This window comes from Salmo salar, chromosome ssa19, assembly GCF_905237065.1.
Source record: "Salmo salar chromosome ssa19, Ssal_v3.1, whole genome shotgun sequence".
NCBI classification, from domain to species: domain Eukaryota; kingdom Metazoa; phylum Chordata; class Actinopteri; order Salmoniformes; family Salmonidae; genus Salmo; species Salmo salar.
Window position 1 is genome coordinate 13,345,653 of NC_059460.1, and position 113,455 is coordinate 13,459,107.

At 43.3% G+C, this 113,455-nt stretch overlaps 2 protein-coding genes across 8 annotated transcripts; one reads left to right on the forward strand and one right to left on the reverse strand.

Annotated features, from left to right (window-relative positions):
* Positions 1–9,412: 9,412 nt before the first annotated feature.
* Positions 9,413–10,861, reverse strand: LOC123729047 (extensin-like). The gene has a single exon (XM_045702880.1). It carries the CDS (start codon positions 10,859–10,861, stop codon positions 9,413–9,415), a length of 1,449 nt encoding a protein of 482 aa, XP_045558836.1.
* A 960-nt stretch (positions 10,862–11,821) lies between these two features.
* On the forward strand, positions 11,822–107,326 carry col11a1a (collagen, type XI, alpha 1a). Of its 7 annotated transcripts, XM_014157275.2 has the most exons (65): positions 11,822–12,223; positions 20,173–20,337; positions 21,638–21,851; positions 27,113–27,275; positions 39,864–39,989; positions 42,474–42,584; positions 43,397–43,507; positions 46,359–46,652; positions 48,040–48,093; positions 48,310–48,351; positions 48,663–48,725; positions 51,885–51,959; positions 52,237–52,320; positions 52,972–53,028; positions 54,006–54,059; positions 55,610–55,663; positions 56,045–56,098; positions 56,255–56,308; positions 58,017–58,070; positions 58,171–58,215; positions 58,915–58,968; positions 59,084–59,128; positions 60,092–60,145; positions 68,202–68,246; positions 68,614–68,667; positions 69,862–69,906; positions 70,074–70,127; positions 70,231–70,275; positions 72,012–72,065; positions 72,196–72,303; positions 72,486–72,539; positions 73,976–74,029; positions 74,377–74,421; positions 74,621–74,674; positions 75,221–75,265; positions 75,846–75,899; positions 76,709–76,762; positions 79,924–79,977; positions 80,200–80,307; positions 81,788–81,877; positions 82,965–83,018; positions 85,187–85,402; positions 86,497–86,604; positions 86,842–86,949; positions 89,783–89,836; positions 89,989–90,042; positions 90,190–90,243; positions 90,959–91,012; positions 92,452–92,559; positions 93,024–93,077; positions 93,196–93,249; positions 94,417–94,470; positions 98,099–98,152; positions 99,490–99,597; positions 100,020–100,073; positions 100,442–100,495; positions 101,289–101,396; positions 102,316–102,369; positions 102,494–102,529; positions 102,634–102,687; positions 102,858–103,104; positions 104,279–104,391; positions 104,977–105,045; positions 105,556–105,789; positions 106,007–107,326. In XM_014157275.2, exons 1-65 carry the CDS (start codon positions 12,109–12,111, stop codon positions 106,151–106,153), a joined length of 5,463 nt encoding a protein of 1,820 aa, XP_014012750.1. In that variant the 5' UTR covers positions 11,822–12,108; the 3' UTR covers positions 106,154–107,326. The 7 variants fall into 7 exon arrangements, with proteins under 7 accessions (XP_014012750.1, XP_014012752.1, XP_014012751.1 ...); XM_014157277.2 differs by lacking the exons at positions 43,397–43,507; positions 46,359–46,652 and adding an exon at positions 42,940–43,137 and having other exon boundaries at positions 11,823–12,223; XM_014157276.2 differs by lacking the exon at positions 42,474–42,584 and having other exon boundaries at positions 11,823–12,223.
* Positions 107,327–113,455: the final 6,129 nt, after the last annotated feature.

Here is a 113,455-nt window from a genome sequence, read left to right on the forward strand (position 1 = left end):
AGGGTCGGGGTGGGAGAGGTGTGGGAGAAGAAGAATGATGGGGTGGGAAAGGAAGAACAATGGGGTAGAAGAGGGACAGCCTCCCTGTCCGGTTGAACCTGGAACGCCTGGGATATCTTGGTAAGGACAGGGCCTGAATAAGTGGTCTGCATCCAGTGAGAAATGCCCATCTCATCCCTGGTCACTGTAAAAAATGAAGTGCTTTCAACTTAGTTAAAAAGATTAGTTACCCAGCTAAAATAAGTTTAGTTGTTTGACATGTGTGTTTTCAAGCAAAAGATTACAACTGTTAATCTATGATATCTTCACCATCATTGGTTAGATAATGTCTGGCCCGTCATCCACACAACACTTTAATTAAAACGTGCTGTATGCTTGTGTGAGGTTGAACCATCCAGGACCTTTATATCAGGTGCTGTTAGAGGAAGGCCCGGAAAATTGCCAAAGACTTTAGCATCCCAAGCAGTGGAATGTTCTCTCTGCTGCCGTCCGGCAAGCGGTACCGGAGCATAGGGTCTCGGACCAACAGGCTCCAAGACAGCTTCTATCCCCAACCCATAAGACTGATGAGTAGTTAATCAAATGGCTACCCGGACTATATACACTGACACTTTGCACACTCACAGGACTCTACCCACACACTCACACACACTTACACTGACACACACACACACACACTATATACTCACACACACACACATAATGCACACACACAAACACATGCGTACTGACGTCACACATGTACCCTCACACACACGCACACACGCACACACACACTCTCACACATGTACACATACACTCATCTTATACGCTGCTGCTACTATCTTATTATATCTATCCTGATGTCTAGTCACTCTACTCTAACCCTGCACATTGATATTGTACTGGTACTCCCTATATATTAATTCTTATTTTAACTCTATATTGTTGGGAAAGAGCTTGTAAGTAAGCATTTCACTGTAAGATCTACTGGACCTGTTGTATTCGGAGTATTTGACAAATATTTTATTTGATTTGGTATACTTATTTCCAATACTTCAGAAAGAGTTTATTGAGAGTCTCTACATATATTATGTCTGTCTCTACATATATGATCTAAATTAGAGGTGAGATAGATCTTGTTCTGTTTATTTTTGTGTTTCTTTATGCTACTCGTTAAAGCTGTGTGTTTCTGGTAAGACATATATACAGAAGCACAAGCGTTGTCCAGATGGGAATACAATGGGTGGTCCACGTCTGTTTTCTGAGGAAGTGATTCAAATAAACAGTGAGAGACAAGCAGACTTCAGCAGACTCTCGTCAGCTGGGATGTGTAAAATGGTACATTAAGTTCTTTTTCAAATGGTTTTTTTCACCTCTCCTTTTAAGTGCTTAATGTTTCAACCATTACACATTCATCACAAGACAAGGGGATTCCAAAAAAATAAATAAAGTCAAAATAAACAAAAAAAAGTATGTTTGAATGACACTGAGGGGCAACGCTGTTTACATCCAAACGACCCGCATTCAAACGCACACATGTGCACACACACCGACACACACACACACATACACACACACGTAAATAGTGCCACACATGCACTCAAACATATCTAGTTGGCCTTGCTGTTAAGAGTTTTGTTGTCCTTGATGTCTTTTGTTTTGATTTGTTATTTTCTGTTTTATTTCATTTTTCTCATCAGAGGGTCTCAGATGGTTGAGGGCCAGCTCTCGGGGAACTGTGGGGGGGATCCTGGATGGTTGGTGGCCTGGCGGTTGGGAGCTTGGGCCGGTGGCCGATAGGTCACTGGTTCGGGTCCCCGTTTTCACTTGGTGGGAGATCTGGCGACGGGCGCTTGACCCTGGTTGCTTCTGTGGGTCGCTCTGGATGGGAGTCTGCTAGATGACTGCAGGTAGATTGTATGTTTTAATAATCAATAATAATAAAAAATTAAAGATTTTGTAAAACAATATGAAATAATACCATGTGTGAGTGCCTGCGTGCTTCTATGGTAACTTAGGCTAGCTATAACCTTCCTCAATTAAAAGCTCAATCGCTTGAGTTTTCAATACATAAAAGGGCTGATTCATCAGCAACTGCCCATTGCAGTTCCAATCATTTGTAGATCTGCCCATTGCTGTTCCATTTCCACTGCAGGGTGATGCCAATGGGTCTATTGAAGTAAGACCACACCCATGCTGTGGTTGCTTGGCATACCTTCCAGTGACGGTATTATATATCAACTACTATGGGGTCTTGACAGATGGAGCCTTCACTGCTCTGTCAGCTAGTTTGGGAGTGTATTAGTTCCACCTTCCCCACCCCTCCAATGCTCACCCTCTGGCCAGACCAGACCACCCACCTGCAACTCACAGTGGGTCATCTATCCAGCCGCCCTCCCGGGGTGCTCCCTGCTTACCTCACCGTCAACCCCTGTGGTCAGCAGTAGCCCATCTGGGATCATTTTGCAGTGACCTCTGTAGGCCCAACGACCAACTCACCGCCCCTTTTTTGCTCCCTGGCGGTCTCAAGAGCTCTATGACGACAACTGGGCCAGGTTGGGTTGCAGCAATTATGGCAACCAACCTCAGTCCAGCCACGTACACACACATGCAACTTCTGTGCTGCTGACAACCAACCTTTACCATGGAAACTCAGGGCTGTATGTAGTAATGCAGTATATATGTAGCTGTATGGCTTCCTCATCTGGTTTTAGTAGATAGGGACCAGCCTGCATACCAAATCTCCTGCAAATTCCAGCTTCACTTTTTTTCTTGTGGGTTATTGCAGTTCCGCCCTAACCGGGTGGTGCGACCTGACAGCGCTACCTCAAGCTCCACTTCTATTGGCTGAGGGCTGATGAAACCTTTAGGTTTTAGAGTGTTTTAACTGTTTCATGGAGTGAGGGAAATTGGTGAGGCAGTATGGTTATCACCCACCCTCCACTGTAATAGTTCTGATTGACTGTTTAAACACCCATTGACTCAACATGAACCCTTCTCGTCGTTATCTGACCATATCATTTACTTTGAGAACTGGGATTCCCCCTGCTTGGCCATTTGATGTTTATGAGGACTTGAAATTGGGCACCCCCTCTCTTTACAAGGCAGAGGCCAGCTAAGCCTGGAACCAAAGGGCGTCATCTTAAGACCAAGGTGAAACAGCCAGAGGAATCCCCTTTTTCTCCAAGATGGACTGGCTCATCAAATATGCCTTATAACTGGAAGAAAAAGTAAACTGAATATGAAATTCACCCCAACTTATTGTTACGAAACTGACATTATTTCCTCAGAATGCACATCATATCACCTTTGAATTCAAATATATACATCACTTATATACAGGACTGTCACAGACAGAGACAGTAGTATTTCAGAAGCCAGAATCTCTCATTGTAGATCCTATGAAGCCCAGGATGGTATTTGTGTCTAGTGTGGCCATCCCATCCCATCGCAGTAGATGCCCCCTGGCATTGATGTGCTCAGACAGAATGACATTCCTGTCTCAGGCATTGCGGCATGGGCTGCATGTCTGGCACTAGATGCTCTTCCCAGTTTCAAACATCTGCTCCCCTCCCCTCTCTCCTCACACACAGACCCTGTCTTCATCCCATTTTCCATATTTAGTGCACCAGAGGCTTCTGGTTAACAGTACTGGACTATATAATGAATAGAGTGCGAGTTGGGACACAGTCTCTGGCTTCCATACGAGTCTGCTTCAGATTAGAATGCACATGCCGAACAGCACAGTGGGCGCCCATCTTTGAAGTAGAGAGGTTGACATTGTGCAAGTGCTGTATCTAGCTACAGTACTGTTTTAGTATCAAGATGACTTTGAGGAGAAAGGGAGAGAGCCCACATTGTTATTTAGGCTACCACTGGTACCTAATTCCTAAAATAACAATTAAGGGTGGAGCTCAATCAGTGATGCACTTACATGTTTCGATAAAAGGGAAAGGATTGAAAAGAAAAAGAAGTTTTTAGGAAATATTAACTTTGGTCACCCAAAACCCAAGAGCGGCTTTTTGTTCTTAATGTATGGAATTCAGTCAAGCTGTAAAGAAAAAACCCAATGTGGCTGAAAGGCTATTTACATGACGAACACCAGTTGTATGCATCCATCCCTCTGTTTTCCCAGTTCAAAATATTATACAGACGTGTGTCATAATTGTGTGTATTTACTTATATAAGTTAGCAGCACTCCCTTCTCTGACTCAAATTTTAGACAATTGCATGTTATATGCCTGTATGTGCTGTCTCAAAATTGATATAGGCTTTAAACAAATGCTCAATCTGGTGTTTAGCATGGTAGACCACAATGAAACTACAAGGTAGTCAGTGGCAGAATGAACTCAGTGACATTGATGGAGACATTTCACCTTGTAGAAATCTCCTGAAGAGTTGTAGAACCCTTAAACACTTCTGAAACCTGCCATTGAGAATATTAACACTGCCGTTTTCTTTTTAGTGAAATATAGCTATTAAAACATATGTTTCAGCAGTGAATATGAAGGAAAATACAAGTGACAGACAGACAGTGTAGCTGAAGTTGAACTGAATTCCCCTCCCTGTATTCAGGCCACTGTGTGTCTGTTAGAGAAAGAGCCCTTTATGCTCCTTGGAGCCTCAGCCCAGCCGTGTGTGTTTAAACACTGACGGACAGTGGCGGGTGGCTAGCTTGAGTGTGCCTGTGAAAAGCGCTTCTCTTACGATACCACATCAGGTCAAACATACACACGTTGAATAAAAAGAGCCATTCTCGGCTTAATGAGCTTTTTAACGGATGCTGTGCAACCAACCAATCTAGTCTCCAACTGGCAGAATTCACCATCAAACTATGTACTCCTCAGAAGGCTAGGTAGATACTAGTGTTATGGCCGCCGTTCGCTAATTTGTTGCCTGGAAATGTTTGGAACATGGTGCCACAGTTGAAGTCAATTATATTTCAATTCGGAAAGTAAACTGAAATTCTGATTCCAATTCTAATTTTCCTCACTGCCAATTGGTGCTGTTGTCATTAGTCCTAGTAGGGTCAGTTTTAAGCAGTGACAGTGACTCTGAGTTCAAAGGTGAAAGTGTCAACAGCCCTAAAAGATTGTCAACCTCGTCCTCCCTTTACTATAAGGGGGAATATATTTGAACTCCCTTGTTTGCTCTCCTTGGTGATATTCATATCTAAAGGAGCATTTATTTGAGTAAAAGTTACATTCTATTTAGGTAAATAATTCTAGGGTTTGTATGCTTAGTAGGTGGATTGTAATTCACTTTCAGTGTTGGGTATGTTACTTTCTGAATGTAATCCGCTACAGTTACTAGTTACCTGTCCAAATTTGTAATCAGTAACGTAATTTAAGGATTATACAAACTCAGTAACATAATCTGATTGGTTTCAGTTACTTTTTGAATTATTTCCCTTTAAGAGGCGTTAGAAGAAGACAAAAAGGATCCATCAAACATATTTGGTGTGTCAGCATTGCGGTCTCTGAAGTGTGGTTAGAATGCTCAGGTGGAACACACTGATTACAATATTTTTGCTGGTAACATAACTGATTACTGTTACAGTTTTTTTGTAACCAGATTACATGTAATTTATACAGTCTCTTCAGGTGTAACAGGAAACATAAAGCATGCTCGGATCCAAGATATATTGTTTATAAAGTTCTGCAGTGAATGTCTCTTTATTTAAAGTGTGACCATTATTTTTATTTTTTATATATGTGCAGGAATATGTGTGTATATTAATAATACTTCAGAGTAAGGAGACAAAGTTAAATATTTGCTTAAGGGCGTCGGTATACTCTATTTGTTTAAAGACGGGGATGAAGACCTGAGTAACCATATATCTTCTTGAAAATGTTCCAATGTCTACATTTTGAACATAATTTCGACTGAATCACTTAAAAACATACCAGGTGGATCCTAGAATTATGCTTTTTTCTCTCCTGATTTTCGCAGACAGACAGACAGACAGACAGACAGACAGACAGACAGACAGACAGACAGACAGACAGACAGACAGACAGACAGACAGACAGACAGACAGACAGACAGACAGACAGACAGACAGACAGACAGACAGACAGACAGACAGACAGACAGACAGAGAGAGAGAGAGAGAGAGAGAGAGAGATAGACAGACATAGATAGACTGAGAGAGAGAGAGACAGAGAGACAGATAGACACAGAGAGAGAGAGACAGATAGACAGGCAGACAGACAGTGTTGGCAGGATTCTTCTGTATCGTTTCCATATACTAATTATAGCATAATTATACTGTAGTTGTGTCATAAATTGGCAGGCAGTTTGCATGCTAAATCACATGGCAGACATTATAAACCTGAATTATGTTTTTGTAGTATTGTTTTTATATATAGAGGACACATCTTTTTTTTTTCAAGTAGCGGTGCTTAAGATCTTACTGTGTGCATGTAAATACAACCAACTCAAAATAAGACAGTTTCAAAATACAGCCACCATCAAAACTTCAGATTACAGGGATTACAGGGATCATATAAAATCTATGCAGGGTTGGGGAGTAATTGATTACATGTAATCCGGATTACATGTAATCCGTTACATGTAAGGGAATACAAAAAAACGGTAACTGTAATCCGTTATGTTATATTACAAGCAAAAATATTGTAATCCGATTACAGATACTTTTGAAAAACTAGATGATTACTTCAAGGATTACTTTTAAATTCAGAAAGGATGTTTGCGAAATAAATCTTTGACACTTCTCTGTTTTCTCAATGACATTCAAATCAGCATTGAAAAAAGGCGCAAATTTAAATTTGTTCCACCTGAGCGAGTCTGACCATAAATCAGGGACCACTATGATGACACACCGAATGTGTTTGATGGATCGCGGGAAAAGAGCAGAACTTGGCTTTTTTAGGCTACAGTCCAAGCTATGTATTCCAATGGTGCGACTGCTGTCGGCATCCAAAGATTATTCAATTTGAATAAACGCTTGGAGGTAAGGATGACAGCAGTGGTGTAGTCTTATTATTGATATCTACATAGCGCATTGATGTGAATCACACTGCTGCTCTCTCATTTAGTTATTTGCGCCTTACGGTTTGTGGTTGTTGTGGATGGCTGTTCACAAATCTAAATGTATATTTGAACTCAATAATGGTTGAATTCAAGAAGTTTAAGCTGCCTATCAATCATTGTTTTTGAAACCAGTGGACAGCCTTTGAAAAATATGCTCTTGCATCAGCTGCATATATGCGGATCCCAGACTATGGAATAAAAGTAGGGCTTTTATTACTGAATCTAATTCATGCTAATAAAACAAATACATCCATAGACCTTATGGACACATGCTCAAACTCACACACTTTTGATAGACTTAAAGGGGCAATCTGTAGTTGCTACATTCATTTTTGGAATTATAAATTATATATATTAGTGTAAAAATATAATTTAATCGTATTATTGTAGTAGAAAGTGATTGGTTAGAAGAAGCCTACATAACCAACGAATAAAGTAAAATGGAACATCCATGTATGGCCAGCTATGTAAATATATATATTTTTATCCTGCAATAGATGTTGTTTAATTGGTGACATACATTTTTGTCTTCTTCTAATGCCTCTTAAGGGGAAAGTAATCTAAAAGTAACTAAATGTAATCAGATTACATTACTGAGTTTGGGTAATCGAAAAGTTACGTTACTGATTACAATTTTGGACAGGTAACTAGTAACTGTAACAGATTACATTTAGAAAGTAACCTACCCAACCATGAATCTATGTTTATTTTAATATGAAATACTGTATACTAATATAATAAAAAGCTGTGTGTGCTTCTATAACCTTGTAATAACATCTTGATAGGTACCAACAACCCCACTAAATGATACAATGAAAACCATTACTATACGTACAGGAAATACATACTACCATAGAGAAAATCACAAAGCCATCCCAAACTGTAATAGCCTTTTATTCTATGGTATTTGACCTGGTCTAGAGGTCCATAGGGAGATAGACAGGCCCACTGCCACATGTTTGGTGTGACAGGGGCAGTAGGTCCCATAGTTAAAACACTTGAGTAAAAAAAACAGGGAATCTGTTTAAATCCAAAACTCACATTCTTGTGGAAAAGCTGCTTTGTTTTCTGTGTCATTCATAATATTCAGCCATAAGTAGACAATATGTGACCAACTGGGTCATGAACACCAAGTCAAATGTATTTGCTTTGTTGATAATCTCCAGTCCAACTGGACTTTAAAAAAATGTGTCATTCACATCCAACATGGTGAATACCCAAATCGTAACCCAATTTCACAACCCTTTACCCAATGTATCAGGTTATTTTCCATATTTTTCTTTGTTTTGATAGTCTCAAGCGGAGGGGTTGTAGATGGTTTGTAGATGTTCAATAACTGTCAACAACATTTCAACTAACTATCCACTAACCCTAGACCTAAACTTAACCCTTTCCCTAACCTTTATTCTAAACCTAAACATAACCTTAGCAAGCAGTTGCTTATCAACAGATATTTTGTTGATAGTATGACCATCTGTAGAGCATCTATACGGGATTATCCTGATAAAGTGTGACTCCATTATGTCCCTTGTTCTATCTTTAAGAAGGAAACAATCAACACAGTGCCAGACGTTTCTAATATTGATCTATGGAAGGATTTGGTTATTCTATAAGCCAATGGTAAAATTGTTGATAGCCTTGCATTATTTCAATACACCAAACAATCACGTGCATGAATTCTCCAACTGGAGTTGTGCTACCCAGTTCCATGCTATTTGCTTCATCCGATAATGTCCCCCTATTCCCTACATAGAAGCCCATTGGGCTCTGGGCAAAAGTAGTCCACTAAATAGGGAATAGGGGGCCGTTTGGGATGCATACATTGTCTCAGGCCTGTGGTCTCTGAACCGTGGAGAAGCATGATGTTCTGGGCAGCTCTCCCTGTACTGGCTGGACACCAATCCATCACAAGACCATTACCCAGATCTGTGTCTGTCTGTCTGTGAAGAGGCCTGACAGTCCATCTGATACTACTTGGCTAGGATATTAGCTAGTCTCAGGATCAACCCAAAGACTGTGTGTCTATGTTCTACTGGCACCGTATTCCTTATGGGCCCTGGTAGAAAGTAGTGCACTATACAGGGGATATGGTACCATTTAGGATGCAGCTGTGTATCTCAGGATAGACAACACAAGCATGTTGACAGATGTGATCTGGTCTGGGTCCATGTCTTACTGTTTTGAGGCCAGCCAAGAGACATAGCGTTGTAGTGGGTATACACACACCCTACTTCCGACTGGCCAGACATGTTAATAGGCACCTGTCCATGATAGAGTGTGCCTGGTTGATGGAGCCAATAGCCAATAGAGAACAGACAATATTGACCAGACAAGACCTAAAAAGTAGCATTCTGTCAGAGTACGTTTCCCTTGCTCATCCTGAGACTGTGGCTATGCGTTTGGGAGGAGTGGGGCTGGAGGTAGGAGGTAGGGGCATATGGAATGGGGCTGGAGTGAGGCTGGGGGTATAAGTTGGGCTGGAGTGAGGCCTGGGGTATAAGTTGGGCTGGAGTGAGGCCGGGGGTAGGGGGTATAAGTTGGGCTGGAGTGAGGCTGAGGGTATAAGTTGGGCTGGAGTGAGGCTGGGGGTATAAATTGGGCTGGAGTGAGGCCGGGGGTTGGGGGTATAAGTTGGGCTGGAGTGAGGCTGGGGGTATAAGTTGGGCTGGAGTGAGGCTGGGGGTATAAGTTGGGCTGGAGTGACGTGGGGGTAGGGGGTATAAGTTGGGCTGGAGTGAGGCTGGGGGTATAAGTTGGGCTGGAGTGAGGCTGGGGGTATAAGTTGGGCTGGAGTGAGGCCGGGGGTAGGGGGTATAAGTTGGGCTGGAGTGAGGCTGGGGGTATAAGTTGGGCTGGAGTGAGGCTGGGGGTATAAGTTGGGCTGGAGTGACGTGGGGGTAGGGGGTATAAGTTGGGCTGGAGTGAGGCTGGGGGTATAAGTTGGGCTGGAGTGAGGCTGGGGGTATAAGTTGGGCTGGAGTGAGGCCGGGGGTAGGGGGGTATAAGTTGGGCTGGAGTGAGGCTGGGGGTATAAGTTGGGCTGGAGTGAGGCCGGGTGTAGGGGGTATAAGTTGGGCTGGAGTGAGGCTGGGGTTATAAGTTGGGCTGGAGTGAGGCCGGGGTAGGGGGGTATAAGTTGGGCTGGAGTGAGGCTGGGGGTATAAGTTGGGCTGGAGTGAGGCCGGGTGTGGGGGTATAAGTTGGGCTGGAGTGAGGCTGGGGGTATAAGTTGGGCTGGAGTGAGGCCGGGTGTAGGGGGGTATAAGTTGGGCTGGAGTGAGGCTGGGGGTATAAGTTGGGCTGGAGTGAAGCTGGGGGTATAAGTTGGGCTGGAGTGAGGCTGGGGGTATAAGTTGGGCTGGAGTGAGGCTGGGGGTAGGGGGTATAAGTTGGGCTGGAGTGAGGCTGGGCGTATAAGTTGGGCTGGAGTGAAGCTGGGGGTATAAGTTGGGCTGGAGTGAGGCTGGGGGTATAAGTTGGGCTGGAGTGAGGCCAGGGGTAGGGGGTATAAGTTGGGCTGGAGTGAGTCTGGGGGTATAAGTTGGGCTGGAGTGAAGCTGGGGGTATAAGTTGGGCTGGAGTGAGGCTGGGGGTATAAGTTGGCCTGGAGTGAGGCCGGGGTAGGGGGTATAAGTTGGGCTGGAGTGAGTCTGGGGGTATAAGTTGGGCTGGAGTGAGGCTGGGGGTATAAGTTGGCCTGGAGTGAGGCCGGGGGTAGGGGGGTATAAGTTGGGCTGGAGTGAGGCTGGGGGTATAAGTTGGTCTGGAGTGAGGCTGGGGGTAGGGGGTATGTAACCTGCCTGTGTCCTTCCTGTGAGGTCATGTGAGCAGCCGGCCAACTGGATCAGATGAAAGGTCTCAGTGGGGGGTGTCAGGTGAGAGGCAGCACTATCTGACAGCTCTCTCTCTCTTTCTCCCTCTCTGTCTCTCTCTCTCTTTCTTTCATTCACTCGCTCTCTCTCTTTCTCTCTCTCACTCACTAGCTCTCTCCCCGCTCTCTCTCTCCGTCTCTCTCCCTCTCTCTCCCTTGCTCTCTCGATGTCTCTGTCTCTCTCTTTCTACCTCTCCCTCAGTCAGCTACAGTATAATTGACCAGCCCAGTAGGATTTCTGGAACTCTCCTGAAAAGAGAAAAGTCTGATATTTCTGGAGAATATGATTCGGTCTGTCAGGGTTTTACATGGAGAACAAGAGTGAAAATGAAGCATGCATTGCTCATGCATGATGTGATGCTTATATCTACAGAAAAGATCTAATAATGTAATAAAGTGAGGTGGTAACCGGTGGGTTGCTTGTATCAAATCCTGTGGCAGCCCCCCACACCTCTCCAAAAAAAACGGTATATGTAAGTGTATATACATGTGTCTTTCTGAGGGGTTGGGTTAATAAAGTGATCTCAATCTTAAAATATGACTTTGTTTGCTCTAATAAACTAATATTGTCTCCTATGTGAACACAACCAACACTAACTGCAGCAGGTGACCAGAGCAGAACAATATTCTATGTGGGACAGGGCAGACAGTCCACAAGACAATGTCCAACACTGAGAATTGCTCACATGCCTAATTCTCTCTCACCCCAATGACATTCCGTTAATTCCCGGGACATTTCCAGAAAGTCGAAGCCGTTTTTTTATCTTACTTTTTTTTTCTTTTTTTTTAATATACGTGGACGTGCGCTCAGGGAAGACTTCACATCAGTTTTGCAAAACTGATGGGTGGATCCCAATGAGAATTTCTAGCCCGGTGATTTGCTAATCGGGGGCTTTTCCCCTTGTCATTTCGCTGTAACCGTGGGTTTGGTTTGTGGTGCTTGCCCAGCCCTCCTGTCGGTGTGGCTCCTAGGGTATCGAGTGCTCTCTGGGAGTTTTGATTAAAGCCCAAATACCTTCAGTCAGAAGGCTGGGCACTGGAAAAGAAGTCCGTATAGGGGCCTGGAGTGGCTGAGAGAAGAGGCTAAACACTTACTTATGGCTGCTTAGTGTAATTATCCATCACATTTGGGGTTGTGGAAGGGAAGTAATTTAAAATCAGTTGAAGTCAAGTTTTGTTCACTTTTGTGGGCGCCGACCATGGAGATGCAAAGGTGGTCCACAAGGTGGAAAACGAAAAGGTGGCTTATGGATTCCACTGTAACCGCATTCATCACTTTAACCCTGGTTCTGCAGGCTACACATGTCAGAGCAGGTAAGAATACTTTTTAGGATCCAAAAAAGTGTGTGTAAAAGTACTAGAAAGTAGGGACTGTCATTCAACCGCGGCAGAAAACTTGGGTCTGGTCGGAAAACATGATGGAGAGACCAGGGAAGACAAACGGGTCGGGTTTTACCAACTGTATTTTCAATGAGCAACGCAACTAGATGTGAGAGGAAAGGTAGGAAAGAGATTGACCCTATATGATTCAGTCAAGCGGTCTGTGGATGTATAGCTACCAATTAACTCAAGGCAAGTTACAATTGCACCAAAGTGCCCCTCCTCACAAAGTAAAGCGAATCACATATTTTATTGAACATTTAAGTTCAAAGATATAGACCCAAATATACGTTGCATACTATTTACATTGGTTCCAAATAGATGTAGGTATCACTGTCAAGTGTTTCAAAGGGTTATGACGATTTGTGTTTATTTTACATTTATTGAAATGCATTGTAACTAATATACCCTCTACTTATTTTTCCACCACATTTTTATGCATGATTAAATAGCCTTTTATAACCACCATAAAGTTGAAACAGTTACCTCAATTATGCACAATGTTCATTTGGTGCGCGTGCTTTTCTTTTCTGGTACTTCGCTTAGTTTCGTTGTGAAGGAGCCGTTAAAGAATTTGTCTAGCACCCCATTTAGAGACAGCTTTAGAGATTTATGCTGAAAAAAAACTCGTTAGAATTAGTGGTCCGTTAGGTGTGTGTGGAATTCCGCACGGCTTGAGATTGCAGCCTCACAGTTTGTTAACTAATTATGCAGCCAGAGGAGAGGTGTCTGTCAATTGTATTCATGGCTCCGGGGCACGGGAAATGTCAAGACCTGAGTCCGGAGTAGGCTATCCGAATCTCTCTAAAGGACCCGGTATCATTTAATATAGTCCTTATTAGATATTGTCAGTGGTCACATTGCTGTTTTATAATTCGTTAAAACAGTAATGGTCCATTTAGATCCTTTATACTGCGCACATTATAGCCTAGGTATTGAATTCTATTTCATCTGGGCCCATTTTTTTCAACAATTATCTATGTGGATTTCGCCTATCATATAGGATTAAATGTATAGAAAGAATGAATAGAATGGATGAATCATTGACTTGAATCGGGACCCCCTTTCTATTCATTATATTTCTATGCATTTAATACTACCTGATAGGCGAAATCCAGATTCATAACTTTTGAAAACTGGGCCCTGATTTCCATACATTTTACCAGACACAGGAGCAATTAGGGTTAAGTGCCTTGCTCAAGAGCACATCAACAGATTTGGCTTGGGGATTCAAACCAGCAACCTTTGGTTACTGGCCCAACCTACCTCTCTTGTCCCCCTGTAGCCTAGACAATGCATCTATTTCTGAAAGTGTGGTCATTGCAAGCTGGAATCCATTATTAACAATGAAATGATATTGAATATTGGCATGGATTGATCAGTGACAATGGGGAGTTGTGCAGTGTGGCAGACCCTTCAGACTTATCCACTGGGGAAGGGTGTGTCCAAGCTTCATTTTCATTAGTAATAAGGGGATTGTTCATTATTTAACTAGACTTTATTTATTCGCATTTTTACCTGGCACTGCAAATTTCCTAGCATTATTTCGGGTCATGGTGTATGGCGGCCCAGGAGCGGACTGGCCAACTGGTATTTCAAATACCAGATGGGCTGGTCCATTTTTAGCCTAGTGGGCCGGCCTGTCTAACTTCAGATTTTTGCGCAGAATTATCATTATCTGGCTAATAATGGGAGCCTCGAGGGAAAAAAATGGACTGTTGTATTAGAAATGCCTGAGCCGATTTTTGGTCCCAGTCTACCCCTGTCCTGTCTGTACCCGTGGACTTTCTGATAGATTCTGAGTGGTCAAGCAGCACATCACTGACTTGCCAAAAGGAGCACCCTTTCTCCACACTGCCCTAGTCCGCACTGAAGACCAGCGAGAGACTGGAGGGGCTTGTGCAACTCCGTGCCCAACTTTTCCCCCTGAATTTTGCACTTGCATGTTTGGTTTGGGGAGACAAGGCCATGTTGTCTGAGCTCGGAGTGGTACACACTCCCTCCATGGTGGGAATGTTTCCAGTCTAAGTGCTGTGCAGTTATTTGATGATGGTTCTCGTTGCACTTCCCTATTATTTTAGAGGCTTCAAAGGGCCGGCCAATAGTATATAGGCCAGCAGCATACAGTCCAGTCTTACTCCCATAATGGGAGGTGAGTGAGTCACTGACTCTAGGTCTTCAACATCATAGACCTCTTTCTAATTAAACTACTTCTCTAGCATACATGCATCTTTCTTTTACTTAGGCTACACACTTTATTATAGCGTTATGCTCTTGTAGATATTTCATTAAGAGGGATTCATCAGACCCTATCTAAACCATTGATGACATTGGTCTTTTTCATTCTTATGGCTCTTCTTACTTGCATTCTGATGATTGTACTTGTAGGAACAGTCGATGTATTATATTTGTTCGTGTATATGTGTCGCCCCCCATTCAGTCTTTCAATATTTGCTAATGGTCGTCCAGAGCAGAACAAGGCCTACACAGAACTCGTCATTGTTGAAAAACATATAAGCCGCTGTTTACTATTCACTTCCATCAATTTTTCTGTCCTATAGCCTACTGTATATACAGTATGTGTTTTATGTCTTTGTGAGTTTCTCTGCTGGTGTTTATGGAGCATTAGGCTGTTTCTGAAGGGTGCCTTCTCTGAGCTAGCAGTGTACAGACACGTTTTCACAGCCCCTGGGGCATGGGCTCCTCTCTGGTGCATTCCTGCAGACAAACAGAACCCTCAAAACCCACTCTACTCTACTCTACCCTGATCTCTGCCCTCGGAAACACATCGCTCTCTTTCAATTCAATTCAAAGGGCTTTATTCTCTCTCTCTCTCTCGCTCTCTCTCTCTCTGAAGGGTAAGGAAACATGGACAATCAGGTCTAAAGTGAAGGGGACTTTTGTTCTATTTGTTGTAGGTATTTTCAAGCCCACTGTCTCATCTATGACTAGATTGATTTACATTGTCCTGTGGGGGATATTGATGGGGATTATTTATGTCGGTCATCATGATCACTCCCCCTTTACCTCATGATGGTGATTCTGATTTGACATGATTACATGTTGTTTGGACTGTATAAGCCATGCCTTGTAATTAGGCAATATATTTAGACTTTTTACTTTTTGGGGTATTTTTGAAGTAGAAGTCCGCAAGGTGATATTCAGCTTTGATATTTTATGCAGTGGAATTAAAAGAGTTAAAGAGAGCAGAACAAACACACACTTTGAAACGTGGATCGTTTTCAGTGAATTTTCCTTGGTATGACACACCAGCATAAAGCAGTGTTGTTTGAGCCTGGAGCGTGGAAGTCCAATAGTGGAGAGAGTAGGGGTAGAGTGAGAGAGGGAGGGAGAGCGAGAGAGGAGAGGGAGAGCGAGAGAGTAGGGGTAGAGGGAGAGAGGGAGGGAGAGCGAGAGAGGAGAGGGAGAGCGAGAGAGTAGGGGTAGAGGGAGAGAGGGAGGGAGAGCGAGAGAGGAGAGGGAGAGCGAGAGAGTAGGGGTATAGGGAGAGCGAGAGAGTAGGGGTAGAGTGAGAGGGGTAGAGGGAGAGAGGGAGAGTAGGGGTAGAGGGAGAGGGGTAGGGGTAGAGTGAGAGGGGTAGAGGTAGAGTGAGAGGGGTAGAGGGAGAGCGAGAGAGTAGGGGTAGAGTGAGAGGGGTAGAGGGAGAGGGGTAGAGGTAGAGGGAGAGTGAGAGGGGTAGAGGGAGAGGGGTAGAGGTAGAGGGGTAGAGGTAGAGGGAGAGTGAGAGGGGTAGAGGGAGAGCGAGAGAGTAGGGGTAGAGTGAGAGGGGTAGAGGGAGAGGGGTAGAGGTAGAGGGAGAGTGAGAGGGGTAGAGGGAGAGGGGTAGAGGTAGAGGGGTAGAGGGAGAGGGGTAGAGGTAGAGGGAGAGTGAGAGGGGTAGAGGGAGAGGGGTAGAGGTAGAGGGAGAGGGGTAGAGGGAGAGGGGTAGAGGGAGAGCGAGAGAGTAGGGGTAGAGGGAGAGCAAGAGAGTAGGGGTAGAGGGAGAGGGGTAGAGGGAGAGGGGTAGAGTGAGAGGGGTAGAGGGAGAGCGAGAGAGTAGGGGTAGAGGGAGAGCGAGAGAGTAGGGGTAGAGGGAGAGCGAGAGAGTAGGGGTAGAGGGAGAGGGGTAGAGGGAGAGAATAGGGGTAGAGGGAGAGGGGTAGAGGTAGAGGGAGAGTGAGGGGTAGAGGGAGAGGGGTAGAGGTAGAGGGAGAGTGAGAGGGATAGAGGGAGAGGGGTAGAGGTAGAGGGAGAGTGAGAGGGGTAGAGGGAGAGATATTCTGTCTGAATACATTATTTGAGTCTCAGGGAGCAGCAGGTGAATAGGTATTCTCTTTTTACCAGCCAATTTCACCTCCCAGGGCCAAAACCAACAAAGTTTGGATCATAATATATCCTTCTTACATGCTCCTCATATCTGACTGATGGTCTGGCATGTTTTGTGATGAGAAAAGAGCCGAAGAGCATTTTTTGGCCTCTGTTCCCAGAACTATGTTTTAGTCTTTGTAGAACTGCCAGAAACACGCTGTTTGTCTTGTCTATACATCTGCATGAATATCCATATGTGTTAACTTGACAAGTAAGTGAGGTAACATAAAAACCTGCAACCCATGTATATTTTATGCTAATGTTGCCTAGCTCTTCTTCCCCCCAACCTCATCAATCAGCACACCGTAGACTCACAGGAGGTTAGTGGCACCTTAATTGGGGAGGACGGGTCGTGGTAATGGCTGGAGCGGAATAGGTGCAATAGTATCAAATCCATTCCATTCCATTTGCTCCGTTCCAGGCATTATTATGAGCCGTCCTCTCCTCAGCAGCCTCCACTGGTAGATCTTCTTGAACAGCCAATAACTGAGCAACAGTGGAGGCCCCTGTATGTGGATACTATGAGTTGGCCCTTTTCCCCTTCGGATTATGTAGGGCCCCTTTCCTTCCCGTACCACCTAGGGATTTGGACTGGGAGATATGTGTCCTTATTTGCACAGCGGCCATGAGCAAACTCACACCAGCTCCTCAGATGGGTGGTTTTAGAGACTTCACACACTCATTTGGTGTTTTAATGGATTTGGGTGTATTGACGTTTTTTTGGCACCTGGGTGAGGGGGTCGCCCACTGGCCAAATTACCACCCATCTGGAATATATGAGGCCTTGAGACAGTTAGAGCTGACTGGAGAGAGAGAGAGAGAGAGAGAGAGAGAGAGAGGTGCTCTCTTGTAATAAAACTCACTCACAAAGAGCTCTTCAGTTCAGTTAGAAAAGCCCTGTAGCTGCCTGGGTACCTTTCACAGTATACAAAATAACCAAGTGGTCTTGGAGATGATATCCCTATCACCCTCTCTCTCAGAGTAACGTTATATTCTTCTGAGATTCTTTTCAACTTCGTCTATGGTTTTTTGTTCCATTTTGAGTCCATTTTGAGTAGCTAAGTCTGTCTCTGTCTTTCCCCCTGGGTGAGTGATTCATTCAGTCATATATAGGGGCTATAGCCTTGGTGTGATGGAGGGGGAGTTGGGGTATGGTTGGTTCAATGGGCAGGCAGACTGGTCAACACAAAGAAGGTTTCCTTTGGGACACAGAATAATAGATGTGACAGACCTTTGCTTTTGAGAGATTTAAGGGGGTCATGAGTGTGTTCTCAGCCTGGGGAATGTGCTGCTGGGTGTGTGTGTGTGTGTGTGTGTGTGTGTGTGTGTGTGTGTGTGTGTGTGTGGTACTCTGCCTCTGCAGACTCTCTCAGACATTGTTTATTTTTCTTGTCTTTTTCAACCCAGGCCTCAGAGCATAGATGAAGGAGAGTGGTTGCTGATTCATTTAATGCTAGACTTTTTGGGAGAAGTCGTTGTTTGGTGATGTATGAAAATAGCTTTTTCCTGAGTCTATTCTGAGACATGTTTTAATCACGGTAGCTGTCTGTCCTTTATGAGTCAAGAGACCCAGATATGAACTTCCTGTGGGCGGGTGCACTAATCATTTAGCATGGGAATGGGAAAGATACAGGTATGACCTATGACCTATGGGAGCTTCTCCCTGACACCTGTCAGTCGTTCATTAAGCACCGATAATAAAGGTTAAATATACTTAATACATTGATTTCAGGTCAAGCTTTAAAGCCTGGAGAAAGTTGCATGACGGAAACTTTGCTGAATCATTTTTTGTTGTTGAATACAGTAAATCTCCGGCCTCTCCTTTTCTTTAATCAGTGACACTCACACTTTCCTTTTCTTTAATCAGTGACACTCTCACACCCCGACTAAAAACAAACTGATTAGATTGTCACTAATGGTGATGTTGATGACCCAACGAGATAAAGGCAGAAACAACATCTCATGCTGTGAAATATATAACAGTCATAGTGAATATATTACAGCAGGTCATGCGCTTAGTTTGAGGTGGGAAACCAACTCATTATGGACTTAGTTAGAACAGCTAGTTCTGGCTCAGTACTCATGTATGTACTGTATATGTCATCTAGTTAGTACGGGAACAGGGACAGGATTCTCCACATGCTCCATTGAGCAGCATGAAGCACGTCATTATAGTTTGCTTGTCCCTGGTGGTGCTGGAATGTCTTTCTGAGTGTGTCCCGAGGAAAATATACATTTTTATAAGATCTCCTTGTATAATAAAGTAGCTAAAGAAACGTATGAAAGATCTGATTGGCGCGTGCCAAAGCAAACAGTGGTTTTAGACCAGCCACTTGCTGATGCCTTTAGACAGGGCTGGTTCTGCACCGTGTAAAAACAGATTAAGGTTCAAGCCCCTTAACAATCCAGTAGTGTATTGCCTGTGTAATGTGTATATTATTCTATAGCACAGTCTGAAACAAGTCTCAGTTTCAATTCCTCACTCATGATTTTGAGTCTAGGCAGATTTTTTGTTCTCTCTTAGCAGTCTACTGTTTTCTATGCTATACCAACACTCCATTTTGAACTCTTGGGAACAACGTGCTACCTCCCAGTCTCCCAGCCCTATCATGGAGCTGATGTTAACACTGAGAAGGTGTTTTGATAAACAGTCTGATCACCACCCCAGTTTTCCCATGGGTCTGTCTCACTGGGGTGTCAGATCAAACACAGGTTCCTTTATGTAAAGAGCATCAGATTGGAGGGTATGGGAAACCCAGAGTGCAGGCTCTGACTGTGACCCTTATCAAAGTATACCTACATCCACAACAAAGATTGGCCGGCCGTGGGAGCATTGTTTATTATGCTGCTAGTGGTCATTCTGCTTTGGGATGGAGATACTTCCTGTCACATGGTCCCGTACAGTGTTAGCTGGGCCTGCAGATCACACAGATGTGTCACAATGGGCTCTTGTTTTTTTTTGGTGGGGGGTATAACCAGTGTGTAGCCCACTGGACACACACTGGTTGAATCAACGTTTTTTTCCCCCCACATAATGTCAACAAAATGACGTTGAACCAACGTGGAATAAACGTTGAATTGACATCTGTGCCCAGTGGGTGATTTCTTCTATGGTTTATGCCGCATCTGACATATTGTCCAATGCTTCTGTCTATGTTCAATTATTTGATTGATTTCCTCATCTGGTTATCACCAGGATGGGCTATTCAGTAGATAGATATGGTGTCTTAATTAAAGAGCGAGCTATTCGGTAAGCACTTTATCTGATGAGTCACCTTACACATGGTTCGTTGGATTGAAATGTGCTTTCTATTGAAGGCTATAAGACCAGGTTCAGGAATGAAACAGTAGTTTGGTATGACGTGACACATGCGTTTTATGTAAATGCGATGGATTATGGTTGCTTGACATTCTAACTGTTGAAACGGAGTGCTGGGCCGTCTAGATTCACGTGCCCTCTGAAGTTCTTCTCGGATTATATACCATGTTGTATCTGCTCTCTCTCTCTCCAACAGCTGAACCGGTGGACGTGCTAAAAGTATTAGAACTTCACAATTCCCCCGAAGGAGTTCGGAAAACATCAGGATTTTGCACAAACCGAAGAGCGTCTAAGCCGGACACAGCCTACAGAGTTGGAAAACAGGTCCAGATCAGTGCCCCCACCAAGCAGTTATTCCCAGGTAAGACAAACCCAATCCCTCTATCCCCCCCTGTCTCTCTCTGTCCTGCCCCACATCCTGGCTGTGCAGAGCGGAGGGAGTGGTGTTTAAATGTGTCTTTTGTTGGTCCTGCCAAGGCTTTTGACAGGAGATGCCATCCCTGATCTGATTATGCAGCAGTGCTGTATTTCTACCTCAGAGTGTTTGTAATACACCAACCCCAGAGAGAGAGTATCTGGCTGAGAGAACTAGCTCGGCTAACTACAGTACAATGCAGGTTCTTTTGCAGTCTGAAGCACAGTAGAGTTGGTGTACTGTACTTTGCCTGCTTCTGTTTGGTTAATAAGATTTAGAGACCGTTGGTCACATTTCTATCGCTCGACAGGGCTGGAATGAACAGGTTCAACAGTTGTAACTCACGTAAAGTTGTATGCATTAAGTCAGGTAGTGAAGCTCCTACAAACAGATCAGCAAAAACATAGACCACTGAATGGATTTACATGACAAGGGAAAACACGTGTCAAGCTTAGTGCCTATAGGACAGGGTTGTGTGGAATGAAGAAAATGGACTCAATGGAAGACGTGTAAAAATGATAAACTATTATTATGAGTCTTGATTATACTGCAGAGGGTATTATAGCTGTTTTATGAGAGACAGTAAGATACTTTTTTATACATCTATGACTCATTCATAGATCTGTTGAGTTAGAGTAACTATGTCCTCTTAAAGTTTTGTAGGATATTGTTATGATGTTTATTCCTCTTTGGCAAAACGTATGAAATCGCTAATGGATCATTTTTGCCTAATAAACTACGAAAAAGATGTCAATAAATCAATTTTATTGTGCAGACATTGGTTGCCTTCCAATTTGGCTCTTCCGAAAGGAAAATGTTATTCTAAAGACCTGGGATTTTTCATATTCATTATCATTGTCCTCCGAAACGTATTGAATTGTCCGCAAGCCTGGAAATGTACATGAATAAAGTAGTAGACGATTAGCTCATGTCTATGTGGATGCTTGAAGTATTGTAAACCTGGTGGTAGTCACATTAGAACAAATGAGACCTTACACTAAACAACATAAAAGCAATGTGTATTTATAAGAAACTGTATACATTTATGTGAGAATGTAAAGGGTAACTGAATCCAAAAGTCCTCACCTGTGATTTTCTGAATTCCTCACCTGTGATTTCCGACTGAGTCAGTCACATAGTGTGTTCCCTGTGTATTTATAACCTGATCTAACCTGCGTTCTGTCTATTGTGTAGGGGGTGTCTTACTGTATCTCTGTATTTCTAACCCAACCTGTGTGTTCTGTAGGGGGTGTGTTCCCTGAAGACTTCTCCATCCTGACCACCCTCAGGCCCAAGGCTGGCCTCCAGTCCTTCCTGCTGTCTGTCTACAGTGAGCAGGGCGTGCAGCAGCTGGGGGTGGAGGTGGGACGCTCACCCGTCTTCCTGTATGAGGACCAGAGTGGCAAGCCTGCTCCTGAGGACTACCCCCTGTTCCGCTCTCTCAACCTGGCCGATGGAAAGTAAGTCAAGCCTGACCTACCACTCCTGCTGCTGGTTGGTCTCACAGAGACCAGGGGGAGGGAGGTAGAGGATGGGTGGTAGGGAGGAAGAGAGACCATCGCTGCTCACAGAGACTAGAGGGAAGGAGGGAGGGATGGATGTTGAAGAGGGACGGTAAAGGGATAAAAAAGAGCTTAGTTAAGCTGGTGCATGTCTCTCCACTCTGACTCTGTCCATACTCAAACCTGGTGTGTCTCTCCACTCTGACTCTGTCCATTCTCAAATCTGGTGCATGTCTCTCCACTCTGACTCTGTCCATACCCAAACCTGGTGTATGTCTCTCCACTCTGACACTCTGTCCATACTCAAACCTGGTGTGTCTCTCCACTCTGACTCTGTCCATACTCAAACCTGGTGTGTCTCTCCACTCTGACTCTGTCCATACTCAAACCTGGTGCATGTCTCTCCACTCTGACTCTGTCCATACTCAAACCTGGTGTATGTCTCTCCACTCTGACTCTGTCCATACTCAAACCTGGTGTGTCTCTCCACTCTGACTCTGTCCATACTCAAACCTGGTGTGTCTCTCCACTCTGACTCTGTCCATACTCAAACCTGGTGTATGTCTCTCCACTCTGACTCTGTCCATACTCAAACCTGGTGTATGTCTCTCCACTCTGACTCTGTCCATACTCAAACCTGGTGTGTCTCTCCACTCTGACTCTGTCCATACTCAAACCTGGTGCATGTCTCTCCACTCTGACTCTGTCCATACTCAAACCTGGTGATGTCTCTCCACTCTGACTCTGTCCATACTCAAACCTGGTGTATGTCTCTCCACTCTGACTCTGTCCATACTCAAACCTGGTGTGTCTCTCCACTCTGACTCTGTCCATACTCAAACCTGGTGCATGTCTCTCCACTCTGACTCTGTCCATACTCAAACCTGGTGTATGTCTCTCCACTCTGACTCTGTCCATACTCAAACCTGGTGCATGTCTCTCCACTCTGACTCTGTCCATACTCAAACCTGGTGCATGTCTCTCCACTCTGACTCTGTCCATACTCAAACCTGGTGCATGTCTCTCCACTCTGACTCTGTCCATACTCAAACCTGGTGTGTCTCTCCACTCTGACTCTGTCCATACCCAAACCTGGTGTATGTCTCTCCACTCTGACTCTGTCCATACTCAAACCTGGTGATGTCTCTCCACTCTGACTCTGTCCATACTCAAACCTGGTGATGTCTCTCCACTCTGACTCTGTCCATACTCAAACCTGGTGATGTCTCTCCACTCTGACTCTGTCCATACTCAAACCTGGTGCATGTCTCTCCACTCTGACTCTGTCCATACTCAAACCTGGTGCATGTCTCTCCACTCTGACTCTGTCCATACTCAAACCTGGTGCATGTCTCTCCACTCTGACTCTGTCCATACTCAAACCTGGTGCATGTCTCTCCACTCTGACTCTGTCCATACTCAAACCTGGTGTGTCTCTCCACTCTGACTCTGTCCATACTCAAACCTGGTGCATGTCTCTCCACTCTGACTCTGTCCATACTCAAACCTGGTGCATGTCTCTCCACTCTGACTCTGTCCATACCCAAACCTGGTGTATGTCTCTCCACTCTGACTCTGTCCATACTCAAACTTGGTGCATGCTCAGAGTGCCTTGGCAATCTATTTGGTGTATGTGATTTGTCTTACTAGTCATCATTGGTTCTATGTTAACACTGCAAGACAGAACATGGTGGTATTTGAGTGCCTTTCTGTCATGCTCAGCTTGACGTGACTAGTAGTGCTGGGATGTTTGTCAGGGGGCATGTAATATATAAAGCCAAGGTACTGCCAGGGCCTGTATGATAATCCTAATCATACTTACTTGCTGCCATGTTCTCTGTATTCACTAAGAAGCAGAAAACTTCTTCACCTCATCTCACCACAGGTGCCCATCACAGGATTAGGTCTGAACTGGTCTGTCCCAGGGGTTAGGGTAAGATCCTGGGCTGCAGCACGGGGGATATGAAGGGTCAGGGGGGTCCTGGGTAGTAACAGAAGTACAAGGGGATTCGAGGGTCAGAGACAGTGGATTAGTTGGGCGCGGAAGCGACTACCATGGGAACTCTGACCTCAGCCATGAGAGGAAAATGGAGGCGAGGTTGGAGGAGGGATGTTATCTTTACATTATTAACCTCCTGGATTACCTTATCTAATCAGATTCCGTGCAGAGTCTCTTAGTTTCCGTCAGTGGATGCCTGATTATCCGCTCGGGGTTTGGAAATCCATGAATTCTCCCTGAGAGCTGTAGCTTAGTGTACATGAGCCGGTGGCGAAACACGGGAGAACAAACAAACAGAGGAGACGCTGAGAAAACGCTCCGTTTTTTTATCTTAACAAATAGTTTTATTATGTCTCTCTGTGTTGTTTTCCTAAGCAGCCAAATGTTTTTTTTTTTTACAGACTAGTTTGTTTTCCTGGGCTTGAAAGAAGCCGTAACCCGGTCAGTGGACATTTGTGGTCTAGATAGATATTAGAATGAGATCTTCCGCTTAAAGTGTAACGTCATGTTTAGATACATCAAAGGTCCTTAGTTTCATGAGAGAAAATCGTTTTTTTTGTTAGTTTTGTGAAATGGTATGTCTAACACCACAGAGTAAGAGTAGAGATCATGCTACCATTCTTCCACAGAGTAAGAGTAGAGACCATGCTACCATTCTTCCACAGAGTAAGAGTAGAGACCATGCTGCCATTCTTCCACAGAGTAAGAGTAGAGACCATGCTACCATTCTTCCACAGAGTAAGAGTAGAGACCATGCTGCCATTCTTCCACAGAGTAAGAGTAGAGACCATGCTGTCATTCTTCCACAGAGTAAGAGTAGAGACCATGCTGCCATTCTTCCACAGAGTAAGATTAGAGACCATGCTGCCATTCTAACACCACAGAGTAAGAGTAGAGACAATGCTGCCATTCTAACACCACAGAGTAAGAGTGGAGACCATGCTACGATTCTACCACAGAGTAAGAGTAGAGACCATGCTGCCATTCTAACACCACAGAGTAAGGGTAGAGACCATGCTGCCATTCTAACACCACAGAGTAAGAGTAGAGACCATGCTGCCATTCTAACACCACACAGTAAGAGTAGAGACCATGCTGCCATTCTAACACCACAGAGTAAGAGTAGAGACCATGCTGCCATTCTAACACCACACAGTAAGAGTAGAGACCATGCTGCCATTCTAACACCACAGAGTAAGAGTAGAGACCATGCTGCCATTCTAACACCACAGAGTAAGAGTAGAGACCATGCTGCCATTCTAACACCACAGAGTAAGAGTGGAGACCATTCTACGATTCTACCACAGAGTAAGAGTAGAGACCATGCTGCCATTCTAACACCACAGAGTAAGAGCAGAGACCATGCTGCCATTCTAACACCACAGAGTAAGAGTAGAGACCATGCTGCCATTCTAACACCACAGAGTAAGAGTAGAGACCATGCTGCCATTCTAACACCACAGAGTAAGAGTAGAGACCATGCTGCCATTCTAACACCACAGAGTAAGAGTAGAGACCATGCTGCCATTCTAACACCACAGAGTAAGATTAGAGACCATGCTGCCATTCTAACACCACAGAGTAAGAGTAGAGACCATGCTGCCATTCTAACACCACAGAGTAAGAGTAGAGACCATGCTGCCATTCTAACACCACAGAGTAAGAGTAGAGACCATGCTGCCATTCTAACACCACAGAGTAAGAGTAGAGACCATGCTGCCATTCTAACACCACAGAGTAAGAGTAGAGACCATGCTGCCATTCTAACACCACAGAGTAAGAGTAGAGACCATGCTGCCATTCTAACACCACAGAGTAAGAGTAGAGACCATGCTGCCATTCTAACACCACAGAGTAAGAGTAGAGACCATGCTGCCATTCTAACACCACACAGTAAGAGTAGAGACCATGCTGCCATTCTAACACCACAGAGTAAGAGTAGAGACATGCTACCATTCTAACACCACAGAGTAAGAGTAGAGACCATGCTGCCATTCTAACAGAACAGAGAAAGAGTAGAGACCATTTTGTGGCAGTTCTGCGGGGTGCTTTTGTCCACTGAGCAGTTTTGTGACCTACTGTCTGAAGAGCAATGTACTCTTTGCAGGATTTTAGCACTTAAGGACCTGGATGAAGTCCAAGACAAGGCCTTTTCCAAATCACTGACTAGGCTGTAACTAATGCTGCCGATCTACCCGACCAGCCCCTTCAGTTAATGCATTGTTATAGAGATATACTGTAAATGCGTACTTAAACAGTGGCAAAATGATAGTATTGCTGTAGTGTCATTCAAAGGAAAGACATTCAAACATTTCCAAGGTATCAGCTGAAGCAACCGTCAGATGAGAAAGTGGAATTCCTTTATAATTATTGCCAAAATCAAACATGTACATAATGACTGATTAACTAAATGCTTGGGTTGCTATCATAATGAGAGGTACACAGGAAAAGTGTTGTCATCCAATGGCAGCCATATTGATCAGTATTGCTGACTGACTGGTTCTTGAAGCGCCTTGGCTTGGCTTTTGGTCAGTGGGATCTGATCAGTTCCGGCCCTCCTCCTCATCTCCTCCTCCTCCTGCTATCTCCTCCTCTTCCTCATCCTCTTCCTCCTTAGGACAATGTTTTGACTGTGCACCTTCTGCTTCCTTTTGCTCTTTCCTGACACACACTTTCCACAATGTTCAGCACGTCTGTCATGTTGAGTAACCCAGAAGGAGGATTAAGTTTGGAGTTTAATGAGTATAATCCCGTGTTAAACAGGGCCAGAGTGTGGGGGCAAAAATGTTCTCCGCTGCCTGGCCTGGCTGCATGGCCTGAGCTGGAATGTAATAGCCCAAGTGCGGCCGGTGGCAAACTGTCCTGAAGGGGGCTTGGGAGGTGTTGGGCTTACGCGTGACCACGCCAGTTAACCCTTTGAGTGTGTCTCAAATGGCACCCTTTTCCTCATATAGTGCACTACTTTAGACTATGGACCCTGGTAAATAGTGGTCCACTACAGCATATAGGGAATAGGGTTCCATTTGAGACACAACCATGGTCTGTCTGTTTGTGGAGGTTTTTGTTGGCCTGGCTAAACGCTACAAACGACTCCACTGTTTGACTTCAGTCAAACGACTTCAGGCAACGTTCAGTCTGGTTTAAGCAGACTAGCTTTTTGCAGAAGTCTAATCTGAACATCTCTCACCACATATCTTGTTTCTGTTGTTCCCTCTAACAGGTGGCATCGTGTGGCCATCAGCGTGGAGAAGAAGACTGTTACCATCATCGTGGACTGTAAACAGAAGATCACCAAACCCCTCCTCAGGAGTGACCGTGCCTCTATTAACACCAACGGGATCACTGTGTTCGGAACCAGGATCCTTGACGAGGAAGTCTTTCAGGTAAACACATGATGTTGGATAAAAGGCTGTACTGTACATTCTGATTGGTTGGTGTAGCATGTGTCGTATTCATTACTGCACACCGTAGCAAGCCACAACAAAACGTTTTGCAGCGAAAATGTGAGTTTCTTATTAGACAAGTTCAGGTAGTCCCTCCCCATTTCAATCTGCTTTCTTTAATTTGATATCTTGTGAATACGACCATGCTGATGTATGTTACAGTTCACACTGGGCCATTATATATTTGAGAGAGATCTGGGAGATTCTAAATTGGAACTAGTTTGTAGTACCAACAGTCTTTGTCCTTACTGACTCAAGCTTTGGAGACATACAGAATCATTGGTGTCTTTTTTATCATATAATCAGTTGTAGTTCATCGTTGTTGATATTTCATCACATTGCCAAATCAGAGAGGGAGACACTCTGCCGGTGGGTGTCTTGATTACTCTTTGAAAGGGCCTTGAAGGAGAGACAAGCATGCAGGAGGCTGCATGATATACATTCATTATTGCACCAAGGGTGTTCATGTTTTAACTTAAAATAAAAAAGCATGCATTGAAAGTTGAATGTCTTTTAAATGATGCTGTGTCTTTAAAATCCAACCAACGTAACAATGACTAATGTTTGTAGCCCATTGATTTAGAATGCAAGAAACATTTCAAACATCATGTTTGATTGTACAGTACATCAAACAACTGCAACCATTAACAGATGCTTTAATCCAAATAGATTGACAGTACAAAACGTGTCCATGATCAAACACTGTTGTTTCTTTATGACTTTGGAGGAATGGCGTCTGTACAGAATACATTGTACTAATCAGCCACAGCTTTCCCTCTGTTATGTGTAGCTAGCTCGCCGCTCTTGCTGCTCTGCTGTGTGAGAAAAGGAGCGTGGAGTGCTCACCTCCATGACCATGGTTGTGTCCCAAATGGCACCCTATTCCCTATGTAGTGCACTGGGCCCTGGTCAAAAGAAGTGCACAATATAGGGAATAGGGTGCCATTTTGGTACACAATGTATTGTTACTCTCCTTTGATGTAACCTGGAGGAATTTGGTGGTAATTAGACCAGTCTGCTCAGTGTCTGTCTGCCTTATGTGGGCTCAGGAATACTGTACATTCAACACTGTTAGACACCTTACAAAGGACCAAGCCAGATATTTCTACTAGCAGAAGGAGACATTGGATGTCATTTAACTTCATGATGATCATAACACAAAGGCCAGTTCCAGATGAACAGCGGTCTGTCTATGGCTTCTGTCATTAGACATACAACTAAATATACAAAAGTATGTGGACACCCCTTCAAATTAGTGGATTTGTCTATTTCAGCCACACCCGTTGCTGACAGGTGTATAAAATCGAGTACACAGCCATGCAATCTCCATAGACGAACATTGGCAGTAGAATGGCCTTACTGAAGAGCTCAGTGACTTTCAATATGGCACCATCATAGGATGCCACCTTTCCAGCAAGTCAGTTCATCATATTTCTGCTCTGTTAGAGCTGCCCCGTTCAACTGTTAGTGTTGTTATTCTGAAGTGGAAACGTCTGGGAGCAACAACAGCTAAGCAACGAAGTGGTAGGCCACACAAGCTCACAGAACGGGACTGCTGAGTGTTGAAGCGTGTAGTGCATAAGAATCATCTGTCCTTGGTTGCAACACTCACTACAGAGTTCTAAACTGCCTCTGAAATCAACTTCAGCACAAGAACTGTTCGTCGGGAGCTTCATACAATGGGATTCCATGGCCGAGCAGCAGCACACAAACCTAAGATCACCATGCGCAATGCGAAGCGTCGGCTGGAGTGATGTAAAGCTCGCCACCTCTGGAGCAGTGGAAACGCATTCTCTCGAGTGATGAATCACGCTTCACCATTTGGCATTCCGACTGATGAATCTGGGTTTGGTGGATGCCAGGAGAACACTACCTGACCAAATGCATAGTGCCAACTGTAAAGTTTGGTGGAGGAGGAATAATGGTCTGGGGCTGTTTTTATGGTTCGGGCTAGGCCCCTTAGTTCCAGTGAAGGGAAATCTTAATGCTACAGTATACAATGACATTCTAGACGATTCTGTATTTCCAACTTTGTGGCAACAGTTTAGGGAAGGCCGTTTCCTGTTCCAGTATAACAATGACCTCGTGCACAAAGCAAGGTCCATACAGAAATGGTTTGTCGAGATCGGTGTGGAAGAACTTGACTGATCTGCACAGAGTCCTGACCTCAACCCCATCGAACACCTTTGGGATGAATTGGAACGCCGACTGCAAGCCAGACCTAATCTCAGTGCCCAACCTCACTAATGCTCTTGTGGCTGAATGGAAGCAAGTCCCCGCAGTAATGTTCCAACATCTAGTGGAAAGCCTTCCCAGAAGAGTGGAGGCTGTTATAGCAGCAAAGGGGGGACCAACTCCATATTAATACCCTTGATTTTGGAATGAGATGTTCGACGAGCAGGTGTCCACATACTAATGGTCATGTAGTGTAAGTAGCCTCGTATTAAACCTCTGGTAGGCTACTAGGCTACATTCTCATCTACATTGAAGCGTCTCCTGTAGCTTGCAATTAAAGATCTAACCCTAACCCTACTGTTTGACAGAGTGCAACTTCAGGGGTGATGAGTTCACTGAACACACAACACTGGACTGTAGGAATGTTTGGTTGTCTACTGCAGGTGCTTTCAATTTGGAGGGAACTTCAAATGGGCACTGAAGCTGTGAGGGAAATGTGTAGTAAACTGTTTTTAGTGGTTAAAAGAGGAGTGTTTTATGTTTTAGTTTGGGTTTTTTTTTGTCTAGAAAAGAGATCTAACATACAACTATGTTGAGTTTACGTAACTTTATGTTTCCTGAAAGAACTTCAATTGTGGAAGTTTTAGCGGTATGGCATGACATTGACTCACGCAAGTTAAGGTGATTATTGTTAGAATGTTTTAGTGTTTCTCTGACTTCATCACGTCTCCCTTTAGTGATGTGTGTGCTATCTCGGTCCGGGGCCCTGCAGTTCAGGCAGAGGTGGACGGTATTGGATCAGAGTGAGTTAGGATGTAAATAATGTCTGACAATGGGCTGATTGTCACGTGAGATAAATTGAAACACATGGTGTCTGGGGGGGGGTAAAGGTCACCCCTGTGGTGTGAATGCAGAGGACAGGGCTGTGTTTGCCTGTGAGAGAGTGTGTTTGTTTATGGGGGGCTGGGTGGTTGGGGATTGACTCCTCATCATTCTCTGGCCCTGCCTAACCCTGGCTGTGGGCTGATCAACTCTGCTGCTGGCTCTAACCATAACCCTAATAACCCTGGCTGTGGGCTGATCGACTCTGCTGCTGGCTCTAACCATAACCCTAATAACCCTGGTCTGCTGCTGGCTCTAACCATAACCCTAATAACCCTGGCTGTGGGCTGATCGACTCTGCTGCTGGCTCTAACCATAACCCTAATAACCCTGGTCTGCTGCTGGCTCTAACCATAACCCTAATAACCCTGGCTGTGGGCTGATCGACTCTGCTGCTGGCTTTAACCCTAACCTAACCATGACTCTGGGCTGACTCAGCTAATGCTACTGGCTCTTGAAAGCCATTTCACATAGTGCCGTGTCATCACCCCGGTGATTTGGTGTGTGGTGCGGTGTGGAGGGAGCCTCAGTGGTCACGTTGTTGCATTGTGTGTTGAAATGTGGCTTGCTGTGTGATTATCTTAGTGTCGCCTTGTATGTGAATTGTTTTTAGGTTGCTGATATTAACTTTGATGGAGTAATAGCAAAGTGTGGTCATAGCACATGTGCTGTTCAATTTACATATGGTGTGAGTGTATCCCAGTTGCATTGCAGTTCACACTAAACTATTCCATTTGTTTCATACATTCAATACACCATAACTACAGTATCAGCTTGAAATCTTTCATTCCCCCAACATGAACAGTATTGAAAGTCCCTCTGCCTTTATATTCCCTGTCAGTTTTGATGAGATGTATTAGCTGGCCCAGAAGCCGGCAGCTGTATGAAATATAGTTGCCCAGCTCAGGATGAGACCCATAAGACCAAGGTAACAGAGTCTGGAACAGAACTTCTGTCTGTTCTCTATGCGTAGTAATCACCTAGCTTCACAGTGTTGCATTCTGGGATATGTGCAGAGGAAATACCGGAGTATTCTGTGTGGGACTCCCAAATCCCAACTGTATGTGGAAGGAGGGTGAAAACTAAGAAACCAAAAGCTAAAGTCATAATATTTTAAAACCGGACCTTTTATAACCTATTATGTAAATGACATATTAAATGCACACACGTCGTTATGTCTCTAGCTCATACTTTCAACTTAGAATGTTCCTTGTAAATCGGCTTAACTCTACAATATGCTGCTGTTAGCCTATGATACCTGCTTCACGGCGTCTGAAGGACCATACAGGGCTGAGTGGATGAATGAGAGCCTTTCATTGCCCCTTCAGACCTTCCTCACCCCACTGTTCCCTTCTTCCCCACCTCCTCCCCTCCTTCCCTCCTTCCCTCCTTCTCCGGCCCCCCTACTGAGCCACCGCCATGAGACCGTCTATTCATCCCGGGCTGACATTACCCGTCAGCGGCACAGACTTTAGCCCTGTATACCCCCCACCCCTCCCCTCCTTCTCATCCCTCTCCTCCCCCTTCCCTCTCTCCTGTATCCTCTGTTCCTGACAGCCCAAAATTCCTCCCTGCTTTAATGTGTCCCTGTAGGACGGTACGAAGGTGGCCCACTGACTGTTCTGTCCGCTGGTTGTTACTTTTCCTGGACTGTGAGAGAAATGTGGAGGTTGTAAGGGATGGGGAGGTTATGTGAGTACACTGACAAGATTAGATGAAGGGGGCGAGGGTCTGAAAAACCGAAGTTTGGACGTGTTTCTGAGGCAAAGTCACGTCTAGGTTAAGTGCTGTTGAAGTGAATTAGCTAACTGTCTGATCACTTCTCTGTCTTCACTTACACCTCATAAAATAAACGTCTCTCTCCTTTCCTCTTATCTCTAACAAGAGCTGTTTTTGATATCTAGCTGTCTTTATCTTCTGCTTCTATTGCCCTTATATAGCAATCTGCAACTGTTAGACAGATTCCTTTAAATAATTGGCTAGTTTAATCAAACGTTTCCGGTGTGCACCCGTCTCTGGTCCGTTAAGAGTATGTGTTTTGGTGGGATTGAATGGGTGGGTGTGTAGTGGTTAACTGGGTCGGGTGTGTGTTTTGTTGCCCAGGGCAAGGGTACATCAAAGGTCACATGACAACTCCTTTTGTTTTGATCTGGCCAGTGTTGCTGCTCCCATCTTGCTTCACTCTGTAATTAAACATGTACACTATGCAAATGTCAGAGAGAGAGAGAGAGAGAGAGAGAGAGAGAATCACAGAGCGAGAGAGACAGAGACAGAGAAGGACCGAGGGAGAGAGTGTGTGAGAGAGAGAGAAAGAGAGAGAGAGATTGAACGAGACAGAGTGAGAGAGAGACAGATAGAGAGACAGAGAGAGAGAGAGAGAGACAGACAGAGTGAGAGACAGAGTGTGAGACAGAGAGATAGTGACAGAGACAAAGAGAGAGAGAGAGAGAGAGAGCAAAATAAAGAGAGAGACAGAGAGAGAGAGAGAGAGAGAGAGAGAGAGAGATTTGTCTGTGTTTTGAACAATGACAGAGAGCTACCTCACATATACATAAACAGGGAGGGAGTGCAAGGTGAGAGAGCAGAGAGAGAGAAAGGTGGAGAGCAGAGAGAGAGCGAGAGAGAGAGAGAGAGAGAGAGAGAGAGAGAGAGAGAGAGAGAGAGGATTTGTGTTTTTAACAACAATGGCATAGAGCTAAACACTTAGTAACCAGGGAGCCTTACTTGTCATATGTCATATTGGCTTTTAACTTCCAGAACCCAGCAGGCAATGAAATGTTATCCACTATTTAGCCTACTGTTTGAAACATGATTGGTTTCAGACTGGATGTTAGACATTCTTTACTATAGACACGCCCTTAGACTCAGTGATATTATGGTAGGTGTCTTTATCGTAATGCCCTGCTTTTACCTTTGACCTCTTGACACATGATGTATTTATATCTTATGGTTCCCTGTGGTCACAACGAGGTCAAGTTGTAACTTGGATGGCTGTCACTATTTAAGAATGGTGAACCACGTCATTGGTTTAGGGAAGCAGGTTCTATAGACTAAGACAAAGTGAGACACCGTAGACAAGGTCAGGTTGTCGTTCATAAATTCACAGTCGTTTTCAGTGTCTGGTTTATGTACGCTTCTTTGCTGTCTCTTTAGCATCCTGATCTCTGCCCTTGAAATAGGGCAGAGTTCAATTCCTTCCTTTCGAAGGGCTTTATTCTCTCTCTCTCTCTCTCTCTCTCTCTCTCTCTCTCTCTCTCTCTCTCTCTCTCACTCACTCACCCACTCACTCACTCACTGACTCACTCTCTTCTCTATTCTCTCTCCCTCTCTCCCTCCTCTCTCTCTATATATATATATATATATTCAACTCCCACTCTGTCCCTTAATCCCTTAATAACCTCTTCTTAATTCTTCCCTTGTTCACGTTATGAACACTTGTCTTTGTCTCATTGTCTAAAAATTATAAATGTTTCTTACCCACTTACCAAACATATATCCTTGTAGACTTTAATTACTTCAATTGTATTACGACAGTGCCAAACGCAACAAAGTTGAATTCGTGTCACTGCAAGTTCTCTGATCTCTTGTACTGTACCTGTGAGAAACAGCAGTCATACAGTCCTTTCTTGATCCCGTGTCTCTGGCCCAGTCTGGGCCTTGGCTGTCTCCGTCTCTGGTCCTGTGTCTGTCTGTCCCCAGTCTGGCCCAGGACTTGGTGTCTCAGCGTCTCTGGTCCCTGTTTGTGTGCAGACAACCATCTCTCAGGCATATCCTAATGAAAGCTGACTATAGGCAGGGTTCAGCCACTCTCTTTTGGTGTGTGGGTGACAAATGAGGTAATGCATGTCAATTTAACTCAGACCACAGCTTGATCTCAGCTTGGTCTCTCCTGTGTTCTCCTCACCCCTTCCTCACCCCTCCACCCCTTCACCCCCTCACACCTCCACCCCTCCCTCACCCCTTCACCTATCCACCCCTCCCTCACCACTCCACCCCTCCCTCACCCCTTCACCTATCCACCCCTCCTTCACCCCTCCTTCACCCCTCCACCCCTTCATCTATCCACCCCTCCCTCACCCCTCCCTCACCCCTCCACCCCTCCACCCCTCCCTCACCCCTCCACCCCTCCCTCACCCCTCCACCCTTTCACCTATCTACCCCTCCCTCATTCATCCACCCCTCCCTCACCCCTCCACCCCTTCACCTATCCACCCCTCCCTCACCCCTTCACCTATCCACCCCTCTCTCATCCCTCCACCCCTCCCTCACCCCTTCACCTATCCACCCCTCCCTCACCCCTCCACCCCTTCACCTATCCACCCCTCCCTCATTCCTCCACCCCTCCCTCACCCCTTCACCTATCCACCCCTCTCTCACCACTCCACCCCTCCCTCACCCCTTCACCTATCCACCCCTCCCTCACCACTCCACCCCTCCCTCACCCCTTCACCTATCCACCTATCCACCCCTCCCTCACCCCTTCACCTATCCACCTATCCACCCCTCCCTCACCCCTCCACCCCTCCACCTATCCACCCCTTCCTCACCCCTTCACCTATCCACCTATCCATCCCTCCCTCACCCCTCCACCCCTCCCTCACCCCTCCACCCCTTCACCTATCCACCTATCCACCCCTCCCTCACCCCTCCACCCCTCCCTCACCGTTTCACCTATCCAACCCTCCCTCACCCCTCCACCCCTCCCTCACCCTTTCACCTATCCACCACCCTCACATCCCTCCATCCCACCACCCCTCCATCCCTCCACTCCTCCTTCAGTCCTCCAGACTCCTTGGCACAAGGATTGTGTGAAATAGGTGGCCTGTGATCACAGGTGATCAACTTAAATGTGGCTTATAAAAATATATGCTTTGGCTCTGGCATGGTATTTTCATTGGTTTAGGCAGTAGGTGCTTTGGAGATATGTGGTCCATTAGGTGGTCTGTTTTGGTTTTGATTTACTGTATGTACGGGCCGGAGAAAGGGATTTTGATTAAATTCCAACCTGGTCTACAGTGAGATTTTTTTAGGATGTTCTGTAGTGTGGAACTGCAGTTGTACAATGAGCTGTTGATGGATTGTACCCTGGGATTGTCACAGAGAGAGAGAGAGAGAGAGAGAGAGAGAGAGAGAAAGATGGGGGAGACAGAGAGAGAGCTAGAGAGAGAGGTGGAGGGGGGAGACAGCGAGAGAGAGTGAGAGAGAGGGGGGAGACACAGAGAGAGAGAGAGAGAGAGAGAGAGAGAGGGGGGGAGACAGAGAGAGAGAGAGCGAGAGGGGGGGAGACAGAGAGAGAGATAGAGGGGATAGAGGAGGGAGAAAGCGAGAGAGAAAGAGAGATAGAGGGGAGACACACACAGAGAGAGAAAGAGGGGGCAGAGAGAGAGAGAAAGTGGGGGAGACAGAGAGAGAGAGAAAGCGAGAGAGAGGAGACATAGAGAGAGATAGAGGGGGAGGGGGAGGGGGGAGACACAGAGAGAGATAGAGAGAGATAGTGTGGGAGACGGAGAGAGAGAGATAGAGCGATAGAGGGGGAGACACAGAGAGAGCGAAAGAGAGAGAGAGAGAGGGGGGAGACAGAGAGAGAGAGGGAGAGAGAGAGAGTTAGAGAGGGGACAGAGAGCGAGAGAGAGCGATAGAGGGGGAGACACAGAGAGAGAGAAAGAGAGAGAGAGAGCGAGAGAGAGAGAGGGGAGTCATAGAGAGAGAGCAGAGAGAGAGAGAGAGAGAGAGAGAGAGAGAGAGAGGGAGTCATAGAGAGAGTGATGGCGTATTGATAGAGAGAGAGAGAGAGAGAGAGAGAGAGGGGGGGGAGTCATAGAGAGAGAGAGAGAGAGAGAGAGAGAGAGAGAGAGAGAGAAAGAGAGAGAGAGTGAGAGAGGGGACAGAGAGCGAGAGAGAGAGATAGAGGGGGAGACACAGAGAGAGAGATGGCGTATTGATGTTTATGCAATACCTGTCATGGATTCAGAAATATGTTTTGTTAACATGGGTGACACACATGCACGCATACCCGCATGCGCGCCCTCATAAACACACACACACACACTTTCTATACACAGTCCACAGTCCACTTAGCTTTCGACAAGTTATAGCCTGCTGCCTTCCACTTCTGTCTCTCTGCCAAACTTCTGCTGCTATTCCATGTATAGTGTGTGGCAGAAACACTGTCTGACATGCGCGTAACGGGATCAGTCAGCTTCTTTTCCTCTAGGCACAGTACTCGTCTGCCAGGCATGAGAGTTTATACTCCTTCAAGTTCCCTTCCAGCTGTCCTTCAAAGGTGTGAATAAGTGCAGGAAACTTTGTTAGCAATTATAGATTGAGAAGAATTCAGATGATGCAGCCAAGATGTACTGTATGCAGACAAGAGTGAGATATGATCTTTATGTGCTTTGGCTGTATCGCCCCTGTTGGAGATCAGCGATACAACGTAGATATACCGTAGATCTACTGGAACAGATACAAGGTAGAGAATTCTGGAACAAATATAACCTAGAGACAGTTCTGGAACGAATAGAACCTAGAGACAGTTCTGGAACAAATAGAACCTAGAGACAGTTCTGGAATGAATAGATCCTAGAAACAGTTCTGGAACGAATAGAACCTAGAGACAGTTCTGGAACGAATAGATCTTAGAGACAGTTCTGGAACAAATAGAACCTAGAGACAGTTCTGGAACGAATAGATCCTAGAAACAGTTCTGGAACGAATAGAACCTAGAGACAGTTCTGGAACGAATATATCCTAGAGACAGTTCTGGAACGAATAGATCCTAGAAACAGTTCTGGAACGAATAGAACCTAGAGACAGTTCTGGAACGAATAGATCCTAAAGACAGTTCTGGAACGAATAGAACCTAGAAACAGTTCTGGAATTGATAGAACCCCAGAGACAGTTCTGGAACGAATACATCCTAGAAACAGTTTTGGAATTGATAGAACCCCAGAGACAGTTCTGGAACGAATAGATCCTTGAGACAGTTCTGGAACGAACAGAACCTAGAGACAGTTCTGGAACGAATAGAACCTAGAGACAGTTCTGGAACGAACAGAATCTAGAGACAGTTCTGGAACGAACAGAACCTAGAGACAGTTCTGGAACGAATAGATCCTAGAAAAAGTTCTGGAACAAATAGATCCTAGAGACAGTTCTTGAACGAATAGAACCTAGAGACAGTTCTGGAACGAATAGATCCTAGAGACAGTTCTTGAACGAATAGAACCTAGAGACCGTTCTGGAACGAATAGATCCTAGAGACAGTTCTGGAACGAATAGAACCTAGAGACAGTTCTGGAACGAATAGATCCTAGAGACAGTTCTGGAACGAATAGAACCTAGAGACAGTTCTGGAACGAATAGAACCTAGAGACAGTTCTGGAACGAATGGATCCTAGAGACAGTTCTGGAACGAATGGAACCTAGAAACAGTTCTGGAATTAATAGAAACCCAGAGACAGTTCTGGAACGAATAGATCCTAGAGACAGTTCTGGAACGAATGGAACCTAGAAACAGTTCTGGAATTAATAGAAACCCAGAGACAGTTCTGGAACGAATAGATCCTAGAGACAGTTCTTGAACGAATAGATCCTAGAGACAGTTCTGGAATGAATAGATCCTAGAAACAGTTCTGGAATTAATAGAAACCCAGAGACAGTTCTGGAACGAATAGATGCTAGAGACAGTTCTTGAATGAATAGATCCTAGAAACAGTTCTGGAATTAATAGAAACCCAGAGACAGTTCTGGAACAAATAGATCCTAGAGACAGTTCTGGAACAAATAGATCCTAGAGACAGTTCTTGAACGAATAGATCCTAGAGACAGTTCTGGAACGAATAGAACCTAGAGACAGTTCTGGAACGAATCGAACCTAAAGACAGTTCTTGAACAAATAGAACCTAGAAACAGTTCTGGAACAAATAGAATCTAGAGACAGTTCTGGAACAAATAAAACCTAGAGACAGTTCTGGAATGAATAGAACCTAGAAACAGTTGTGGAACGAATAGAACCTAGAAACAGTTCTGGAACGGATGTCAGTCATTATGGCAGCCAGAAAACATGCTAGTGAACTCGCCAACCATGGAGGCTTTTCAGTATGTTTTATCACTCTGTGCAGTGTGATAATTCTATGCTATTATACTTTCTATTCTTACAACCTCCATTATTCTGTTTAAGATGCGTGTGTTTTCACCACCTAGACATCCTCCCAACGTTCTCAACCTTCCCTGAGGACATTTCGAGGGATGAAGGGTTCCGTCACAACCACACAGGATGCATCCCAAATGGCACCTTATTCCCTATTGAGTGCACTACTTTTGATCAGGGCCCTGTACTATAAAAGGAATAGAGGGCCATTTGAGACGCTGCTGTGCTGTGACACTCCCAAGGCGTAAAGTGCAGCAACCACTCTGGCTATACTTGTGGCCTTGTGGCTATAGTTATGGCTATAGTTAACTCTCCAGCCTGGGCTTGTGGTATGGGGGTGAAAACTACCTGGTTTAGATCCTACAGAGATGAGGCTACCAGGCTGGGCCATGAACATTTAGCCCTGGCCCCTGGCCCCTGGCACTGGTGTAGTTTAAAAGGTTCATCTGGTTTCACTCACGTTGAGTACCCTCAAAGTACCCAGGGGTATACTACCCCCTCTAACCAACCACCTCAACCCTTATTAGCTCTACCAATAAATGTTGAATTGGTGTTTAGCAGCAGATTCATGAGCTCTGCAATGCTCTTTGTTCTTTTTTCCCTGTCACAACAGTACAGTGCCTTGCAGTCTCTGCTGACATTTTGTCTATCACAGTCTGACACAAGATTGTAAATACTGCACTTCCATCATTGGTTTTCTCTGTCTGTCTGTCTGTCTGTCTGTCTGTCTGTCTGTCTGTCTGTCTGTCTGTCTGTCTGTCTGTCTGTCTGTCTGTCTGTCTGCCTGTCTGTCTGTCTGTCTGTGCTCCATCATAAATCACACCTTTGCTCTTCCCGCTGCTCAGACAGCACACATGGATTCCAGGTGTTTCGTCCTTTTGTCTTCCTGATGGTACGTTTGTTTGATTTCCATGGCTGGGTAAACCCCAGTGGTAAGAATAATAATTGACTTACCCAGCCAGTGTGTAAACTCGATTTCCTGTGCCCTGTGGATGAGTGTCTTGTGGTATGTGTCAAGCTGTTTAACCAGTGGGCTAGAATCACATTCCATTTCCCTTACTACCCCTTGCTAGCCTGAGAACTCTGAGACTGCACTGCCACAGACTAGCTCCTATAGGGGGGTGATGGGATGAAATGTTATCTGTATGGTTATGACCTTCTGTCTGTCCTCTGTACTTCCTGCTATGACCTTGTTTTATCTGATGTGAATATGTTCGGATGATAGACCGTTTATTGCTAACTCTCACCAACTGGAAGGGTTAGAGGTAAACAGGATTTTCCCACACCTAATCCTTCTTCATTTCCTTGTTGTCTTTCTGCAGGGTGACATCCAGCAGCTGCTGATTGTGGCCGATCCTAAAGCAGCTTATGACTACTGTGAACACTACAGCCCCGACTGTGAAACTCCCCACGGGCACTCCCTGCAGGCCCAGCAGCCCGAGGACGAGGTCAGTATGCTGAGGGCCACAGGGCTGTGGATGGGGGGGGGACCCACTATGGGGGTCCCAGATTCAGGCCCCCAGTGTGAATAAGTGCACCTTGACCCATTCTGGCGCTGCCAGCTCTTCATGTCCTTATGGGACCCTATGCAGCAAATCATAGATCCTAGACACACAGGACATACAAAGACTCACTAGTCCATCTTAGAGCATCATTAGATGTGTCAATGAATTGCAGTACTTCTATGGTATTTACTTCCTTTACCTTTAACGTCAATAGAGGATGGAGCAAGGCGATTGTAGTCTTGAGGGTCTTAACTCAGTACAACACCTAATGATCTTTTCAGAACACTCTTGAGGTACTTGCTCTTGAATTTCCTTACAGGTATTACAGGTATTTTTCTTTGAATTGGACCACAGTGGATATGATTTATATGCCACGATGTCTGTGTCCACTTTGGCGAGGAGAGTTCTATGGCTTGTTCGTCTAATGCGTTTCACAAATCCACCGTAGCACCAGAGCCAAACCGCAGGAACAGAACACAGAACACAGCCATCCACGTGCTTTAACACTGTCCTGTAAAGCGATACATGACATCTGTGTTATCCACAGATAAATAAATGAGTCATTTATACACCTATTAAAAACACTTAGAAACCCACAACAGAACAATAGGGGAGACCACAGGAGAGGGAGGGACACCTCTCTAACAGTCTGCTGACAGTACATATTAATGCCCCCCCAGTCTCCTTGAGGGTCCAGTATTTACTCAGAGTGCCTTGCTCTTGGTGTCCTGTCTGAGCGGTGCCAGGATGTAAATCTGTCGACTCGCCTGGACGGGATCCTCCATGTGGCCTCTCTCTCTCTCTCTCTCTCTCTCTCTCTCTCTTTCTCTCTCTCGCTCTCTCTCTCTCTCGCTCTCTCTTTCTCTCTCTCTCTCCCTCTCTCTCTCAGGCTCCCTCTCTCATTCTTTGTCTCTACCATCTATCTCTCTCTCTCTGTCTCCCCTCTCTCTCTCACTCTCTGCCTCCCCTCTCTCTCTGTCTCTCTCTCTATGTCTCCCCCTCTATCTCTCTCTCCCCTCTCTCTCACTCTCTCTCTGTCTCTCTCTCTCTCTCTCGCTCTATCTCTCTTTGTCTCTCTCTCTCTCTCTTTCCCTCAATCTCTATCTCTCTCTGCCCCCCCTCTCTCTCTCTGTCCCCCCCTCTCTCTCTCTCTTTCCCTCTATCTCTCTCTCTCTGTGTGTCTCTCTCTCTCCCTCTCTCTCTCTCTTACTCTCCTATGAGCCCATGGAAGACATCTCATCAGTCCCATTATCAGCTATGCAGCTGGATGGGGACTAACACTGATTCATCTGTGAAGGATGCAATTATTTTAACCCATGTCAAACAGTCAAGTTAAACCTCTGACAGTTTGATATACAATGTTATCAAAACAATGAGTTTCATCAGATAATGTAAAATGTCATGTATATTCAGTACACAATTTACTCCAAAAGTATATGTCATTTTACATAGCTCATCATTGATTATGCACTTGAACATGTTCAGTCTTCCCACCTATAACTACCAGGATGAGGAAAGGCTTTTACTGCCTCTGTTCATTTAATAAATCCCTTCTCCACTTTCCACTTCCTCTGAGTCATACGATAGTGTTTTATTATGTTCACTGGGGATGCTGTTAACGAGAGCAAGCCAGTCACACGGGCAGCTCCTCATTGTAACCACATATAAACCACATATAACCGCAGGGAAAGAAAGGGAAATCAAAACTAGCAGGAAGTTACACGTTCAGTAAATCCCACTCTTTAATCTACTCTGCTTCAGATGTAGGTGTTATAGGATGGAATTGAAACCGCTGCTATGACGGCGAAGCTCCATTAACCAAGCCCTGCCATATTACATGCAGCTGGTGTTGTTCTCATGGCTTTCCCTGATGTACACCTCAGCTTTTTAATAGCTTTTGCACACCACACCTGTTTACACATCTGTAGCTCTCACGTGGTTTCCATCATGTGCTGTTCTTAGTGTTTATTTCCATGTTTGGAGCGTTAGCCATCCTTTTAAAGATCAATGGCCAACTGATGCTTAACCCTAACCTTGCCATGCAGATGTATTGTTTAAGAGCTAGCTATCGCTCCTAAATCATATTACTATAATAGCAAAGTATTGTCTCATGCTGTGCAGCTACACCTCAGCTTTGTAAACAAGCGTTAGCCATGGATTTTCATTGGCAGAAAAGCTACACAGCATATCGTTGGAGACAATATTTTGATGACTTACAATATGCCATGCTAATTATTACATTGTACAATATTATTCATATTTTTTGTGAATAATGCAATCTAATGAATGTAACTTGTTACAGTTTTGATTCATAATATGTCCACGACGGACATGTTATATTTATATCATATTTTCTCTGTTCTCTGTTATGCTAATGCTAATGCTATAACATGCTAATCCTAACATCTCTCCCTCTCCCCCCTTCAGTACACTACTGCTGATGACTTAGATTACACTCAGTTCTATGATTACTCTGAAGTAGAAGGAGAGACAGAGAATGTTCCAACAGACGAGTACGAGGCGGGTAGTGACCCTCAGGTAAATGAAACACTGAAAAGAAAGAAAAATAGGCTTATTTGTCCTGTGGTGTCTTATTGTCAGTTATTTTGGCACCTCTTGTGCCCTCCCTCCCTTTCCCAACTCTTCTGGTTGACTGTTCTAATGTATGTCTTGATGTGTCAATCAAACTTGTATTCATAGCTACAAGACCCGCCCTCTGCTCTCACACGGCGAATGCCAGCTTTGAATGTTTGTCTTATGTTCAGTTTGTAGCTCAGGTTGAAAACATATCCCACAATTTCTGGTGTTGTTGTTTATTTTCAACCCCACCTCTTCAACTTCTCAATGTTGTTATGTGTTGTCTTGTTCTTCTATCACCATAACCTTCTTCCAGAGAAAGAAACGTAGTGTCTACATGAAAAAGAAGAGGACCCGAAAGTCCCTTAAGTCTAAGGCTAAGCCCCTAAAGTTCCAGGCCTCTAAAAAATCTGCAGCTAAAAAGTTAGCGGTCGCTAAGAAGAAGAGACAGATGAATGGCTATCATGGCTATCAAGCTACCGCGCCGGAGCTGCACCGATACAGAGTATTAGGGGTAACAGTACCAGTAACGAAACATCAGATCACATCCAGATCTTTCCTCTGACGTTTTCTGGGGAAAATCTGTGATGCTAGACTGAAAGCTATACCTAACCCCCCCCCCCCTACACCGTCTCTCTAGACCCAGCAGAGTTGTAGCCAGCTGGACAGGCCCAAGCGAATAACACCTTGTGTTGTGCTCGTTCTGTTTTAACCCGCTTCTATGTTCTTCTTCTTCTTCTTCTTCTTTCCTTTTCGATGTGACACAACTTCAGCTAAACAATGTAGACGGAGAATACACTGAGTATACTGACAGTGAGCTTGACTACGGAACTGTAGAGGGTACTCAAACTCAGTCTCCCATTGCCACCAGTGGACCAAACGAGGTAACTTTTTACATTTCATATTTAGTTTTTTATTTACTTATTACTACAAGAAAGAAAGAGCAGTTTTGGGGGAGTAAAAGAAACCAGGAAGACGTATTACCAAAGGAAGTATCTGGTATGAAATGACAAAGACAAAACAATTCAAATGTAATTGTTCTGTTTTGAACATGATGTTTTTTTGGGGACGGCAGAACTATTGGATAGAGAATATTATTAAGCATCAGAAAGCTACAACAATATATAATTCATGGCTTTATTCAATCCACTTTAGTACTATCCACTGACCTGTAAGTCAATTTTGCATCCTATAATGTAGTCTCAGTGGATTGTCATGCAAATAATGTGTAGCTTTCTGTTATTTATTTCAATTCTGGCTAAGGCTGCAGTTTCATGCGTATCTAATATTTATGTATGTATGTACATTACACTTCCTCAACAGTCATCTTAGAGGATACTGATTAATTCCGGGATAATTTTTGTACATTGAAATAATAATCGGTTATCTGCCTACCTCAGTATAGATTGATCTATTAGATGGTAATGGTATTATAATGGTATTATAATGGTATTCCAAATACAGTATTTTGGCCATTTATATTATTCTGGTATACTCACAGTACCAGTTATATGACAAGCAATAAGAACTATATGTGAAATAAACTGGGTCACAGCTGAAAGGAGAAGTAAGATAGGAATATATTTCATGACTGTTTTTGATTAGAAGAAAATACATTTTTCTTTAGTCTGTGTGGCTCTAAGACTTATCTAGAAGCCTTTTGTGAAATAAGTGAAGCTATATGTCGCCAGTTTAGAGGGCCAACAAATGGATTCTCCATATACACTGCAGCACAGTCTGCGTTCAGAGGCATCACAAACCAAAATAATCCAATCGTCAAAGTCACATTTGGTGTTACTTCATAGACAAAATGTACCTTTTACTTTTAGGAGTGGTGTACTTTTCTGTATGAGATTGATGGTACAGTAGGTAGGTAAAACGATTTGATTTGCAGCCTTACCCATGATTGACAGTATGCAATGGCCAATCATAAAAGGGCAAATTTCTCTCTGTGGAGAACCAAGCCCCTCCTTCTAGCCATCAAGTTTCTGCTGAGTTAAACATGGGGTTTGTGTTCTGTCTCCAGTGAGATATGGGTGTCACAGCAATCACCCCTGCTCAGCCGTAGATGGCCAGCCCGCTGCACAGCTTTTGATGAATAGTTCTCCCAATCGCACCAATAGAACTATGATCAACCAAGCAGAGGAATCTTCACAGCCGATTATGATACTTGTTGCACTGCGTTACTGCAGTAGCAATATGTTCCACATGGATGTGATTTCACTGGGTTATCTTTCCCTTGATTGCATATAATTTAAATTGACCATAGGGTAGAATGGAGTAAGCTGGGCCCACTGGATCATCTTCCCCCGTTCTCCCCTACATGCCAAAATCTGGTTCTCCCTCACTAAATTTAGTCTGATATTATCAGCTCAGATACCTGTGTCATGACATCCATTTTGTTGGCTTCCATAGCGAAGTCCACAACGATCACTCGTTATGACAGTGCTGTCAGATAGTGGTTGTTGAGCTTTGCCAAATGCAGAGTATGTCATAAATAATACAGTAACATGATAAACATTTGGTATCTATCCACATCATCTAGTAAATTCAACATCAAATCCATGGTACACTTATGTACTCTGCATTGAACTTCAAATCCCTAGTACACTTATGTACTTTGCATTGAACTTCAAATCCCTGGTACACTTATGTACTCTGCATTGAACTTCAAATCCCTGGTACACTTATGTACTCTGCATTGAACATCAAATCCCTGGTACACTTATGTACTCTGCATTGAACATCAAATCCCTGGTACACTTATGTACTTTGCATTGAACTTCAAATCCCTAGTACACTTATGTACTTTGCATTGAACTTCAAATCCCTAGTACACTTATGTACTCTGCATTGAACATCAAATCCCTTGTACACTTATGTTCTCTGCATTGAACATCAAATCCCTGGTACACTTATGTTCTCTGCATTGAAAATCAAATCTCTGGTACACTTATGTACTCTGCATTTTTGCACATTGCTATATTGTAGATTGACCATTTATGAAATATGCTTGTAGTGTCATTTCAGATTTACTTAATCTATTTCAGTCTTTTTTTCACCATTGTACATATATTGATATTTTGATGGTATGTATTATGTTTGTGCAAAAAATACTGAAATAATCTAAAGACTGAAATAACCTAAAGACTGAAATAACCTAAAGTCTGAAATAACCTAAAGTCTGAAATAACCTAAAGTCTGTCTTAGACTTGACTGATTGACGTAAATGTGATCATCTAAATTGATAATGCTTTTTTTGAAGTCATCAAGGTAACACTTTATTTGTCCCTTTTTGTTTTAGGCCTGAAGTCAATACTGGACAATGATAATATCTGTTGCATGTCACACGTACAGTGCATAGACATTACAGAGTAACAGACACCAGTTTGTTTCACTGTAAGAGACTAGTCTTCAACGTAATGACTTACAGAGTAACAGTATATGGCTAGACTATAATTACACACTATCATAAAGTTAAATCAATATCTTACCAACAAACATATAGATTTCCACAAGGGTAAATGGGACTTAAATAAGGTGTTACCACATTACCATAGCCTTCTCCATGGATCACCATGCTCATTTCATTTTGACCTGCTAAGGCTTTACATAGACAGTAGTCTCCTCTACCTACCTATGACTTAACTGCTTGACTAACAACCCTGTTCCCTCCGTTGCTCACCCCTCCACCTCCCCCATCCCCTCAACGCTCCGCTGCTTGGGTAACATAAGGCTGTCGAGGAGGAGATTGTTGCTGGTGACTATGTTGTCACTGGAGCCGCCCCACTGAGTCAGGAGCCCACCGGTGCCCCCGAGGCTGGCCTGGACAGTGTGGACCCCGGAGTGGACGAGTATGACTTTAAGGAGTATGACCTAGGGGGCGTGTTGGACAATAAGCAGTATGAGTATGGGGTGTATGATGAGTATGGAAATGTGGCCGCTGAGCTACCCAACCACATGGATACTGTTGAAGAAGAGGTGGGGCTGGGGGTTCCCGCGGAAACGGAGGAATTCACCCAGACTGCCGTAAGTATGGCCCCCCGACTGAGGGGTGTGTGCATGAACCAGGGGTGTGCGCCGTGGGGCCCCAACCCGGCCCACGGGCTGTGGTTATGGAAATCACAACTCTCTCACTTCAGAAGCATTGTGGCTCTAGTTTGTCTTGGCATGGGGAGTTTGTCTGTCATTGTCATGCTGTTTGTGTGTGTGGAGGCTGTGTTAGCTTGAATCATCCACCTCACCTTCCTTCCCAGTCGATGAATGCGTTTGTCTGCCTGCGCTGTCCCACTGTCTGGATGGGCTAGACATTTTAGGGGTTGGCCCGATAGGGAGAAGGAAAGTGCATGACACTTTTAGGTAACAGCTTGCCTTCGACTTAACTTCAGCACAGCCTAGATCTGAGGGAACGTCAATTACCCCCTACCGCGCACACACACACACACACACACACACACACACACACACACACACACACACACACACACACACACACACACACACACACACACACACACACACACACACACACACACACACACACACACACACACACACACACACACACACACATAACCTCTTCTACCCACTTTCAGCTCACACACACCCTGCTTAGACCCTACCGAGTTCACCAGCTAAACAGACACCCAGTACAGAAACGGGCTTCTTACTGAGCAGTATGTGTGACTAGTTCAGTGGAGAACACAAAATTGTAGAATCCACCACCCAAACAACCTACCACAGAAGTAAATAACCATAAGACAGTGAATTCTGCCACTTCCTCTCCACATTTCCATTTTGAGTTATGTCTGTTTTAATGTCTTCTAGACAGGAAATCATAGAGCCCATGGCCGTCAGTGTCTGAGACCGTCAGGCCGAAGCTCTCATGGCAGGAGACTTCTACTCAGTATACTTGCCTTGTCGCATATGTTATATATTAAAACCAAGTCATTGGTGTTGATTCCCTGTATGTTTCATCCAGTCATCCTAACACACGGTCCCATGTGACCCATATGAATGCAATGACACTGCTTTCCATTTCACGCATGTTGATCCATCCTCCTTCATTGAGACTAACATGTTCTACCTGTTTCTCTCTCTCTCTCTGCTCTTCATTCCTTCATTCCTGTAGTTGTTGACTAGCTCATCACACATCACTCTATTAAATCTGGTGTGTCCATATAAGAATATGATACTGGATTGGCACGATTGTTACACTTTTGTCCTTAGCATTATACTATAGTAACAAATATCATATTCCTATACGCCGCGCATCGATAAGATCGTGCTCTTTGCTCGTGGAATTGCCTCTTTCACTCTTCTCACCCCTCATTCTGCCCATCCCCGCTGGTCATTGATCCAGTGACTGTAGCTCCATATGAAGAAGCTCACACAGGTGTCCTTCCTATCTTCACAGGTGGCTGGTGGTGGGGAGAAAGGAGAGAAGGGCGAACCCGCTGTGATCGAACCTGTAAGACCCTAAACACAACACTGCTGGTGTTGAGGGAATATGTGTACCCAATCAAATTGTGTCATACAGGAAGTTGAAATAACTGTTTGGTTATGAATGAATGTGCTCCTCCATGCTGTGTTGTGTTGTGTAGTGCTGTGGTAATTGCTGCACCATGTTTGTGTTTCTCCTTGCTGTCCCGTTTATTCATTCATGTTGTCTGTCAATCATGTTTAGGGCATGCTGATTGAAGGACCTCCTGGACCTGCAGGCCCAGCTGTGAGTAACACATCTATTCATCCTGAGGCTATGGGAACGTCCATAATGCCCCCCTGTTCCCTTTATAGTGTACAACTTTTGACCAGGACCCATAGGGCTCTGCTTTAACGTAGTGAACTATGGTGTCATTTAGGATGTCAAAAGAATGGGACAGATCTTTTCTCAAACCTCAATGAAAATGTTCTGTTAAGTAGCATACTGTACATGATTTGTGAGTCAGCCTCAATGTATAGGGATCTATCTCAAGTCAGGGTTCAGGCCTATGTAACAACATTGCTGTGCCTTGTTTTGACTGGGTTGTGTTTCTGTAGGGTCTACCAGGCCCCTCAGGACTACAAGGACCCCCTGGTGTTGCTGGAGATCCTGGTGACAGGGTGAGTCTCTGTTCCTGTATACTCCTCGTTCTATCTTAATCTCTCTCTTGCTCTCTCTCTCCCTTATTCTCTCTATCTCTCTCACTCTCTCTCTCTCTATTGCTTTCTCTCTCTCTCTCTATCTGTCTCTCACTCTCTCTCGCTCTCTCTCTCTCTCTCTCTCTATCTATCTCACACTCTCTCTCTCTCTATTGCTTTCTCTCTCTCTCTCTCTCTCTCTCTCTATCTGTCTCTCACTCTCTCTCACTCTCTCTCTCTCTATTGCTTTCTCTCTCTCTCTCTCTCTCTATCTGTCTCTCACTCTCTCTCGCTTTCTCTCTCTCTCTCTCTCTCTCTCTATCTGTCTCTCACTCTCTCTCGCTCTCTCTCTCTCTCTCTATCTATCTCACACTCTCTCTCTCTGGCTCTCTATTTCTTTCTATCCCTCCCTCCCGCTCTCTCTCTTTTTATTTCTCTCTCTCTCTCTCTCTCTCTCTCTCTCTCTCTCTCTCTCTCTCTCTCTCTCTCTCTCGCTCTCTCTCTGTGTAAGCATGTGTGAATGTTTGTGTGTATGTGTGTGTGTGTGCGACCTCTGGGAGAAAGAAAGTGTAGAGTGAGAGGTGGAGAGGACGAAAGATGGAGAAAGATGGAGGAAGTGGGTGAAGTGGGGAATTCCCATGTCAGGTCTGTCGTCAACTGTGTTGCTTCCTGGGGCTCAGTCAGGAAGCAACACATGTCTTGTCATGGTCAATCTGTGTGGTCCTGTCACATAGGACAGTCTCTATCTGAGGGCAGTTTAAATAATCTTGTTGTTGTAGTTTTTATGTTTGGCAATGACTACAACTGGTCTACAGTGAAATTACTGTAGCACATGAATATATACACACATTCAAATCTGAAGAGACAGTTGAAAAACATTAAATTAGAGCGAGAGAGAGAGAGAGAGAAAGAGAGAGAGAGAGAGCGGGGGATGAAACAGCAAGGGAGAAGAGAGAAGGCATGTGCAGCTGGATGAAGAACTAGGGAGACAGAGAGAGATGAAAGGATGACTGTAGGGTGGAGAGGAGGGGAAACCCACAGACTGTTAAAGTCTTGTTTTCATTAGCTCCAACAGTACAGCTGATTCCATGTATAAAGTCAACATATTGTATTTTCAGGGCCAAATTTCATAAATGATCTCATAGTAGGTTTGCTGATCTAGGATCAGCTTTGCCTTTTAGATCCTAATGAATATGATTACTTGGACAAGGGGGACCTGGTCCTAGATCAGCACTTCTACTCTGAGATGCTTTAATGAATGTGGGCCCTGTTATAGACTAGTAATCAGCATTAAGCTGTGGCAGAATACTTAGAAATGGCTTCCTTTCTTAACTCACCACAGACTGACAGTTAAGGTACTTGGTTAAGGTCACACCACTTTGATTTCCTCAATTCCTACATAACCAGATTATTTGGAATAGTAAGGTAAAGTTATGTACTCAGAGCAGGTATTAGTTATCATTGTAATCGACCGTGGAACAGTGTAATACATGTGCTGTAATTCACTAGGTGGAAGTATGTCAGTTTGCTCTATGCATGGAAGAATGAACGAACTAACAAATTCATGAATGAACGAATATATTCCAGTGATTATAAAATATAATTAGTGTTTCATTTAATATTATTGAACATAATTAGTACTGTCAATAGTAATTAGCATAAAATCAGTAGCTGAGAGTAATTTACCAATATATTATTTGAGTTTCCATGTATGCATTTCTGGTTTAAAGCAAACATTTAACCAGTGGCAGCCTTAACATTTTTGTTCTGTTTTTCTTGGAATGGCTACAATCGATCACACACATACACACACGCACGCACGCACGCACGCACACGCACGCACACACACGAACACACACGCACACACACACAAACACACACACACAGCCAGGCATGCAAGTGGCTGTTGGTTTTGGAGAGAGGACAGAGCCATGGCTCACAGAGAGGCCAGGTTATTCTGGTTGTGTGAGGAGGGAATGGAGAGGCATCCTAATGATGCCAACCGTCCCTGGGCAAACACACCTCTGCCATTTACTGTGTGTGTTTGTGTAGGCCTATCCCTATGTGTGTGTAGAGTTATATTTACTGCTCAAAATGATCATTTCATATTGATGCTTACTCATTTTGCATAATAATCACACTTCCTGAACCAAAGTAATACCATACACCTCATACAACCAACGTCCCTATAGCACCTCACATAACTAGACTTAGTACACACTTGCCATGTGTACCATAAATTATTATGTCTTTGTTCAGCTGCAAATGTCATTCCACACAACATGACACCACTCTGTGGCCAGTGTAAGTGAAGGAAATGGGTCAGGCCGAAAGGACAGGATAATCACCTGGGCTGCTGTAGAGTCCTCTGCTCTGATACTTTACTGAAGTACATATGGTAAAGTAGTTATTACAGTACATTCCTAGATATTCCAGCTGAGTACAGTCACTTCCAGCCACCTAGTAGTGAGGTTATTCTCCTCTCCTTATCTTTCTGGTGTTGTAATGATGGATGGATGAGAATGATGATGAGGATGTTCTTATTTTCCCTTTGAATGGTGAACATAGTGTGTATGTTTATCTCCCCCCTCCCTCCCTCCCTCCCTCCCTCCCTCCCTCCCTCCCTCCCTCCCTCCCTCCCTCCCTCCCTCCCTCCCTCCCTCCCTCCCTCCCTCCCTCCCTCTCTTGCTCTCTCTCTCTTTCCCTCTCTCTCTTTCCGTCTCTCTCTCCCCTCTCTCTCCCCCCCTCTCTCCTCTCTCTCTCTCTCTCTCTCTCTCTCTCTCTCTCTCTCTCTCTCTCTCTCTCTCTCTCTCTCTCCCTCCCTCCCTCCCTCCCTCCCTCTCTTGCTCTCTCTCTCTCTTTCCCTCTTTCTCTTTCCCTGTCTCTCCCTCTCTCCCTCTCTCCCTCTCTTTCTCTCCCATCTCTCTCCCTCCCTCTCCCTCCCTCCCCCTCTCTCTCTCTCTCTCTCTCTCTCTCTCTCTCTCTCTCTCTCTCTCTCTCTCTCTCTCTCCCTCCCTCTCCCTCCCTCCCTCTCTCCCCCCCTCTCTCTCTCTCTCTGGGCATGTTCTAACATGGCATCTTTCCATCCTGATGGTTGTTCATTCTGATTTATCACCTTCTCTCTGTGACTCCTTTTCCAAGGGTCCCGCAGGGCGGGCAGGTCTGGCAGGAGCCGACGGTTTACCAGGTCCTCCGGGTACCATGCTGATGCTGCCAGTAAGTACCAGACCTGACATAATGCTTAATACATACAATCCAACAAACACTAATGTCTACCAGTATTTAAATGTATTGGCAAATGTAAAGCACTTTACGACAACTACTGATGTAAAAAGGGCAAAAATAAATGAATTGATTGATTGTCTTGCTTGATCTTGATCCATATGTTGTCTTTCTTGGTCCATGTCCTTGATTGATATTTAGATGTTTGTTGTTCACACGCAGCATGATTGTGATTTGTCTTTTGTAAGGCCTGTGTTTCTCTGTGTGACAGTTCCGTTTTGGAGGGGACGGAGAGAAGGGACCCGTAGTGTCTGCCCAGGAGGCCCAAGCCCAGGCCATCCTCTCCCAGGCTAGAGTGAGTACACCAGGGCCGTAATTGGCCAAAGAGGGCCGAATGCCATTGCTGTAGCAGGCCGAAGGGGGCCGAAGCAGGCCGATGAGGGCCGAAGCAGGCCAAACAGTGCACCAGGGCTGAAGTGGGCCAAAGGAGGCCAAGCGGCTCCAGTGTAGCCTTTGGGGGGGTGGGGGGGGGGGGTGAAATGATTAAAATTTTTTATTAAAAAGATAACCTCTTTGGCATTTCAGCTATCTTGCTGGGGGGGGGGCTGAGAGAGGTGCTGAGCAGGCTGCATGCAGGACCACAGCCTGTTTGGACAGATGCAGGAGGCATTTAAAAATAGTACAGGAGTTCATGACCCACGATTGGGCCATCCCAACAGACCAACAGGTGACTGAGGAAAGAGAGAGAGAGAGAGAGAGAGAGAGAGAGAGAAGAAAAGGATTGGGTCTTGTACGAGTGTAGGCCATTGCGTCATCATGTTTCACTTACGGTAGACCCATGACACCACAGAAGAAGAGTAGTAGTGGGCTATAAGAGAGTATTTGAGTTAGGATGTTAGGATGTCTGTGGGGCGCTGTGACATATGGAGGGTGTCTCGCTCTGACTGGTGATTTGTCATCCCTTCCCTTCTCCACCCCCTCCACCCTCCCGCCGTCTACCCCACAGCTCGCCATGAGAGGTCCCTCAGGTCCAATGGGTCTCACAGGAAGATCCGGTCCAGTGGTAATTTTCCGTTCTTCCACCCGTCATAACACACACAGCCAAACACGTCCCTCTTGCTAAGTCTTTCCACCTCATGTAAGGAATGGTGAACACAGGTCATCGACAGCCCTGTCAGAAACCCACAAAGTATTATGTCACAATTCACCGCTATTTTTCACCCTCCCTATGAGCTATCTTCCTCCATATTACCATCCTGAGCTACTAACCAGCTATATGGGTTCCTGAGTAGAGATGAAACATGAACAAGATTAGAGGGTTGAAGCTTATTTTTATAATTCTAGTGCATTTCCCTTTGTTTGTGTTCATTTGATAGGTCTACCTTAGGTCTTCCCCTTTAAAACCACAAAGTCCATGATAGTTCTTAAAACTTGGCTGTAATTATTAAATCACTAGTTGGGAATGTTTCAGTCGCGAAGACCAGTAAGGTGCTTTAAAAGTTCTACCTAGCCTTGCAATAGAACCCCACAATTTTAGACTTAAGTATATGCCCCAAAAATACCCAATTAAGTTCTAGAGCACCAAAAGGAAATTCACATTTTTTACGTTTTTTTTTGTCATATACATTCATCTCTGTTGAATAATACATTTTTGGTGCAGATTAGATAGCTGACACATGGAGATGTTCAAGATGAAACATACTTTAGTCCTGATTAAAGATACTCACACACTTATAGTCATCCTATCTAAATCCTTTTAAAAACAGATGAAGATAAAGAGTTCTTACTTTGCCTGGGATATAATTCTATACAATGGTTTTGTAACATTGTTTAATAAACTTTTCCTTTTTTTCTACAATACATGTCAGTTCCTCTATTCAAACAACACAAAAAACATCAACTAACAGCTAAATGTCGCCATCTGCTGTTTCATTGTATGAAACATATACTCACCTTACTGGCTGTGTGGAGTTATGATCAAGCCATAGGACTGACTTAAGATTTGTGTCCGTGTTTCTCACTGGTCCATCTCTATCTCAGGGTGTTCCTGGTTCTGCTGGACTTAAAGGTGATAGTGGAGACCCTGGTCCTCAGGTGAGAGGTTAAACATATACCTGTAGACTACTTAACACACTCACAGTGATAGTCTACACTATACCTCACTACAGTTACCCATTCTTCTCTACAGTTACCCATCCTTCTCTACAGTTACCAATACCTCACTACAGTTACCCATCCTTCTCTACAGTTACCAATACCTCACTACAGTTACCCATCCTTCTCTACAGTTACCCAACCTTCTATACAGTTACCAATACCTCACTACAGTTACCCATTCTTCTCTACAGTTACCCATCCTTCTCTACAGTTACCCATACTTCACTACAGTTACCCATACTTCACTACAGTTACCAATACCTCACTACAGTTACCCCTACTTCACTACAGTTACCCATACCTCACTACAGTTACCAATACCTCAATACAGTTATCAATACCTTACTGTAGTTACCAATACCTCAATATAGTTACCAATACCTCACTACAGTTACCAATACCTCAATACAGTTACCAATACCTCACTACAGCTACCAGTACCTCTCTACAGTTACCTAAACCTCACTGCAGTTAACCTATACCTCACTACTGTTGCCAATACCTCAATACAGTTACCTATCATTCACTACAGTTACAAATACCTCACTACAGTTCCCAGTACCCCTCTACAGTTACCCATACCTCACTACAGTTACCAATACCTCACTACAGTTACTAATACCTAACTACAGTTACCAGTACCTCTCTACATTTACCAATACCTCACTACATTTACCCATACCTCACTACAGTTACCAATACCTCACTACAGTTACCTATACCTCACTACAGTTACCAATACCTCACTACAGTTATCAATACCTCACTGTAGTTACCAATACCTCACTACAGTTACCAATACCTCTCTACAGTTACCAGTACCTCACTACATTTACCCATACCTCACTACAGTTACCCATTCCTCACTACAGTTACCAGTACCTCTCTACAGTTACCAGTACCTCTCTACAGTTACCTATATCACAATACAATTACCCATGCCTCACTACAGTTACCAATACCTCACTACAGTTACCTATACCTCACTACAGTTACCCATACCTCACTACAGTTACCCATACTTCACTACAGTTACCCATACCTCACTACAGTTACCTATACCTCACTACAGTTACCCATACCTCACTACAGTTACCCATACTTCACCACAGTTACCCATACCTCACTACAGTTACCAATACCTCACTACAGTTACCAATACCTCACTACAGTTATCAATACCTTACTGTAGTTACCAATACCTCACTACAGTTACCAATACCTCTCTACAATTACCTATATCACAATACAGTTACCCATGCCTCACTACAGTTACCAATACCTCACTACAGTTACCCATACCCCACTACAGTTACCCATACCTCACTACAGTTACCAGTCCCTCACTACAGTTACCATTACCTCACTGTAGTTACCAATACCTCAATATCTCACCTACAGTTACCTATACCTACACATTTCACTACCTATACAGTTCATTTCCCTCAGCTGACTAAAAACTGACTATCATCACTTGTCATTCACAGGGCCCCAGGGGAGTCCAAGGGTCTGCAGGACAAATAGGCAAATCTGGCAAGAGGGTAAGTGAACTGAGTGACCCTCATCCGGCGCTTGTGTGTGTGTGTGTGTGTGTGTGTGTGTGTGTGTGTGTGTGTGTGTGTGTGTGTGTGTGTGTGTGTGTGTGTGTGTGTGTGTGTGTGTGTGTGTGTGTGTGTGTGTGTGTGTGTGTGTCTGTGTGTGTCGTGTGAGATCTGAGAGGTTTATCCTAATGAATCAAAAACAGATGCCTGATATGTGCTAAAATCCAGTTAAAATGACCAAAAAAGACAACCTGGCAGTGGATGACGTAATTGTCTGTAGCTGTATTTCCAGGTAGATGTCATGCCCTGATTGATCTTGATGTTTCCATGTTTAGCCTATCTCTCTCTCTCTCTCTCTCTCTCTCTCCCTCTCTCTTGTAGGGTCGTGGTGGCGCCGATGGCGCCCGAGGAATGCCCGGAGAGTCAGGCTCTAAGGTACACGAGGACCTCTCTCTACTAGTCACTTTCTCTAGTCACTTTCTCTAGTGTGACTGTTCTGTTTTGATCACAATACTGTGTTGCAAACTTATGCAGGATGATGTCTGTATCATCTTGGGACTCGGTGGTCATTGTCACATTGTTTCTCCACAGGGTGACAGAGGCTTTGATGGCCTGCCCGGTCTGCCTGGTGAGAAGGGACACAGGGTGAGTATAGTAACGTCACCACAAAGTCGCAAGCTCCTGCATGTTCACCTCTTCCTAAATGGGAATACAGATGTAGGATCTTGATTTGATCACCCTGGTACAGGAGAACTTTCCTGTATTTGAGGTTTAAAAAGGCTTTTGAAGTTTGACATTTTCCTTACGAAAAATGTATCACCTCCTACAAAAATATCCATTAATTATAATCCAAATAATAATTAAAATGTCTTGTTGCTGCAGGATTATTTTCCTGCTGTAGCAAACTGGCTCAAATGAAGATCCTACATCTGTACATTAGGTAGTTGAGAGCCTGCATACTATCTCAGGGAAATGACCCATGAAGCAGACACAAAATGATCATAATCCCCCTATTCTCTCCCTCTACAAAAGATGACTTCCACTTCCTATACTGGTTCACTTAGATTGAGGGTCTGATTTAAAGTCACCTTCACTCTTCAACCCGTCGACCCGCTTGAACAAATAGTGAAAGAGAGAGTATATGGGTCGTAGTATGGCCAGCAATACAGTATGTTCCAAAAACACTGGTCTTTTCCATCTAATATTATCACTCATTCCAGAGGACCTGAGGTAAATTACAGTGAGATTTAGCACAGCAGGTAATCAAGGGGATACATACTGGATGAATATCATTGAACAATAGGCTAGTGTTGGTCTGAGAAACAAATGGCCTTGGACGTTTATAGGCTTATGGGTAAAAACACTGTTGCCCTATTTGATAAAACCAAATTGGCTTAAAAGAAAATGCCAACGCTATTAGGCTCTGAACAGGGGATTTTGGAAATACCAAGGGTTTTGGAAGTTATAAAATGTCTGACATTTTTGGCGACATCAGCTTGTGGGTGTTACTACTGAATAAGCTGTCGTGAGTTTTTATGTGTGCAATATTATACAATCAGCTAAGTCCTTCATTCAGAAAATGAAATGCTGAGTTATATATATTATTGTGTTATTGTAGAGCTAATCTGAATGGCTTTGAAGTGGTCATTTAAAATGAACTAAATAAAGTTAGCATTATTTAGACTTACAGTTGGACCAATAGCTTGGACACATTGATCCTCTTATATCGATCTCTTCCATGGAGTTACTCACCAGACACATAGCCAGGCAGCATGTTGAAGATCTTGGTCATGCTACGATCATACACATGCATATACAGAACTCCCAGTGCCAGTCCTGTTCTGTACGGTCTGCTTGGAGGGCCCTTAGAAGAGGCAAGCCGCACAAGTGGTCCCGTGTGGCTCAGTTGGTAGAGCATGGTGTTTGCAATGCCAGGGTTGTGGGTTCGTTTCCCACGGGGGACCAGTACGGAGAAAAAAAAATGTATGAAATGTATGCATTCACTACTGTAAGTCGCTCTGGATAAGAGCATCTGCTAAATGACTAAAATGTAAATGTAAGTCCCCCACCAGGCTAAATAGGAGCTTGGGCTGCAGGGAGGTAGAGAAACGGAGAGAAGGGACAGAGACTGAGACAGATATTAGGAGGCCTCAGATATTTCCAGCCGGGGCGTGCAGATCCTAATCCTGGCCTTGGTAACATCAAGGTAACAACAGAGTCAGTCAGCCAGCCAGTTTGATGTAAATAGAGGTTGTGAGTGGCTTCAAGTCTACAGCTGGCCCAATCCTCTTTTATAATAATAACACACATCTCTCTCTCTCTCTCTCCCCCTCTATATCCCCCTCTCCCATAGGGGGAGACAGGACCACTGGGACCACCTGGAGCCCCTGGAGAGGATGGACAGAGAGTGAGTATCCTCTACCCCTTCATCATTATCCCACTCCCCTTCTTCATTTACATCCCTCCGTCCTTACTGTGTAAACAAACTGTTTTTTCTCTCTGTGCAGGGCGAGGATGGAGAGATCGGGCCAAGGGGATTGGCTGGAGAGAGCGTAAGAGAGCGTCCACTGAATTGCTATTAGGTTTGATAAATAGGGCCCTACAGTGTAACAACGGTATTGGAGTAATATAAGTATTCAACCACCCTGTTATGACCTACTATCTCCTCTGGTTGACAGCACGACTACTTCTGTATCAGTTATTTCATGTATGATTCATATTAGTCCATTGGGGGCAGGGTTTCTTAATTGGGCATTTGTTCAACAGATGACTTAAACATTGTTTTCTGAGACCCAGAGACAGTAGATAAAGCGAGACATCCCACTCCCTCATTTTTTCTGATCGGGTGAGGGTCTACTTATTGGGTGCCCCAGACTGAGACATCTCAAATGCAAATGTTATCTGGTCTAGGCGGGGTGGAACTAGTGAGGCAAGTGGAGAAGGGACAATAGGTAGACCATAGGCAGCGGTTCTCTATCTCACTTGATCATTCCAGATACAGTATTATTATGAAGGAACCGTGAGTTCACGGGGGAAAGCATGCTCACGTGAAAGAGGGAATGCCCCCAGACAGGAACATTGAATATTTTTTACAATGGTAAACGGCTTGCGTGGACTATTTTCATTTATCCACCATCTTTGATCCTTTGATCCTGAAACTCTTCTTTTTTTCTCTCTCTCTCTCTCTCTCTCTCTCTCTCTCTCTCTCTCTCTCTCTCTCTCTCTCTCTCTCTCTCTCTCTCTCTCTCTAGGGTCCTAGAGGTCTGCTTGGGCCCCGCGGTCCACCCGGTCCCACTGGACAGCCTGTAAGTAGTACTTAACACATACTTTCCTATGATAGAGTTATCACTGTGGTATCTCCTGTATGTTACAACATTGAATAAGAAGTTCCTACTCATCTGAATATTTGTGTTCCCACAGGGTGTAGCTGGAGTGGACGGGCCACACGGTCCAAAAGGAAACATGGTATGAACACTCATAATGTTATCTCACACAGATGCTAAACTAAAACACCCACTCTGATGGAACCGGAACTGGTTTATATAGTGTTTGTATAAGCCTGACCAATACATTGTTTGTCACCAGAGAGGAGTGTGTCAGTGTTTAGGATAGGTTGTTTGGGCTAGGTTCTAACGCTATTTTAAACTTCACAGCTGTAGAGGTCAATGGTCAAACTGTGTGTTTGTGAGCAATGACCTCTCTATGTGTTTCAAAATGACTGCCCGCTGGGGCCTCTCCCTGTAGCACATCGGAGTTGGCTGATATTGCCCCTAAGCACTGATCTAGGTCAGTTTTGCAAGCTAACCTTCTAATGGTTAATGATAGGATTTGGGAAAGGTAATCTGGTCCTAAATCAGTGCTTAGGACGAACTTCAACAACAGCAATCCTACAGTTCAGAGTAGCAACAGACTGCACGTTGCAGTTGTTTGTTTGGTCCAGAAATATCAGTTTCTTCAGTGTATACAACAGTTCTTTCCAAGGTCAACTATTTCTCTTTGTGGCTCCGGCTGATGTAAACTGGGCTTTATAAATCAATTTGATTGATTGATTGATTGATTGATTGATTGATTTTTCTTCAGTCCCAAACGTATTGAGAGTAGACCCTCAAACATCTCCTCAAACGTGTCCATCGTCTTAGTAAAATATACAAATATACTTCAAATCAAATTGTTTTTTTGTCACACGCGCCGAATACAACAGGTGTAGACCTTAAGTGTTAAATAAAAAATGTAGAAGCAAGAAATAAAAATAAAAGTAACAAATAATTAAAGAGCAGCAGTAAAATAACAGTAGCGAGGCTATATACAGGATGTACAGATACAGAGTCAACGTGCAGGGGCACCGGTTACTTCACATAATGACTGCGGTGTCCTGCTCTGCTGTTAGCTCATTGTCATGTGAGATTGATCGTATCTGTCTTTGTTTAGGGACCTCAAGGAGAGCCAGGACCTCCGGGTCAGCAGGGGATCCCAGGGACACAAGTGAGTATCCCAGATATTACAGACATTACAGACATGATAGTATCCCAGACATTACAGACATTACAGACATGACAGTATCCCAGACATTACAGACATGATAGTATCCCAGACATTACAGACACTACAGACATGACAGTATCCCAGACATTACAGACATTACAGACATGATAGTATCCCAGACATTACAGACACTACAGACATGATAGTATCCCAGATATTACAGACACTACAGACATGATAGTATCCCAGATATTACAGACACTACAGACATGACAGTATCCCAGACATTACAGACATGATAGTATCCCAGACATTACAGACACTACAGACATGACAGTATCCCAGACATTACAGACACTACAGACATGATAGTATCCCAGATATTACAGACATTACAGACATGATAGTATCCCAGACATTACAGACACTACAGACATGACAGTATCCCAGACATTACAGACATGATAGTATCCCAGACATTACAGACACTACAGACATGACAGTATCCCAGACATTACAGACATTACAGACATGATAGTATCCCAGACATTACAGACATTAGACATGATAGTATCCCAGACATTACAGACATAATAATAGCCCAGACACTACAGACATGATAGTATCCCAGACATTACAGACATTACAGACATGATAGTATCCCAGACATTACAGACATTAGACATGATAGTATCCCAGACATTACAGACATGATAGTATCCCAGACATTACAGACATTAGACATGATAGTATCCCAGACATTACAGACATTAGACATGATAGTATCCCAGACATTACAGACATTACAGACATTACAGACATGATAATATCCCAGATATTACAGACATGATAGTATCCCAGACATTACAGACATTATAGACATGATAATATCCCAGATACTACAGACATGATAGTATCCCAGACATTACAGACATGATAGTATCCCAGACATTACAGACATGATAGTATCCCAGACATTACAGACAATACAGACATGATAGTATCCCAGACATTACAGACAATACAGACATTACAGACATTACAGACATTACAGATATTACAGACAAGATAATATCCCAGACATTACAGACATGATAGTATCCCAGACATTACAGACATTACAGACATGATAGTATCCCAGATATTACAGACATTACAGACATGATAGTATCCCAGACATTACAGACATTACAGACATGATAGTATGCCAGACATTACAGACATTACAGACATGATAGTAGCCCAGACATTACAGACATTACAGACATTACAGACATGATAGTATCCCAGACATTACAGACATGATAATATCGCAGACTTTACAGACATTACAGACATGATAGTATCCCAGACATTACAGACATGATAGTATCCCAGACATTACAGACATGATAATATCCCAGACATTACAGACATGATAGTATCCCAGACATTACAGACATGATAGTATCCCAGACATTACAGACATGATAGTATCCCAGACATTACAGACATTACAGACATGATAGTATCCCAGACATTACAGACAATACAGACATGATAGTATCCCAGACATTACAGACATGATAGTATCCCAGACATTACAGACATTACAGACATGATAGTATTCCAGACATTACAGACAATACAGACATTACAGACATTACAGACATTACAGACATTACAGACAAGATAATATCCCAGACATTACAGACATGATAGTATCCCAGATATTACAGACATTACAGACATGATAGTATCCCAGACATTACAGACATTACAGACATGATAGTATCCCAGACATTACAGACATTACAGACATGATAGCAACCCAGACATAAGAGACATGATAGTATCCCAGACATTACAGACATGATAATATCCCAGACTTTACAGACATTACAGACATGATAGTATCCCAGACATTACAGACATGATAGTATCCCAGACATTACAGACATGATAGTATCCCAGACATTACAGACATGATAATATCCCAGACATTACAGACATTACAGACATTACAGACATGATAGTATCCCAGACATTACAGACATGATAGTATCCCAGAAATTACAGACATGATAGTATCCCAGACATTACAGACATGATAGTATCCCAGACATTACAGACATAATAATATCCCAGACATTACAGACATGATAGTATCCCAGACATTACAGACATGATAGTATCCCAGACATTACAGACATGATAGTATCCCAGACATTACAGACATGATAATAACCCAGACATTACAGACATGATAATATCCCAGACATTACAGACATGATAATATCCCAGACATTACAGACATTACAGACATGATAGTATCCCAGACATTACAGACATTACAGACATGATAGTATCCCAGACATTACAGACATTACAGACATGATAGTATCCCTAATATTACATACATTACAGACATGATAGTATCCCAGACATTACAGACATTACAGACATGATAGTATCCCAGACATTACAGACATGATAGTATCTCAGACATTACAGACATGATAGTATCCCAGACATTACAGACATTACAGACATGATAGTATCCCAGACATTACAGACATTACAGACATGATAGTATCCCAGACATTACAGACATGATAGTATCTCAGACATTACAGACATGATAGTATCCCAGACATTACAGACATTACAGACATGATAGTATCCCAGACATTACAGACATTAGACATGATAGTATCCCTAATATTACATACATTACAGACATGATAGTATCCCAGACATTACAGACATTACAGACATGATAGTATCCCTAATATTACATACATTACAGACATTACATACAATACAGACATGATAGCATCCCAGACATTACAGACATTACAGACATGATAGTATCCCTAATATTACATACATTACAGACATGATAGTATCCCAGACATTACAGACATTAGACATGATAGTATCCCAGACATTACAGACATGATAATATCCCAGATATTACAGACATGATAGTATCCCAGACATTACAGACATGATAGTATCCCAGACATTACAGACATTAGACATGATAGTATCCCAGACATTACAGACATTACAGACATTACAGACATGATAATATCCCAGATATTACAGACATGATAGTATCCCAGACATTACAGACATGATAATATCCCAGATACTACAGATATGATAGTATCCCAGACATTACAGACATGATAGTATCCCAGACATTACAGACATGATAATATCCCAGACATTACAGACATGATAGTATCCCAGACATTACAGACATGATAGTATCCCAGACATTACAGACATGATAGTATCCCAGACATTACAGACATTACAGACATGATAGTATCCCAGACATTACAGACAATACAGACATGATAATATCCCAGATATTACAGACACTACAGACATGATAGTATCCCAGATATTACAGACACTACAGACATGACAGTATCCCAGACATTACAGACATGATAGTATCCCAGACATTACAGACACTACAGACATGACAGTATCCCAGACATTACAGACACTACAGACATGATAGTATCCCAGACATTACAGACATGATAGTATCCCGGACATTACAGACATTACAGACATGATAGTATCCCAGACATTACAGACATGATAGTATTCCAGACATTACAGACAATACAGACATTACAGACATTACAGACATTACAGACATGATAGTATCCCAGGCAGTACAGACATTACAGACATTACAGACATTACAGACAATACAGACATGATAGCATCCCAGACATTACAGACATTACAGACATGATAGTATCCCTAATATTACAGACATTACAGACATGATAGTATCCCAGACATTACAGACATTACAGACATGATAGTATCCCTAATATTACAGACATTACAGACATGATAGTATCCCAGACATTACAGACATTACAGACATGATATTATCCCTAATATTACAGACATGATAGTATCCCAGACATTACAGACATTACAGACATTACAGACATTACAGACATGATAGTATCCCTAATATTATCAACATTACAGACATTACAGACATGATATTATCCCTAATATTACAGACATGATAGTATCCCAGAGATTACAGACATGATAGTATCCCAGAGATTACAGACAATACAGACATTACAGACATTACAGACATTACAGACATGATAGTATCCCAGACATTACAGACATGATAGTATCCCAGACATTACAGACATGATAGTATCCCAGACATTACAGACATGATAGTATCCCAGACATTACAGACATGATAGTATCCCGGACATTACAGACATTACAGACATGATAGTATCCCAGACATTACAGACATGATAGTATCCCAGACATTACAGACATGATAGTATCCCAGACATTACAGACATGATAATATCCCAGATATTACAGACATTACAGACATTACATACATGATAGTATCCCGGACATTACAGACATTACAGACATGATAATATCCCAGATATTACAGACATTACAGACATTACAGACATGATAATATCCCAGACATGATAGTATCCCAGACATTACAGACATTACAGTCATGATAGTATCCCAGATATTACAGACATGATAGTATCCCAGACATTACAGACATTACAGACATCATAGTATCCCAGATATTACAGACATGATAGTATCCCAGACATTACAGACATGATAGTATCCCAGACATTACAGACATTACAGACATGATAGTTTCCCAGACATTACAGACACTACAGACATGATAGTATCCCAGACATTACAGACATTACAGACATGATAGTATCCCAGACATTACAGACATTACAGACATTACAGACATTACAGACATGATAGTATCCCAGACATTACAGACATTACAGACATGATAGTATCCCAGACATTACAGACATTACAGACATTACAGACATGATAGTATCCCAGACATTACAGACATTACAGACATGATAGTATCCCAGACATTACAGACATTACAGACATGATAGTATCCCAGACATTACAGACATGATAGTATCCCTAATATTACATACATTACAGACATGATAGTATCCCAGACATTACAGACATGATAGTATCCCAGACATTACAGACATTACAGACAATACAGACATGATAGTATCCCTAATATTACATACATTACAGACAGGATAGTATCCCAGACATTACAGACATTACAGACATGATAGTAGCCCAGACATTACAGACATTACAGACAGTACAGACATGATAGCATCCCAGACATTACAGACATTACAGACATGATAGTATCCCAGATATTACAGACAATACAGACATTACAGACATTACAGACAATACAGACATGATAGCATCCCAGACATTACAGACATTACAGACATGATAGTATCCCTAATATTACAGACATTACAGACATGATAGTATCCCTAATATTACATACATTACAGACATGATAATATCCCAGACATTACAGACAATACAGACATTACAGACATTACAGACATTACAGACATGATAGTATCCCAGGCAGTACAGACATTACAGACATTACAGACATTACAGACAATACAGACATGATAGCATCCCAGACATTACAGACATTACAGACATGATAGTATCCCTAATATTACAGACATTACAGACATGATAGTATCCCAGACATTATAGACATTACAGACATGATAGTATCCCTAATATTACAGACATTACAGACATGATAGTATCCCAGACATTACAGACATTACAGACATGATAGTATCCCTAATATTACAGACATTACAGACATGATAGTATCCCAGACATTACAGACATTACAGACATTACAGACATTACAGACATGATAGTATCCCTAATATTATCAACATTACAGACATTACAGACATGATATTATCCCTAATATTACAGACATGATAGTATCCCAGAGATTACAGACATGATAGTATCCCAGAGATTACAGACAATACAGACATTACAGACATTACAGACATTACAGACATGATAGTATCCCAGACATTACAGACATGATAGTATCCCAGACATTACAGACATGATAGTATCCCAGACATTACAGACATGATAGTATCCCAGACATTACAGACATGATAGTATCCCGGACATTACAGACATTACAGACATGATAGTATCCCAGACATTACAGACATGATAGTATCCCAGACATTACAGACATGATAATATCCCAGATATTACAGACATTACAGACATTACATACATGATAGTATCCCGGACATTACAGACATTACAGACATGATAATATCCCAGATATTACAGACATTACAGACATTACAGACATGATAATATCCCAGACATGATAGTATCCCAGACATTACAGACATTACAGTCATGATAGTATCCCAGATATTACAGACATGATAGTATCCCAGACATTACAGACATTACAGACATCATAGTATCCCAGATATTACAGACATGATAGTATCCCAGACATTACAGACATGATAGTATCCCAGACATTACAGACATTACAGACATGATAGTTTCCCAGACATTACAGACACTACAGACATGATAGTATCCCAGACATTACAGACATTACAGACATGATAGTATCCCAGACATTACAGACATTACAGACATTACAGACATTACAGACATGATAGTATCCCAGATATTACAGACATGATAGTGTCCCAGACATTACAGACATGATAGTATCCCAGACATTACAGACATGATAATATCCCAGACATTACAGACATTACAGACATTACAGACATTACAGACAATAGTGTCACAGACATTACAGACAATAGTGTCACAGACATTACAGACAATAGTGTCACAGACATTACAGACAATAGTGTCACTGACATTACAGACAATAGTGTCACTGACATTACAGACAATAGTGTCACAGACATTACAGACAATAGTGTCACAGACATTACAGACAATAGTGTCACAGACATTACAGACAATAGTGTCACTGACATTACAGACAATAGTGTCACAGACATTACAGACAATAGTGTCACAGACATTACAGACAATAGTGTCACTGACATTACAGACAATAGTGTCACTGACATTACAGACAATAGTGTCACAGACATTACAGACAATAGTGTCACAGACATTACAGACAATAGTGTCACAGACATTACAGACAATACTGTCACAGACATTACAGACAATAATGTCACAGACATTACAGACAATAGTGTCACAGACATTACAGACAATAGTGTCACAGACATTACAGACAATAATGTCACAGACATTACAGACAATAGTGTCACAGACATTACAGACAATAGTGTCACAGACATTACAGACAATAGTGTCACTGACATTACAGACAATATCACAGTCTTCACAGACCAAATATATACATATAAACGTACATGTACAAAAAAAGGTTGATGTTGCTATTGACTCTCAGTACCCACATTAGTCATTAGTTTTTATTTGTGTGTAATGTCAAAAAAAAATACGATTTTTTGTTAGATAATGTTTTCACTGTAATGAGGTATTATATCAGGAGCTTATGGAAATATACTGCTCTCTGATGATTATTTACATCACATTTTGGGATTAGTTGAATTCTGCCTCTATCCTCTTCTGCTTCCCCCCCTCCCCTTCCCTGGAGGTAAAGAGAGCACACACAGAGAGATTTTCTTGGGATATTTTCCTGGGTTTTCTGGGGGGGTTGAGGGAAGCGGTGAAAGCATCTCATTCATGTCTGTGGAATGCCTGCCGAGAGAGACACACCTGTAGGAGCAAGCTCCCCGAGCTGCAGCACAGCCTCAGATTACTCTCTGTGCCACACACAAACACACACACACAATCACACACACACCTTCACACTCACGTGGGCACAAATACACACACACGTGCACGCACACGCTCAAGAATGAATACAGTTCCACCATTCTTACCCTTGCATGTCAGTTAGCAACTTCTTCTGAGTCCCCAATCCCCCTCCATGACCCCAGCTAGTCTGTGTGTGTGTGTGTGTGTGTGTGTGTGTGTGTGTGTGTGTGTGTGTGTGTGTGTGTGTGTGTGTGTGTGTGTGTGTGTGTGTCGCTGCTATGGCAACAAACTCTGAAACTGTCGGTCTGTTTCTGTCCTGCAGGGTCTTCCTGGTCCTCAAGGTCCCATCGGACCACCTGGTGAAAAAGTAAGTTGAAGCGCTGCTCTTCACTCCTCTGTCAACAGAATTGACCTGAAAGGGCCGTGTTTGTGAGTGGCCCAAAAGACAACGTGTAAAAGTGTGTGATCTGTTGGATGTAAATTTAGTGTGCTTATTAACCATAGTACTGCACTGAAGGGTTTTCAATGCACTGAATGTTAGCCCCCTTTACACTAGTGTCTACACAAAACGTTAAAGATTGGAATTAATAGCTGATCTGTAACAGATCCAAATTATTTTCAGATGTATGTTGTGCTTCTCCGAGGTGAACTGACTATGTCCTGGAGGTCGTTAAAGTATTGTTTTGACCTTTGACCCATGCTGTGTTTTTCTCTCCTTCTGTCTCTGTTTACAGGGACCTCAGGGCAGGTCGGGGTTGGCTGGTTTACCCGGGTCAGATGGACCTCCTGTACGTGCTATCCTGTCATTCTGTTTACACCTCTCGCTCAGTCTCACACTACTTCCCCACTCATCCATTGCCCTCAGACAAGCCACAAGTACCTGTGACAGTCAACACACTGTTGAGAAGGAGTATAACTAGTCGAGATCTATATTGTGATGGTGGAATGAAATGTTGACTGCCATCGTTTGCTTTAACATAACAGCCCACAGGTACCACTACATATATACAGTAGAGGAAGATAGACATTCCACACACTGTAGTATATACAGTAGGATTAGCTTGCCCCAGGGCCTTTGTACATTTACATTGACATTTGAGTTATTTAGCAGATGCTCTTATCCAGAGCGACTTACACTTAGTCATTAAAGGGAGATTTATGATGACCGTGATAATTAGTTTGCTAACAAACTAGATTGGTTGAACGATCTCATGTGCTGTAACACAAAATGAGGAAGTAAAGCACAGCTTGTAAAATGTAGCGTGCCCCAAACATCTCTCCCTTGCACTACAAATACCATCCATTAAGCCACAACATTGACCAATTATCCTGTCTGTTACTGTTCCCAACTCCATGTGATATGATATATTTTATTGACTTGAACAATAGAGAGGGCTGCTGCTTCCACATAAATACTTCAAAACATAGAATAAATTGAGAATAACACCACGTTATACACCTGGCTCCCCCTCACACAAAAAAAGTTCATGTTATTATCAGGCAAGTCAGAATGCATTTTTTTACAACCTGTCCTAGTATTTCCCTCCCTCAGTGGTCTGTTAGCCTGGCTCTAGCTGATCTGCTACAGTGTGTATCGGGGAGAGGCTGGGAAGGTGAGAGGGAGCCGACTGATTTACAGCCTTCTGCACTCCGACGTGTTTAATCAGTGCCAGGTGTGCAAGTAAAAGGTCTGACTGGTGTAAAGTAAACAGTCAGACAGTCAGACAGTAAGACTGAGCCTAGACCGAAGACTGTTAAAGCTTCCGTCACTCATCAGTTCACACAACCACCACCGCCACGACCAGGCAGGCAGGCCGCTGTCATACACTAACACTGAGGCCTTCTAGAACTTTCTGATGCACTGAGCTATTCCATAGAATCAAACTTTGGTGTTCATTGCTTGAGCTACCAACTTAGAGGTCGCATCCATACGAGATTGAAGTACTGTATCTAAGTCATTTGTGTTCGTTCTTCTCTTACAGGGTCATCCTGGTAAAGAGGGCCCACCTGGTGAGAAGGGAGCTTTAGTAAGTACAATTAACATGTACATTTTAGTAGCATATGGTTGATTGACTGATTGATGGGCTGATTGATTGATATGAAACAAAAAGAGAGTATTTGAAACGATTTATGCCATGTCTCGTGTTGAGAGACTAATGGAGAAATTGTTCTCTATGTCTTTGTCCTCCTCCAGGGCCAGTCAGGTCCCCAGGGTCCTATTGGTTATCCTGGTCCTCGTGGTGTCAAGGTACGGTGGTGGAGCTCGCCAAGGTGACGTTCAGAAACATCCTCATGGTGGTACAGTTTGTGTTGGGTTGATAACTGTGGTCTGTTTCCTGTCTGTCTACTAGGGTGCTGACGGTGTTCGTGGACTGAAGGGTGGAAAGGGAGAGAAGGTAAAGCTTCTCCTAATTTGATTCTTCATATCTCTGCCATTGTGTGTAATTTATTTTTTATTTTAGCTTTATTTAACTAGGCAAGTCAGTTAAGAACAAATTCTTATTTTCAATGACGGCCTAGGAACAGTGGGTTAACTGCCTTGTTCAGGGGCAGAACGACAGATTTTTACCTTGTCAGCTCAGGGATTTGATTTTGCTACTTTTCGGTTACTAGTCCAACGCTCTAACCACTGGGCTACCTGCCACCGCAAAGAAGTCCATGTTGTGATTACTAGGACTTTCCATCCGTCCAATGAGTTAAACTCAAAGTTCTGTCACAATGTTCAGTCACAAAGTCCTTATGCGGTCCAAAATGTCCACACTGCCCCAATTTATATTATACTAATTCAAGACCAAGAGCATGACACAGATCTAATATTAATGTTGTTTTTACATCAGTAACACCATGGATGTCAGTGTTATTACTGAATAATTTATGTTTAAGTTTTATGTTAATTTATGTTAAAGTTAGGTTTTAATGTAATCCCAAAACCTTGAGGAAGGAAGGTATTGTTTGTTCTGAATAGAAAATGAATGCCCCCATTCAGGAGGTGAGGGCTTGTCGTGAAACTACCCTGAAACCACACACACACACACACACACACACACACACACACACACACACACACACACACACACACACACACACACACACACACACACACACACACACACACACACACACACACACACACACACACACACACACACACTGCATTATGTATTAGGATGAGAAAAGACACAGACAAGTGACAGACTGCACACAGGGTCTCAGGGAGCTACAGAGAATAATAGACAGTGAGAGACAAAGAACACAGAGTGAAAGATGAGAGAGACTGAGAAAGGTTTTCTTATTCTCTTGTTAACTATTTCATGACTGCCATGAATTGATACAATAAGAATTTGATCTAAGGCGAAACTTTTACAGTGTGTGCAGGGAGTTAACAAGTGTACATTGTACAGCAGCCAAATATTGTCTGAAGTAGCCTACACTATACTTCAACAACATGTATTTTACAGCATCATATATTCTCCACTTAAATATTTGAGTGATAGATATTTCTACTGTGTGTTTGCTTGTCCACAATGTTTTTGTAATGCATTAGCTCCCTATAGGACCGTTCTAATAAAAGAGAAGTGTTTCTAGCGCTCCAGTTACCCTGACCCTGTAGTATGCTTACTTACTATATAGTGTTCTTCTTATTTCTTATTTTTATATCTCGTGTGTTTTTGTTCTACCTTGTTATTTTGTGTATTACATTGTTATCGATGACTACATTGTTGGGGTTAGAGCTATGCTTGTGCATTTGACATTAACATTTGAATCTGAAACTTGAAACAATGCACATGCAATAAGATTCTCCTCTTTGGCCACCAGATGGCAGTAGTCTGCGCTGCATACAGAGAGGCGGCACATGTGAAGCAGAAGAGGTTCTCTATTTATAGCTTAGGCCGTATCCATTTAGATTGACTATTTTCAATTAAAACAACAAGTATTTAACAACAAGTATAAATAAGTGTCCACAGATACTGTACCATTGAAATAATTTGAATTGAATAATGCTGGTACAAGCTCAGGGCATACTGAATCCCACTGATATCTTACACACGGTGAAAAACAACAGCAACATTCAGTTTCCTACAAATCAACTTAACCCAAGTAACCCTGTTCATATTTTTCTCTCTTATTTTAGGGTGAGGACGGTTTCCCTGGGTTCAAGGGGGACATGGGTCTCAAAGGTGACAGGGTGAGTTGACGACTCATATGTGCAGATACTGATTCACCCATAATTGTATGTGTATGTGTATGGTACACTATACACCATAGACCACAGTGATGGTACAATACCTTACCTGGTGTGTGTTGGGTTTGTTCAGGGTGAGCTCGGTGTGCTTGGGCCCCGCGGTGAGGACGGACCCGAGGGCCCCAAGGGCCGAGCAGGGCCCAACGGAGAGTCTGGCCCCATGGGTGCTGCTGGAGAAAAGGTAACATCTTCACTCACACCTTCTCTTTTTCTTGTAAGGTTAAGCTGTTGATAGTAGCATATCCCCGAAGCCTGTGGAAATACCTACATTCATTTTGAGCTAGTACAACTGTTTACCAATACAGTGTGCTTGTTCAAATACTAGTTTATGTTGCCTCAGCGAGACTTTTCTGTTGTCTTCAGGGAAAACTGGGTGTTCCAGGATTACCCGGCTACCCAGGACGACAAGGTCCAAAGGTACGTAAACAATCACCACGGTGATGCCTGTGAGGACTTCTCTGTGTGGGGACAACTTAAGTGAACAACATCCACCAATATCCAGCACATGACCCACCACACAGTTAGGAAGGAGTAACCTGATGTTAAACAGACATGGTTGTTCACTAAACAACATCCAGGGACATTTTACCAGATTTGGCTCATTGACAGATCTGTCTTTCAATAGGTAATAATGATCCAAGATGGAGGTACTGTAGATACTGCTTTCACACAGGATTCATATTAGAAACAGATACTAAGAAGCCATGTTGTGTCCTCAGAGACCTAGATGATGGGCAATGTCCCTCTTGTAACCCTGAGACTTACAGTTATGTACAACTCAAACACAGGTAGATAGATTTGGCCGCCAGCATCATAACATATCCCCTAACAGGGAATAAATGTCCTTCTTCTTATTCCTTACCCATCACATCCAGCAATCTGCTGTTCAATAATCCACTGGTAATATGGATTAAAAGATTACAAACATTATGCTGGAAGATTATGTGGCATTCCGTGAGATGGTATCTAATAGACTGTAGGGCTAATTTATGCCTGAGATCTGCCAAAAGTAGTATTTTTATAAAGTGAACTGTTGAAGTGATGCCATGGGCGTCTGAAAGCACGGCCACTGGATTTAGAGATATGGCAGTTATATAGTGAGAGGTTGGTAGTCCATCAAACTCTGAATGTTTGGCCCCATCTATTTCCATTGCATTATGTTGAGCTTCAGATTGCATCATGACTTTGTGAAATGGGGCCTAGAAAACAGTATAGCTACAGCTTTGAAATGGAAGAGGAAACCATTGTGTTGATGTCATGTTTGAATACTTTTACGAATACCAGGACTGAAGTACAAGGGTAAGATGATTTTGAATCCCACATACACAACAAAACACCACGATTAGAAACCAGACTGTCTTCATATTAAGTGATCGTCTGTTTTTTTTTTAACTTGTTGTCTACCGCAAGTCAATGGTTTTCTTTTGTTTTTGTTTGGTGTCTGTTCCATGTTCCCCCTCCTCTGATCTGTTAAATTAGATGTTTTCACAAAGGATCTGTACAAAGTCATCACGATTTTTGAAGTCTTCGCAGACAAAGGAAGTGTGTGTGTGTGTGTGCGTGCATGCGTGTGTCTTGTCACACTGTCGTATAATATTTCCTGTTCGCCATATGCGACGTGTTTTTAGCGTATTATTCTGATAGTGATGAGCTTGTGATTGTTCCTCTGTGTCGTCTGTTTTCCCACGGCACGGTGCTGGGTACAGCGTCAACGCCTGGTGCAGCTCTCTGTCTCTCACAAAATAATAGAGGTTGACAGTCAACAACAACAAGTGAAAGCAAAACCTTCTCAAACCATTACTTATTACCATGGATATCCTGATTCCTCTCCTTCCTGCCTTGTTGATCCGCAGGGTTCCAGCGGCTTCCCGGGCTTCCCAGGGGCCAACGGAGAGAAAGGAGCCAGGGTAAGATAAATAGTCCCGTCCCTGTTTCTGTATGGAACTCACACACACTGCATCATAACACTACACAAAGGACATTGATTCCCATTACAAAAGCATTTGTGTGATGAGTTTGCATAAAATACAACCTCCAAGAATCAATGTGGAAGAGAACAAAAAGATGCTGAAACTATTGTTTGTTCTCAGTGACTCCCGTTCCCTTCGCAGCCTTGAATAGAACGTCATGTTCAGAGTTTTTTACACAGACCTGGAGAGTAACTTTGAAAACAACTTACTGAGGAAGTTTAGAATGGATTGACCTTGAGTTGGTTTCTGTTTAAATAAATGTCTTCTTCTCTGTTCTTCAAAAGGGCGTGGCGGGCAAACCCGGTCCAAGGGGGCAAAGAGGTCCAACGGTACGTTCTCCTCCATTTTACCACATAGCACTGAGAATGAATTAAAGATGTATTTAGTTAATGAATGAATACATTTGTATTTGTGTGTCTTAACTCTTGTCACATGTGTGAGACTGTACTGGATTGGACTGTATAGTCTTACCTGATCTTGGATCAGTCTGTGTTCTGAGCTGTGTGTCTGTCATCTCCGGTATCCCAGGGTCCACGAGGGGGTCGGGGTGCTAGAGGTCCTACAGGCAAGCCAGGCCCTAAGGTAACTACCCTCTCCATCTTTTCTTATGCCATTTTTTATTTCACCTTTATTTTAGCAGGGAGTCCCGTTGAGACCGATGGCCCTTTTCCTGCAAATACACACGTTACAAATACACACGTTACAAATACACACGTTACAAATACACACGTTACAAATACACACGTTACAAATACACACGTTACAAATACACACTTTACAAATACACACGTTACAAATACACACGTTACAAATACACACGTTACAAATACACACGTTACAAATACACACTTTACAAATACACACGTTACAAATACCACATCATAGAAATATGCAAGATTACAAAACAACACACTTAAGAAAAACAATCACATTCCTCAGCAAAGAGGTCTCAAAGACATGTCCCACTCGACAACTCGTAGAAAGACCATACACCATAGGGGTAATGACATTGGTAATCCACATGTAGCTGTGTAACTGCTAATACCTGTATGCATGCTGTGTGATCACTGTGTTGTCTGGTAGCAGTAGAACATCTGATGCTGATTTTCTGTCTGTTGTGTTTTGCAGGGCACGGCAGGCAATGATGGTCCACCTGGCCCGCCTGGCGAGAGAGTAAGTCCCATCAGCCACTGCTTCCGAGGGGTAGGGGTTATGGGCCGGGGTATGGGGCTGATCCATGGATAATGAAATGGGAAATGGCTTGGAGTAAGAAGCAGTTAAGCAGTTAACGACGACTGCCTGTCTGACGTAGTGGTGGGGTTGGAGTAAAGAGTGGGAGGCCTGACCTGGACTGGTGGTGATCACCACAGGAAGAAAGGAAGCATTTATTGATTAATGATCGCCTGGTGGTCACTGTTGGAGGCAAGGGCCAATCTGGGTACTCTTTTTTTTTGTGGTTTTGCTATAGTTGTTCCATGTCTCTATCCCTCTCTCTATTTATCTCCCTATTTATCTACATATCTGTCCCACACCCAACCACACCAAGCCATGCCCAGCAACTCCCGACCACACCAAAGCACACCAAGCCATGCCCACTCTGCCACATCAGGCAGCTGTATCGTCTCTGAGGCTAACAGAACTTATGGTTGTCTGGGCAGATTTTCTGCCCCACTACAATGGGAGTGTCTCATTGCTGAGACTCAAAAACTGTCTTCACTCTTCCATTGTCTGATTACCGCTCTGTTTATTCAAGGGACCTCAAGGACCCCAGGGCCCCGTCGGGTTCTCAGGACCAAAGGGCCCCCCTGTAAGTATCCTCTCACCAGTACCATAGTCATATTTCTGAGGTAACCCTCTCCTGCAGTCAAATGACCAAGTGGCCTCCTAAGTGGAAAGTTATTTCTATTTTTTATAATTTCATAATTAATAAACATTATATATTTTTTTAAACGTAGAAAATCCAGTGTTTGTAGAGTATGCCAAACAAGTTTGTTATATTTCAGTCTTCTGTGATGTATATAAAGTGTAATATTGGGATGCAAACTGAACATTTAATATATTTCAACTCTGACATGGTACAGATGTCTTCTTTTTCGAAGCACATAATCATGTGTGTGAGGTGTATACTTTTGCTTTAAAGTAGATTTGTTTAAGACTACCAAGAATCACTCTGTGTGACTCTGATTTAGCCCACTGCAGTAATTAAAGGAAAGCAATTTGGAATGCAGTAGGGTGGGCTATGTATTTGGTTGTATCACTGATTGGGTGTAGTAATCATTACTGTTATTGAAGCAGAACCCTGTTTTTCAACATCCTATAGCCAGAAGACAAGTGTTCATTTCCTCCTATTGATTAGAGTTTGATTTAACCTTTGCCGATAGTTCTGTTTCCTCTTTGCAGGCCATTACTTTGTAGGAAGGCTAGTGTCTTATTATAGCTTAAAAAGACTTCCACTCTGATATATGTCCATGTATTTGTCATTGAACAATAAAACAGATTACTTTTGGTCAATCCGCCACGATTACTATGAGAATCTACCGTTAGATGTGCACAAAGTTTCCCCCTCGTTCATGTAGCTGTCATTGATAGAGTCTACGTTCCTTGTGTCATTCCTAGGGACCACCTGGAAAGGATGGGCTGCCCGGCCACCCTGGTCAACGAGGAGAGACGGTGAGTGTTCCTGACCGCGCCCCTCGTTAGAGCTGTCACACACCTGGGCACACCGGGCCTGCAGGCTTGGACAGACAATTCCTGCCAGGTGTGGAAACATAAGACTGCCCCTGCTCTCTCGGGGTGGGAAACACTCCGACTAGTCTCATTTTTCACACCTGGACGGATTTGTCTCCTCAAGTCTGAATGCTTTTATAGCACCAAGAAGCCTGGGTGTTGGACAGCTCACTCTTATCTTAGACACACAGACAGGCCTTCTTCTCTGGTTTACCTGATGTATTTAGTGAGAGAGAGATTGAGAGAGTGAGAGAGAGATGAACTTGAATTGAATCTCCCTGGTCTGGTTCTCTCTTTCTCTCTCTCCCTGTCTCTCTCTCTCTCTCTCTCTCTCTCTCTCTCTCTCTCTCTGTCTCTGTCTCTGTCTCTCTGTCTCTCTCTGTCTCTCTATCAGTCTGTCTCTTTCTGTCCCTCTCTCTCTGTCTGTCTGTCTCTCTCTCTCTCTCTCTTTCTCTATCTCTGTCTCTCCATCTCTGTCTCTCTCTCTCATTCTCGCTCTCTCTCTCTCTGTCTCTCTCTGTCTCTCTGTCTCTCTGTGTCTCTCTCTGTCTCTCTCTCTCTGTCTCCCGCTGTGTCTCTCTTTCTCTCTCTCTGTATCTGTCTCTCTCTCTCTCTCTCTCTCTGTCTCTGTCTCTCTCAGTCTCTCTCTTTCTCTCTGTACCTCTCTCTGTCTCTCTCTGGGCCAGAGCCTTCAGTAGGATGTCTTTATGTAATGTTGAAGAGAGAGACAGACATACTGTATCTGATGGAGCGAAACACATCCTGAGCTCAGAGACTATACTACCCCTGAGTCCCTGACACACACTCAGAAACAAGGCTGTCTAAATGCAGCCAGAGGGTCTAGCCTGTCTATCTTCCCAGGTCGTTGGGGAAAATGGTAAATACCGCCAGACAGCCAGTCTATCTGATCACTGTGTTCCAGGCCTTAAATGGACTAAGTTACAGTTGAATAGACTGAATCTGTATTTTAACAAACATTAGATAATATCAGCATGGAACACAGGAAGGAATTACCCTAACACGATAAACCCAGCAGGAATAATGCATTAAGCCTCATCTCTCTGCATACCCCACCATTTTTAGTGAGTTTATTCACCAAGCTTTGCATTCATCCCTCCTCAATCCGATTATCCTCACAGGGCACTAAAAGATGCTGAAAGCTCCACGGGGCAGGGAGCATCCCCAATCGTTCAAGTTTTCTTCTCCATTTGTTCCCCTTCTAAGTGACACGTTAGCTGGGGGACTGGAACCCCCCCCCCCACACCCCCCAGGCTCCTGTTGAAATGACATCGATAAGCATCTTCATTAAGATGTTTACACCGCTGGATTTATTACCTGGTAAACTGGCCGGGGGAGCGGCCAATAGCAGAAATTGATCATAGTAATAAAATGTTCTAGGCCCTAGGCAGTGGGCACGGATCCATCCACACAGCATAGCAGAGTCTGACGAAGCGTTCAGTGCATATAAAGATCACTTATTCAGGCCAGGTTGTAAAAAGCTGTCTGAATCTTTTCCAAACAATACCCAATCATGAATCACTCTGCCACAAGATAATGAGTCCATGAGAAGTCATCAAACATTTGACTTTTGAATGAGCTACAGCTGAAAAGGTTTTGCACAAAAAATATCCTAACAATAGCATGCCACTGGCTAGACTACAGCACGTTTCTATTCCCAGAACAAGTGTAGCTACTCCAATAGACATTAAAAGTGACATGACTGGCATTAGCTATCTGTGATTCTTTGTTGCATGTTTGTGTGGCGTAATCAATGTATCTCCCTTGAGTCCCTTCCTCCCTTTTATGTTTGATGTCTGTATGTTGTTTCATGAAGCTCTATGGCCATTGAATCTGCTTTTACAGTGTCCACTCAGTCAGTCTGTGATGTCTGGAGTTGGCATCATAGGCATGAATGCAACAACAGATGCATTCATGTAGAACTTGCTTCATTCGAGGGAAATCAATGAAGTTTTTCACACCGTCTTTCATCTGATCGGAATGAAAAAGATTGCTGATGGATTTCACACCTGCCTCCATTACTGTTCTTGATGTCTGACCAATTAGCATCAAGTCCACTTCAGTTATTGGGATCACAGTTTAAGCACTATCTCCTTTTTGGAGACTCAGATGAAATCCTTACTGTAACAGGGAGTTGGTGATCTCATTGGTATTGTCCTATATCTTGAGAATAATACTTTCTTAGCCGGTTTCCTAGACATAGATTTAGCCTACTTCTGGACTAATAAACATGCTCAATGGAGAATCTCTATTGAAATAGCTTTTTAGTCCAGGACTAGGTTTATTATGTGTAACTGCTTCCTGGTGTCTTTGTTTAGTCTGCTTTATTCTCTTCTGCCACACTAACCTTGTTATTGCAGCAATGATCCCTGGGTGAAAGGTCATCACCTTTGACCTTTGACCTTGTGGTCATGTGATACTTTATCTTGCCACTTGGTGGTGAGGTGGTAAGTAAGTGGAATACATCTCTATGATAAATATCTGCTACTAAATGTAGCATTTATTTACATGGCCATCTAAAGTTACATCCTAAACATGAGAACATGGAAATGAACAAATACAAAACAATAAACAAATGGAGCACAACATAAACTATATCATTGTATATTTCCATAATTCATGTGTTTTCATGTACCATGAACCAGTCGAATGCAACCATAGAGTGCCTCTACTTTAGGATCCATTACAAAGAGACATGGTGTGTTCAAGACAACTGGGAACGAGCTCCGACTGGGACAAATCTTACACGGTCATCCAGCTTGAATTTACACGTCGGAAACTCAGGCATCATCCTAGAGCTCCGACTTCACCATTTTTCCCAGTCGGAGCACGTTTTTCCCTGAGTTCCCAGTTGTCTTGAACACACCATCATCATCCACTAACACTCGTCAACATAGTACATTCAGTGGTTGCCTTGTCGATTGGGATACTGACAACACTGACTCCACTATGTCCATCAACTCAAATCAGAATTTTTTTGGAAGGATGACATCAATAGCAAGATTGGAGGACGTGATTACATTGATTGAGATCCAGTTGGTTTGGAAGACTTTTCAATGTCATTGATATGTTGTTCGTGTCCACAGGGATTCCAAGGAAAGACAGGTCCACCCGGCCCAGGGGGAGTTGTTGGTCCTCAGGTAAGGAACTATCATGGAACTAAATGTACGAAGAACTTTTAGAGATCCTATGGTTCAAACATCCTTAGACATTAAACATCTCATCTCATCCACTACCAAATGTGATACAGTATCTTAGTAGTCTGTGACAGTTGAATTATCCAAGGATCTGTTGTGGTATAGTTTGTCTCATGCCTCTACCCATAAGCCCACAAAATATTTTTCTTCTTCAATTCCTAACAGGGTCCCACAGGAGAGACCGGTCCCATCGGTGAGAGAGGCCATCCTGGACCCCCAGGTCCACCCGGAGAGCAGGGTCTTCCTGGCTCTGCTGGCAAAGAGGGAGCCAAGGTAAGCGCCCCTAAAGACCCACCTCACTGGAGTAAACTCATAACTCGACAGCCCAACAGTTATTAACTCTAGTGCTCTGACCAGCACATATTTAACATGTTTTCCTGGATCCAGATTATGCCTAGTCCTGGACTAAAACATGCTCAATGAAGAATCTCCACTGAACACATTTTTTTGGTCCAGGATGTATATGGGAAAGTACTGTTTTGTCAAGCACCTGGTGAAGTCAGCAGGGGTTGTGGAGGGGTTGAATTCCCATGCATCCCAATGGGCAATACAGTGTCCATTAAGGATCTAAACAGGAGTCATATTAGGGGAGGGATGGGCTTATTCAAAACAGAGCCTTAACTCCCAGGGTACATCCCAAATGGCACACTTTTCCCTATGTACTGTGTACTACTTTTGACCAGGGCTTCGGGAAAGAGTAGTACACTAGAAAGGGAATAGGATACTATTTGGAATGTACCCCCAGACAGTCCCAAGGCCACCCAGCCAGCCCCTCTGTCTCCTTCTTTCATTTAACCTCCTCCCCCAAAGGAGACAGTTTAATCAACTCCATCGGCTAACTCCAACCCTCCTGCCACTCAGGCTCTATAGCTTCCCAGCACCACCAGGTCCGACGCATCAGTAATACTGCTGGGACACTCCAGATGGAGGGAGGGCTTGGGAGGGAGAGGGCTTGGCAGAGGAGGTCAAATCTTCTTAAACCTTAGCGAGCTACCCCTCTCTCTCTCTCTCTCTCTCTCTCTCTCTCTCTCTCTCTCTCTCTCTCTCTCTCTCTCTCTCTATCTCGCTCTCCCCCAGCTAGCAGATCAACCAACTTCAGCCCAACAATACAAAAACAGTCGAAAAAACGAGACCACTGCCCATCATGCTACTACCCATTTATGCTGTCTCATTGTAATGGCTCTGATTGGTCTGTCATGGGGATAGCAGAGGGGACTTATAATTGTAACCCGTGGACACAGCCCAGCAGCCTGATACGACTGCTGCTGTTGTTGGCTGCGTTTGTTTTTGTTTATGTTTACTGTCCCTCAGCTTGTTGTCCTCTAGGGCTGCGATATTATAGCTCTCGGGTAATTGTTTTCAATCCGTTTTGCATTTGAAGGAATGCAGAATGGAGCTACCATTATTCAGGAGACCTGAGCTTTTGATGCTCATAGATTAGTTCATTATCCGAATAAGATGAAGGTGCTGGGATAACTAATGCATGAGCTCAAAATACAGACTAAAACAACGTTTGAAGTACAGTAATGACGGCATCCAGAAAAGTCCTTCTGTCATCCCGATGTCAAAGGGAAATTTCAGAATACAACGTTTAGTTTGAGTCTGACTCTTCTTTCACCAGATAACATTAGCTATAGCATGGGAGTGAAGTGAACAGGGTAGAAATGAGATTAAAAAGAGGGAAAATCGAGGGTAGCATATAACATGGTGCAGCTGGATGCTTCTCACTCTGTCCTCTGCTGTGTGTCTGTAGGGAGACCCCGGTCCCCAAGGAGCCTCAGGTAAAGACGGTCCCGCTGGTCTACGAGGATTCCCGGGAGAGAGAGGTCTTCCCGGCGCGTCGGTAAGAAACACCCGAGCTACAACACGCCTCCATCCGTTACAGGTTCCCTCTATATTCACTGACAGAGAATGACGGACCCACCCCCTCTCCACTCACCACCCCTGACAAATGAACCAGCGCCTATACACTAGAGGGGGACGTCACCCAGCCACCACTGCAGGGAAACTCAAAGAGACGTGTTACAAATGAACAGATATACATCCCTCTGAATAGGCCTCCCACCAACCGAGCACTCAGTTTTAACCTCTGCTAAAGTAGCAGAGGAGAGATGTAGTTTACTTGAGCTCTGGGTCATTTTACAAAACCCCTGATTCAACCCAAAGACCTCGGTTACATCCCAAATGGCACCCTTTTCCCTATAGGCCCTAGTTAAAAGTAGTGCACTAAATTTGGAATAAGGTATCATTTAGGATGCACCCAGCTACTGGAAGCGTTTTCTTCCGCAATCACATTTGGGGGAAAGTTATTTGTTTTGTTGTATGCATTATTTACTAAATGAATTATTAAAGGGGGAGTGTTAGCGATTAGGCTGGGGGAATGAAAGGCGGTATAGGGCCATTGTTCCAGACTAAGTCAAGGTCAGTCTCAGCAGGCAAGCAGCTACCCCTGATTGTTTTCTAGTGGTGTAATTTACTCTCTCACTGCAACACCCCAAGACTCATTACTAATACCACCATGTGTGCTGCAGGGCTGTTAGGGAGCCAGTCACACATACACACACTCACACACACACACACACACTGGAGGGTACACACACATACACGCACACACAGATGTTTATTTCAGCAGTTATGTTTTACTGCGCTTTTGATGGGAAAGTGCCTGAGGGGGAAATATGGCTTAATAAATACCCACCTTTTCTCCCATTCAGATCAATGGTGACTGACTCCCCAAGGTGTCACTTCACAGTATCCCTCCAATCTCTGTCTGGGACAGGAGGAATACCATTCAATACTGACAGACTGACAGACTGACAGACTGACTGACTGACTGACTTATGGGGACCTCAAACACTGGCTTTCAGGCTGTGTGTTTCTTTCGACACATCTCTCTAACCATCCATCTCTCTTCCTCACCTTCCTTCCAGGGTCCAGCTGGTTTGAAGGGAGGAGAAGGACCTCAGGGTCCATCTGGCCCCGTGGTAAGTATCTCCCTGTCACCTACCATCACCTACCTGCCTGTCTGTTGTTAATGTGAAGGGGATGTTGTTCAAATTTCAGGGGGTCTTCAGATAACAGGGTTATTGGGGGGATATTCCCCCTACCACTGTCAATGATAGAACTGCAACACAGTGTGTTAGCTTAGCTGTTCTTACCATATTGTTTTGGTTATATCAGAGGTAGATATCAGTCTAGGATCAATATTCAGCTTGACGCACAGCAGGATGCATTGCAGATCCTTGATCCTATCTAGGCTTTTCTATAACGCAGCGTTCTATAGGATCCTGCAATAATGACTCCCAACACTAGATGGCAGTTTGATTCCTTTGAACAACAGATGACAGGATCCCACACATTTCCAATAATAACTTTGAGATTCTGGTTTCGTAATTGCTTTCTCTTGACATCTTGGCATAGGTGCTTGGTTGGTTTAAGGTGACAGACTCAAAGTTGGAGTGTCTTCAAAACTTTTTAGGACTAAAATGTCAGTCTTCAGATATCTCTCTCTAGAGCACTAGATGAGTATTGTCCAAGTGTAATTGCTATTTAAATGGCTTGACAGTGGGCTGAAAGTTTGACAGGACATGTGAGGTGTCTGAATTTGGCATTGTGAGAAAAAATATGATTTGCATACTAATATGAACTTAATTCAATATAGCATATTGCTATATTGCAATGATTCCAATGCATAGCCTTCTTCTGGAAGCAAGTGTTTGTGTGACTTTGCAATCTCTTAGCTCCACACACCACACACCAGCTAGAAATTCATCATGTGAGTGGTCATGCGGGAAGTAGAATTGAGATTGTGGTTGTTTGCTGCCAGCCCCGTCTGCAATCCAATCCAATCCGCTCTACTCTGCTCCCGGCCTGTGAGGTGAATGGGAGCGTGTTGCGGGTAGCCTACCGTGTCCATTCCATACTGACTCATCACGTTGTCTGACCGCACAGACATTCTCACCACATGCCATGTGTCACGATTCAGAGGAGACCTCACAGCCACTGCCAGACACACATGGGGTGTGTCCTAACACTCTACAACATCTCCCGGCCTGCCATGGACTGCCACCGCTGAGCTAGACAGCCAGTCAGATAGGATGTGTCCCAATTATCTGAAATACCTCCATCTCCGTGCCAACCTGCCACCGCCGCCACTGAGCTACACACAGCCAGTCAGACAGGATGTGTCCCAACACTCTACAACACATCCCTCACCTTCCCAACCTGCCACCGTAGTGCCACCGCTGAGCTACACAGGATGTGTCCCAACTCTCTACAGCAGTCTACAACTCTCTCCTTGTTTCCTTCCCTTCATAACCTGATTTGAGAGGACATTGAAGGTATCAACAATCTAATACATGCACAGGCTATCCATACTTCTCCCCTTTTAATAATGAACTAAGGAATGGAGACAAGAAATACAAGGTATTTAAGGGTATAGGGACACACCCCAAGTCATTTGTGTTGTTGGGACACAACCCTATCCATTAACACTAGCTGAGCTCCAGATGACACCAGCAGCCTACCTCCCTGTAGAAACATTAGGTTTCTATGTGCCAGGCAGAGGCAGCATGTGAAGAGAAGAGCCCTGAAGACCTCTGGAGTCAGTCCCGCACTCAGTAGTCAGATCACTCCTCTGGGCTAGATTAAGACTGCCTGCAAGCCTGCTCCCTTCCTCCCTCCCTCCCTTCCTTTCTCATCTCTGATAATGTCTCCTGTCTGAGCCCTGCTGCTCTGTTCTGCTCCGAGAGGAGAGGCTAGCTAATGGTAATGGTTCCAAAACAAGAAGAGCAATGGCTGTAAGTGGCTAATAGCGAACCCCCCCTCCTGAAATAACCTGGGTTATGCTGCTGTTTTTGCTTTCGAGAAGTATCTCTTGTATTTTATACTGAATGGATAATAGAGTACTTGTGAGAAAAAAACGTTATATTTTCCAAGAAGTAGAACCCATTAACGCTGGACCACAGTGTAGTTCTTAGGCACATATTCCTAATGGAGAATCCTGTGATTCATTATTGCTTTGTAATGTAGATGGAAGGATTTAATTAATCATATTATGTATGATTTCAGCCCCACGTGACCTATGAAGTCTGAATGAGCATCTTCCCTCGATCTCTCTCTTTAAAGTGTGTTCAACCCCTTTCTCTCGCAGGGCTCCCCTGGTGAGAGAGGTGCTGCTGGACCTGCCGGTCCTATCGGTTTATCTGGTAGAACAGGCCCTCAGGGGCCCCCAGGACCTGCTGGAGAGAAGGGAGGGCCTGGTGAGAAAGGTCCCCAAGGACCAGCTGGTCGGGATGGAGTCCAAGGTCCAGTGGGTCTGCCTGGCCCCGCCGGACCTCAGGGTCCACCCGGAGAGGACGGTGACAAGGTTAGTTCCCTACCCTCCCCATCTGGTTTGGCCCAGTCCAGACCAGACCCAGGACCTCTCCAAGGACCGCTCTCTCTCTCTTTCTCTCTACTTTTTCTATCGACTCTCTCTCTCTCTCTCTCTCTCTCTCTCTCGCCCTTCCTATTTACCCTAAATCTGGGCCAAATGTTTTGAGTAAAACAGATCGCTTATCAATCTTCATCAGCAGTTTCACATGAATCATACACGGACCATCTGCACTGTAAATACATCTCTACTGTCTCTGTCTTTCTCTCTCTCTCTCTCTCTCTCTCTCTCTCTCTCTGTACTCTTTTTTCTCTCTCTACTTTCTCTCTCTTTATCTGTTTCTCTACTCTCTCTCTCTCTCTCTCTCTCTCTCTCTCTCTCTCTCTCTCTCTCTCTCTCTCTCTCTCTCTCTCTCTCTCTCTCTCTCTCTCTCTCTCTCTCTGTCTCTCTCTGTCTCTGGCTGCATATCCATCATCATAACCAATCATCAAACTAAATGTAATTAGAAGAGATATAAAAGGGAAAAACTGTCTCTGTTTAATCTGCAGCTATAATTTCTTCCCAGAAGGTTACGATCCAGCCCATCTATTGAGCTGCCAAACATATGTCACAGTGGAGCTTTAAATGGACTTGTCCACTAATCTCCAACACCATCTATCACTTGTATTTAAAATCGCATGTATCCTTCCCACACACAAATTGAATCCAAATTTAGACTGATTTCTGCATCTTCGATCTAGTGATTTTGACTGCAGGTAATTAACTCATTTGCCAATGCTCTGACAGTTTGTAAGTGTTTAGATGTTCTGTACAAGGTTGGCAATTTAAAGTAGATGTTATTGTAGAAATGTCAGATACAAGTGATGTGTGTCCTCCTGTGTGATGCGTGTGTCCTATGTGTGTGTGTCCTATGTGTGATGTGTGTCCTGTGTGTGTGTATCCTGTGTGTGATGTGTGTCCTGTGTGTGTGTGTGTCCTGTGTGTGTATACTGTGTGTGATGTGTGTCCTGTGTGTGTGTGTCCTATGTGTGTGTATACTGTGTGTGTGATGTGTGTCCTGTGTGTGATGTGTGTCCTGTGTGTCCCAGGGAGAGGTTGGAGAGCCAGGTCAGAAGGGAAGCAAAGCAGACAAGGGTGAACAGGGTCCTCCTGGCCCAGCTGGTCTCCAGGGTCCCATCGGTAACCCAGGACCTGCAGTGAGTATCTCTGTCTCTGTCCAGCCTTGGACCCACCTTAGCCCCCATTGGGGAGACACTCAGCTACAGTATACATGCTAACTTCATTCAAATTCCATTGCAGTCGGTTTAGCTGGGCTGTTAGCTACATACATCCAGTGTATTGCTGTACTGTGCTGTTAGCTACATGCTGTACATCCAGTGTATTGCTTTGCCATTAGCTCCATCGGTGTGTTAACATGGTTACTGTGTCCTCAGGGAGGTGATGGAGAGCCCGGTCCCAGGGGTCAGCAGGGGATGTTCGGACAGAAGGGAGACGAAGGATCCAGAGGTTTCCCCGGGCCCCCTGGTCCCATTGGTCTGCAGGTGGGTGGGGAACCTCAAACACACCCTGAAACACTAGCACCACCTGTACTCCAGGGACAAACATTCACACACACACACACACACACACACACACACACACACACACACACACACACACACACACACACACACACACACACACACACACACACACACACACACACACACACACACACACACACACACACTTAACCATGGATCCCACTGGTATTGATGCAAACTATTTGATGTATCCATTCTCTCTGTGAGTCTTAGGGTGCGTTCGTAAATTCAGTCTGGAGTGTCAGAGTGCACTCTGGGTCGTTCGTAAATTCAGAGCATTGTCAGATTGTCCGTTCGTAAATTCAGAGCATTGTCAGATTGTCCGTTCGTAAATTCAGAGCGTTTTGCCCTCAGAGCATTCAGAGCGCACAATGGACACTCTGGCTAATGAGTAGGGTTGATCCGAGTGCTCTGACCTCACAAAGCATTTCAATACAAAAGGATTTCTATTTGGTCTTGGATGGTGGTATTTTAATATAGGTGGATAAAAGGGCCAGTTGCCAACAGATGGGACTCTGGGTCAGCACAGATGTCAGAAGACAATGAATGCACTGTCTTCTGACCGACAGTCCGTTTGTAATGAAATGTCAGAGGTAAATTATCAGTTTGTATAGTTTGGTTTAGTTTCCCCACACTAGATGTTTCAGTAACTAAAGAGCATAGAGATGATGTCAAAAAAGATATACTAAGTTAGTTGGTGTTAAATATAAAGGTAATGTGGTTGATGTGTATAATAAAGCAGTGATATGGTCAGGTGTTCTCCTGAGTTTCTATCTACCTCATCAACGTAAGGGAATCATCTACGTAGAGGAATCATCAACGTAGGGGAATCATCTACGTAGAGGAATCATCAACGTAGGGGAATCATCAACGTAAGGGAATCATCAACGTAAGGGAATCATCAACGTAGAGGAATCATCAACGTAAGGGAATCATCAACGTAGAGGAATCATCAACGTAGGGGAATCATCTACGTAGGGGAATCATCAACGTAAGGGAATCATCTACGTAGAGGAATCATCAACATAAGGGAATCATCAACGTAGGGGAATCATCTACGTAAGGGAATCATCAACGTAGGGGAGTCATCAACGTAATGGAATCATCAACATAAGGGAATCATAAACGTAAGGGAATCATCAACGTCAGGGAGTCGTCAACTTAAGGGAATCATCAACGTAAAGGAATCATCTACGTAAGGGAATCATCAATGTAAGGGAATCATCAACGTAAGGGAATCATCAATGTAAGGGAATCATCAACGTAAGGGAATCATCAATGTAAGGTAATCATCAACGTAAGGGAATCATCAATGTAAGGTAATCATCAACGTAAGGGAATCATCAATGTAAGGTAATCATCAACGTAAGGGAATCATCTACGTAAGGGAATCATCAATGTAAGGTAATCATCAACGTAAGGGAATCATCAACGTAAAGGAATCATCTACGTAAGGGAATCATCAATGTAAGGGAGTCCGTGGTACAGTACAGGGACTGTCTTTATGAGCAAAATGAATTAGCTGTTCATTAAACCCAGGTCATTGTCTTGATGGAATTATACAGACTATACCCGCTAGTCTCAAGTTTCAATCTTCCTGGCTATTCAATTCAATTCACTTTTAATTGAGCGTAATTCACTTCCATGGCTATTTCATTAATTGCGTGGACTGACCTCTTTCAATAGGCAGTAGGCCATTGAACACACTCTCCTCTTTCCACTCTGTGGTGCATAATCAGTGTTCCTGTTAACGATCTCTGACTCAGGAGACCACCGTTCTGATGAGATTTCCACTCCAGGGGGACAAATCAGCATGCAGAGACACACACACTCACAGACTTGCACATGCACGGACACACACACACGGACACGCGCATGGACACATTTACACACACAGACACACAGACACACACACAGTCCGTCTCAGCCGCAGCTTCCTCCCTAGGGCGTAGGTATTTGAGGAAGATAGGTTGTTGTAACGGAGAGTAAATAGCAGATAAAATGAGATCTTTGTCTTCGCTCCTCATGGTGACGACAGAGACACACTGCCTTTGAATAGTGGAGGAGACTGAATCGTGAATAACCAAAGCAATTAAAGTTGAAATGTCAGGGATCAAACGTACATATGACGCCTCAACCATATAGTCCACTTAACATGCAAGGAAATGAACGATTGGGTCCATGTCTGGGTTTTTGGTTAGGAACAAATTACCTCCATTTTGCCATAGAGAAATACTTGACATTCAGTGTTGTTTAATCTCGTCGCCTTATTTTGTTTCCCATAAACTCACTATTGGTCACAAAGTCACACAGTGTGAAAAGAGTCATTTCTCCTTGATGGCAGTTTGTGTCTGTCGCCATGGACAAATGTCTCCCTGGTGTCTCTTTGTGACAGAGAGAGGGGCACAACTTTATCTGTAGAATTAGAGAACTGAGAGATTGGACAGAATGTTTAATTGGTGATGAATTAATTAAGACACAGAATGGAGTCTGGTTTCTATCACTCCCTTGGTGTGGAAACTGACAGAGCGATGGGCTCTGCTAACTCTTTGTTCACAGTGTACCGTTTACAGTGGTCAACTAAAAGCTACACTACAGCCATCACCAATTCATTTCTGTCTAATGAATCAGCATTAACCAAATTAAAGACATCTGGTACAGTTTATAAAGTGCATCAATTGATAAACCTATTCTTGAAGGTTTTGCTTAGTTTTTCAATTACACCTGCATGTTTCCTCAAGCTAAACCAGAATAATGAAACGGTTGCTTGTTTATTTCTGTCTGCCCTCAGGGTCTTCCTGGACCTCCAGGAGAGAAGGGTGAGAACGGCGATGTCGGTCCGATGGTGAGCAGATAATCATAATTAAAGCAATTTGTATCACTTTCCAAATAAATCGTTTTCTATGTATTTGAATCTTTTATCGAAATGAGAAATACGTTTCACTCTTGAACCCACTTCCTGTTTTGACCCTATCACTTCCTGTTGTTTCTTTACAGGGTCCCCCCGGTCCACCTGGTCCCAGAGGTCCTCAGGGTCCTAGTGGAGCTGATGTATGTACCACACATCAATCTTTTGTCTCCAATAACTCATCGTCACATTACCAAATGTCACCCAAACCGATATGATAACATAGAAAATCTGTCTCTCCTGAGGTAATGAATGCTGACTCCTCTCTCCTCTTTTCTGTTTCCTGTCAGGGTGCACAAGGTCCTCCCGGTGGTGTGGGTGCCATGGGAGGCGTGGGTGAGAAGGTGAGGGCGTGCACCCGTTACAAGACAGTCCGGAGTGTGTGTCTGGGGTGGAAATCCTGCCAACGTCCCTCCACTGACCCCTTCCCTCCCCTCTCCCCAGTCCACTGATGTTATCTCCAGGACTCCATTAATTGCATATGGCAGCCTGTGTCTGAGTTAGTGCTCTGACACTATTAATGCCTATTTTACAACAGTTCCAACACCACTCCTCCATTTTAGTGCCATCTGGCAGCCGGCCCCCACCATCAATACTTAATGCAACGGAATGACGACTCCAGAATATGAAACATATCCATGGAAGGTTACCATCACTTTGAGAGAGCACTCTGACTAGCCTTAATGCCATCACATCTATGTAAATGGAGCTCAGAAGTTCAACAGAATGACACTCAGCATCAACCACTACAAATTATATTGTTATGCACCGTGTTTGAGAGCCCTGTGTTTTGACACCCACTGTATTTTGGGAACATGATAATGTAATCATTCATGTCTATTAATGTATATCACGGGAGAGATTCTAAAACCTAATGACACTCAACACCCACTATGACATGTATTGTTAGCCTACTCATAGGGTTTTAGAGCCTATGAGTCTATTTTGACAACAGTATAATGCCATCTAGATACAAGTGGATAATGTCATCTAGTAGATAATGTATTCATAAGGGTGTCTATCTTGGCAGAGATTCTAACATGGTGTTTTCATTTACAGGGTGAAAACGGTGAAGCTGGCAACCCAGGAACCCCTGGAGAGCCCGGAACTGGAGTAAGTCTCTGTCTCAGTGTGTCTGTGTGTCTGCGTCTACATTCACATAATTATCTATCATCCAAGGCATCATGTGTTTGTGTATTTCCCTATTACCAGGACAATGATTATGATTATGTATTAGTTCATAACACCCCACGTAAACACATGGCGTACTGTCCAACAACACGTAGACATGCAAAGTCCTTTTAGTGATGTGAGTGGTAGTAATTGCTGGTCCTGTGTTGCTGCTGATGGGCCAGCGTCACAGCGTGGTTCTCAGTGTGTTTCTGGCCAACGCTCTATGGTAACACAGCCCTGCCAAGCTGAATCACTTCCCAGACTCTTAACAGATGATTCCTGCAGCCATATGAACACATCAGTCTCAGCTCTGGAACAATGGCTACTAGAACTTAACACCAATGGCTACTAAACATCGCAAAAATAGAGTACACAACGTCTACCTTTCAAGATGGCTGTTTCCCTGAGGTAGTTTAGTACCAATGGAATCCTCTGTACATTCCAGAACCATGACCAAAATCATTCGGTAATGTTTTCGTAGAGGTGTTTTGGTTGACACCTACCTAACCCTGTGAGGTAGTTCTAAAGATTTGATTGGTAATTGCTATGGAATTAGTCCATCATAGTGTATTGATGGGTTGTCATCTCCATTCATCATTAGCATGATGTGAGCACAACAGCAGATCGAAAAGATGACTAGTCTGAAATAGCAGGGGAGAGGTGAACTCTGAGTAGCCTGGATAATAATCTTGCTTATTAATCCAACTCATTATATCTCAAGAGTTCCCAGAACGAATGCAGAAAATGGCCCTCGATATCGGTTTTGCTGTAGAGCTTTTGAAATGTTCTCATGAAAAGAACATGTCATGCCGACCAGTCATGGATGGAAGCAAGACATGAATCACTATTTTCCTTGTTATAATTGTTATTGTATTCTCTGAAATATGCTGGTACTCTGTAGTAACACATGCTTAAATAGCTCAATAGTCAGGAAGCATCGCCTTGAGCATTTTACATTTTTTTACATTTTATTTAACAAGGCAAGTCAGTGAAGAACAAATTCTTATTTACAGTGACGGCCTACCGGGGAACAGTGGGTTAACTGCCTTGTTCAGGGGCAGAACAACAGATTTCTACCTTGTCAGTTCGGGGATTCAAACCAGCAACCTTTTGGTTACTGGCCCAACACTCTAACCACTAGGCTACCTGTCGCATCAAGAGATACCTTACTCAGTACATATAAACAACATTACCTGTACCACTACCACCTCTGCTCCACAAAGTGACCCCAATATGTGAAATATAAGTGAAATATAACGCCTGACTGTGGCGTAAACACTTACCTACCTCAATTCCTAACAATACACACTACTACTGCTCAGTATCCATGCTCCAGCTCGGTCCTCCTGAGTGTTGATGGTATCTGTTGTTCTCTACAGGGGCCTAAAGGCGAGAGAGGAGACAAGGGAGAGGCAGGACCACCCGGAGCTGCCGGACCCGCTGGCGCCAAAGGACCCCCTGGAGATGATGGACCCAAAGGCAACCCTGTAAGCTTCAGTCTCTAGCCCAATAAGAGACCTGCGCAGGGATAGAACCACAGACGTTTATATGAGATACTTTGGAGTTGTGAACGAAAAGAAATGGCCTTGATTGCTTCTGAGCGGTTTATTTAATTTTAGGCCAAGTTTCAAGAGCTAAAAAGCCTTTTTATTAGGACAGATTGTTTTTTTTCTCTCTCTTTTTGAATGTGGTAATGAACTGTGGTGAGTGCTTTGCTGACATTACCGTCTGCAGCATCAGGGAGCCAAGGTTTACACAAAGTGCCTTTGACAGTTGATATGGTCTATTCATAAAGCTGCACCTCTCATCATCAGATTAATGACAACCATTAGAAACAAACCAGATGGTGTTGGCCTTGGTCACATACGTTGAAGATTGTAGTATTTTGTATATTATTGATAATATTATACTGGTGTTTTATTTGTTCTCCTGCCTCTCCTTCACCTTCCAGGGACCGGTTGGTTTCCCTGGAGACCCTGGTCCACCCGGTGAGGCCGGCGTTGCTGTAAGTCATTATACAACTAATACATCATTATACAACTATTTCAACTGTAAAGATCCCACTATTACCATTACCTAGATCATTGTGATCCATCTCACATGTTCACATCTCTTCTCCCTAGGGAACTGATGGCTCTGCGGGAGAGAAAGGAGAGGATGGTGAATCTGGTCAGCCTGTAAGTCCATACGTCATAAATATCATTAACACAACAATAAGGGGACTGAAAAATCTACTTGATTATATAGCTCTGGTTTACAGTTGGCAGCACGATAGCGGGCGACTGTACGAGCGCATTACCATCACCATTAACTATTAGTCTGTCATAATGGTCTATACAAATAGCCTATCCCATTTAGCATAACCACTAAAGCCCCTTGTGTGCTTGGCCTGTAGTAAATTCCCATAAGCTTTTATTTATGAATAAGTACCTGCAATAGAGAACATTGAATCATATAATTTACTTCTTAAGGTCTAGTACAGTATGTGAGTCTGTTTATTCATTTTATAGATTTTAATTAGAAATATGAACAACAAATCAGATGATTTAAGCCTTTGTGAGGGTGTGAATTACGATACTTATTAACATTGATGGATGTAAATGGGATTTGCAAGTGCTGGGAAAATAAAAGGAAACTTTAAATGCAATAGGAATGAGGTCACGATTGTGTGTGTGTGTGTGTGTGTGTGTGTGTGTGTGTGTGTGTGTGTGTGTGTGTGTGTGTGTGTGTGTGTGTGTGTGTGTGTGTGTGTGTGTGTGTGTGTGTGTGTGTGTGTGTGTGTGTGTGTTGGCTCAGAGTAAGGTGTTATGGAAAGTGAAGTTAAAGTATCATAAAGTTTTGTCATGGCTCAGTGACGTTTAACTTTGAAAGGGAGAACATGTTTTTCCCATTCTCTGATTAACAGTGGTTCAATATAAACCACATCACACAGTTGACTAATTCTGTAAATTCCTATCCACTCTGAGTTGTATTCTCCACTTTCTAATTTTGTGTACGTCAAATATTTGGTTATGCAAACCTAAATGTGCGATGATTGCTTCCAATTAAATGAGATAATTGGGTGAAGCAGGTTCTGAAAACAGACGTGATATTTCAGACTACTGTGTGTGACTCCAAAAATAGATATCAGTTTGTCTAATGTCAATATGCAGTCATACATTTCTCTATTTGTAAGGATAATGGTGGTTTTGTACTATCTATTTCAAAGAATATGACTATATACTGTATCATGTTAATATACCTTTATACACAGCACACTGTTAATGTGCATGAAGACCCCTAACTCTCTTACCTTCTCTCTTCTATTCTTCTTCTTCGTCTTCTTCTTCTTCTGTCCATCCCAGGGTCCTCCTGGTCCATCTGGTGAATCTGGTCCACCTGGTCCTCCCGGGAAGAGAGTAAGTCTAAACATCTTCATCATCATAGTCATCATCACCACCAACACACCACAGACGTCAGCATCACTGTTTGTTATGTGAAATGGCATCATACTGCAGCTTTGACCCCTATCAGATAAAAGATTGAACAATCTTGTACGTTTATATTGTGCGTTTAATCGTAACTCACTGATCAAGCCCCGTTTGGCCTAGATTTGATTGTGTGACCGAACCCAACTGTCCCATATCCAACACCTATTGAGATAGCTCTATGAAATATATTCATCTGATTATAAAACCAGACAATGGAATGCACTCAGTCATAGTTGATTAAACCTATAGTCCTCAGGTGAGAATTCTTTACTCTGAACAATAACTCCAAACTCTACAACTCAATTTCCCCCAGAGAGCCTGCATGATTCATTCTCATCAAAAAAGTGGGTGAGAAAAACAATGTGTGATATTTGCAGGGTCAGGGCCACTGAGCCGTCTGTACATGGAAATGAACGATATCTCAAAGCCCACTGAGCCGTCTGTACATGGAAATGAAAGATATCTCAAAGCCCATAGAGAAATGAAGGGCTTGATGTCTGAAATATAATTTTTTTTCTCAGTGAGAAATTGAAAATAGGCTTTAGAAGAAGAAAAAAAAACAGAAAACTAAAAAAGCGTCAAGGCCCAAAACTAATTTACCTGTGTCTAGCTGAGGGAAGAGAGATATCTCCCCTGACACACTATTGATCTAGGCTAGTTTGACTGACAGCCACGGCCAAACAAAGGCATGACGCTAGTAACATTAGATTGAATGGCTGTAGTGTAGTGAGATCCCATTACACAGACAGGTCAGCCGCCGCTGACTCAGTTCACCCAGTTCAAAATGGACGTTTTTGACATTTTGCTGGTCTCCAAGGCAAAGATAACGTTTTAGATTGAATTTGAAATACTTTTTATGATCGTGATGACCGAGGGCAATCATATCTGACGTTTATTGTGTAAAGCTACTGCCATATAAATTCCCTTCGACGTGCCCTGGGAAGTAATCAAGTGAAACATCATTGGTGGTAGGCTAATGTTAGCTCAAGGGAGCCGACATTAGTGAATCCCAAATAATGCATTAACTTCTTTTTGTCGGGTGTTAAATTATATCTTGAAATGAAAATCAGCAATTATTGTCCCACATTTCTCAAATTTGCTATCTCAAGCTATCTTCTGCAACAACGTTATGGCACAGGCCAATAGCATAAAATATGTGCATTTTACAAAAAACGGCAATTGCTTTTGCAATGTGCTTGATGGGATTTACATTCAGAGTATTTAACATCATATCAGCATATGCAGCTCCTAATGGCCAAGGGATTATGTTAGGAAAACGGCTATTTCATCATCATAGGTATTTAATCGCCTTCCCCCAAAAAGTGTAACCTAGAACGACTTCTGCAACTCCCAGGCATTCTGCTCCTCTGAATCAGTCATTTGGGGCTAGAGTTGTTTTGCATTTAACTTTGCAGGGTGTTTTTGCTTCCTCTGCAGTTTGTCCATAGCAATTTAAAATGAAGCTGAAATCTCTCTCCAGCTCCTACAGGCCCTGTCCGAAGCCATTTAGCAGCAGAGCAGTTCTTTATTTATTTGTATCTTATTTATTTTTTATCTTACATTTTAGTCATTTAGCAGACTCTCTTATCCAGAGCGACTTACAGTAGTGAATGCATACATTTCATGCATTTTTTTTGTTGTTGTACTGGCCCCCCATGGGAATCAAACCCACAACCCTGGCATTGCAAACACCATGCTCTACCAACTGAGCCACACGGGAAGATCTTAAAGTGCAACTGAAGGCCATAAACTATTTATCTGATAGAAAATGGACTATTAGTCAGAAACAGTTATTTTAGTGTCAAAATGGACTACAAAGTGTAAATAGGATAATTTTATTAATAAAGTCAGTCTCGTCCAAAACTAGTTTTGTAAGTGAGTTAGTCATGACTTGTCGGGTTTTGACTTTGACATGTTCACTTGACCACTAAAACAGGATACACAGCTGCGGTGATTGCTCTCTATCCAATCCTACCGCAGAACAGACAGAGAGACAGATCTTGCAATCAGAGCAGCAGATCTGACTTTGTTTACATAAAACGACACGTCACACATCATAGTCAAAGACGTCAATATGAATAACAGTTTTTATAAAAGTTATCTTAGATTTATTCGGACTATTTTGAGGAAGTGATACTGGCTTTGTTCCTACGGTGTCTCAAGGGGGACAAGCATCAGTACCTGCCATATCGAAACACACCTCCAAGACTAAACATCAAATGTTTCGCTAATGAACAACAGAGAAACACATGCGGAATCAGACTTCAGTCGCTCTAATGCTATGGTTTTCTCTCTATAGATATTCATGGTGAAAACTATATAAACAGTGACATATCATTTACAGTTTAGAGTACTTAATTTGTTTTTAGACTGCTGCTGTATTTATACTTCCCCTAGGAAAGACAACATACACATCAGTTACAGTAGGCATTTAGACGTTTGGCAGCAGCATCCTATTCACAGACAGAAATAAACAGACCATTTTTGACCCATTGCTCACAACACATCCAGAAAGGATGAAGGGAGCGAAACAAAGCAGATGCTGCCCTGTTTGACCACATCTCTACATGGGCAATCAGTCAAAACACAAAACCCTGCTGCCATCCCCTGCTGCCCTGATGCCATCCCCTGCCTTCCCATACTGTCTGATCAGAGAAGAATGGGCCTCTCTGTGGACTGCATGTGGTTTTGATGTGAGGACCTCTTGTGTAGTTGAAAGAGACAGCTTTAGGCCTCAGAGAGATGGCCAGAGAGAGCAGATGAACTGGAAAACCTTGAAGTGATTGGAGACTATTGAGGGAGAGGTGTGTGTGCGCGCGCGTGTGTGTGTGTGTGTGTGTGTGTGTGTGTGTGTGTGTGTGTGTGTGTGTGTGTGTGTGTGTGTGTGTGTGCGCATAAGGTCGTTCAGTAAGTAGTTCATTTCACAAAGCATGTCCAGTCCCGTTCAGTCAAACAGATCTTTATAAACTTGCTGGGAGATTGAGGTAGACTTTTCAAGGACATTTGATCACTAATACAGTTTTCATCAGTGTTGGATTGAATGATAATGTTCTTGGGGGGGGGAAACTGGAATCACTAGATATGGACTGGCTGATGGATTTCTTCATGTGATTCTCAACCCCACATTCAGGAATGACTTGTTTTAGAGTTGATACTATGGCTAGTTCAAATATTCAACCATAATCACATTATTTGCGGTGTTTGATTTCACTTTGTCTTTGGTTTATTTTTATTAGTTCAGCCCTGTAGCCAATAGTTTGTTCAAGCAGCTTCTCCTTTCCTCATTACTCAGTTGAAGCCATTGAAATATTGCACTGCAAACACAACACTGGGTTCTTACTGGTGTGTGTGTGATTGATGTGAAATGGATGCATGTCACAGTAACAAATTGTTACAATTCACCTGAAATACTGACCTCACAATGTTGTTGTTGACTCTGCACATGCACACACACATACTCTGACTAATAGACATGCACACACACACACACACATGCGCACACACACAACAACACACTGCTGTGGGATGCTAAAGCATGTCTTCTTGTCCTCCCCAGGGCCCCCCAGGAACTGCCGGTGCAGAGGGTAGACAAGGAGAGAAGGGCGCCAAGGTAACCTAGAAAATCAATTCAGCCTTTACCCAGAGAGCAGCCTCAGCAACTCCAGGCTCCAGCTAGCCCCCCATGCTTCACCCCTCATCCCCCTCCCCTCATCTCCCTCCCCTCATCCCCCTCCCCTCATCTCCCTCTCCTCATCCCCCTCCCCTCAACTCCCTCCCCACATCCTCCTCCCCTCATCTCCCTCTCCTCTCATCTCCCTGCTCTCTCCCCTCATCTCCCTCTCCTCTCATCTCCCTGCTCTCTCCCCTCATCTCCCTCTCCTCTCATCTCCCTGCTCTCTCCCCTCATCTCCCTCTCCTCTCATCTCCCTGCTCTCTCCCCTCATCTCCCTCTCCTCTCATCTCCCTGCTCTCTCCCCTCATCTCCCTCTCCTCTCATCTCCCTGCTCTCTCCCCTCATCTCCCTCTCCTCTCATCTCCCTGCTCTCTCCCCTCATCTCCCTGCTCTCTCCCCTCATCTCCCTGCTTCCTCCTCTCATGCCCATCCCCTCATCTCCCTCCCCTCATCTCCATCCCCTCATCTCCCTCCCCTCTCCCCTCATCTCTCTGCTCTCTCCCCTCATCTCCCTCCCCTCATTTCCCTACTCTCTCCCCTCATCTCCTTGCCATCATCTCCTTCCCCCTCCCCTCTCCCCTCATCCCATCTCCCTCCCCTCATCTCCCTGCTCTCTCCCCTCATCCCATCTCCCTCCCTTCATCTCCCCTCTCCCCCTCCCCCATCTCCCTCCCCCCATCTCCCTCCCCCTCATTTCCCTCCCCTCATCTCCCTCCCCTCATCTCCCTGCTCTCTCCCCTCATCCCATCTCCCTCCCCTCATCTCCCTGCTCTCTCCCCTCATCCCATCTCCCTCCCCTCATCTCCCTCCCCTCATCTCCCTGCTCTCTCCCCTCATCCCATCTCCCTCCCCTCATCTCCCTCCCCTCATCTCCCTCCCCTCTCCCCTCATCCCCCTCCCCTCACCCCCATTGTTATCTAACCCTTCAGATGTTAGCCATGCCACTTTGTGAGCAGGAGAATGCATCAACATAACAGTCAGCTATACTAGCATAGGATACATTCATCTGAGGCTCAGAACAGCAGAAGCTATGGCTCTTTGACAGTACACACAGCAAGGATGTCAGGTTGACAAGCAGCCTGTTATTTTACCATCTGTTGTTAGGGTTTTTAAATGAACTGTAGATCAGAAATATGAACACAAAGAGTTCATGTTTTAAAATGGTATTACTTGTGTTTCTTTTTATATTATTTTGATCAACCAAACCAGATGGAAAGGACTTGTGGACATCATGTAGAGTTATGTCATTGTGACAATCTTGTCCCTTCCTACAGGGTGAGTCTGGAGCCGAGGGACCCCCAGGTAAAACTGGCCCAGTCGGCCCACAGGGGCCCTCAGGAAAGCCCGGTCCAGAAGGTCTGCGTGGAATCCCTGGCCCTGTTGTAAGTCCAAGATCCAACGTTCCATCATCTTTCCCTATATTTACCAATGTTTACACACGCTCTCACACACACACACACACACACACACACACACACACACACACACACACACACACACACACACACACACACACACACACACACACACACACACACACACACACACACACACACACACACACACACACACACACACACACAGACCAAACAGCCCTTAAGCAGTATGACAACAGTGCTCATGGAATAATCGATAGTCCCATTTGGCTTGTACTTTATACATTTCTGTTGTTTATTCGAACACACTTTTTTGTGGTATTCCAGCAATTAATCATAGCGCCGGGCACATGAAATCAATATGAGGCCATAAGAGTTACAGCAGGCTGTAATGCTGGGCTATAATTGGATGGCTTTTCTCTTCTCAGGGTGAACAAGGACTTCCTGGTTCTTCTGGACAAGACGGCCCACCTGGACCTATGGTGAGCAGAGATAATGTGGCCTCTCGCTCTCTCTCTCTCTCTCTCTCTCTCTCTCTCTCTCTCTCTCTCTCTCTCTCTCTCTCTCTCTCTCTCTCTCTCTCTCTCTCTCTCTCTCTCTGTGTACCACTTTCTTTCTATTATTACCTCTCTCCTTTCTTTCTTTCTTTCTTTCTTTCTTTCTTTCTTTCTTTCTTTCTTTCTTTCTTTCTTTCTTTCTTTCTTTCTTTCTTTCTTTCTTTCTTTCTTTCTTTCTTTTTTCTTTCTTTCTTTCTTTCTTTCTTTCTTTCTTTCTTTCTTTCTCTTTCTCTCTTTCTCTACTGTGGTGTTGTAATTGATTTCTAACCCTCTTGTCTCTCTGTGATTATTAGGGACCCCCTGGTCTCCCAGGTCTGAAGGGTGACCCCGGGACCAAGGGTGAAAAGGTGAGCTCGCCTCAATTTCCCATCCCAAAGAGCTTGTTGATTTGATTTCTCTGATCCCAGAAGAGGTTGGGAGTTCAACCTGTAGTGGGATGGGACCATGACTATAAGCATGGCTGGGATGGGACCTAGAGCTCCCCTCACCTGAACCTCATAACCGGCTCTTCTAGAAAGATCAAACACACCATTTATTTCTGTACAGCAATACATTTGAAATAGGCTTTATCACTATGCAAATACAATTGTTTTTTTGTGTTACTCAGTAAATTAAAAGTGACATTTGGAGAAAGCTGGTAGCCATTTTGAATTGAATAGGATCCTACTCCTTGCCTTCTCTATTTAACACACACCATCAGCTCTGCCAGTGAACTAAAGGTTTGATAGTCAGTAATGCAGCACATAGCATTGCAGTAAGGGGCTTCTCCCCCAAACATTTTTTAAGCAGGATTGACAGGGATTGGTTTATAAGGACACAATGGATAGCTTTTCATGTGGCTATTTGTCATGCTTTCAAATCAATGGGACTGGTTAAGGCACAAATATTTTCCAGCCATCATTGTTGTGAATATTGTCCTCAGTTGCACTCACAGAAAAATTCAGAGAAATTGTTTTGTATGACTCCCAAAAATGTTTAGGTTAAAATGATTTCAGATTTGTACAATAATGTTCATTATTTGCAGCTGATTTGTATTTCACTTGATTGAATGGTGACGGTTAAGGCATGGAATCGGCTTAAAATGTTTTGACTCAATTTTTCCAGTCCTCATGACTCTTGTTTTGTGTGTGTGTCCTCCAGGGTCATTCAGGTCTGATTGGTCTGATTGGACCCCCTGGCGAGCAGGGAGAGAAGGGAGACCGAGGCTTGCCTGGACCCCAGGGTTCTCCTGGAGGCAAGGGCGACGGTGTAAGTGATTAATGACCTCATCTGTTTGCCATTCGTGAACCTATTTGCCCTCCACCAGGAGGTTCAATGCTAAAGTACAATGCTAAAGTACTATGCTAAAGTACAATGCTATTGGTCTGATTGCAGCCACCTACAGTTCACTGAGGAAGTTGTTTATAATGAATCATTACCTGCTTCATATTGTGCAACAAGCACTCCAATGCACCGTATATACTTATGCATCGAGTATACACTCTTCTGAAATGAATACTGACTTGACCATTACTCATATACAGTACTGTAGACATATACACGCTTTGCCTTCTTGTGGCAGGATTAGTCTTTCAAAGTGAATTATATCTGTTAAAAACGAATGTAACGCCCATTACAGGGATTCAAATGCTCTGCATTCTATGGCATTCTGTTAATATCCTATTTCTCTCCCAGCCTCATCGGATATCAATTTTCCTATATACCAAAGCATCTTTATTTCTGGAAGTTAGAAATGTCATGCGGTACTCGAGCAGGGTCAGTCCTCTAGCCTGATGAAGCTCCACATTAAGGCGCTCATCCATTTTTAAATAAACATTGCAGATTGAGTGAATATGCAATTTGAGAACCGCCACGGCCTTTCAGCAGCCTTGCTCCGTGATTTAAAGAGATGGAATGGATTAAACATCTTCATATTGAGCCTAATGAAATTGTAATGTCCCTTTTCTCTGTCTTAGAAGAATATTCTCCTTCTATCGGTCTCTATTTTAGGCTTGAGAAACAGGCGTTGTCTTTTGAGCTATATTTGTCACAAAAATAGCACAATGAGATAGGAAATAAACATTTTAGGACTCATTAACACGCTGCTAGAGGTTTTTAATGTTTCCCTTGCAATCTACCCCTCTTTATCTCACTTTCATCTCACTGATGTCTGGTCTCTTCTTCACAGGGTATTAGTGGATCTTCAGGTCCTCTCGGCCCTCCTGGTCCTCCAGGCCTGCCTGTAAGACAGTCCCCTGATTTCTCTGTTTTATTAATAGTATACCTTCATAGTTCAAATATCACAATAATGTTAAAACACATTCCTCTGCTATTTATTCACTGTGCGTCTTGGCTGTCTCTTCCAGGGTCCTGGAGGTCCTAAGGGATCTAAGGGTTCATCGGTAAGATCTTTGTTTCAACTGGTGAAAGTTGGTGGCAGTCATTTAAAGGAGTGTTTGTTAGATCCAAAGTTAACGACATGCTTATATCTCCATGTTCTTTCCAGGGTCCTGCTGGTCAGAAGGGAGACACCGGTACGATCGGTCCACCTGGTCCTCCTGTGAGTATTAACATAACATTCCTTTGGCGTCCACTATAAAACCAAAAACAGGGCATTTACGTTATTAGGTGAAATTCAAAAGGGTTATTTCTAGAAAACGATCTGAAGCATACGCTGTCACACTATGGGATTCTGTACCAATATTTTCCTTCTTCCTTTCTGCTCTACAGGGTCCCCCTGGTGAGGTGATCCAGCCACTGCCCATCCAGTCTCCCAAGAAGAACCGCAGACACGCAGACATGCAGGCGGACGCGGCGGGTACCATGATGGACTACGGAGAGGGCATGGAGGACATCTTTGGTTCGCTCAACAACCTCAAACAGGACATTGAGAGGATGAAGTACCCCATGGGCACACAGAACAACCCAGCCAGGACCTGCAAAGACCTGCAGCTTGCCCACCCAGAGTTCCCTGATGGTGAGTCACAGAGAGGGGGGGGGGTCATGGATAATATGCTAATGCCTTGGCTGTGATTGGCGGCCATTTCGTTGCGTTAGATAAGGACGTCTTTCGTATTTGGTATTTTATTAGGATCCCATTTCGCTGTTGCCAAGGCAGCAGCTACTCTTCCTGAGGTCCAAACAGGGATAAAACATTACATCAAAGAAAACATTGTGCATTATACAAATGTACATTGCTCCATTATATTACAGTGCTACAATACTACCATCTTTGACTGTGTTTGCTTATTTCATAGCAGTGATATTGTGGGTGTAGATGATATATTTGCAGGTAGAGTGTGTTGCTGTGGGGAAGAGCACTGAAAACAAGACCTCATTGGGGTTTATACTTAACATTCAACAGACTGTCCATAATTGATACAAGAGAAATGTCAGGTCCTTCTTTGACCTTTTTTAAAGTTATTTCAAACTTTTTATCTCTTTAAGATGGTAATAAAATAGTATAGTGGATGCATAACATGTAGTGGCATGACGTCCAGCCGCATTTACACCATCTTTCATCTTCCATGATTTAAACACATGGATGTCATAGCGCAGTTTAACCCTATCAGTACCGAGACCCCAGCAAAAATCGGCTTTTCATTTGTCTGATTTTCAATTATCTGAATGTCCTGCCCTTATATTTAGCCTCAGAATGAAGTAAGTATTTGACCATTTTATTTTCAGGACAACCAGGGCTACAAGTAGAACACAAAACAATTTGACGTAAACAGTTGCATTCATGAGTTTTACTGACAAATGTCAATAAAAACATTTTTGCTCAAACCATTCAGACTCTACAGACGTTATTGTAAAAAGACCTGGCCCTGGGACCCTTCAGGATCCGCCCTTGTGTCACAAACACAGCTCTAGCTCAGCCCCCGTTAATCACACAGACGACTGGTTGGTACCAACGGATGCAGAAGTAATCGACGAATCCAATGATACAACCCAGTCTGTAGCGGAAACACATCATGTTTAAAAGGGGTTAGAAGACCAAATCACGCCGGCATCGTGGTGGGACGTGTTGGGTCTCAAGTTAAACGTGTTTGGTTTTGAAATGTTTCGTTTTAAGTTCTTGGTAAAGTCGTAGGAACTAGAGAGAACTAAAGATTCATGTATTTAATTGATTCATTGGGGTTTTTCCACAGGCGAGTACTGGATAGATCCTAACCAGGGATGCTCAGGGGACTCCTTCTCTGTCTACTGTAACTTCACGGCTGGAGGAGAGACCTGTATCTACCCAGATAGGAAGTCCAGTGGAGTGAGTGGCATTTTATTTCCCCCAAGAGGCCTGCCCATACTGTACTGTCAAGTAAAGCATGGAGTCGAGCCATAGTCTTGTTCAATTCTAGATAATGTTCTGATGTTTTCATTCATATGCTAGTCAGGGCTGTGAGACTGGGAGATGCATGTTTGGTGATGTTTCCTGGGTTCACAGCTTGGCCATTAACTTCTAACTGTCAAAAATACCCATTTGATCTTGTTTTGTGATGATCTTGTGAATTTGTCGTTTACATTGTATTCTCTGTGAAATGTACAAATGTAAAGACATGAAGAAAATAGATGCATTAAACTAAAAGGTTGGAATTGACATTTGTAATTGTCAACACATACAGTATAGACATAAACTGTATACAAACAGAAACAAACTGATATACACATACTTAGGTATCAAACAATGACTATACTGTAGTGATTCTCCTGTACGTTAAGATCTGAGGGATGGGGTATCTAGCTGCATATTGTACTTAACATTTGATGGATCACAACAAAACGGAATTCCAGGAACCAGTTGTATTCAGTGTTCTTGTCAATACTTACGTGCTTCATTTGTTTGGCTCCACAGGTCAGAATATCTTCATGGCCCAAAGAAATACCAGGGTCGTGGTTCAGTGAATTTAAGCGGGGTAAACTAGTAAGTGCACCCTCGATTCCACACTCTCCTCAAAATAATTTTCTCCTCTCCACAATACTAAACTAAAAGGATTTCTCAGGCTCCCACTCTGCAATGTCCCTGTCTTCTGCTCTCAGTACAGAGGCTCTTCAGAAGTGGCCGTTGGGCCACAAATAAACAAGATAACAAGAGTGTCTCTGGAAGTGACCCCACGTTGCTAGCCACAAAGGGATCGAGACCTCTCATATAAGAACTCTCATCAGCCCCTTCAGACCCATCACAGTCACATTTCATACACTTTGGGAATGATGAAGGAGGCTTAAGGATGAGGAGGAAAAGGCTCTATCACTTTAAGACTCAATTTGGCCATGGTCTGAGAGAGAGATTGTATAACTGATGCTGACAAGATGTTTGATAAGAACTCTTGGGATGGAACACTTCTAATCAATACATTGTGTCCAATCAAATGCTTCAATTTCTGACCTCTAAATCTATTTCCTGTTTTCTCTCACCCCCTCCTCCAATAAACAGTTGTCATACGTTGACGCAGCCGGCAACACAATAAACGAGGTTCAGATGACCTTCCTGAAACTACTGACTGCCTCGGCCAGGCAGAACTTCACCTATAACTGCCATCAGTCTGTGGTGTGGCACGACGAGACCACCGACAGCTATGACAAGGTGCTGCGATTCCTAGGATCCAACGACGAGGAGCTATCCTATGACAACAACCCCTACATCAGGGCCCTCACAGACGGATGCGCGGTAAGGGCTGCCTCTCAATACTTCCTGTCTCTAATGGTGATAGTTCAAGCACTTTTGCGAAAGACTGGAATTTTGCAACCCTATAGTTGGTGCTTATGTAAATGCCACATTGATTGTTTTGTTGGACTTGTTTGCTAGCTCCAATGAGGTTGTAATTGACTGAAAGCACACTGTCTAATGTTTCCCCCCCCCCCCCCCCCCCATTGTCTCTTTACAGACGAGGAAGGGCTACGGAAAGACTGTGATAGAGATTAATACTCCCAAAATCGATCAGGTTCCCATCATAGATGTCATGTTGTATGACTTTGGAGATGCCAGCCAGAAGTTTGGATTTGAAGTGGGTCCAGTCTGCTTCCTTGGCTAACTAAAAAAAACAAAAAAAAACTAAAAACTTGGCGGGGTCAGAAAGAAAGTCAAGACATTTTGGATACCACCCAGCCCCCCCCACCCTTTTCCATGCCACATGCAAGTTTTGAATAAAAAATGGTGTAGCGAACATGTCTTGCCATGTATGTATGTATTACCTAGAAAAATACTTGTTGCCCTTGTAGGGCTAGAATCACATGACTTAAAACTGTTATGGCGCAAAGGTGAAGGACATTTGAAGGCGTGGCAGGGAAGGGTGAACAGGAGAAGAACGAGGGAGGTCGAAAGGAGAGAGACACCTCTTTTCTGGATTCTCCAGGTGCTGTACAAAAAAAATGACTACAATGGTGCTTGTTCAAACAACAAAATAAAGAGGTGCTAAGAAAGAAGGTGTATTTTGATAATAAAAAAACTGTAATTATTATTTTGTACAATCTGTTATTTCTGAATCCACTTTCAAAACTTGCATGTGTATCAGAATCACATCTGGCTCTTAATTTCAATGTTCGTAAAACAAAATATATATATAAGTTAAAGAAATGAATAAAGACAGACAGAGAGAAAGAAATAATTATGATATTTTTCTGATGAATAAATACTGTGTACCTGTTATGAAGCAAATAAAATGAGTATTCAAACGATTCCCTATTTCTAATGATAATGCATCCCCTTTGTATATATTGACCATCCAAAGCTCTAGGTTATTTGCAGTTTTGCCCTTCAAGACCATAGGTAAAACAACTGGAAGACTCTCACCAGCACACATATAGCAACATATCCCACTAATGTTGTGATCCTGTGCTTGTATTAAGCAATCATGGAATTCATTCTTCTTTTTATTTAAGTATTTTTGTTGTTTTGATTTATTTTTTTAATTTTCTGTCAGTTTTTCTTTTTGGTCGTATACCTCAAACTTTCTTGATAACCATAAGACCATGGATGTTATGCCCTGTATATATCTTGGTTAAACAATTAAGTTTATATATTTTGGGTGGGGAATTTTTTAAGAAAGAAATACTTATCGGTTAGACATCTTCTGTTCAGATCCTTCTGTGAATACAATGATAAGTCCTTTAGGTGACCCATTTTTGTAACTAAAATGAGAAAATGTTTTAATGTGCTTTTAATGGTTCATTTAAAATATTAAAACTGGATTCTAAACAACAGTGAATGGAATGTCTGCATTGTTGTTTTACTTTGTAAAAGAGAGAGGACTTAGATGTGACATTACATTTTACATTTTAGTCATTTAGCAGACGCTCTTATCCAGAGCGACTTACAGTAGTCAATGCATACATTTCATACATTTTTTTTTCTTCGTACTGGTCCCCCGTGGGAATCGAACCCACAACCCTGGCGTTGCAAACACCATGCTCTACCAACTGAGCCACACAGCTGTGTGTACTCCTATAAATTGTATTGTTGTAAAAAGCACGTCACCGTATTACAGTACATTCAGAAAGTATTCAGACCACTTCACTTTTTCCACATTATGTTACATTACAGCCTTATTCTAAAATGGATTCAATTGTTTTCTTCCCTCACCAATCTACACACAATACCCCATAATGACAACGCAAAAACTGGTTTTTAGACATTTTTGCAAATGTATTAGAAAAATAATTTAAATATCACATTTACATAAGTATTCAGAACCTTCACTCAGTACTTTGCTGAAGCACCTTTGGCAGCGATTACAGCCTCAAGCCTTCTTGGGTATAACGCTACAAGCATGGCACACCCATATTTGGGGAGTTTCTCCTGATCTTCTCTGCAGATCATCTCAAGCTCTGTCAGGTTGGATGGGGAGCGTCGCTGTAAAGTTATTTTCAGATCTGTCCAGAGATGTTTGATCGGTTTCAAATGCGGGGTCTGGCTGGGCCACTCAAGGACATTCAGAGACTTGTCCCGAAGCCACTCCTGTGTTGTCTTGGCTGTGTGCTTAGGGTTGTTGTCCTGTCGGAAGGTGAACCTTCGCCCCAGTCTGAGGTCCTGAGCACTCTAGAGCAGGTTTTCATCAATGATGTACTTTGCTCCATTCATCTGTCCCTCGATCCTGACAAGTCTCCCAGTCCCAGTTGCTGAAAAAAATACCCCACAGCATGATGCTGCCACCACCATGCTTCACTGTAGGGATGGTGCCAGATTTCCTCCAGACGGGATGCTTGGCATTCAGGCCAAAGAGTTCAATCTTGGTTTCATCAGACCAGATAATCTTGGTCTGAGTCCTTTAGGTTCCTTTTGGCAAACTCCAAGCGGGCTGTCATATGTCATTTATGAGGAGTGGCTTCCGTCTGGCCACTCTACCATAATGGCCTGATTGGTGGAGTGCTGCAGAGATGTTTGTCCTTTTGGTAGGTTCTTCCATCTCCACAGAGGAACTCTGGAGCTCTGTCAAAGTCACCATTGGGTTCTTGGTCACCTCAATGACCAAGGTCCTTCTCCCCCGATTGCTCAGTTTGGCTGGATGGCCAGCTCTAGGAAGAGTCTTTGTGGTTCCAAACGTCTTCCATTTAAGAATTATGGAGGCCACTGTGTTCTTGGGGACCTTCAATGCTGCAGACATTTTTTGGTACCCTTCCCCAGATCTGTACTTCAGAGTTCTATGGACAATTTATTTGACCTCGTGGCTTGGTTTTTGCTCTGACATGCACTGTCAACTATGGGAACTTTTATAAACTTGTGTGTGCCTTTCCAAATCATGTCCAATCAATTGAATTTACCTCAGGTGGACTCCAATCAAGTTGTAGAAACATCTCAAGGATGGTCAATGGAAACAGGATGCACCTGAGCTCAATTTTGAGTCTCATAGCAAATGGTCTGAATACTTATGTAAATAAGGTATTTCATTTATTTTTTTATACGTTATCAAACATTTCTAAAAACCTGTTTTTTGCTTTGTCATTATGGTGTATTGTGTGTAGATTGATGAGGATATTTTTTTATTTAATACATTTTTGAATAAGGCTGTAACGTAACAAAATGTGGAAAAAGTCAACAGGCCTGAATACTTTCCGAATGCACTGTATACAGTATGGAGATTGTGTGAATCTTCAAAGTCAATTGCCAACAGAAAGTTATTTCTATCCTAAACAATTTGTCTCTCTTTGAACAATACTGACAATACTTTTCATGGCTATAGTTTTCCAGTAAAAAATATGCACAAATTAAATAAACGTTTGATAACATCTACATGATGAGTTCAATAAGATTACCAGAAGACGCGATCAAGACCTCTGGGACGGACACCTTATTGGAGAAACAAGAAACCGTCCACAAAAGTTTGAATGCTATCGATTTCACAGTGAGATTAAGGAAGTCATTATAACTTTGCATGTTGATTTAAATTGTTGTTTTAAATCCAGGATCTCATTAGTATGTTAATTAAGCCTTTCCAAAATCTTAATTTGATTATCTACGGAAACCGACACGCACAAGGATTTGAATCAACTTAAATAGAAATCAATGTCTATGCCTCACTTTTTGTTTACTTTCTGAGGGTGTGTGTATGAGTTCAACAGAAATCTTATGTCATGCTCTTGCTTGGCTATGGATTTGGATGCCAGCCAAAGAACAGATCAGTTTGAAATAGTTTTGGACCAAAAAAAATGATATTGATTATATGATGAATCGAGACATTTTATAACTGTCGTAAAAGTAAAGTGAAAAATGTCTTCTTCTAAATTGTTGATTTTCCCTGAGGAATTCCAAGTAGACTATATACTGTATTAGACTACATGCAATCAGTCTCTTCAGATAACAAGTTTAGTTCGAGCGCAGCACAGTTGGGAGTCCGCTGTGTTTTCATAGCTAATGGAGTCTGTGTTTTTATTTCTATCCAGATGACAGTGTATCTTTCTGTAGTGATTTGTACATGCTTCAAATGCATCATTCTCTGTATGAGTTCTATTATCGAATGTTGCAGTGAGTTGTTCAGAAACTAACTTAATTGCGAAAAGGATATTGGGCAATTATACCAGGGGTGTTTTGTATCATCACTGCTTGTAAACATGATTTAAAACTGATCTGATTTGAAAACCAATGAAAACGTTCTCTTAGACTAGTTTCCTTCCTTCATCAGTGGAGTCAGGAGATCAAACCACCTTATGCCAATCGATGGGGGAAAAAACTAGTAGTTTAGATTTGACTCGACAGGGTGGCATCTCAAAAACAAGAAAAGAGAAAATGAATCAAACAACTAATTAATCTTCATGATGTCTGTCACCACTTGAGACCCCCCAAAAAATTCTATTTCACATGAAACGAGAAATAGAAACGTCTTTCTACCACAAAGAAAGCAGAGAGAAACACATTAATTGACAAGTCCGTCTAGAAGTAACAAAGAATTTCTTCCTTCTCTTCTTCTTGGAGCTGGGTCTTTGTAGAGAGAACCAAAGGGAATATCCATTGGAGGGGGGATACTAAAAACCAGGACACGCTCTCTCTCTCCGCGGCGTTCTGAAGAGAAAAACTCTGTTCCATACCACTTCTTTTATGAAAGATTGTGTTTGTCAGAAACACATGGGGCGTGCCAAGCACGCAAAGCCCTGTTCCAAACAACATACAGTGAAACAGAAGCAATATATCTTTTTTTCAGAGATAAAACTGAGTCAGTTCTGGACAGACAGAACTAAGAGACAGACAGCTAGTTGTGAAGCTTTGAAAACCATAATATTAGGCTACCTCTTTTCTTTCTTCTCTGTGCTGACATAATATATTTAAAGTACATTATTTTGGCTAATAGATTAGTGGTTTTCCAATTCCTTCATTCCTTCTTTACTTCTTTCTATTCTTCTTTCCTCTATTCTGTTTGTTCGGTCTTCTAGTGATGAGTGACCTTTGATCTGACAAGACTAGATGGACGAGAGCAAAATGATGCAAATTCCAGTGAAAAATCTTCACCATGGTACTTTCACACACCAAGTCCATCCCTGTTAACCTTGGAGAGGGGAAACAATGGTACATGTTAACAGTGTGCAGTCATGACTTAGGTCTAAATGAGTTCCAGAACATAAAGTATAACTACAGAGTCATTGTGGTGTTTTCGCAGAGCCTATGTATGTAATTACCTAGACTGCCCAGCAATACACATGAACAGTTTCTCCTACAGTAATATATCCAGTTGCCCTGAGATCGAAAAGAAGCCGTAAAAAAGCCAGTTTTGTGTACTTGCCTGACAGTATTTCACTTCACCTCCTGAGGGAGAATGGGAAAACATCAGGAGGCAAATCAGGGATCACACTATCATCACAGTCACAGTGGGCCTGGTGTCTGACAAAGTTACTCAGCAGGGAGAGACTAAATGGGGACTCAAGACCCAGACATTTAGACTTATAATATTCTCAACCCCCGAGGCAGGTACACCCCTGCTACGAATCACGTCTCCCCCCTGTAATCCCCCTGTCCATTTTTGACAAGAAGGGCATAAGAGACACCAAAAACCTTCAGATTTTCTTTTGGAAAACTTGACAAATTGACAAATGTTGACAAACTGACAAATTGTTCATCATGTTGGTGGAATCACAAGCTTCCTGTCTCTCCACTGGTGCCTCAGATAAGCCTTGTTCTACAGATGCCACAGTAATGTCCATTAAAACCAGCATCTATCCTAGCACCCATCTTCCATTCATCTCTATGACTATGGGAGACAAAGATTGAAACAATCTGTTCTATTTGGGGCAGAATGTAGAGGGAACAGATACAAACAGCAGATGCCTAACTTAAATCACCAGATGTACACTTGATATTTACCTCTCTGGCCCATCTCCCTCCCCCCAGCCCAAAACACTGTGTTTCCCATGTAGAAAACTAGCTTGGTCAGTGCAAATATCACTGCAGGAGAAATTGCTTTAGGTTATTATGGCTCTCAATCCTACCTCTGGGAAACTGAGATGGGGAATCTCTGTCAGGTTCGATACAAAGAAAAATGATTATTTTCCATAGGCCTATTTGACTGTTTTTGACTGAAAATACTGCTAGCTAGTTGTGTTTTTGAAGTGAAGTAAGCAGTGGAGGAGGAAGGGAGGACCATTCTCCTCAATGAATTTCATACAAATAAAAATGGTAAAACATTTTAAAAAGTTATCATTTTTAGATAAAACTATACTAAATATAATCATGTCACCAAATAATTGATTAAAACACACTATTTTGCAAAGAAGTTGTACAGTAGCCTCAACAGCATTCTGTAGGGTAGCACTATGGTGTAGCAGGAGGACAACCAGCTTCTGTCCTCCTCTGTGTACATTGACTTAAATACAAAACCTAGGAGGCTCATGGTTCTTACACAGTAATTATGACAACTTCTAGAGGATGTCTTCCAACCTATCAGAGCTCTTGCAGCATGAACTGATATGTTGTCCACCCAATCAAAGGATCAGATAATTAATCTAGTACTGACAGCATGAACTACAGCTAGCTAGCACTGCAGTGCATAAAATGTGGTGAGTAGTTGACTCAAAGAGAAAGACAATTGTTGAACAGTTTTGAACAAATACATTTCTTCCAAAATGAAGGAGAAACAAGAGAGAAATATATATATACAGATTGTCATTTTTTTTTACTCTCAGTTTCACTTAGCTAGCAAATGGAGCTAGATAGTTTAGCCTACTGAAACACCCTGCTCTCAAACAGAGAGATACTATGTTAGCTAGCTGGGTATGACTATCCAACAGAACACTGGAACTCTTCCAAGTCAAGGTAAGCGTTTGGTTTTACACATGTATTGGCAACGGGGTCCGCCAGTGTAATTGCTTACTGACTGTACACCGTAACGTTTCTGCATGATTGTAGAGGGTTTACTAACGCGTTAGTTCTATTAGCTATGCTGACTATGAAGTTAAGCTATGGTGACAACGATGTAGGCTGTGTGTAGAGGTTTGGCTTGGAAAGTTTTTTTCGCCTGGTCACATACAGCTGATGTGTTGTGCATTGACGTCCACAAGCTAAGGGAAGAGGTGAGAGGAGGAGAGCCCGTGGATGCGAGAAGGAATACAACTTGGCTGTGTGTTTACGCTTGATCAGGGGTGTATTCATTCTGCCCATGCTATTCAAAAATGTTTCTTAAACGGAAGCAAATGGAACAAAACGGGGATAAACTATTTGATTTGGTCCAATAGGAACTCATGTTTGCAACTGTTGGACAGCTAGATATATCAGCTAGAATAATGCAGGCAAGAGTGTGCAAGGCGGTATTGATTGTCACTGTATGTCCACATTTGTCTCTCGACCTGTGTCGTTGTAAACTTTCATTCATAGGCTAGGTTGTTGCAACCTCATGATGGGTATAGGGAAAAATCGA

Coding starts and splice junctions, on each gene's coding strand:
- col11a1a (XM_014157275.2), top strand. CDS start 12,109: ATGGAGATGCAAAGGTGGTCCACAAGGTGGAAAACGAAAAGGTGGCTT. Junction 48,352..48,662: donor CTGGACCTGCAGGCCCAGCT/GTGAGTAACACA, acceptor GTGTTTCTGTAG/GGTCTACCAGGCCCCTCAGG. Junction 53,029..54,005: donor CAGGAAGATCCGGTCCAGTG/GTAATTTTCCGT, acceptor TCTCTATCTCAG/GGTGTTCCTGGTTCTGCTGG.
- LOC123729047 (XM_045702880.1), bottom strand. CDS start 10,861: ATGACCTCACAGGAAGGACACAGGCAGGTTACATACCCCCTACCCCCA.